The following is a 142,391-nucleotide window of genomic DNA, read 5'->3' on the forward strand; positions in this document are numbered from 1 at the left end:
GCTTCTGGACCGGCCAAGTTTTTGAACCAATCAAGGAGTATTTGTTTGGTGTATCAGCTGCTGCTAAGTATAAAAGCTGTCTAAAATGGTCTTAGTCAAGAAGAATGTTTATTGAACATAACAAGCAGTGCAGAGGTTGTTTGGGTCCAAGAGCTGAGTGATCCATCAGGAGCCCAGGGGTAGATCTGTCTCTGTGATCTGCCACCCTCATGTGTCAGCTTTGCCCTCAGAATGTCATCCCTTCTGATTGTAAGTTGACTTAAGTGGTGCCATGTATCATACCCCAGTGCAATAATGTCCAGAAGACAGAGAATTCTGTCTCCTCAGATCCTTTCTTAAGAGTGAAGAAACTTTTTACAGACACCACTTGGTGGACTTCTCACCTTTTTTGGCCGTCATTGGACCACATGCCTACTCCTTAACCAATGATTAGCAAGGGACTTGGAGGAGGGATCTGGAGTGGAATGGATGTTGGGGAATTGAACAGACAATTTCAGTTTGAAAACATACAGGAGAAAAATTCAGAAGCTAATAAAACCAGGGGTGCTGATTTGTCTATTACAATATTGGCTTAATTGTTGTTATTAGTTAGCAGTTGTCTTTCTGAGCTTATAGCTGTCGGGTAAGAACAAAGTCACAGGGAACTTCATCTCCTAGAGGCTAATTATTTCCGAGATAAAAATTCTTCTGAAGACAGAAGTGAGACCGTGCTTTCATTCATCTAATTTTTCCAGGGGCATGACATTGAGTCCAGGTAGAGAAAGGCAGACATAGGTTCTCTTATTAAACAATTAGCAAGTCAACAAATAATATTTATGTGTGGACAGTAATATGTTTAGCTAATAAGAGGAAAGGAACAATGGTAGAGAAAGTCTATATTTCATTTGTATTTGGCCATGGAATAGTGGTTTCTTTGCTATACTTACTTTCTCAATAGGCTTATTCAGACCAAGAGGATTGCTGAATTCTTTGACACCACACTGACAGCAAGAGGTACATGACATAGAGGAAACTAGCCTATGCTGTTAGTTTACCTCTAAATAACTCCAAAGTGCTTTACATACATGTGAACATCTATCTATTAGAAGTGGATTTTATTTTTGTTATTAATTCATTCCTGTTTGTTTTATCTTCTATACTAAAACAAAGGTGTGGATTATATTGCTATATTTCTTAGTTCACACCACCCCATTCATAACATGGAGCTCTATATATAATAACCTCCCACTAAAGTAGTTGACTTATCCTAATTCCATTTCAGAAAACATAAACTAAAAATTTCATTTTGTAGTCGTGGGGCCCAGGCTATTTTCCTGAACCACCTGGGTTCAAATCCTGGCTCCTTGACTTACTACTTTTGTAACTTGGATAAGTTATCTAACCTGCCTGCACCTAGGTTTTTTGATTTATAAAATGATAATAATAATAACACCAACCTCATAAGATTATAAGAGTAATTAAATAAGTTAACATGCATAAATTACATGACATAGTAATCATTAAATGGTTTTATCTATTATTATTTAATCCTCAAAGCCACTAAGATAGGTGCACCAACCAGGTATTATTTCAAAACTCTTTTGAAATATGGAAAATAATACTTAATTTTGCTTTGGAGAGTGTTCCCTGGTTATCATAATGTGCTGAGTGCTCTCTGTTTGCTTGCAATAACATGTGATGCTCTTGGTCACATATGCTGCCTGAGAATATATGGTAATTACTAATACCTGACAATCATTAACCCAAAATGAAAATGCCTTTTGAAAAAGTTAATAACTTTCATTAATAGAAGAGTAATTAATTGGTCCACTCTGTCTTTTAGAGTATAGCCTTCCTATAAGAGCCACTTTTGTTGATACCAAGAAAACACAGCATCCTTGACTTAGTAATGGACGGAGACATTTCTCGACAACTCACCTTCTCATCATCAAGAACATTGTGGATTTTTTCCCCTTGATCTTTCAAGTTGTATGACACAGAGCAACTTTCCATCCTTGAAGATGGCAAATTTATAGCCTCTGACATAATTTGTTTCTATGGTAATAGACAGGAACTAATAGATTTTGTCTGTAACCTAATTGTAAAAACACCTACACACACACACACACACACACAGAGAGAGAGAGAGAGAGAGAGAGAGAGAGAGAGAGGGAGGGAGGGAGGGAGGGAGGGAGGGAGGGAGGGAGGGAGGGAGGGAGGGAAAGACTATTGGACTATTGATACTAACAGGTTATATATAGACCAATACAATTCACAAAACTGGGATTCTGGAAAATTTGGCAAGATGAGAACTCATGGGCTATATGACTAATGAAAAAAAAAACACACTTTATTCTTTGCCTCAGTAATATCACAGCATATTCTGAATGTTTACTATACCATTTTTTTTAGATTCTGATTCATTAACAAATATGGCTTCATATAGTTTCAGAAGTTAGCATCATAGCACGCAAACATGTAAGCCTGGAAAACTGAATTGAACTATATAAACATTTTTTCTGTAGTTATTTATACACAGCTTAGATCTTTAAAATCAAAGCACTCAATTGTAAGATTCAAGATAAAAATGTTAAGTAAAATAGGAAAAGTCAGTCAAGAACAGAATGTGTGGAAAACACGTTGCCTCAGAGCAACAATTTGTATTTGTCAGTAGACATTTCAGTGAAGATTACTTAGCTTCTCTGTGCTTGTACCTCATTTATTTTAAAGGCAGGGAGTGGGATTAATTGTCAAATCCTATGTATGCCTTTTAATTAGCATCTTGGAAATTCCTCCTTTGGCATCAATATAACTCTGACTTCATTGTCTAATATCCTCTGTGTTCCCTCTCCTTAAAAATTGGTAGGCACAGGACTCCTGCCTCTTCATCTTTCCAGTTTTTATTCTAGACAATGTAATGCATATTCTTAGCTACAGTTTCAACCATTGATTTCTTAATCAACATTTTCCCAGCCCACATAGCTTTCCTGAGTCTCAGACCCATATTTTAATTATACACCCAGTTGTCTCACCAGCATCTCAAACTAAATAAATCTCAAACAGAATTTAATATCATGCCCTACAAAGCTTCTCTTCTCTGTTGTGTCAATGACAACTTGTAGCTTACACCAGAAAACTGAGGATGATCTTAACCCCATAACTCTTCCTTCTCCCTCCCTCATATCCAGTCATTGCAAAATCTCAATGATTTTCCCTCTCCTACTTGTGCCTTGAAAACAGTCCCCTGGCCATGTTTTCTCCCTGACTTATTGATGACCAGCTATCTTCCAGGCACTGTGCTTACCCTGTAGGTGCATTTTGTCATTTACATGTCACATTAACTCTATGAAATATGTGTTATCAATATCTCCAGATAATGCAGGTTATATGCACATAGGCAACCTACAAATTATAAAGGATAAAAACAATTGTCCAAGGTCAAACTGCCAGGACATAGCGGAACGAGGGCTTGAATACAGCTCTGATTGCCCTTAGATAGTAGAGCTTTGTTCAAAATATCTTGCCCTGTTCTTTAGACTACTGGTGTCCATCTGCGTCCTTCTAGGGAAGCTGTTCTCAAAGGGTGGTTTGCATGCAACTGGGAGGGTCCTGACCCCTTTGGGGGGAACTATGAGGTCCAAATTATTTTCTTAATAATACCAAGGTGCTCAGCCAGGGTGGCTTAGCCGTTGAACATTGACCTATGATCCAGGAGACACCAGGGCACATGCCGCCGTTGTGGGCTGGATCGCCAGTAGGGGGGCATGCAGGAGGCAGCCAATGGATGACTTTCTCTCATCATTAATGTTTCTACCTCTCTCTTCCTCTCCCTTCCTCTCTGTCTAAAAAAATCAATAAAAACTTATTTAGAAAAAATAATAATACCAAGGCAGCATTTGCCTTTTCCCACTGTTTTGGCATTTGCACTGATACTGCAAGTCATGGAGGTAGAACTGCTAATGGCTTAGCAGGAATCAAGGCCGCAGCGTAGAACTGTAGGAGTAGTCCTTGTGCCAGTTCACGTAAGAACATCATTGACAAAGCAGTAAATATCATTAATTTTACTAAATCTTGAGCCTAACAAACACGTGTTTTTAATGATGAAATGGGAAGAATAGACCAAGCATTTGTGCTGCACGTGGAAGCACATGGTTGTCTCAAGGAAAAGCACTTGCGTGACTGTGAGTCAGGAGCTAAATGAACCACTCATATTTTTTCATGGCACACCATTTCCACTTGAAAGAAGAACTGACAAACTATGGTTATTCAGACTCGGGTATTTGGCAGATATTTTCTCAAAAAAATGAGCAAAAGAAAAGCCTGTCACTTCAGGAAAAGCAAATGACAGCATTTGTTGACAGTCAAAACCGGAGCTTTCAAACAGAAATTGGAATTTTGGAAAACTTTTACCTGCCACTGGGAGCTTGACAGCCTCCCAATACAGTCTCACTTTTCTCGTGAGATCAATGATAATATTAACAAATGTGATTTTTCTGAATGTTATATAATGAAATTTATCAAAATTTGGAAAATATGCATAACAATGTGCCAATATTTTCTAAATTTTTCATGCATGATGGTATAAAATCCATGCAAAGGGCACGATCAATTGAAGTTCATTGATATAGTTTCGGGTTCCACTTTGAAACTAAGAAACTACCATTTGTAGTTTTAGTGTGTATCCAAGAAGAATATCACAATTGCCTGAAAAGGCAATTAATTTAAAAGGCTCCTTTCCCAGCTACATATATGTGTGAGGATTTTCTTAGCGTACTTTGATAAAAATAGCATTTCTCAACAGATTGAACTCAGAAACAGATATAAGACTCTAGCTGTATTCCATTAAGCCAAGACAGTGAGGAGATTTACCCAAATGTAAAACAAATTCCTTCTTCCCAATTATTTTCCTTTGGGTTAATATCATTATTTTCACTAAACATCCATTTTATATGTAAACATACAAGGGCTTATTATTAAGTCAATGAATAAAAGTTTTAAAATTTTTCTTTTAATTTTGAATATGGTAAATATGGGTACAAAAGACCCCCATAAACAAAAGCTCCTTGAGGTCATCAATAATTTTAAGAGTATAAAGGGATCCTGAAAACCAAAATTTTTGAATACCATTGTTCTAAGATTCCTCCCTATGTGTCTACTTGTCATAATGCCACCGTCTTTCTAATCTTGAAATTGATCATGGCACTCCCCACCCATGGCTTACCTTAGTGTTCTGTACAAGACCCTTAGTAATCTATACCATGCCTAACTTTCTAGTCCTTCCTCTTAACACTCCCTTTTGGGTAGGTTAGTCTCCATACATAATAAACTCCTTATAATTCCTCCCAAACTCTCTGTGCTCTTGGTTATTTCTAGGTTCATGCACATGCTGTCTCCCTGCTTAGATGTCTCTACAGATATGTCTTCTTCCTAACCCTCCCCCAACTACCATCACCACAGCTAATCGGTCAAATCCCAAATAGTCTACAAGACCTACCTCAATACCACTTCCTCAGGGAAGCTTCCTTGAACCACGCCCCTCCTTTCCTCCCCTGAGCAGAATAAATTGCTCCCTTTTATGGGGCACCAACAATAAGCAGCTGTATATAATTGCATTATAATTATTTGTATAAATATCTGTCTTTCCCAATAGACTGTCAGCTCCCTAAGGGCAGCGGCCATAGGTGCCTAGTCCAAGCACAGTATTGATGCACAATAGTCTCTTAATAAACATTTCCTGAATAAGTTACCCCAATTCCCTTCCAGTCTTTTTATTGACTAGCAGAGGAAATCTTTTGCTTGACTCACACACATTCTCACACACAGACACTGGTTTTAATCAAAGAGATCATCTCAGATCTTATTTCATATCTTTTTTGTCCTTGCAATGGACAGTTCTGGAGAAGATTTGGTATATTAGATTTGATGTATTTTAATAAATTATAATGCACATATATTCATTAATAATATATATTCCACACCAAGACATCGGCAGGAATTAATTTTTAAAGGTCTGCTCTAATAGGAATATAAAATTACATAAGAGCTCTGTATCTTAGGCTCATGAAGGACAAAAAAGAAGAAGAAAAAAATTAAACTAGAATTAAAATTAAAATAGAACTTCCGAAGAACTGTGAGGTTTCTAAACGGCAAAGCTGCAGGTGAAGCCACCGGAACCTCTACTCCCTGTAATCTCTAAGGTCTCAGCCTATCCAGGTAGTTCCCCTTGCAGAGGAAAGGCTGAGCCGGGGACTGGCCTGTCTTCTCAGGATGTAAGAGACAAGAGATAGGGATTTCAAAGAGACTTCTTTACTTCCTTTTGACCGAGACTCAACTTTATTCTAGCCTTGATAAATGAACATGAGGGTAAAGAACTATTTACTTTTCAATAAATGTTCACGATTTCGTGATGATGCTTTTTCTATGACATTTCAGAGAAATCAGAGTCATCTCCAAAGATTATCAAAAGATTTCCACATTTAAATGTTTTTAACCCCAATTTCATTTTTAAACTCAGCAACCAGCCCTAGCTGGTTTAGCTCAGTGGTTACAGTGTCAGCCCTTGGACTGAAGGGTCCCAGGTTCGAATGCATCCAAGGGCACGTACTTCAGTTGCAGGCCCCATCCCTGCCCCAAGTGTGGGAGGCAGCCAATCGATGTGTCTCTCTCTCTCCCTTCTACTCTCTCTGAAAGGCAATGGAAAAAATATCTTTGGGTTAGGATTAAAAATAATAATAATGATAATAAAAAATAAAGCTTAACAACCAGAAGAGTCCAGTTAAATGAATATAATTAGTTATTTCTTTATGGCAAAGTGTTGCCACATATATGATAAGGCACTTCAATGGCCCTGAGGTTGAGGGCGATTAAGTGGCACAAGCAAACTACTCGTGACACATCTCTCGTTCCGATTGCTACGTTTCTCATTCCATTTTCAATAAAGAAACCAAAATCATTCCAAGCTCAACTACAAAAGTAACCTTTCTTTTCCCCTAAGAAAGCAACCGTGTTTCATAGAAACGTCTTAAGACACGTCTGTCATGCCGTTTCACTTTCATTTAGCACTTGAGAAGAACTTTATCCAGTCAGTTCATGACAGGTGATGAGAGACAGGTGAATCACACATCTCTGGGTAGTTACGGCTTGCAGCTAAAGGCAAGCTCCTTTCGTACTCAAAAGTACAAAAGCTGTGATTATTCCACACAGCCTAGAGCTGGGTCGATTATGTGGCCATCAAAACTGACATAAAGTAGTTGAAAACATTGATTCTGCTGTGAATTTAGAAGGCACAAAATAAATAGTTGACTGTTTTTGAGCAAAACAGAATAACTATTCTCAAAACTTCTGATTTACATTCACATACCACTGTTAAAAAAATAAAAATAAAAAAGCACAGATCAGAAGGTCTTTTTCAGAACTCGTAGGGAAAATGACACAATTTTTTGACAAGTCTAATGTTTTAGAACTTATTTAGAATACACCTTCATAGTAGCAGGAAATATAATTATGTCATATTATAAATACAAATTCCCTAAAAAGAAACAGCTATTAAAATTCGTTTTCTCTCCTGGCTGGGCGTGGTTCAGCAGTTGAGCATCAACCTAGGATCCAGGCGATCAGGGTTCAATTCCCGGTCAGGGCACATGCCCAGGTTGCGGGCTTGATCAATGACTCTCTCATCATTGATGTTTCTATCTCTCTCTCTCCCTCTCCTTTCCTCTCTCTGAAATCAATAAAGATATATTTAGAAAAAAAAAAAATCCGTTTTCTCATTAGAACAGACCAGGGAACAAGTAACCCAGATATAAACTCAAAAACCATATGAACCTATGTAATTTTTCTTATGCTACTGTAAGATCTAGAGCTTCTCATTATCTATAAGCTCAGAATATACATGCAACAAAGTGCTGAGAATTAGAAAGCCATTTAGGGATAAACTACTATGGAGACTAGAATAGTGTGGGGGCAGAGGCTGGGTGGGTGGTTGGGGGAGGGAAAATGTCACAGATGACTTTGCCGATTACTTTGATGCTGTGGTTTTAGATCGTTCTACAAGACGACTGATGTACTCATTGTATTTTGTTATTGTTTCTATTTTCTACCTTGACTTTTAAAGTGTGATTTTTTTTTTTTTTTGGCACAATACAGAATAAAATAACTGTTATGTTTCAAATTTTATGTAGCTGATTTCCTGTATTTTTGACAGTTTTGTCACATTCCAGCAGATAAAATTTTTCCCCCTTCCCTGGGAAATTTTTCCCCCTTCCCTGGGGAATTGGGCAAGGCCACTCAACGGGTCTGCCTTCTCTCCTCTCCCCTCCCAGCCAGGTGGCAGGCACGTGTGAATGCCCCCCCTGTTCTCTGCCCTTCCAGGTCCATTCTTGGAGCTCTGTGGTCGGTTGTGGTTCCAGCAAATCAAGACCTTATTTAAACGAGAGTGACTTGTGAAAAGGCTTGAAACCGCAACAGAAGTAATGGCTGGAGAAACTGAGGATAATTAGATTATGGTAGTTGACACTAAAACAGGGTTTACCGATTCCAGAAACTATTCTCGACACTTACTGTAGATTAATTTGTTTATCCTTACAATAACCTACGAGGCCAGTTATCTCATTTTACAGATGAAGGCTAAAGCGCCGAGGGGTTACATTTCACAGTCATGCCGCTCATAAGTGGCAGAGCCAGGGTTCAGCACAGAGGGTGTCTAGCTCCATATTCATGCTTTTAATCATTATACGAAATGAGTGATTTGGGAAGCATCTGAAAATTGTCTTGGAGTATTTAAAGAGCAGCAGATTAGAAAACAAAGTGACCATAGAAGATGGGGAAAAAGTAGGTTTACAGATGTTAATATGGAAAATAATACAATAATTAATAAGTAATAATACAAGAATAAACTTGCATTCGAGTCCTCACAACTGTGAGCCTGCTTTTGCCCCATCCTGTGTTCTGCATTGCCGCAGAAGATGCCCCAGGAGGATCCAAAGGGAAAACCTCGCAGGAAACAGAGTCTTGGCTTCCCTGTCCCTGCTGCTGGTCAGACCTTGCCTGGAGAACCAGTGACCTAGGATGCTGATCACCAGAACCACGACTGGGTTACGCAAAACAGCTTTCCTATCCCAAGAGTCTATGAGCCAGTCTACAATATTGTCTTGTCTTCAATATCTCTTTATTTGAAGACTAAGATGTGATATAAGGAGGGGAGAGAGAAATATGGGTCCTTAAGTAGTTTATGGACAAGCATTATGGGTGTTCCTCTTTTTACCAAAAGTATACTATATTTTGGCTCAAAGACCTCACAAGAGAGTTTCGGTAGACTTCGAAAGTTGGCTTATTGAAAATTAAATTGAGCCTGGCCGGTGTTGCTCAGTGGTTGAGCATCACCCTATGACTCAGGGAGGTCACCATTCTATTCTCAGTCAGGGCACATGCCTGGATTTTGGGCTCGATCCCCAGCAGGGACCGTGCAGGAGGCAGCTGATCAATGACTCTCTCTCATCATTGATGTTTCTCTCTCTCTCTCTCTTTCTCCCGTCCTCTCTCTGAAATCAATAAAAACATATTTTTTAAAAATTAGATTGAATGATGGTGTTTCTAAGTTAAAATTTGTAGTGCAGCGCTAAAAGCACGACTTAATGTTTATACTTTTAAAAAATTACTAGAAGGAACATTAAATAACATCTTGGTTGATTTTCTTAATCCTTCTCATTCACTCGCTTTCCTAACTCTCAGCCAATTTTTTTATTTTTATTTTTAGCAATTCTTATGCAAGAAGCTCAACGTAATTAAATGTGCAGGATGAAAAGATGGCACAGGCACTGCTGGTACCCCCGGGACCTGAAAGCTTCCGCCTTTTCACTAGAGAATCTCTTGCTGCTATCGAAAAACGTGCTGCAGAAGAGAAAGTCAAGAACCCCAAGAGAGAACAAGACAATGATGATGAGAACAAACCAAAGCCAAATAGTGACTTGGAAGCTGGGAAAAACCTTCCATTTATTTACGGAGACATCCCTCCTGAGATGGTGTCAGAGCCCCTGGAGGACCTGGACCCGTACTACATCAGTAAGAAAGTGAGTGTCAATTTCATCTTCTGAAAGAGGTTCAGCTCTACTTCCAAAGTTAAGTCTTTGATTCAACACTTAACATTAATATACTTTTCTCAGGCTCATATGCACACTGCATCGCAGTTTTTCTACTGTTAAAATTTTATACTATAATGAGCAGAAACACTTATAAGAAATGAAGTCAAGATTTGGCTACTGGGAAAGACACGAAGAGATCCACCGTTTCTATAAATTCACAGCAATTGAGACAGAATTAAAATTGACATTAACAAAGCAAAAAAAATTTGATATCTGTTACTGTTGACATATTTAAGCACATGGTATACAAGAAAATAATAGCCAGGCAAAAGAGTTATGGGCAAATGTTCTTATTTTTTAGTTCCTATTTGGGGTTCCTGGTGCTAGAATAACCACATAATTTTTGTCAGAATTAGCTAGGGTTTTTTGTTTGTTTGTTTTTTGTATCTTTGTTATTTTTTAAGTTAAACCAGCTGTGCACTATTTTATAGGATATACACTTTTTAATGATGAAAAATTCTACATTTTCTAATTGAGTACTTTGGTGTTTTGTAACCACAATTTACATTTCCCATTCACGAGCATACAAACAGGTCTATGTAGAAATAAAGATAAGTTAATATCATCATGAGTTGGTGGATTATGAATTAAAGAAGATACTGAACACCTTTATTCATTGAAGTCATCCCTTTTAAAAGAAATGGTGAATGAAATTGCATTCTTTAGCAGTATATAATTTAACTTTGTAAGTGACGGCTAATGGAACTGACATCAACCATTCAGACATGGAACTATCCCCACTACTTTAAAGCGTGCTTCTCAAACTTGCATGTACTTACTTACCGCCTGAGGATCTTGTTGAAAACAGACTCTGATTACATAGATCTGGGTGGGGCCGGAGATTCTACATTTCTAAGCAGCCACTGAGTGGGACTGATGCTGCTAGGACATGGGCCACACTTTGAGCAGCAAGCTTTAAAATGTTTTATTTAAAGCCATAACCCCAAAATTAAATAGCTAAACAGGTCCTTTCTTTTTTCCTTTTAAACTAGTTTCATAAAAGGTGGCATTTAGTATACAGGGTTGGCATTTAGTATACTGTAAGTAAGTTTACAGTTGTTCATATAGAAAATAACACAACAATTAATAAATAATAATACAAGAATAAACTGTGTATTTTGTGTACTCACAATTGTAAAACTACTTTTGCCCATCCCTGTATATTAATGTATTTCTAAAAGTAATTTATTCCAGCACTTTTCTACAGAATGGATAAAGAAAATTTTGAAGTTTGGTTGCTGTGTTATTACACATGATGATGACAGTGAGGCATCCCCTGACAAACTGGAAAACAGCTCTCCTCTGAAAAGGGTTTATTTGCAAAGAAACCTTGAAGAAACAGGGGTATTACTTACTCTAACACGATCAAATGGATTTGCCACTTAAAGACAGGAAATGTCTTTAAGAAAGGGAAATGGTAAAATTAATGGGGGGGAAAGAGAATCATAGAGATTAACTTTAGCATCTTCCAAGGGAGACCGATATTTAGCAGTATCCCTGAAAGCATTTTCCTCCCAAAATGAAGGCTACTTCATTGCAGAGGGGCTACCTAACAGAGAAGCCAAGCATTCTGAGTCATTTGATTAAGTCGTTTTTTTAGACTCCAATGTCAGCAAAGAACCTTATTATAATTTGTCTTCCCATAGATCTGCTTAAAAGGAAAGACTGCTGGTTATGCTATTGCAATTATTTCAGTCCATGTGAAAGTAATATATCTCACTGTAAATAAATGTGTTGGCGTTATGATTTCATACGTTAGACTTTCAAGCTTGGTTAATGCGAGTATGCCGCTTGGACACAGAACTGCTCTCTGTGTGCTACCAAAGTCAGTTTTAATTGCCTCCCTGTCTGAGAACCAGACTTGGGCCTCGATTTATTGATGATGGCTGTGCCCCATTTTGAGAGACATCTAGACTGTTTTCTCATTACTGTCGGCTGCACTGTTTTCCTTTATGAAATGTCTATAAAGATGAGTGAGGCGCTGTGGAAGAAAAAGTGAGTGTGTGATTCTTGGGATAGGTAGAGCAAATGCAAGAAGCTCATGGAGAAGTTCTGGAACTTTAGGATATGGTATGAAGCTTACCTTAATTATGAAATAATGCAGGAGAAAGGCATTTTAAACTTGTAAAGCATTATGCGACTGCTGCCATTAAAGATACATTTGCGTACCTAATTTAATCAGACCAGCAACATCACAATGTATTTTAATGACATTTAAGTTGACCAGGAAATGAGTTAAGAACAGTGACAGTGACAATAATAGTAGCTAACATTTGTTGTGCACACACTTTGTAAGGCACTGTTTGAGTAGAACTCAAACATAACTCATTTGATATTCAAAGAGCCAGTGGGAGCAGGTCCTATGCTAGCATCATTTTACAGATGAAAAGAGAAGCCCAGAGAGGTTAAGTAACTTGCCCAAGATCACACATTATAAGTGGTGAATTGAGGATTTGAGCCTAGGCAGAGCTCTTAACCAATAAGCAAAACTACACCTGGTGTCTATTAATATAATAAAAGAAAATGTTAAAACAATTGGTTGTATAATTTTTTGAATTCTCTGATTGGGGTGGTCCTTCCTACTCAAAAGATGTAAAGCTTATTCTTGCCCCAAGTAGTAAAACTTTTAGTAAACACAATATATATGTAACCACATTACTTATCATTACTTGAAGACCAGATTTTGGAATTGACACTATTTATTCTTCCCCCAATTATCTGTCATTTTCTCAAGTATTTTCAGTTTAGCTGCATCTCTCAATACCAGAACCCCACATTTCAAATGTCTTTCTTGTAATTCTTTCCCTATACAGGACATTAGTATTTCATTCCTTGCTTCTCAGAATTCAAGGTTTTCTTGGTGTTAGGTGTTGTTTTCCAGAAATAAACTGCCCTTTTGTTCTTAAGTCCTGCTGTGTTCCAGAGCCTGCAAATTCAATGGGGATGCCTTTGGCATGTCATTTTTAATCCCATTAGTACCACACTGGTTAATCGTGCAGGAGGAGCATAAGAGTTCATGTGTAAAGGAACAGTTTGTTTCCTTTCACTTTGTTTTTGGATATTTTTCAAAATAAAATCTTCTCCTAATGTTACAAGTGGTGATTGCTTTTCAGGGAAATTGTTTCAAAAAGCATAAGCAAATGCACCTTGAATTGTGGTGAACTTCACATGTTATTGCTGTCATTGACGGCCTAAATGGGTCCAGATTGTTTGATGATATTAGATGATCTAATCCTGTAAATTTGAGAAAATCCTTTAATTTGTTTGTGCTTCAAGGGCAGTTTTCCCATGTCTACTGTCCCTTCTGGATAATATCAGTGCTAGTTCAGAATGGTTTACTTGCCCTCTTCATAGAATTGTTCAAATTTACAGAATGTAGTTCATTTTTTTAAAAATGGTTGGTTAGATAATGGTTGGATTCATGGTCTTAAATACAAAAGGGCAATGTGTAGAGAAATGGTTTTCTCTGCCCTTTATACTCACAATATGTTTCTGACTACCTATTCAAACAGAGCATGCTGTCGGTGAACATTAACGTACAGGATATAGCCCTTAAAGGGCAAAAACATATTATTAAGTAAATAGGTATATAGAATAGATGTCTTAAAGGTAAATGGCATCTTAAAGGTTAAACCCATATTTAATTAAAACAAGTATTTATTTGTAAATAACACTATTAAATGCTGTGAAAAATGTGGAGGAAAAGAAGATTGCAATTTCTTTATGCTCAAAGGTTTATAACAGCTTCTAACTAGTGCTAAGTGCAATGAACCCTACATGCAAATTGCTACTTGACTATAATGACAAGCAACATGCCAATGTGTACAAATTAATATACCAAGACTTAACTGGTAAAGGAAACAATTAGGGAGTGATCAGAAAACAATGCAATTTTTTTTGGAAAGACATGATGGAAGAGGTGATTTCGATAGCTGGTGACATTCCCAGAGAGTAGGAATTTTCAACTCTGGCTGAATATTAGAATGATCTGAGGAAATTTTTAAACATAGCCATGTCCATGCCCATCCTTTAGAATACTGGCAATTTTAAAAATCACCCCAGAAGACTCTAATACACAGACAAAGCTAAGAACCTTTCATATAGTCATGGGGCAATGTAGGTGGGATCTTATTGTTAGGTCTGTTATGGACCTGAAATGAGAGGGAGTTTGCAGAGATGACCTCTCAGGTTCTCTTTCCTCTAGGATTCTATGACACTCTTTTTCAGAGTCAGAGGGAGAAAGTGACAGGTTGTGAGTGGGATTGACAAGTGGGCTGAATTGGCTGGAGTAGAGTTGCCTTATTGGAAAAAAAGAAAAGATGATCCTAGAGAGATGTGGTAGGTAATCACTGGGTAGCATAGCTTAAATGCTAAGTTGATGATTATAGGTTTCAGATTATAAGCTTTTAGCTATAGAATTGTCTTCAAAATAATGTATTTTAGCCTAGTTTTCATGTAACTGTCCCTTCTCAGTGTTACCAGCAGATCTACAGAATCAGCAAAACCAGGCTTTGAACATTTTAAAGTAGGACAACTACCCTAGGGAAAATAGAGTCTTCCTAAGCATTGAAGGTAAAAGACTTGATGTGATAAAAATATTTATAAAAGATTATTTTAGCAGCAACATGTACAGAATAAACTGAAAAGTTACCAAAGCTGTAGACAGATGGTAAGTTTTAAATAGAATTGAGTCTGTAAAGTTACCTTATAACTTGGTAAAAATTCTGGGTAGGATATTAATTTGTATCATAAAGTTGGAACCTTAGAGCCAGACTAGATAATGTTAAGTCTTATTTTTATTGGTAGCTGTATGTTATTTTAGGGGACAAACATTTACCACGTTTATGTTATGCTATACCAACTGGTTTAAACAAACAAGTTTGAAAAAAAGATCAGGTAAAAAGTTCTTCACATGTATTAGCTTTTCAAATTACTAATCTATTCATTTTTCTCATGTTTTCTTTTTCAGACTTTTATAGTATTGAATAAAGGGAAGGCAATTTTCCGATTCAGTGCCACCTCTGCCTTGTATATTTTAACTCCGCTAAACCCTGTTAGAAAAATTGCTATTAAGATTTTGGTACATTCATATCCTTTTCTAGTGAATTGTCTCAATGATGCTTCTAGTGGTTGATATTTTACAAAATGTCATTCTTTTAAAATATATATAAAATTTCTTTGAAATTAATGGTAACAATTTGTGATCTATTGTTGTGATTGATTTTCTGCGACATAAAAATTATAGAATGACTAATCTATTTATAGAATATTATGTTAGAGAATGACTATTGTATCATAGAATGACTATTGTATTATTATAGAATGATACTACAAGTAAAACTGCAGCTATGACAGTGAATATGTAAGTGAAACACACTATGCAGTAGGAACAACAGCAAAGCTCCTTCACACTTTTATTAACCTCAGTTAGACCATATAGAACCATTGCTAAAGAAACATAGTCTGTTGAATTATAATCTATATTACTAAATGTTCAAATTTTTTTTTTGCCTAAATTGGCTCTGTATCTTCAGCACCTGGGTCTGGCTGTCCACCCCCTTCCCTTCTTCCCTCCTTCCTCTTTCCTTCCTTCCTGCTGCTTTCAGTAAATATTTATTAAACTACTATGTGCCTATGTATCTGATTGGTAACATATATTTTTTAAATCATTGAACTTAAAACTAATGGCAATGATAGTAAAAAAATATATGTAAAATGACAGAAATGTGTGGATTTCAATAAAATTTTCAAATAAGTAATGATAAAATAGAAACATGCTCTTTTGAGGCAATTTCAAGAATGAGCATTTCTTACAGTCAAATTCAATATAGGCTTGTATAAAAACAAAGAGAGACAAAAGACTGGTTACCCTAGAGAAAGGGCAAATAGAACTGATAACCTTTTGAGGTACATTTAAATTCTCTCATTCTATGGTTTAATATTTATATTTAAAAATAAAAGATTCACTTCAAAATAATCATAAGCTTCCTTAGAGTGAAGTCTGGATTGAGATCCTAAGAGAAATTATTACACTAATTCTCAGGAAGGTCTCAAAATAGTGTTTATTGTTTAGTCACTATAAGACTACTAGAGTACCTCGTTACAGTAGACTTCTCAGTCAGTGGTATCCTTGACTATACCTGCCTATCCATTCTTAGGCTTTTTAGAGTGCATTTATTGACATTTTGCCAGTCAGTGGATATTTTAAGTTGTATCTGAACTATAACTTTTACCTTGTATTATACTGTAAACTCCCTGAAGAATGGTCATTTCTCCATGCAGTTAAATTTTACACAACTGATTGGAATGTAGAATTCCACTTGCTTCAAATAGCAAACTCTTTTTATTAAATTCAGTTTTGTGAGGAAATGATGTAAAATGTAAAAAAGAATGGACTAAGAATATATGACAGGCTTTGGAGTGTCTTATTATTTTTGCCACTGTTTTAAAACAAATAATAAGTAGGTTAATGTCACAGGTAATTTATGTTGCTGATTTTTGTGTATGTTGGATCATTTGTAAATGACCATGATAATGTACCAGCATTTATTCCTTAACTAATCTACTTTATTCAGCATGCTTATCATGTGCACTATTTTGACCAACTGTGTATTTATGACCTTGAGTAACCCTCCAGACTGGACAAAGAATGTAGAGTAAGTAGGAATGACTTCTTGCAATGAGAAATGCACACTCAAATCCTCTAGCAGTTTCCTTATGGTATGGTCTGACGTGTGGTTTCCAGTTTTTGAAGTCAGGCTAAACACTTCTAAGAAAAAATTATTTCCATAATATAAAAGAAGATAAGGGAAGTCCTTTGGGGGAGTTTTTTCTATAAGGTAAGTATTTTTCCCCCCAAAATTCAAGATATAGTATCTATTTAAGAAAGGTTATAAATAGTATGTACTAGCTAATAAAACCAATCATTTAGTATAAAAGTTAATAATCATAGTTACATATTTTAGATAAAATACGTTGACCATTTGAGTGATTTGATGAATAAAATAATTTTATTCTAGTGTATTACTATTATTGCTATATTCTGATAAAATAGATTTAAGTGTTCAGCTCTATATTATTATATTAGGCATTTTTATTATATGTTATATTTAGGAAAAATACATTTAGGTAATTAAGTTACTGAGATTCAGATATATAGTTTACTTAGACACAGCATGTGTGCTAAAACACTGGAGATGTGTTCTATGAAAGAAATTAAATGTCTCTGCAAGAGCATGCCCCCAAAATAAAAGGCCTTAAGGAGAAAAGATGAGTAAGGAAAGATCACTCAAAACTTATGAAGCTTTGTAATTAGAACACTAATAATAACAATAACAATTCCAATGAATAGATATTGGCTCAGTTAACTCTCTATGGACATTTGTACCTAATCACAGCCAGCAACTGCTTTGCAGTCTCAAACCCTGGGCCTCATCCTTTCACCCTGGGGACATTTGTAAGATATCACCAAAATAAAACATTTGATTCAATTATTATAAGAGGCACAGGAGTCCTTGGGCATGTTAAACCAGCCCCTACTTGCACTAAAGAAGGCACTTCTGTCAATTTTCTGCTTTAGTATTAAGGTATTTTATTGTTCAGGATGTTCTACTTAAGTGTGGGGAAAATATGCCTTTGATTGTTTCAAAACATCAATATGCTAGGGGAAATTGTGCATTACATAACCCAATTTCTGCATCAGATCAACATCATTCCCTAATTTATAAGCCACACATGAGGTCATTCATGATAAAGGAAGATGTTTGTGGGATTATTTTAGTCAAACACAAGATGTTTAGGGTATATAAGCTATTTATGAATAGTATAATATGATAATTAGGTATTTGGTTTAGTAAAAAAATGATTTTTTATTATCATAGTTTTAAAAATAATGTCCAATAAGAGTTGAGTTATTTTTATAAATACTGTCACTTTTATTTCTAACTATTTTTATCAATTTCTATGAAGATTTATTGTGCCACCCTAAGCCATCATTTGCTAGTGATTTAACACATTAAAGATTGTTTACAGTAGCTTGGAAATGCTCCCTAGAAATCATTTCAGTAGAAAACCCAGTTTTTATATTTGAAGCCAGCCATTTAACAACATTCTTAAAGCCATTTTAGAGTTGACTATATCCATTATGAAAATAGAATTAGCCTTACAATTGTTTTTGAATTATATCTTTCATTTGGAGAAGTTTACACAGGTTTCCTGATCAATTATCTCTAGCAAGAAAACAAGCAAAATATTAGTGGTTACAGAAAAAAAAAAGAACAAAAAAAAAACACCCCACAAAAAACCCTACAATCCCCGAAGTCCAATGAAAAGAGAAGACAATTTGGTTCTGATATGAAAACAGGAGACATGATATCAGAAACTGTCCCTTTACAAAGGACAAAGAGCTGGCATGCACAGATATGGCCTGAGGAGATATTGTGTAGTGAGGGCCCTATTACATAAGGCAAGCCACTTCTATAGACACCATAATTACAAGGGTGAAAAAAACCCTGGACCGAATCAATAGGACAATTAGGAACCTAGCAGGCACAGCGCCAAGAAAGACCGGGTGCCCTGGATTCTCAGTTACCTGTTCCATCTAGTTTGCTAATACGCACTTCTGAACACCTGTTGTGTGCGGTCTGTCTCAGATGTTAAGCTCTAGGACTCTCTTCCTTCGATAGCTATCAACACTCACAATATACTCCAAATATCCCAACAAAGTTTCCTTACTTTTCCAAGAAAGGAATAGAAGTAGGAACTTTAATCTCACTCCCAGTAACTGCAGATTACTTAGAATTGTGTAAGTATAGGCCATAAGGCCCCAAGCCTTAGGATGATAGATAGAACATACGTGAACTTTTATAAGGCCCGCTTTCTCTCCAAGCAGTAATGTCTTGATGATTATGTGCAATACATAAGAATCAAACTAAAACACAAGTAAACATAAGCTGTATATCGCAAATTATCTCTTCCCAATAAAGTCAGTTACTTCATAATAAATAAAGTTAGCAATTAAATATATTCCTTATGAAATCTACTGAATTGGTTAAAAAAGGAGGAAGATTGTTCTTAGGAAAACTAGATGTGGAGATTTCTAAACACATTTTCTGTGATTTCTTTGTCCCTCATATGAGAAAATTTTCTACAGAAAACAGTGCAAAATAACACTCCTAACGTTTTTCATATATAAAATTCTACTAGGCTGGAAAATATGATTTTTAATAAGAGTAAATCAAATTTTTGTGGCTTGGGTGAAATAATCTGAAGAATAAACTTAAATTGCACTTTTAAAAAGAACACAATGTTGAAAAACAAGTACTTCAACTATTTTTGGAAGAAACAGAAATAACTTACATTGTCAACACTCAATGAAGGAAGGGCTAGAAATGCCCTATGTCAAACAGGAAATGGAAAAGTCTTTCACCATTTTGGGGGCTGAAATTTGAATCTGAGCATGTTTAAGTGATTTGGTCCAATTGCATAGAGATAGTAGCTGGTTCAAGGTTAGATTCAGGATTTTATATCTGAAATTTGGTCATTGTGCACACACACACACTTAAAAACGAATGGATTGAAAAGTTTCTTGTGATAATATATATGTGTATATAAATATATATATAGAGAGAAGCAGTTTTATAACTCTGTGCCTGATTCTTGTCTATTTTCTAGATTAGGCATGTAAAATATCACTAAAAATAATTATAATCATTATGAAATTTGAATGAAATATTTTATTATAAATAAACAAGCCCACAAAATGGTACCTCTAGAGCTGTACTGTCCAGTGAGGGAGACACCAACCATGTGTGGCTATTGAAGCTTGAAATTTGGCTAGTCTTAATGATTGAAATGGTAATATTTTAGATATATTGGTTTAATTAAAATATAATGTAAAAATTAGGCTCACTGTTTCCTCTTTTTTTCTTTTTTTTTCTTTTAGTATATCTTTATTGATTTCAGAGAGAGGAAGGGAGGGGAAGAGAGAGATAAAAACATCAATGATGAGGGAGTCATTGATTGGCTGCCTCCTGCATGCTCCCTCCTGGGGATGGAGCCCGCAACCCAGGCATGTGCCCTGAGCAGGAATCGAACCTTGAGCTCCTGGATCCTAGGTGGATGCTCAACCACTGAGCCATGCCCAGCTGGGCTGGTTCCTTCTTTTTTATTTGGCTATAAGAAATTTGAAAACTGCATATGTAGCTTATATCAGACAGTGTGGCTCTAGGGCAGCTGTGGGGAACATCCAGCTCATGGGCCATATATGGCCTACAAAATCATTTAGTCTGGCCCTGCCAAGGCACCGCAGTCAGGACTCAAAATTCAATAAACCTAGGAGCATTTATCATAGCTAATTTTTAAGTTGATAATTTGTATGGCCAGAGAATGCTGTTATAAATATTCAAATGGCCCTTGGCAGAAAAATTTCCCCACCTCTGCTCTAGAGGGTTAAACACATGAAACTATTATTCTAAAACCTAAGTAGTAAACAAGATCATATTATTTGGGGAAGATATTATCTCTTCAGTTTAACCCTTTACTCAGGTTTCTAAGATTAATTAAACTAGTAGATTGTGGGGGTTTTTTGGTAAGTGAAAATAGGAACAAAATTTTAGTAAATTGAAAAACCACAAAAGGAAGGGATTTGCTATATTTAAAAACACCTATTTTAACAGTTCAAACAAAACTGTTAATTTTTGTTTGGATGTTTTTCCTAGGTACACATTCACTGGGATCTATACCTTTGAGTCACTGATAAAAATCTTGGCAAGAGGATTTTGCTTAGAAAATTTTACGTTCCTTCGTGATCCATGGAACTGGCTGGATTTCAGTGTCATTGTGATGGCGTGAGTATTTTTGAAAAATCATTAAGCTCAAAGGAATGGAAATAGTTGCAGCATAAATCAGGTTGTTGTGTCATATTTTAAGTGTAAAGTATTCTCATTAACCAAATTAACTATGTGCTCCATATATTTTGAGAATACACATTAGAATACATATTACAAGATATGTTTATCTGGTAAATGAGCAAAATTTGGTATTACTTTCATGTCATATAGTCTTCCCCTTCATCAAAATGAAGTTATTCATTGACTATAGTTTAATACCACCAACTGTACTTAGTTTACATTAGTTTTGCGAAGACATTTGTTTACATTAGTGAAAATTACATTGAAATAAAGCAACAAAATTGTATTCCTTAAAAACAGCTTTTACCATATGGCACCTCGAGCTCTACAGCAATTCCATTTGTTAAACTCAAGGGACTTTATATGCCAAACCCAGCTTTCCGTCTTTATTTAATATAAACTTTGCCAAAACGATCAGTAACTCTGATTTCCTTCTACAGGTATATAACAGAATTTGTAAACCTAGGCAATGTTTCAGCTCTTCGAACTTTCAGAGTCTTGAGAGCTCTGAAAACTATTTCTGTAATCCCAGGTAAGAAGAAAATGGTATAAGATGGTAGGCCCCTTATATCTTCAACTTTCCTTGTGTGTTGTTGTGCTTGTGTGTAAACTCCCCGAATGCAGATATGTGACAGAGTTTGTGGACCTGGGCAATGTCTCAGTGTTGAGAACATTCAGAGTTCTCCCAGCATTGAAAACAATTTCAGTCATTCCAGGTGAGAACTGAGTTAAACACCAAGGCTGACTGAAGATACTAAAATAATAGTGAAGTTGAAATCACAGTTATAACATTAGCCCTGTTGCTTATTAGCCTTGGTTGTCACCTTTGAGAATGCTAACTGATTTTTCAATGCATCTCAGCTCCTAAAATTTTAGAAATCCCATGCTTATTTATCAAGTCAGCCTTTGAGTTTAACAGAAAATTGCATGAGATGTCTATAAAGAAATACTAGTTTTGCTCTCTCTCCTTTTTTTTTTTTTTTTTTTGGTATTTATAATGTAAAGTTTTCTCTTTTGCATTCTTAAGATAGCTTTGCTACCATGGCTCTACTAACTAGTGTGGATTTTACCACTCACTGCAGATCTGTTCTGAAAATGGATCTTTCTTTTTAGAGAAAAGATAACTACTAAACAGTATGCACAGGGATGTTTTTACCATTTTAAAACACTTTTCTCCTCTAAATCATTGCTACTTGGAAGCTAGTATAAAGAATGGCTTGGAGGGAAATAGCTTCATGAAACACAAAATCTGAAATGAAACATAATTGTGAGTTTGTCTTTTCATGTTTGTGGCAGCATGTAAAACCACACGCACAAACACCCTCCTGCCTGGATACCGACGCTTTCATTTTTAACTTCCAGAAAGCACACTGTTCGTAAATGAAACCTGCTCTTCATCCATTTCTCAAACCATCTGGCTGTCCATAAAGCTGGGATGTCTAAGCAGCCAAACGACTGCGGGAAAAGGGGATGCATGTGCCTGTGAAGGGGACCCTGTGGGTATGCACTGCTCCTCAGCTGGCGGTCCTCCTCTCTCCTCAGGCCTGAAGACCATCGTGGGGGCCCTGATCCAGTCCGTGAAGAAGCTCTCCGACGTCATGATCCTGACCGTGTTCTGTCTGAGCGTGTTTGCGCTGATCGGGCTGCAGCTCTTCATGGGCAACCTGCGGAATAAATGCTTGCAGTGGCCCCCAAGCGATTCTGCTTTCGAAAGCAACACCACTTCCTTCTTTAATGGCACAGCGGATTCCAACGGGACATTTGTTAATGTAACAACGAGCACATTTAACTGGAAGGATTACATTGAAGATGACAGTAAGAAATAGTGCTACATTGCTGACCTTAGCTGTTGCTGAAAGAGTTTTCAGCAGTCAATAGTTGAGGCTGTGGGTGTGAAGCCATCTTTGTAAATATGCTTTTTTGGTGCCCATTTTGGAAGTAACTGAGATACTCTCATTATTCTTAATGTCTGTAGGATTGATATGAAATAAAATAGTTAATTTTCTCATTAACAGGTCACTTTTATGTTTTGGAAGGACAAAATGACCCTTTACTCTGTGGAAATGGCTCAGATGCAGGGTAAGGAACACTTTTTTTTTTTTTTTTAAGAGATATAGAACACTTTGGAAAAAAACAGTTAAGAAAAAATATGTAAGGGTAGTTACATGTATAGAAAAAAAAGAGTGGTGCTGCCTACCTAGGAAGTACTTTCTCTGTCTAAACTCATAGACATTAAAACCATGCCTTTGGGTGAAGACCTTTCCTGCAAAGTTTCACAGGTAAGATGTACTTCTCTTATTGCTCCAAAGTGGGAAGGCCTATAGTCTGTCTTTTCCATAAACACTTCAGAGCCAGTTAAGAAATACAGGGAAAGGAACACAAGATGGGAGGCTTGGTGTGGGCATGTGGAGATGCGATAAGTTTTGATGTGACTGGAAAAGACCCAGAGTGTAACTGGTCTTCAAGGTGCAAACCCAGTTGGGAAACAGCTTTGAGAGACTTAATATTCTTGAAATCACATGAAACCCTGTGTGCAATGAAGCCAAGAGGCAGGCGTGTGCCAAGGGCATGTTCAGATCTGAGTCTGCATACCTATCAGTTCTTTGAGGTCACATTCCACAGTAACAGAGGCTGCAATACCTAAGTCATCCTGCTAGTCCTCGTACTTAACATATTTTCCTAAGAGTATTGGAAGTTAATTTTAAGTCAGGGTTGAGACTGAATATTTTAAAAAGCTAAGGGATAGCAATAGTAAGTGACTTAAATCACAGAACTTACAGAATGTAGTTTGAGTCATCCTTGAAAACTGGAAACTGGTTTAGCCATAAAGGTCTAAGTGTATTATTGAAAACATATAACAGTCACAGAGATGGAGCTTAGGAGAGATATTTTTTCCTAATAGTTCCCCAACCTTTGTTGGTAAAGTGTAGTAAATAAGAGCATAACTTCTACAGTTCATATATGCCTGGGTTCAGATCCTAAGTCCACCATTTACAAACTCTTTGACCTTGGAAAAGTGTCCCAAGCTCTTTATAGCTGAGCTTACTTCTTTCTAAAATGGGGAGAGTAATATTACCTCTCTCTTTTGGTTGTTATGGTAATTAATTATTAGCACCTGACGCATCATAAACATTTATTGCATGTTACCTATTATTTTTTATTATTATTGTTAATGTAAAAGACTAGATAAATTTTTTTTTGTAAGATTGGTTAATGCATGCTTTATTCTTTTTAAATAATAACAATCACTTCCTTTTACTGAGTATATACTATGGGTTAGCTAATTTACTTGGTAAAATTGATAGCTGCTCTATTGTTAAATGTCAAATAACATTCTAAAGATATATACACAATTTCAAGACTTCTTGTAAGTCTATAGTAATTAAAACAGTATGGTACTGGGAAATAATAAACATATAGATTGATGAAACAGAACAGGAAGCCAAAGAAATAGACCCACACAAATGTAGTTAGCTAATTTTTGATGAAGAAAATACAACACAATGAAGACAGGAAAGTTTTTTCAACAAATGGTGCTGGAACAATTTTAAATGCATATGCAAAGAAATGAACCTAGACACAGATCTTACACCTTACACAAAAATTAACTCAAAATCAATCATAGGCCTAAATGTAAAATGCAAAATTATAAAAATTCTTTAAGAAAACATGGAATAAAATCTAGTTGACTTTGGATTTTATGAGTTTTTTTAAAAATAACACCAATAGTGCAATTCATGAAAGAAAAAAGTAACTTGGGTTTTATTAAAATGAGAAACTCCTGATCTTCAAAGGCACTGTAAAAGAAAGAAAAAGAAAATCCACTGATTGGGAGAAAATATTTGCAAAATACATATCTGATAAAAGACTTGTATCCAAAATATACAAAGCACTCAAAACTCAACAACAAAAACCAAATAACTCAATTTAAAAATGGTCAAAAAAAATCTGAACAGATATTTTCTGGAGGAATATATACAGATGGCTCACATGCATATAGAAAAAGCTCAACATCATTTCTCATTAAGGAACTGAAAATTAAAACAGCAGCGAGTTACTATACCTATTAGAATGGCTAAAATCCAAAGAAACTGACAATACGAACTGCTTATGAGGATGCAGAACAACAGGAATTCTCTTTCATTGCTGGTGGATAAGGCCAATTAGTACAGCCATTTTGGAAGACAATTTGGCAGTTTCTTACAAAATGAACAGTCTTCCATACAATCTAGCAATTGCCCTACTAGGTATGTAGACAATTAATTTGAAAATTTATATCCACACAAAAGTCTGCATGTGAGTATTTAGAGCAGCTGTATTCATAATCACAAGAAACTGGAAACAATCAAGATGTTCTTCAGTACATGAGTGGATAAACAAATTGTTGTATACTCATAGAATGAAAATTATTCAATGATAAAAAAGAAATAAGCTGTCAGGCTACAAAGAACATTGATGAACCTTAAATTCACATTAATACATGACAAAGAAAGCCAATCTGAAAAGGCACTATTCTGTATAATTCCAATTATATGACATTCTGAAAAAGGTAAACAATAGAGATGGTAAAAATATCAGTGTTTTCCAGGGGTTCAGAGTAGGAGATTTGTTTATGCACAGGGGATTTTTATAGGGTGGAGAAACTATTCTGTGTGATTCTAAATGGTGAACATTAGCATTTGTCAAAACTCATAGAATTTTGCAACACAAAGAATGAACAGTGTATGCAAATTTTTAAAAATCATTTGGGAGGTTGGGAGACCCCAGGTTAAAATACAGGAAGTTACAAAAGTATCTAAATATGCTTAAACTGTATAAAATAACCTCACTGAAAAAGGTGAGGGAATAAGTGCTAATCTAAAAAAACTGGAAATGAGTAGGTACTACTGTAAGACTAAAGGCAAAAGGAACTGTGTTCTAGTTGATCAAGTTGTTTCCCATGGTAGTATAAATTAACAGTCCTGAAATAATTATGCATACATATTAAGTATATGGAAAGCAGATAACTGAAGCCAGGCTTCTTACTTTTGGTATGAGAGTTTAAATATAAGCAAAAGGAGAAGTTACAAAGATCCTGTGATAATAAAATAGAATTGGAGACATGAGTATGACCTCATGTTTAGGTTCATCTAGGCACAGATGCTTACATATAGAAATATATATGTGCTATTAGAAACCAAGATCTGGGTGTTAAGTGTTTGTTGCAAAGATGGTGTCATTACTTCTAGACCCTCAGGTGACAGAGCAAGGAGGTGTGTATATATACATTTATCTTGGCTTCTAATACCATTCTCCAATAAAAGAATAAGGGCTCCTTGGAGAAATGGCTAATTCTAACACTGGAGCAGGAAATATAAAAGATGATCATGAAGCAGAAAGTAAGACAGTGCTAAAAAACACCAATAAAACGCCAACAAAAAAGCACACATAACCGTGGGGTTATGTCAAGGAGATATAGGAGTCAACTGAAAGTTCCCAATGTCCAAAACTGGAACAATTTTAGCAAAAAAATAAAATATACATAATTGGATTATAATTCACAGTAGAAAATGAATATCCATGAGTACATATTCATATAAATAAATGACTGAGTTAATAGATGGATAAATAAATGAGAGATAGTAAACAAGTCTCTCATGCAGAAGAATCCTAAATAATTTATGTATAAACTGTGCTCTTAAGAACATGGATCATGACTCCTTGCTCTGTATCTGTGGGCAGCATATAACTATTTTATTCCAAAGAGTGTAGTGTGGGAAAAGAAGAAGAAAATAGTAACTTTGCAGTGAGGAAACCTGACACACACTTTGAGTCAGGTGATGAAAGTTAGCATCAACAGTGATGCTATGTTGATATTTTGTACCCTTGATTTGATGAGACAATAACAATACTTTTCCTCTCTGGTCTTCCTCCCAAAAATCCATAACCCAATCTAATCAGAAAGAACACACAAAAAACACAGACAAAATTCAATTAAAGGACATTCTTCAAAATAGCTTACTAGTACTCCTTAAAACTATCAAGGTAATCAAACACAAGGAAAGTCTGAGAAACTCACAGCCAAGAGGAACTTATGTGGTGTCCAGGATGGGATCTTGGAACATAAAAAGGATGTTGGAGGAAAACTGAGAAAATCTTACTGAAGTATGGACTTTGGTTAATAATAATATATCAATATTGATTGAAATGTACCATAAGATGTTAATAATATGGAAAACTGGTTATGAGATATATGGGAAGTCTCCATACTCTTTGCAATTTTTCTGTAACTCTAAAATTGTTCCAAAATATAAATTTTATCTTAGAAAATTCTACAAAAGTGGTTGATGAAGAAGCTCATTAAGTTGAGCTTAATTCCCCTTTGTCTTTTTTTCTGGCTTTTTATTTTAAATTATTGATCATTGCCACTTTGTAAAGAGCAGGATATTGATGGTGTCAGAGACAAAAGTGCATGGTTGCTGCCTCTCTGCCATTCTACATGTCTATAAATCTGACTTCTTTGCACCTAAATTTTCTATTGGTTTTCCTAATAAATTTCATCTGATAAGAGTTTCACTGTGAGCAATTATCTGAAGTGTTCAGGAAATGAAGGACAAGAAAATTAATCACAGACAGCAACACTGATTGAAATAGCAATAACTGCTACACTGACCTAAGGCCCATTTCTCTCTCTTACAGCCAGTGTCCAGAAGGATACATCTGTGTGAAGGCTGGTCGAAACCCCAACTATGGCTACACGAGCTTTGACACCTTTAGCTGGGCTTTCTTGTCCCTATTTCGACTGATGACTCAAGACTACTGGGAAAACCTTTATCAATTGGTAAGGGTCTTAGTCCATTTGGGCTGCCATAACTAAATACCACACCTAGGTAGCTTATAAATAACAGAAATCTATTGCTTACAGTTCTAGAGTCTAGGAAGTGCAAAATCAAGACACCAAGATGGTCACGTCCTGGCCAGAGCCCTCTTTCTGGTTCATAACTGACACCATCTTACTGTGTAATCATCACGTGGCGGAAGGGGCTAGGGATCTCTCTGGAGGCTCTTTTTAAAAGGCACTAATCTCATTCATGAGAGCTCCACCCTCATGATCTAAACACCTCCCAAAAGCCCCACCTTCTAAAACCATCACATTGGGCATTAAGATTTCAACATATGAATTTCAGGGGAACACAGCATTCAGGCCATCACAGTGATGTTAAAATTAACATGCAGGGGATTTCATTGAATGAACATACATAAAAGGACAAATATGGATACTTGTTTATAACACTGTAGAATACAGAGGAAGGTCCTCTTTAAAGCAAGTGTGTCTAGGATCCCAATTGTTCATTCAGTCAGTACACATATATTGAGGGCTTCTTATATGAAAGGTATTGTGCTAGAGTCTATTGAGGATGCAAAAAATGTTACATACAAAAAAGCATGTGAAAGATTTTAAAAATCAATTATATAAAAATTTTAAATTAGACCTATGGTTAATTGGGACTAGCAGAGGAGGGAAGAAAAATGTTATTTCTAGGAGGTGTGGAAAATAGGCTGCTATGGAAGTGAAACTCCACTGAAAGGAATTAGAAATACTGTTCTCACTTGTAATATTGCCCTGCATTGTGGACTCTAAGAAAAGAATTTTAGTGGGGCTCAAATATACATCCAACATACACTAATTTGAAATGTGTGTGCTTATATCAAATGACACTATAGTCAGGCCTCATTATTTAATGTGTGTATATTTGTGCATGCACATTTTAACACCAAAAAGTCTTGCTCAAAAATGCATTAGATGCTAAAAAGCATTAACTTTTGGCTGTCTAATTATGGTAATCAGATCTTTATTGACATTGTATAAAATACTCATGAAATGGTCCTTTTTTTCTCCCTAGACACTACGTGCTGCTGGAAAAACATACATGATATTTTTTGTCCTGGTGATTTTTTTGGGCTCTTTTTATTTGGTGAATTTGATCCTGGCTGTGGTGGCCATGGCCTATGAGGAACAGAATCAGGCCACCTTGGAAGAGGCAGAGCAGAAAGAGGCTGAATTTCAGCAGATGCTTGAACAGCTTAAAAAGCAACAGGAGGCAGCTCAGGTACTGAATGGCGGGCAAAGCTTTATTGTTATTGTTATTGTTATTATTAATTAAAGTTTTAAGTAGGAATTTTTATGTCAAATTGGAAGTGGATTTCCATTTGGTACACAGGCGTTCTCATTAGAAAAGAGAAAGGTAAAATTGTTTCTGAAGTTGGAGTCAAAGGAACTTTTAAACATTATGTATAAGAAAATTAGCTGGTGATAGAAAATACACTCGGGATCAGATTAACTGTGCAATGGTCTCGTGAAACCTGAGAGAGAATCTGATTTTCAGTTTAATATGAAAAAGATACCTAACTGTTATTTCCAACCACTGTGTTTTACTACTTGTAACATTTGAGATTTTATTCTGAAGTTAGTCTAAAACATTAACAAGAAAACTTTATGTATACCTACTGTAAACCATTTGTTGGGTTTCTATAGCACAAAAGGAGTTCCCTGCAGCCCCTATAAGGATGTCAGGAAGGCATCGCCTATTGGATTCCAACTTTAAATTCTCATTAATATTAAAGACTATTTGGGATAGGGGCATGGTGAACGGGGCATTTATGTCTTGAGGAGAAGAGGCAGAATGACAGTTTTTAATTAAGAGGAAAACAATATAAATTAAAAGATAAATGCCATGGAAAGATAGAGTGAGATCTAATTCAGATCAGAGTTACATTGCCTCAGATACATCTGCCAACATTGGTATGGTAAGGCTTATTAGCTATTATACTAAGCATCTCACTGCTGTTTTGTTTTGTTTTGTTTTGTGGTTTTGTTGTGTGTTTTTTTACTTTATATTGTTTCACTCTGTTTTTATGAGAGTTTTTTGTTTTCTGTTTTTTTAATTATCTTTATTGTTGAAAAGATTACAGATGTTCCCCTTTCCCCCGTTGTTTTGCATTTTCTTAATGACTAATGATGTTGAGTATCTTTTCATGTTCTTATTCTCTATATGCACAGCCTCTATTGAGAAATAGATGCTCAAAGCTTTTGCCATTGTATTAGCTGAGCTGTTTGTTTTCTTATTACTAAGCTTTGAGTAGTCTTTATATATTCTGGGAATAAGTCTTTCAGTCCTTTATGACATGTATGCTTTGTAAATATTTCCTCCCAGTCTGTAACTTGGCTTTTCATTTTCCTAACAGTATTTTTTTTTAAGTAAAAGTTTTTAATTTTGATGAAGTAGTTTATCAAACCTTTTTGTTTGTTTGTTTGGTCATGCTTTTGGTGTTGTGTCTAAAAATTTTTTGCCAAACCAACATTACAAATATTTTCTTCATTTTCTTTCTTCTAGAAGTTTTATAGTTTTGTGTTTTATTTTTAGGTTAATGGCCCATTTTAAGTTAACTTTTGTGTAAAATGTGATTTATGTATTGATATTGTTTTGTATTTACATATTGAATCATTCCAGTACTATTTGTTGAATAAAATATTTTTCCTCCACTAAACTGCCTTTGAACCTTTGTAAAAAATCAGTTGTCCATAAGTGAGTGGGTCTATTTCTGGATTCTATTCTGTTAAATTGATCTGTGTCTCTTTACACCAATGCTATACTCTCTTAATTACTGTAGTTGTTTAATAAGTCTTGCAATTAGACAGTGGTAGTTCTCCAACTTTGTTTTTTCTTAAAAGCTGTTTTGACTCTTCTAGGTCCTTTGTAGTTTCATCTGAGCAGAATCAGCGTGTTACTTTCAGTTTGGATAATTTCTACGGCTGTATCTTCATCGTCTTTTCCCTGGCAGTGTCATATCCTCCATGAATCCCATCCAGTGTGTTTTCCATCTCAGACACTGTAGTTTTCATTCCTAAAAGCTTGATCTTCTCTTTTATATCTCCCTTGTTTCTAACATTTTCAACATACACAGTACAGCTGTAATAACTGTTGAAAGTTCTTATCTGGTAATTCTAACATCTATGATGTATATTGGTTTTAATTAATAATTTTCTTCATTATTAGTCATCTAGTCTGGATTTTCACACATTCCTGAAAAGTCTTCCATTGAATTCCAGACACTGTTCATTTTACCTGTTTGTGTGCTGTGTATTTTTGTATTCCTATAAAAAAACTTGATCCTTTTTGGGGGACACAGCTACGTTACTTATAAACAGTTTGATCTTTCTGCATCTTCAAACCTTTGGAGATTTGTTAGGTAGAGCTAGGGCAGCATTCTGAATACTCTACCTAACGCGTCATTCATTGAGCATCTTCCAAATGACTGTTAACGTGTATTTTGTCTGCATTATTGGTTGTTTCAGGAGGGAGAGCAAAGCTGACCCTTGTTACTATTTCTTGGCCAGAAACAAAAGTGCAAAACAACTTTTGTCCATAGTGACTTTTTTATATATAGTTATTCTTTTTTCAGGTAGATGGTTATTACAGATATTTGAAGCAATATTTGAATGACAGTATATACTTGGAATTTGTAGTTTCAAATTTTAACTTTTTAATAATAATGAGTTACTTTGAAGATGCACAACATATAGCATTAGGTCCTTTTTTTGGTGAAACAGGGATTTAACAATGAATTGCTTTGCTGGTTACCAAGTTCAGCCATATACTAAGCATTTGCTGAACATAGGGACAAGCCCACAACGTGGGCATGTGCCCTGACCAGGGATTGAACCAGTGACCTCTCATTGCATGGAACAACGCTCAGCCAACTGAGCCACACCAGGACAATGTCTTGTAGTTTTGAGTAGGATTTTAAAACTGGATTTTATGTTTAAAATGAAGTATAATCACAGGTAGTCATGTGGTTTTATTTTTTAAAAACACAGATACAGTGAATTATTGAGCCTCTTTTGAATCACACAGCAATGTTATAAGAAGAAAATTGTATTCTCTGTGTAATTATTAAGGATTTATTTGTTATTTGCTATAAGCGGAATTCAGCAAGACATTTGTGAAAATAACATGATTAGTCTAAATAAACAGGACCTTGGCCATGTCACAGAGCTAGGTCTAAACAGGTATATGAGAGGTGGCAGGAAACATCTGCCTTTAAGGGATGGTCAAATCCCTGGAAGTGGAACAAGTGACAGATTTGAGTTGGTGAGTGACACAGAAAATGTGTTGTGTCAGGAGGTTACCCTTAGAAATCTGTTTTGGTTTTGAGTTGACAATTGTTACCCAGAATAGGTAGGAAAATCATCTCTATGCAAAACAAATTCAGGAAGTGATTTAAATGAACATGAGTTTCAGGATTAGGGCAAAGGAATATTACCACCACTTCCTGTGTTTCTAACGACAAGAAAGACAATAAATGATTAGCACTGTGTGTTGCATGTTACTGATATACAGAGTAGAAAGGTGAATTAAGGACATTGTTTGGATAAAGAGGAATATATATGTTCTATTCTTTCAAGAGTGTATAATATGTATATCCTGTGTATCAAGCACAATCAACTATATTTAACTTGCTACAGAGAAGTGCTTCATTTTTTTCACTTTATTTTACACACACATATATATATATATTAAACTTATTTGTATTTTAAAGGCTCTTAATTTTTCCCATCTTTCATCATTGATGATGTTAGAGGTGATACTGATCATCAGGAATTCAATAAAAGTCTGGCTATCTATCTAACTGTATGCAAGTCTATAAATAATCCGAATTCTGAATTAATGTTTTATTTAAATGCTAGACATTGTCTTATACTTGGTTTTAGACCTGGGTTTCCATGACGAATATAGCACTCAATATAAACAAATATCTGTGTTACATTTTATGTGTTGCTCAACGCAAGTATTTAGTACTCTGTGTAGTACTATGGATCCCATTGCTGGGGTCATGTTAATCCTAGAAAATTTGTATCACTTCCTTTTTTATTTTAAAGTTGAGTTGAGATTCAGAAATGGAAGCTACTTAGGACATAAAGCACAACATGTTGTCAAAGCATTATAAATGAATTTTATCTTCGTTCTTTCCTAAAATATGTTCCTGTTATATAGATAATTCTGACACATAGTCTTTTATGAGATCTTGAAAAGTCAAGCCTGTCTTGTCCTTCCCCCATCTCCATCTCAGTGTCTGAGACAACTGACAGCATGATCACTTTTTTCATCTTTATTCACCGAACAGTAACTGAGCCATTTTTTAATGTCAGGTGACATACTAGGCATTGTGCACAAAAACATGACAAAAGTCTAGTGGAAAAGATAGAACAAAATGGTAGATATGTTAGAGTTGTTTGTACTTAGTGATGACATATGTAAAGGGCTGAATGAATATTCTCATAATTTAATCATTTCCACTTCCTTGATTATGTTTAAAAACAGGAATGTACTTAATGAGAGTTCAGCTTTGATATGCACTATATTGTTGTTTCATATCCTCTCTAGTCATGGTTAGATCATTTCCAGTCTAAAAATGCTATTCATATAAATAAAAACACAAAACATTTGCCATACTTCACCTCAGCTGGCTGTATTTCTTTAGCATGTATAAAAATTCAAAATGCTTAAGTGTACTTAGTGCTAAAGTATGGAAAAAATATTGAAAAGGTTCTCATAACCCCTTGAATGATTATTTTAGGTACTTATTGACTGATATGTTAACCATTTATTATTATTTGTAGTAGCATATACCACTGAAGAATGTAATACTATAAGTTCTATGTAGTAAATTAATCATGTTGATCTCTGGGATTTACATGACCCCAAGGATGTGAACTGTAGTGATAAATGTAATTCAAATGAAGTAAGCGGATAAACTGGCCAATATATTCCCACAACTTCTCTCTAGAGGTAAAATGGTAAACACTTTAAGTGCTTTGAGTTCACACAAAAATATTTTGCTCTAGATTTAGAAAGAAAAAAAAATACCACTCAGGTGTTCACAATCACATGCGGCAGAAACACACCTATAGATGGAGTTGGAAGAGTAACCAGACCAGCAACCACCACTAAGAAACATTTGCTTTTAAAATGTGGAAGATATTTTTAAGAGAACAACTTTCCCCTGAAATGAAACGAATGTCATCAGAACTTTTTTTTTTTTTTTAAAGGGCTTTCCAGGAGATGTGCCCAACCAGACTTTTCTTGCCTTAATGCATAGGCTGGCATATTGCTTTATAGGGTGTAAAATTGTGTCATTATTAAAGGAACTCTTGTAAAGCACAATGAAATGAGCAGAAGCCATAATTTTCACATTAGTTAATGGTCATAAATGGCAACATTTGTACCGTTTAACTGTTTTCAAAGTGACAGGTTCTAAATAGTGCCTGGCTTTGTTTTAAACAGGCCGTTGCGGCGGCATCTGCTGCTTCGAGAGATTTCAGTGGAATAGGGGGCCTGGGAGAGCTCTTGGAAAGCTCTTCAGAAGCCTCAAAGTTAAGCTCCAAAAGTGCTAAAGAGTGGAGGAACAGAAGGAAGAAAAGAAGACAGAGGGAGCATCTTGAAGGAAACAACAAAGGTGAGGGAGACAGGTTCCCCAAATCTGAGTCTGAAGACAGTGTCAAAAGAAGAAGCTTCCTTTTCTCCATGGATGGAAACCGACTGACTAGTGACAAGAAATTCTACTCCCCTCATCAGGTATGGTTTTCTACTAAGTGCTCCAATGTATTTTGCCATTGCTATTGCTTTTTAATTGTCGTGTTTTGTTTTGGTATATTTTTGTAATATCTGATTTAAATGAGGGCCAGGTAACTAACATTTAATATAGTTATTTAAATTTGTATCATAAATTATCTTTAAATGAGACTTACTAAACCATTAACTTTTCATTTAAAGGAATCAACTTTAAATGTTGCGCTAGTTTGAGACCATATTTCTTCATCTGCTTTGTGGGGGGCAGGCGTGTGGTGGGGGGACTGAAACCTCTCTAACATACTTTTCAGGGAGACAGTTTTGCAATTTTTTTGTTTACCATTTCTTTTCTTAGACCTCAGATGAATTTATCTTCTTTACATCTGGGTTTCTTCCTTTATTATCTGTGGTTCTTATTGTATGTATGAGTCTTGAAATGTCTCTGGATTTTGCCTTTATCTTCGGAGAGAACTGTACTGTTGGGAGTCTCCATTATCCTGATGTGGTGTCATGCTATGATGCATTAGAATGAAATTCTGACCTAAATGCTCTTGAAGGGGACTAAATTGAAGATGCTCTATCTTTGCTCTGATTTAATGCCAGATAACCAATTCTTCAGCATATTTTCAAGTCAAAGACAAAAATAGTTTCAACTTTTTGTCTGTCAATATGTTTTATCTGCTACATAATGTAAAGAGCAAATAGTTATGAAATCTGTGATAAGTGTAGTTATGACTTTGAACACTATTTGGTTCCATTAAAATTTTATGTACTATGAATTATGAACTCTTTTAATCATATTAATCTAGGTCAAAATTATACCCTAAAGATAATGTTTTGAGTGGCATTCTATATAATTAAAATTAAGTTATAACAAAAAGCTGTACATCAACCAAGGTCCATGATGTCCTTCTTATAAAGAACAAAAACTTTTTTTTTAATTGGAGTGATAAACAGAAAATTCATTGTTTAGCTCTTGGTTGGGAGAAAAAGACATATACAAGTTATCAATGGGTTTTTAATTTATAATTTATATTTAATATATAAAGGAATTTTTAAAAAAGTTAACTCTAAATAATTTATAACTTGAATTCTTATGTAAGAACAAAACAGTTATGCACACACAAAACGTTATAAGATGAAAACTATTTCTTACAGATAATGCTGGTATCAAGAGATCCAACAACTATCTTGCATAATACAGATATAAAGTATGAGGGTACATCAGTATAACACTTTTGGATTTTACCTGAACCTCTATAGGACCAGATTTTTTATTTTGGCTTAAACTGTCATCCCTGATATAGCTTAGCATTATTAAGGTTGTTAGGAGTCATTAGCATTAGTAGCATTTGACACCACAGCATAATGATTGATGTCACAAAATCTTGTGTTCATATTTCAACTCCAAATTAATTCTGTGCCCATGGTCAAGCCACTGTTATTTTGTAAAGTTTCTGTAAAATGGGGTAATAATATCTACCTTAAACTCTTGTGAGGGAGTAAGCAATACCTATGTGACAAATAGTAAAGCTCTTACTAAGTCAAAATGAGTAAATGAATTCCAAATGAGGAAAACTAGAAATCTGAGTAGTTTCAATTACTCACAAATGTATATGCATAGTAGGAACATTTACACAAATGTATCTACATATTTTTGAAAACTAGTGTTTGTCCACCATTGTTTCATCATGGTACTCAAATAAAAACTTGTGGATTGGTTCAATGGGCCAATTAACAAATATTTATTGATCACCTACTATGTGGCAGAAACAGTTCTAGATGCTGAAAATACTTCAATGAACAAAAGAGGTACTGACCTCATGGAACTTTATATTAGAGGAGGAGACAGACAATAAATAAGATAAGTAAGCTATAGACTGTGTTAGAAGATGGTAAGTGCTATAGGAATAAATAAATAAAACTGGAAAGGGGGATTGGGGCCACTAACTGGAGGTAAATATATTAAATAGGGTAGTTTGGAAAAACTTCACCATAAAGGAGACATTTCAGCAAATATTTAGAGGTGGCAGGGAAGAGGCTACCTCATGAAAGAGCATTCAGGCTCTCCCAGCAAGTGTAAATCCTTGATGCTGTAGAATACCTGGAATGCTCAGCAAGCAGCTGGGAGGCCTGTGTTGAGTGAGCCACGGAGAGGCCATAGCAGAAGGAAGTTAGTTGACAGCCAGAATTTAAATACTAAAAATAGAATCAGAATATACATATGTCATATGTAGTTTATTTTATATTTGTAGATAAATAGTGAGATAGGTAGGTTAGGTACAGATAGAGAGATAGATGATTGATAGATGATGATAGATGATAGATAGGTAGATAGATAGATAGATGATAGATAGATAGATAGATAGATAGATAGATAGATAGATAGATGATAGATGATAGATAGATGATAGATGGATAGATTAGATAGATGGATAGATTAGATAGATAGATAGATGATAGATAGATGATGATAGATAGATAGATAGATAGATAGATAGATAGATAGATAGATAGATAGATAGATAGAGATGATGATAGATAGATGATTGATAGATGATAGATGATAGATAGATGATAGATAGATAGATAGATGATAGATAGATAGATAGATAGATAGATAGATAGATAGATAGATAGATAGATAGATAGATGATAGATAGATGATAGATGATAGATAGATGATAGATACAGGTAGGTAGATAGTAGATATTTAAAAATGAAAAAAACCAGCCCATTAGCATTGATTTTTGCACACTTCAGTAAAAAGACGCAGAGGTTATTAACACAATTCACAAGCAAAAAATACACCAGAAGCAGATTACAATTTCTGATTTTGTAAATGAAAAAGGACTCTCTCTGATGGGAAAGAGAGTCAGTGAAGGTGGTGGGGACAAGAAGCATAAGATGGGCAGGGTATACTGTTCAGAACAAATGTATCTTTCGAACATTTCAAGGCAGAAAATCTATGCATTGTTTTACATTTATTTATTTATTTATTTATTTATTTATTTATTTATTTTATTTTATTTTAATTTAATTTCATTTTTCCATCACCATTTATCCCCTCTCTGCCCTCTTCCACCTCCCCCACCCCAATCACACATGGTTGTCCGTGTCCATGAGTTCTCTTTTGTTTTTGTCTTTTTTTGCTCAATCCCTCCACCACCATCCCACCACCCCCTCCACCCCCACCAGAGCTGTCAGCCTGCTCTCTAGCTATGCGTCTGTCCCTATTTTGCCTGGTAATTCAGTTTGCTCATCAAATTCCACATATGAGTAAAATGTGCTGGTCTTTCTCTGCCTGGCTTATTTCATTCAGCATCATAATCTCCAGGTCCATCTGTGCTGTCACAGAGGGTAATCTGTGGTACATTTATACATTATTTTATTTCTAAATAGATAATACATGTTCATAATACAATATGGAAAAAGTGTTTAAAGTTGTACAGTAGAAAGTAAATGTCCCTGGAGACTTCATCTATGTTGTTTGCATACACTGAGACCATTTATTTCAAAGCAGATATTGTGTAGCTACAACGAAGTATAATTATTAACTGATTGAAGACATTGATAAGGAACATACATTCAACTTGAAATGCTGCTAAGTGGGTATTTCTAACAAATACCGACTTTACGTGCATTTATTAAAGCATCTTAAGTTCCCTGCATCGTTTCCACCTTGACTGCTCCCAGTCCACTTGGAGTTCAGTCCCCGCATCCAGGCTTGTGGTTTTCAGGCCTAATTTCCTCTAGTCTCCCTTTTGTTATTGAAAACTAAGGAAAGAGTTCAAGTTCACCTTCTTGGACCAAGGTAACACAAAACCCTGGGATTTGCGTTTCGGCGAGCCTGAGGCAAAGATAGCTGATCCTTCGGCTCAGAGCACAAAAGCTTGTTCCCTGGAGAAAGGACTGCCACAGCTGTGGGCATTCCCGCCACTCTGCAGCGGCTCTTCCTGTGTTATTTTTGGTTTCTTTTCTCCGAATACTATTTTTGTTTTCCTCTTTTTCAGTCTCGATTGCCTTGAAAGCTGTGCTCACACCCATTATTATACTTTCTAAAGAGCGAATAGAAGTTTCAAATAAACTCAAAGATCTGGAACGCCTTTGAACACACCCCGACAGAAAAACATGCACATTAAAAGCATGCGCAGCGTAGGTTATGAATGTACCGCACACTCCCAACCAATATCATCATGTCTACAGAATTCAGTTTCCAAAGACGGTCCGTGAACATCAGTATATTAGGATGCTTACAGTGGCCAAGCCTAGGGATTAATATACGACAAAGTTAGTGCTCCTCCGAGAGGGAGTGAGGACTGCCTGCGCAGACCCACCTGGTGAATATTTATATTCCAGAGTCCTACCCTCTGCTTACCGACCCTATTCCAAAAGGCAAGGACCTTAAAATACACACTAAAGCTTCAAAAGCAAGCCTGAACATAAACAATATTGCCCCGATAGTTTTAAATGGAGTCTGAGGAGATTTAAAACATTAACATTCTGAATTAATTTCTTCACAAGGTCTAATTTCTTCATCAGTCTGAAGAGTGGAAAACCAGTCTCACTGCTCTCTGACAGTGGGGTAGACAAGCCTGCTGCACACACTGCGTGTCACATAGACACGGTCGCAGGTTAGACAGACTAGGCAGTCAGTAATTCCTGATGGCTATCCCAGCCAAACCCAAAGCAACGGCACATCTTTATATGAATGGTGTCTTCCCAGAACATCGTTGTGACAGAGGGCAACAAAGATTCTTCTAGTGCTTTGCAGTCTGGGAAAAGGCATAAAAATAAAGCTACAAACAGGGCCTAAGAAAATCAGCATGACCTAATTAGGTAGAGGGACCAAAAATAAATTTGATGGAGTCTGCCTTTCCTATGTTTATCTCCACTAAAATGATTTTATTTGGCTTTACACTGAAGCTTGGAGGAAGAAAGGGAAGGTCCAGGCTTATTTATGCTGGCATATGGCTATGAACGCACATGTATTCTATATGTATGTATACATATTACCCTGGCTGTGCAGAGAGGTAGGAGAGGCCATGAGAGAAGAACAGGGGGAGCAACAGGGAATGTCATGGTTAATGAATGAGGAAGGCAATACACAAAGATTCTGCAGGCTGAATAAAGATGTCTGAAAACTATCGTCAAGGCTACACCAAACACAGAGTGACTTGGTGCTGCTAGTTTAAAATCTATCCAGAGAGCAAAAGGGACTTCATGTTAAATCCTCATTTTCTGGTACCACAAACTATTAACTTGACTTATTTGTGAATACATGTAATACAAAATGTTTCTGAATCAGCCAGTTCCTTTTAATAGAATTGAAGTGAGATCAGAAAGCTGTCTTCTACATCACCCTCCTTAGTAAAGTCAAGTATATATGTCTTGCTTTTTAAAGCTACTGTTAAATGTCAAATAAGAAAATAATTTATATAGCAGTTTAGAAGTATTCTCTGCTGTCATGACTATAATATATATTCTCTCAAATAATGTGAATCATGATTAGCCTTTCAGGAAACTGTTAGCAAATTTGGAAGACAGCATCATAGGTAAATTCCGTGACTTTCATCCCCACGTGGATACAGACAAATAGGTCCAGAAAAAGAATAATTTCCTTTTAGAATCCAAAAGAAGCGAATGAAGAGATAAGAGTTTTGTTTTTAAACCATTATCCGGAAGGAAAATATTTTCTACAAATATTTGAAATCTGAGCCAACAGTCTCACATGAGCCATATCTTATTTTCCAAATTGTATGCCTTTTCAGATTATAGAATTTGGGAGTGAAAGCCATCTACTACTCGTTTAAATACCACTCCCGCAGGGGGAAAAAATCACTTGTCCTCTTCAGCATGAAGTTCCAGCCTTATAACATTGTGATTTAAAATCCACCTCACAGTACTAGATGATTAAATGAAGTGGCCATGCACTTAGTAAATGGCAAATCAGGATTCTTAATTTAAAAAACACACAAACCACTTTATACTTAAATTTGCATTGTGATCTCTAATAAAAATATCAAAACATTTGTGTTCTCTATAAACTTTATTACCTGTGTTTAAGAGCAAGACTCTTCGAAACCCAAAAGAAAACAGATTCTGCAATATTAGGACTTGTATTAAATAATTGTGTGTGTGTCTCCTTCCCACTCCTTTCTTCCTTGCTCTCTCCTCAGTCTCTGTTAAGTATCCGTGGCTCCCTGTTTTCCCCACGACGCAATAGCAAAACAAGTATTTTCAGCTTCAGAGGTCGGGCCAGGGATGTCGGTTCTGAAAATGACTTTGCTGACGATGAACACAGCACATTTGAAGACAGCGAGAGCAGGAGAGACTCACTGTTTGTGCCCCAGAGACATGGAGAGCGACGCAACAGTAACGTTAGTCAGGCCAGTATGTCATCCAGGATGATGCCAGGGCTTCCAGCACATGGGAAGATGCACAGCACTGTGGATTGCAATGGTGTGGTTTCCTTGGTGGGTGGACCCTCAGCTCTAACCTCACCTACTGGACAACTGCCAGAGGTGATAATAGATGATAAATTAGTTCCTACTGACATTATACACCAATTTGAAATCATCAAAGTCTAGGCGGTTTAGCCTGTTATACCATCTTGTTTCCCCAAAATGAAAGTTCTTAAAAATAATGTATTACTTATTGAATGCAAAACAAGAGAGTTTTTTACACCCAGTTCAATCATTTGGGACCATTAGCTTTCAAATGCCTTAGGTTAAAAGAGCCCACTTTTTAAAATCTGGGATGAAACACATATCTGCAGATTCAGTAAACCTGCCAACACAAAATAATAAGCACTTTAACAACCAAATCATTATTATAGATATATGTTCATCCAGAATTGTATAATTATTTTTCATATTCTGAAAATTTCATATACTTAAAATTAAATATCATTGTGAGCAATCTAGATAATGGGCAGTGTTTCTACCACTGTCAAAATTACAGTGACTCTAAAATGTTTTGATATCTATTAAAATGACTAAAATGTTATTTTTTATAAAATGGCAAATAGAAATGATTAAGGAAATCTCAGGAAAGCACACACATTTCATTGTACATCTGTGTTTGTGCATGAAAAAAATTGGCCCTTATATGTCAATATTGTCAATATAACCTCAAATAAAATAATTTAGCCTTGGGACTATATAATCCTATTATTTGTCTGGGGGGGAAGACTGATTTGATTATAAATCATTGAGATAAGCAGAAAAACAATTTGAACTTGAACAAAATGAAACAATGTATGACATTAGCATGCGTATGAAGATTTCCCTGAAAATTCCATCAGATTCTGCAATATAATTGCCCTATACAATTGCATTCTAACTGGTGAACTGTTATTAAAGGATATCACCTATAATAATTTTAAAAAATTTATAACTTAAAAAAATTCAATATTTTATTATTACTTGAAAATTGTTACTTTGCATGTAGCATGATTTTCCAAAGAAATGCTATGAGGTGGTGTATTATTCATTGAAAAGGGTGGTTTGAGCCATCAGTATTTGGTTTGCAGGGCACCACCACGGAAACGGAAGTCAGAAAGAGAAGACTAAGTTCTTACCAGATTTCAATGGAAATGATGGAGGATTCTTCTGGAAGGCAGAGAGCCATGAGCATAGCCAGCATCCTGACCAACACAATGGAAGGTGAGAAGCAGGCCGCGGAACAGGCAGCTTTCTATGATCATATGCTTTGTGGAACTAGGTCTTCTATTTAAACTACTACAGCCAATTACCCAGGATCAGAGCTGCATAATAGACCTAAGTAGATGATCTATGGAATACATTACTTTCACATTGATTGTAAAAACTAGCATTGTCCTAACTTCTTTTTGACCTGGGTCCATATCCTCTCTGCACAGTGCTATTTCCCCACTTGGTATTATATCAGTGATTATTTATCCTTCTGTTACATTATCCTTAAGCAATTAGAGTAAACACTTTTCTTTTCAAGTGTTGGTATGAGGAAGCACAAAGAAACATCTCTTTCAAACTTTAGTCTGTGTTCCAGGCAAGGAGGGGAGTGATGGGGTTCACAGAAGCATGTGAGTTAGCTGGACAAATCAAAACGCGCGCTCCACTTCAACAGGGACCCTAAGAAAAGACCTGTCCCCCACCTTCCACGTTCACAGAAACCACTACACTCCTCTAAAGGAAAGCTGACAGAATGCTTGTTGATTATGACACAGGGGGATTGGCAGTAACTATCACTCCCTGTTCATTCATTAAGTCCGTACTTCTTGAAGTTTAGAAGGATATTGCATTAGTACTCCAATGTAGAAGTCAATTATATGTCAGATCTAACATATCTTCTTTAGAAAGCATCAGTTATGTACTGTATCTCGTTCTGTTAACTTATTCCATATCCGAACAGTCACATAATTATTTTTAACAAGCTTTACCCATTAAAATTCCTAGTGATTTTTATATATTAGGCTAAAATTCTGAAACATATAAGGAAATAGGAATAACAGAAATAGATTTGCGTTTCAATCTATACTGAAAAATACATGTCATATTCTCATTGTGTGCAAGACCAATGCTGATGTGGAGACAATCAGAGGGGAGAATATGTCATGTGTATTAATAAGGATCACAGTTTTAGACAGTGTTCTTAAAAAGGTACTTTTAAAATAAACAATAATTGTCTGATACATTTAATATTCCTATAAAGCTGATACAAAAATAATATAGCAACTTAATCAACTATTACCTAAGTTATTAGGTAATGAAGTTAGTTTTAAGCAAACTTATAAATTCAAAGTGTTTATTTTTTGCATTTAATTAAAGGAGAAATAAAGTCTATTTTATAACTTTTTAATAAGCATTTTATGAAAATATTTAGTGAGATTGTCTTCTCAAGTTTGTTAAGCTGTTATATAAACTTTTATTCCCTAAGTAGAAGCATTGTTTTTGTCTACAGCAATAATTATTCATTTTTTTAATATTATTTACTACCTTTCTTCTTTATTATACCTCCAGAGCTTGAAGAATCTAGACAGAAATGTCCACCGTGCTGGTATAGATTTGCCAATGTGTTCCTGATCTGGGACTGCTGTGATGCATGGTTAAAAGTGAAGCGTCTTGTGAATTTAATTGTTATGGATCCATTCGTTGATTTTTCCATCACCATTTGCATTGTCTTAAACACCCTCTTTATGGCCATGGAGCACTATCCAATGACTGGTCAATTCAGTAGTGTGTTGGCTGTAGGAAACCTGGTAAGTTTATTGGAAGTTTACTTGTTTTCTTGGGCAGGAGTGGGGAATATAGACCAAAATTGAAATCCATCTGCGCTACATTGAAATGAAAATTACATCCTATTTTTTTCACAGGAGAAATCATCTAAAGAAATATTATAGGGAATCTCAGTGATAAGGTCTAAAATTCAACTAGTTTGAAAGCTGATTGTTTGGACCAACGTCCAGGCTGATGGACCGTGGTGTCTCACCAGCTGTAAACTTGTTAAACATTTTACTGTTGTTCTCGCTGGACATATAGGTCTAGAGAAACCACGGGGTCTAAATCAAGCGCCATAAACATGAAGCTTTAGCACATGTAGCCTCTGAAGAAATCATGTTCATTGAAGGGAACACACAGGTTGACTTCTGTACAATAGAGGGCATAGTTGCTTCAAACTGAATTACCTAATACAGCAGTTTTAAACCTTTTTCATCTCATGGCACATGCACATAAACTAATTATTAGAATTCTGTAGCACACCAAAAAATATTTTTTTGCTTATTTGAGCTCCCCCAAAATAGGTATAATTTTGATTCACCAGATGGCTATTGTTGTGTTGGCTCTTGTCATTTTTTTAATTTGAAAATCTTAAGGAAAAGAGGTCAAGTGCCCTTGACTAAACAGTCAGTTATTGTATGTTTTAAAAGTCCTTGCCATACACTAGTGTGTCTCTTGCTGCACATTGGTTGAAAATCGCTGATCTAGTAAAATGCTTCAGTAGTATTCACACAGAGAAGAAATACTTGGTAAAAGTGCATTTGTAATTTAGCCACACTTTTGGTTCAAATGACTAGAGCAGGAATCCATGTATGTGTGTGCTGACATATATGTTTCCTCCTAAATTACATAAAAAAATTGGAATGGATGAACAAGTAAGAAAATTATATAGTTTATTAATCAAGACCTTTCTTTTTGGCACAAGACAGAAACAAACTCAAACTAGCTGAGGGAGCTTGGGGAAAACTGACTTGTGGAATGGAAAGGAAAGATAAATTACCAAGCCATGTAAAGGGTAATTTTGTAGTTGGGCTCCAGGAAATCGCTTTAACCAAGGGCTTGGATGTAGCCCAAAGGTCCACTGCATCCTTTGTCTCTAGGTCAGGAAACATGCTTAGCCATAGCTCACTGGTTTTACCTCTTATAACCTCTGCATTGAAAAAACACTGGCTCTCTTTTTTAGTTCCAGCTCAAATACTCTCATGGTAGGAGGACTCTCTTTGGCATAGCTTGGAATAGATGCTCACTTCTGGTTTAATCAGTTTTGGCAGAGGCTGGAGTCATATGAAAACATGGCAGACTTAAGGAACTATACGCATGGAGGAGCAATCCCCAACAGAAGGAAGAAAGGAAATGCAGGGCAGACAGTTGCATAAAATTGCATAAATATCTACCCCAATAAGTGATTTCAACTCCACTGCATTATTTTTCTCAATGGAACCCCACCAGATTACTGAGCTGAGCTCTTCATCTTTGACACCTGTGATAATTGATTTTTTCCTGATTGTTCTTTGATTTTTTCCAATCAGTCCAATTCTGCCTCCTTTTTTGAACTTCTTTTCTTATGCTTATTTCAGCTGTGTTTTTCACTCAACATTTTTAGGTACTCAATAACTCTAGTAAATATTTACTCTCGCAATAAAAGCCATGATCCAGTGCTATATGTCCAACTGTTATAGGTCATTGCTCAAGGACAACTTTAAACACAATATGTGACAGCAGAAAGATCATCCTTACCCTAGTTTATTGAAAGCTCTAATGAATACCACTTCACTTTTGTGTTACCTCTAGTAGTGGCCTTACCAGCTTCAAAGATACGAATCTTATAGCCATTCTGACTTACCTTCCCCTATTTCTTGTATACAAATTGTTATGAAGACCCATTACTTCTTCTTTCAAGGTCTGTCTTTTTTAATCCCATAACTACTATTAAAATAATGTCTCTAGTACTCTGCACTCAATATACTATTACCTTGCTAACGTATCTCCTGTCTATATTCATGGGTCAACTCTCTTTTCTGGTTTTCAAGACTCCCCCCAACCCATCTGAGCCCATCCTTCCTGTGCCATCTCATTGTCCATTGTTTCCTAATTAGTTACCATCAGTCCCATCAGAATGACCTGTCACTATACCACACAAACACAAATTTTTATATAGTGACATACAGGAAAATATCTTGTTGTATCATAATTCTTGATTTTCAAATCTATTATAAATTACTTGATGGCTGAGGTCATGCTCCACTTTTCCTTTGTATCTCCATCAGTGTTTACATGGTTGTTGCTCAATAAATAACCAACTCATTGTTTCCTATCCAAAACGGCTGATTCAGGTAGCAAGTTTTTGTGAGAGAACATGGGCTTTACAGTTAGTTGGAACTGGGTTTGACCTCATTGCCAATGCCTACTAATAATGTAGCATCTGGACAAGTCTGATAAAACATCTGAGTCTTTGTTTTCTATTATTGAAATGGATATAATAATACCCATCTCCCAGAGTTGTTGTGAAGGTCCAGTGAGGTAATGTGAAAACACCTAACACTATGCCTGGCATCTAGCATATGCTCAATAAACAATTTCCTTCCTCTAATATACACTATTAATCTTTCTTTGAAATATGATGGAAAATAGTTCTGCTCTAGCTCTTGTATTTTTCCCAGGATATTGGGGTGTTAGGGAAGTTGAACAAATGAAGGAAGAAATCTGTCAGAGTGAAGCAGGAAACAGAGGTTTTATAGAATTCCAATGTTGAAGCAACTGAGTATAGAAGCACAGGATAAGAGGCTCGGTTATAAAATAATCAAATGGAAAAGCCCCAGACTATAACACCAAATCTGGGTCCAAGTTCAAGAGTCCATGCTAAATATCTGGGTGATCCTGAGAAAGTCACGTAGATCTTTCGGTCTATTTTTCTCATGAGTATAGTGTTTGGACTAGATAACCTTCCATGCCCCCTCTAGTTCTAAAATTCTATAACTTTAGGCATAGCAATGAAGATAAGGAGGTAGAGAAGTGAGGTGGAAGACTGATGACTGGTAACACCATTGGTAAATTGATATTAGTGATAGGGAAACAAGGCTCATCAAGATGGATAGTGTAGATGACAGCTGTGATTTTAAAGTGCAAACTGTGATTAAAATGTTACCGTTTAAGAGAAGTGTCATGTTGAGATTAAATTTTAAATGAAAGAATGTAATTTGAAGGTATGGGATTTTATAACATAGGATGTCTTCTAGTTACTTCAGAAGAGCTGTAAAGATCTCTTTATGATTTTCTAGGAAGAATTATATGTAGGTCATTTACCCAGATAGTTTCTAACTCTTCCCTGGATAATTTAATCTATTTCTATAATTCTGCTGCCTATTTCAAATAGTAGCCACTTCTGAAACTTTACATAAAAATAATACTTGTATAAATCAGGACATTTTAAATTCACTAGAGGGAAATAAAACTCATGGAAAGTCATTCTATAAAATAAAAAAAATCATTTTTCAATGTGCTTTCCACCATATATCTGGATTTTCATGTACCAGTCTTGCTTGAAATACAGTTTATTTCCATTTGAGTGAATAAATAATGAATTGAAGGTATTTTTTTTCTGGATGGGTATTCCCCTTAGGTCTTTCTGTGACTAAGAAAATGAGATGTTAGCTGCATTTACATATTAGTAAGGGCGGATCAAGATGTATTCATTAATATGATGTTTTAGAAAACCAAATAATTTTGGTACTGTTATTTTGACAGAGTTCCTCCAAGGTAAAGGCTGATTTACCTTGGTAAATGGTAAGTTTGACTTAACAGTCATGAAATGTAGCTTTTACTTACAGTTATTGAAGAGAGTTGCTTTAAATATTTTTTTTTCAAGAGTCATTTCATAACTCTTCATGTCCTTGGTCACTATGCCTGTGGTTTTGAGTTAAGAAACAAATTTTGAGTTCATTTCATTGTTTTTCTTTCTATTGTCAAATAGACATTCATCCAACCACTCAGATAATTTATCAATCTTAATTATGGATGTATGCATACTGAGGATGCCCTCCTGCTGCTTTCAATTAAATCTGTAGTTCCTTGCTCTTTTAATACATTAACCTTAATTCTGAGGCATGCATCCAGAGATCATTATTATAAAGCATTTGTGGCACACTCATTCTTCTTTCAGGAATTTTTATAAAATCACATAAATAAGATGATGTTTCTTAAAAAACCCTACAAAAATCAAGAACAAAATACGCTTTTTACTAAATTTAAAATATTTTTGTGTAACTTCTAATAACATATTAACTTATTCTTAATGAAAAATACTAAAAAAAAATTTATTGTAATTATAGCAAGAAGCATAGTATACCAAAAATGGAAACAATTCAGTAGCTGTTATTTAGTATCAAATTTAAAATGTGAACAATGAAATGTTTTAAAATCATTTTCCTGGAAATATATCAGATTCATTAAATAACACAAATCTATTTACAATACTTCCCTGAAGTAAAATGCTAAACTTGTATCAATTTGTTTACTTTAGGTCTTCACTGGGATCTTCACAGCAGAAATGGTTCTCAAGATCATTGCCATGGATCCCTATTATTATTTCCAAGAAGGCTGGAATATCTTTGATGGAATTATTGTCAGTCTCAGTTTGATGGAGCTTGGCCTGTCCAATGTGGAGGGATTGTCTGTACTGAGATCATTCAGACTGGTATCTGCATAGACTGTTTATATTTTGTCTTTCATTAACAGGACCTTTATTTTGAAAGTGAATCAACATGTATTTATATAATTATTTGTTTTTAATGATATTTTAAATGTATACCAGTATGTTTGGTATTCTAGGAAAATATATAAATATTCTCTTTAAAGTTTAGTGTGACTATTTTCTAAGATTGATACAAATGGTTGAAACACGTCATAATGATTAGCTATGTAGGGCACATTTAAAAACACTTATGTATTTCTAAAATTATGTTTTAAATTCCTCAACTTCTTTTTGCTTTAAAGCCTGTAAAGAAATGCAAATAAAAACTTTAGGCCCCAGTTAATCTTAGCTTTTGTTAACAACCTTACTTATATTAGTGGGAGCTACTTTAAAGGTACATGTAGAAAAATATTTGATGCCATCAGCACTTTAAACAATGGCAAAACAAACTTTTTTGAGTTCAGCTAAAAAATTTATTGAAAAATATGTAGAATTTTGTTTTCAATTAAGCACAATGTGTAATTTTTCAAATTGAAAGGAAGCCTTCTATAAGTTTTTTATCAAAGTAGTTTTACTTTTATTTTACAAATGTGCATTAAAATATAAAACTCATGCTTTTCATTTTTTTAACTCTCAAAAAATATAGTATAAGGGTGACATTAGTTTGCTAAATTCACAATATCTCTAATCAAAATATTAATTTGTTTTCACAGAGTGTTAATGAGTCAGAAATATTTATCACATCTAAAATATCTTATCTTTTTTACTTGTGCATTTAAATATTATGATTTGATTTATAATTCCAATATTATTAACACTTTTTTCTAGATTTGAATTTGTTTACTATGTTTTGAGATTTTTATATCCAATTTTCATATCCCACAGAGGTTGGTCTACAATATAGTACACTAATAGAATGGTGTCAAACTAACTTCCAAAATTATATTGTGATTACTACTAAGAATAGCTTTTCACTTGATTGCAGCTTCGAGTTTTCAAGTTGGCAAAATCCTGGCCCACCCTGAACATGCTAATTAAGATCATTGGCAATTCAGTGGGGGCCCTGGGCAACCTCACCTTGGTGTTGGCCATCATCGTCTTCATTTTTGCCGTGGTTGGCATGCAGCTCTTTGGAAAGAGCTACAAAGAATGTGTCTGCAAGATCTCCAGTGACTGTCAACTCCCACGCTGGCACATGAATGACTTCTTCCACTCCTTCCTGATTGTGTTTCGTGTGCTGTGTGGAGAGTGGATAGAGACCATGTGGGACTGCATGGAGGTCGCTGGCCAAACCATGTGCCTTATTGTTTTCATGTTGGTCATGGTCATTGGAAACCTCGTGGTATGTATGTATTACAAATAGTTATAATTAAGAACAAGATCAGACAGTAGCTAGAAAGGTGTCCTGACACAGTAGACATATCTGTGGTTTATCATCAATGATCTAGACTCAGATCCCAAGTGCTGGCACTCTAAGCTGGGCCAGTTACTTTAACTTCTCAAGCTTCCAAACTATGAAACTGGAATAACAAAACTGAAATATTGTGGTTGATACAATGATTAAATGAAGTATATCTTCTATCTGAAGGTTTTTTGGGGGGAAGAAGGGGTATTAGTTTTTTCTTCAAAGAAATGTTTTTATAATCAAGACTAACTTCATCATATTTTTATAACCCAAATTATTTTTATCCTAATATTATTTTAATAAGATAATAATCTCCAATAAATCTAAAAATACAACTACCTACTCTATATTGAAATTGCTCTTTATAAATTCAGAGTTCATATTGTTTGCTTACTCAAAGGCATAAGTTACATATTACCAAATTTTGAATATAAATTTCAATGAAATAGAGCATTATATTTTAACTATGTATTGTAGTCATCCACATGACTTGGAAGGGGGCTAAATATGCTATTCTCTGCATTTGCTTTCTAAAAGGGAAGTAAATTATTATGGTTTAAGTTACTCATATGTATGGACATTGACTAGATCTAAAAGACCTACTTTTAGCTCTGATTTAAAAGCACTAATGTAAAAGGCCAATTTGTCTATTTATGTTTTAATGTTTAAATTTCTCATGCATGGACAAAAGCATTTCTTTATACTATCATACTGGACTTTTCCTTTAAGGAGCACATTTCAAGTGAGAATAATAAAAGAATGTTGTGGGATACTTGTGGACAGATCAATTTTTTTCAGAATAGTAAATTAGGAAGCTCTAGATTCTGAACAAAATCTGATACAGAAATAAAGAAACAAACTGGGGTTTTTGATTTGCATGTGTCTTCCTCCCATGTAACATTTTTTAAAACTCGGTAACTACATTTCAAGCTAAAAATATTCTTATAAATAAATTTCCTCTTGCATCAGCTATAATTAATTATTCCTGTATTAGTCATATTTTATCAGTTAATTAGATAATTTTCCCCATGTATCCCTGTGATACTCTGAGAGTTAAGATTTCATCAGATTTTCTGTACAAAAAGAGGAAAGAGAAAAATAATTTACATTATATGGGTGTCTAGGCTAAGCCTTGGGATAATTTTAGATTTTTCCCCATCTGTTGAACTATTTGGACACATAAATTTCAAAGCATGCTTATGGGAAATGTTTTATATAATTTGAATTTAGAAATTTCTGTTGTTATAAAAGTTTGTGGTCATTGGACAAAAGGATTCATATTTCAAGTATATTGTTTTAACATATCACTAGACTATTAAACAAATAAATTCATTATTTAAACACAAAACTAGACATTCCCTGGTAAAATGTAGTAAAATGATTAAAATTAAAATATTTATTTTTTTCTCATTGACCCAAACCATAAAAATTAAATTTTATCTTTCACTGGCAACCCTGAGTAGACACAATTTAAACCTGAGAAGCTTTGGTTTCCCATTGCCTTCAGTAGGAAAGAGAAGGAGCTTGTTTTTCCATTTGCCCTTACAGCAGGTTGAAGAGATCAGGTCCTTTAAATAGTAATTGAGACATGGTGTCTGAAATATAGTAAGCAATGAAGAAGCATTTCATGAATTAATATCAGCAAAGATAGATGAGTTTCTTATTTAAGCTATTATGTGCATGCATAGTTCAATATTAATGTAGCATATTTTCTTATATTTTCTTTTAGGTTCTGAACCTCTTTCTGGCCTTACTGTTGAGTTCATTTAGCTCTGACAATCTTGCTGCTACTGATGATGATAATGAAATGAACAATCTCCAGATTGCAGTAGGAAGGATGCAAAAAGGAATTGATTATGTGAAAAATAAGATATGGGACTGTTTCCGAAAAACCTTTTTTAGAAAGCCAAAAGTTATAGAAATTCAGGAAGGCAACAAAATAGATAGCTGCATGTCCAATAATACTGGAATTGAAATAAGCAAAGAGCTTAATTATCTAAAAGATGGGAATGGAACCACCAGTGGTGTAGGTACTGGAAGTAGTGTTGAAAAATATGGAATCGATGAAAATGATATGTCATTCATAAACAACCCCAGCCTCACTGTAACAGTGCCAATTGCTGTTGGAGAGTCTGACTTTGAAAACTTAAATACTGAAGAGTTCAGCAGTGAGTCAGAACTAGAAGAAAGCAAAGAGGTAAGAATGTTTTAGTTTTTTTGTTGCATTTCTTTTAATAACTATGCAATATGATTATTTAGTATTTTATTGTGTTTATATTATTTAAAAGTATGTTGAAAGTCATATATATGGTAATGTTAGAAAAGTATGAGATATTCTTTATTGGGAAATTCATTCATAGAAATTCCAACTTTCCATAGAAAATCTTCATTTTGAATAATTAGTATATTCATTTTTTTGATAGTTTGAAAGCCTAACCTTAAAAATATGACCTTCCAAAAAGAGATGTTATTTCATAAATTCTATTCTATACTAATTATGCTCTTTAGAAAAATCAATGAACCATATTTTATCGGCCCTTGTGAAAGTGTCATCTCCTTACTTTCTATAATATATTAGATTTTGCTATAATTTATTTTAATGTGAAACTTTTATGTAGTTTTTGTTCACCTCTGAAAGTTTTATTGACTATGATAGTGTTTTATTTATTTATGAAAGAGTTATACATGTCAGAAAACTACAAATAGCACTGATTATATTTTGCCCAGTCAGCGATGAGCAATCTACAAGGTCTTCCAGATGAAATTGAAAATACTAAGAACTATTTTAAAAGGCTCTAATTGAGGATTATAGTTAAATTGTGGACTGAGAAGCTGCTCTTGCTGTCATATTACTACTTATTTAAAAGAAAAGAAAGAAGGAAATTGTTCCTGTTGTAAGATTAGAATTCACAGGATCCCATAAGAGTAGCTTAATAGTATTAATTCTGCAATACTGTGTTGTGGAGGACAGGATTAAAATTTGTATTATTACTTATTTGTGGACTTCTAATATAGCATTAGGAAATAAGTCTAGCATGGAGTTATAAAAGAAAGTTTTAGTTTGAGAGTACAATATTGACACCCTAGGAATCAGACCAATGATGTCTGATTTTGTGAGCATATTTTCAGAACCTTCTTTTTTTAATAATAGCATCAACAGAATTTGTATAAATAATAAATAGTTGACAATATCACAGCTCATAGCCTCTTGATCCTTTTTTTCAGGCATTTCAGAGCTGCTAAGATATATTATAATAATAAATTTTAAAATACTTTGAAAACGGTAAAAATACATGCAAAATGGTGCATAAGATTCTCTGAATTCCACTTAAAGTCTACTTAGTGAGTTCAATTCTAATCTATATGTTGCTCATTCTAGTAAATTAAGAATTCAATTCTAATTTTATTTTCCATCATCTGATATAGATTTAAGAGGAGATACCAATTAATTAACAAACATTTATTGAAGACTTCTATGAAATTAGCATTCTGCTGGATACTCTCAGAGGAAGAAAGTTAAAGGAGAGCTCCATAGCATAGCCCCTTCAGGGAAATCTCAGCATCTAACACTAACTCACAAACTCACTCAAGACATTAAACAGTTTAATCCCACAGAGCAGAATATAAGGTTATAGGTATTGAGAATAGCAAGAACACAGCAAGTTTCCAAATGGAAGAGAGAAAATTAAAATAGGCCTCAAAGTTGGGTCAAATATACAAACAGAAAGCAAAAACCTACTTAAAAAATGACAGAGTGTAAGCTTAATATTAAGGCGAGGCAGTGAAACAATCACCACGGATAAAGTAGAAGATAGTTACTTCTACTTTAATCTCCATGGTTGAGAAGATAGTGGGAAAAATGTGTTTGAATGAGGAAGTCAGTGTCAGATTGCACAGTCTTTGAAGAAGTCCAGCTTGGAACTGGATATATAGTCAGTAAGGAGCTGTCTCTGGCCTGAAGCAGGGGAAACCCAATAGAAAAATGATGTTTTAGGAAAACGTGTTTGATATCAATGAATAAAACAGTTTAGATGAGCAGGTTGAGGATGTGGTATGTAATAATTATTTGATAGTAATGAGGTGAGGAAATTCTGGACTGGGGTAATAAGTATGGGAATTGAGACTAATTCTCAACTGGACAAACCCAGTAAAGAAGCTGGGAAATTGGAAACATGGCAATGCCACTGTCTGAAAATCTTTTTAGAAAAGATCACCATGTTTATGTGGGAAGAGGAGGAATTCCATTGGGATATATTGGAGTAAAAGTGACAGTGTTTGGAACCTGAGCCTGGGTGAGAGGTCAGGGTTTACAAATAGCTTCAAAAATGCAGGTTTCATAATTATCAGATCCCTTGAAACTAGAGGAGCTCACCAAAGAAGTATAAAGAAAAACTAAGGGAAGACAAGGGACAAAACTAGCTTGGTGCCAAAAAGAGCTAGAAAAGCCAAAGAGGTGGAGAAACTTTTGCTACATTAATATCATTGGTTTCATCACATTGGCTCCATGAAAACTAAATATCTTGAAACAATTGGTTTGCAGAATACTTCAGAAACTCTGCAGTGTCTACAGATATTTCAAATGACTGCTTAGAAGAATACTACCTCACTGTCATGTGTTTTTTTTTTGTGGCAAAAAAAAAATAATAAATTTGGAATAATGGGATAATAATGTCTTCATTATCAAGTCCTGAAAAACATTTTTTATTATCTGATCAAAAAATTCCTTCTTGGGTGACTTTTAAGTAAGCATTCTATCTTCTTTCAAGCTAATTTGGATACATGGAATCTAATTACAGAATGTAATGAAATTGTTTTAAATGCACAGATAGTAATGCGGGGAAATAAATCAAAGTAAATATAAAATTAAGTACTTTTAAAAAGCTAGGATAAAATTTCAAAGTATTTTGTGCATTAAAATTAAATTCAACAATAAGTTTTATGTCAATGGTTTTTCAAATTCATACAAAAAATACCCCTAAAAAGGTAATAAGGCAATTCTCATACATGCTCACACAAAGATTAAAAGTACACTGTTTTGTTTTTTTAAGCAGAAATTAGCATGTTCTAACATTATAGAGGAAAGTTAGATACATTTCAACAAAGTTCAGTTTTGATCTGAAACTTCTAGAAACCGCTGACACTGAACACATTTCAGATGCACAGTAACACTGGTGGTGCTGTTCTTTTTTAGTAGTTATTGTGCACGTGCACACACGAAGAATAACATATCCAGAAAGTGAGATTTTGGTTTATGGTTTTTAGTCTTTTGACCACAACTAGGAAGAGAACATTGAACTGTGTTTTGAGAGCACAGCATCCTATCTGTTTGCTGGAAAAGTGAGAAAACATACAAGCTAAACCCAGCAGAGTGATACATTTCTCACAGGGAGGGAGGGAGGGAGAGAGGGAGGGAACATTTCTTTCAATACATTTCTGCTTTAAGAAGAGGCAGTAGCCCGGCCGCGCGTGGCTCAGCGGCTGAGCCTCGACCTAGGATCCAGGCGATCAGGGTTCGGTTCCCCGTGAGGGCGCATGCCCGGCTCGTGGGCTGCAACCGATCAATGACTCTCTCATCATTGATGTTTCTCTCTCTCTCTCCCTCTCCTTTCCTCTCCCTGAAGTCAATAAAGATATATTTAAAAAAGAAAAAAAAAGAGGCAGTAAATTAATCTTATTTTCATAATAAAGTATACCCAGCTCTAACACAGTTGGGGAGAAATGATCCCCAGAAGTTTTTAAAGATGGAAATATGAATTGCTGTTATCACATATTATATAATATACATTATGTATGTGTCTATTGTATCCATGTATATGGGCCGCTAACATAAACAGGCTGATATGGACATAAATATAAAGCTTTGCATGAAAAAAATGCAAGAGGATTGAAAGTACAGGTTTCAAAATAGGGATCTTTTTATTTGGGAATAACTTGGAATTATACAAATCTTGTGACAAGATATAATGTAGAATTCTGTTTGTTTTTATATTTTTAAAGTTCCCATAATCATGATTTCTTGGAATTTTTATATAACTATGGGTTTTGACAATTCAGTCCATAAAAGATTTCATTGTCTTCCTAGGTAAAGAACATAGAATAAATGCTCTTAAGAATCATATTTGAAGTTGAATTCCAAAGCACAATCTAGCATCATGATGCTGTGACCTTCACTGCTTACCATTCTTACTTCTCGCAGGGGTAAAATCAAGCTGGAGCCATCGAGAACGCAGCTCTGGGTTTTTTTAACCAGCCAGAGACTCGTGCCACCACTTTTACCCAGGTTACCCAAGCAAGTTGTACATGTACAATCACTTTCTAAATGAATTTTGACTGGCCTGCATGCTACTCAGCTATGTTCCTTCCCCTGCCACGGCAAGGAACCGCTAGACATGCTCAGCTGCTCTCTGCTGAATCGTGCGGCACATCACAGCGTGGTCAGGCAAGATGAGCAGCCCGACATCACATCCGATCCCGCTAATGAGTTTTCCAGTTTAGTCTTCTTACACTTTTAATAGCAGTAATTGCATGCTCATAGGATATATATCTATTTAAAAACATGATAGGAATGTTTAAAGTTCAATATTGCCAAGAACTTGAGAGCATGCATTTTTTTATTTCTCTGCTTTTATTTCATTAAAATAAGACCACAATTTTGTTGTTGTTGATTCAGCCCTTATAAGTAAATTGTATTACCAAAATGAGCCTCACATGGATTTTTAAATAGTGCTTCTATTCTCAGATCATTATATTCAGATCTGTGAATATACTTTTCAACCCATCCAACTCATGTGCTCCAGATGGCAATGTTTGCTTTCGTGTTTTTTGGGAAAGGCTCTGTTAAAAGAAGAGTGGGGTGATAAATTTTTGGATATGAAGGGCCATAGTCTGTATGCATTTGGGCACTACATATCTTGGATTTCCATGTAGTTTAAGAAAGTTGTTAAATCATGTGTCTGCAAAACCCTAAGTGATCACTGTAAAGTAATTAAAAGAAGGAAAGCATCAAGATACGGGGTAGAAAAAGTTCCTTCTGTCTTGATCATTAAGTAATTGGTCCAGTGTATCCTTTTTAAAAAATTTCCCTGTCATGTTCTACCCAAAACTGAGCAGGCAAAAAAGAGACTTGGAAAAGTTCCTACTTTTTATTATTAATTATAGTTTTATGAGGAATAAAGGGTTCCTCCCAAAATTACTGTAGGTTTGTGGACTAACTAAATCTCTAGTTTATTCTCTTGACTCAACTCTCTCCAGTTGATATTATTGCTTACTGGAATCTCAGCCTGAGTGAGGGTTCTGGGAGGGAAATTATAAAGCAAAAGTGAAAAGTTCATAAATATTGACAATTTTCAATGCTTTTGGTGAAAAATGATATCTAAGTAAAGTTTGAGGTTGTCTCTAGGTTCAATTTATACATACTCTCTTATTCTTTAGGGATTACTGAGAATTAGCTGTAGAATGCAACAAATTCAGAAATAAGATTATTAATGAAAAATAGAAAAAATACAGACCCTGGTGATTTTTGTAATTTCTATTTAAAAATGACTTTTTAGTCATTTTTGTGTGAATCTGAATGTGAGGTGTCTCTTACAGAGGTACAGGAGGGTGTGTGGATAGCCATTTTAAACCCATCTCAACCTTAGAGAACTGTTTTGGTGCTTTACTGTACTTCTGCTGCAATATAACTCAATGAAGGCTGGTTTAGATGGCAATTGATATATATCTTCTCAAGATAAACTAGCCTTTTCTTCTGCCCTATTGATGCCCCTTTACCTTACTCTTCAACTACCACATAATTATTTTCAGTTTGATATATCATATCCTTATTAAGGCTACTTTAAAATAAAAGGAGCACCAGGGGTATCGAATATTTAAAATATGTTGAGGCCAAACTGAATACAGGTAGTATATTTTTAACCATTCAATAAGTGGTTCAGAAAAGAGAATTATTGGTTTTAGCTGTGAACTACCTGCCTTGGACAAGCAATCCAATGGGCTCCCTGTGTGGCTACTCGTTCTTCAAGTGAAGTGTCCAAAGTCAAGATATGGATATGCATATCCAAAAGATCAGACTAAGGCCCTGGTCGTATGTATGACCAAAAGATTTTCCTCTCCTATCTGCAAGACAAAACCCAGAAGTTTTGAGATCAATGGTTAGATTTTGAAGGCAATCTGTAATGGCTGAATCTTTTTTTTTTTTGCCCTTTGAATCACGCAGCAGTTTGTGAGAGCCAAACATTTGACAGCTGATTGAAAACAAATGAAATGTGAGCGCATTTCAGTGGAAGTAGGCCAGTTGCTAACATTCTCTTCTGTTTCTGAAAGTTAAATTGCATTATTTAAATGGATACAAATCAAGAGGCATATTCATCATAAGGGGGGATTTCTACATAAGTTCATGCTCTTAGGAGGAAATCATGGTCTCATGGCTTTCCTGGGTGCTGATTCCGTCATTTCTTATGAGCGGTATTTGCAGTTAGCCTTCCTGAAAACTTCATGTTCAGGTCCCATGCCTTTGAGAGCATGGTTCTTGGATCAGCGTGCAGCTTCCACAGCATTGCGCCGGGCTTCTGCTACAGCCAGGCATGTTTTCTGCGGCTGAATTAGGCCTGGAGAATGTTGCATCTTAAAACCTGCTTTCCAGTGTGCATTTGTCCAGCATAAGCCATCATCCCTCTGTAGACTCAGTGGTTTCTACAAGGGATGGAACAGTCTAACCTTAAGTGCCATAAAATTTTGGAGGGGGTAGGAAGAAAATAGTACAAGAAAACAAGTCTATGCTTGTACTATGTGGTTTTATAGGAAAGCATTATACTGTTGTGCCTATGTAGCTAATTATATTTTTCTAACTATTTCAGAACAAGTATTCATTTTAGTTATTTAGTATAGTTGTCAAGTTCCTTAATATGAAAAAATTCATTTCAGGTTTTCTTTGCCTTTTTTTACATCGTTGTAGTATCACAGTTATGGCAATATAAAGAAAGTAAGTTTTTCTTTGTATTTATCACCATTCACTTGTTTTTAAGTTAGTTACATGCTTTTAAATAAGTCCTCTTGGAAGTCATTTTGGCATGGCTATGATAAAATGTATCACAAACTACCTTCTACCAGAGTATTAATGTCAAAGTGTTGAACTTAGAAAATGTTTAGGTTATATAGATAGTATTTTCTCAGTGTATAGAATTTTAAATGCATAAGTAGTTTTCTCGGGTATAAATTAATTATTTAAAAATACAGCAGTAAAATTATTTATGGACCTAGTGAGCATATAAGGAACTATATCATAATGTGTAAGTTGTTATAATTTAATGACAGTCTTAGCTTTTACTTATAAATACAGGTAAATTCACAACTTTTATAATTTTGTGTAGCTGATACAATATTTTTATAACTTTCCTATGACAAAATTGTGGCCTATGAAGATTATAAGATGAATAAGCCCGATTCTTCAATTTAAGAATAATTAACTTTATGTCAGCCTCCACAGGGAAAGGAGCCTCACACAAAGCACTTTTTAGTGAAATGAACACTAGCCTACCCAACTACCTTTTAAACTTTGGTGCATGAGGGTCTACAAGTCTGTCTGAACATTCCTTAAGGAGCTTTACAGATTATATGTTTAAAGAATTTATCCTTATAATCAGAAAACTCCTGGGTAACAGTGAAGGAATTCTTTGTGTAAAATAGATCCTGATTGTTTGAGAAGACATGCAGAGTTTGTTCCTTCTCTGTTTTCAAAAAACATGTTATGCCTCATAATGCCAGGCAGATAGAGGTGAACTAACTCACTACCGACCCTCTTTACTATACAGTTTTTGAATGCATAGTCTCCATAGCCATTTAGAAAATGAAGATTATTTATATCTGAACATGTTAACCACATTCAACAATGTTTATAATCTAAAGACAGTACCAATAACAAAAATATATACAGAGGTGAATACTTAGTAAACTGCAGATTCAGTTGTCATTCAGATTAGAAACTACTATTACTCGAGCTGTGAAGGCTTTGCTTTAAATAAGTATTTGTATTTAAATATAAGATATAATATATGGCAGACAATTATAATGCAAAACAATAAACATCTTACAATTATATTAACAGTGGTAAAATGCAAAGTGAAAGGTGAGTATATTTTCTAAAGTTTTCAAATGGAAAAGTATATGTGTATTTATGTGTGTATATAGATCTATACTTATTCATTTCTTCTCTCAGATTTCTCTATCGAGTGTCTGCCAATATTTTAGAGAAACATTTTGGAAATATGTGTTTTTATTACTAAGATATTATTAATTAAATAATTCCTATTTATGAAGAAAATGCATTTCTTAATACAATTAAATAAACTCTGTCAAGACCATAATTAAGAAACACATCAAAATGGAGAGATGAAATTATCTAAATACAACAATTCTCCCTATAAGAGTAACACAAAAATGCAATTATTCATTTATTCACTCTTCATAAACTCATCACTGTTGTCTATTCTGCACTTGGATTGCTTGGTACATATGTGTGTGTATATACATTTTTGGTATATATGTTTATGTATATGTACATAAATTATAATTTTAAGTATGGTACTTAATATATACTTATGACAATATTTAGTCAGCATACAAGTAAAATGGACTAACCATTCTATAAAATTTGGTGTGGAGAAAGCATGCAAGAAATAAAGACTTCATGGGAGGTGGACCATGACCAGGCTCAAAAGAAATCATTGAGCTTGAATTTGCCAGGAAGAAAACATTAAATTTTTTATAACTAATCTCAAAAAATTGTTTTCTTACTGGTTTTATATATGCAGTTGTGATGTTATCATATTACGCAATTATGATATTACTGCTACCACCCATAAAATGTCATAGTGTCCAACCCATAAAACAAGTGAAATTGGAAGGAAAGCATTGTTGCTGAGTGTAAATAATTATATCAGAAACTACTGCAATTATTTCCAGCAATAGCTTTCCTGGGATTTTATCCTGGCTATTAAAAAAAAAAAAAAAAAAAAAAAGTCCTGGGAAAAGAAAATGTGTTGGCCTTCCACCTCTCCAAAAAGTAGAGAAATTTTATGGTAAAATTCTTGGTATAATGATCTACAAACCATCAGCCCAGAATGATGGCCTAGCTTTTCTCTGTAGCACACTCCAGGCTAGGAGGTATTTTATTATAGAATTATATTTTGACTTAAAGTAATTTTCATAATCTATTTAGTTGCACCTGGTTAACCTCACCCTCAAAGTAGCATCACAGAAAGTAGCATCTGGACACTGCTCTTCAATTAGCTCATATTTTAATATTAAACTACATTTACATTATGATTTCAATAAATCAAGAATTTTGAGCTAAATTTCCTCCAATAGGACTGTGTTTAGAGGGTCATTTAGACATTTTTAAATAACACATTAACTCTTTCAGAAGGCTAGGGCAGAGTGACCCTACCACTTAGCTACTGAAGTTAATGGGGGCTTTGAAACCATTAACAAGTCCATGCACCGTTCTTTCATTCTAAAAGCTTTATGTTTCCTGGGTTGTGCTCTATGTCATGTCTTTGCATTAGTTTCCATAAAGCATTGCACATCCATAATGTCTCCCCAAATGATGTCAGAGTCCTTATTAGATATTTATTCTTGTAACATTAAAGTGGCTTTTCCTAGTCATGTGGCATGTCACAATGATTTATTTAATGGAAAGATCCACAGTCTGGTCACATGTTGAATTAGGAATGTGCTTCTAATAAGTCTACACAGATTCTGCACAATGCCATTTATGAAGAAATTTCCATTTAGAAATCTTTGGCAAGTATTGAATTCATTTAAACACTTGAGAGAAGGGGGAGGGGGGAGAGATCCATCATTTTTCTTCTAGTAAAGTAAGAAGAAAATTATGTAAGTCAGAGAAAAATATAGCTCAAAATTGAAGTATAATGACTGTGACTAATGTTAATGAACCATTCTTCCTTTCTAAAATTACAGAAACATGGACAGTAGCTACAGACAACTGGTAATGTTCTTTGCCCTCTGAAAATTTCCATTGGAAGAGGTGGAAATTATAATTTGATTTGATGCATTTAAATTAATATAATTAGTAGTGGATGCTAGCATATCACACTTTTATCAAACCATTCTTGAGCTGGCCTGAGTATTAAATGATTTTCATATGGCATTCCTATATAAATAGAGATCATAGAAGAAGTTAATCAGTATAATCTACCCTTTCCCAATCACCCACATCGAATGCTGTCTAAAGTTTTTTTGGTCTGAACCAGGTCAGTAGTTACATTGTTTTGAACAGTAGGACTTTAATTACGTTAAATTATTAGCACATAATGATCAGTAATGTTCATAGAATCAAATACTATCACTACCATTTTTTCACACCGTGACAGAGCATTTCCAAATTAACTGAGTATAACAGGAGAGAAATTACATCTTTGCAATGGGGTTTTATTTCCAGAAATTAAATGGAACCAGCTCATCTGAAGGAAGCACAGTTGATGTTGCTCCGCCCCGAGAAGGTGAACAAGCTGAAATTGAACCAGAGGAAGACCTTAAACCAGAAGCTTGTTTTACTGAAGGTAAACAAGCTCTAATATGATTAAATGTAATCCCCCTTCTTTCCTTACAAATACTCCTCATTTGAAGGAAATATTTCAAAGAAATGGTGAAGGGATGTTTATCTTTGTTTTCCTCTTTTCTTCCAAAAAGTTCCTTTATCTGTATTTCCAAATTATACTATAGCAGTGACTGTACCTGCACAATTAAGGTGATTTGACATGTCTTTTTTATTATCCTCCTGAATGTGAAGTTAACCCGTGAGATAAATGGCAGTCTTGAAATGTCATCCCATGGATAAAGCAATGCCTTCGGACTTCATTGTCAGTGCAGTGATTTGATTTATAGATGCTGCAATAGTGACACCCCATCCCTTACAGTTTCAAATGTGCTTAATTTGTGCTGTGACCAGAGCTGTTTGAGGCTGTAGATGTGTTGTAGGGCTTTGACGGGGAAAACAGTAGATGTTCTCACAGCAACCACGACAGTGTCTTGCGTACAAATCAATACAGATTTGCTGATTCAGTGTGATTGAATTAAATCTGATGAGTAAAGGCTCAGAGAATTAGAACAGAAGAATAGATGGAAGTTAGAAATACAGTAACGTGAAAGCCAAGAGGAGGAAGACAAGGGAATAGAGATACTGACTGACAAGATGAGTCAGAGATTTAACCAAAAAAATCCCTGAGGCCGAAAATAAATTAGCTTGGGAAAACTGACAGTGGCCTGGGAAGTCAGGGGGATTTTCTGTGCACGAAAAGAAGGAAGTAAAATCCAGGATCAAATCAAAAAATTTATGAACAATTCGACCATGCAGTTTTTCCTAACCATGAGAAGTCCCTGGACGCTATTTTCATCAATGGCCTTGAGGCAAAGAGAGACCGTAACTAGTGTTAAAGAATGAAACCATTTATACTTAAGCAACTTTTGGTAAAGTAATTCTTTGAATTCTAGGTAATTGGCTAAATATCTAAATCTGAAAATGACTCATTATACAAGAGGAATGCCGAAGATAACTAGGGAATGAAGAAACCAATTACCCTATAAAATGATGATCTGAGACTGGGACTCGGAGGAAGCAACAAAGTTTACTTTTTTCTAATTAAAAGTAAAACGTATTTTTCTAATTTATTACATTTACTCTTATTTTTTAGGATGTATTAAAAAGTTTCCATTCTGTCAAGTAAGTATAGAAGAAGGCAAAGGAAAGATCTGGTGGAATCTTAGGAAAACCTGCTACAGCATCGTTGAACACAACTGGTTTGAGACTTTCATTGTCTTCATGATCCTCCTGAGTAGTGGTGCTTTGGTAAGTGAAATGCATGTGGGCAAGAATCAGGTTTTAGTAAAAGAGCGTATTCTCCAAAAATACCAAAAGCATACACTGAGTTTAAGAAGCAAAAGAGGACGTATATCTGTGCCTTGCAGAGCTTGGCACCCATAGTTTATGCAAAACTCAGCACAGAAGAGATCAGGGCCATGAAGAGCCAGATGGAATTTCTCATCTGGTGTTTACCTAACAGATGTTCTCACTGAGACATCCATTTACAGAGACATTCTGTAACTACATTACCTTCCATATCCAATACCATGCACTTGTCCCTAACGATCATATTAACATTTGTGGATTTAAAATGTATCTTGTTTTCGATATGTCTAATCAATTTATCCTTTCAAAATAAACCAGATTCTTCAGGGAAACAGTCAAGGTAATGTTGGAATAGGCTAAGTCTCTCCCTCATTAACAAAACTTCTAGTTATTTTTTTGAGTTTACATTACTTCTCTCAAAGCATGTCTTTGTAGCAATAATTGAAATAGAGATTTGGTGTGAGAGGCAAGGAAGAAAGCATATACTAAATCAGTAAAGCTGTTGACATTTACTTACCAACGTTTTCCATTAGTTTTAGTCTTTAAATTTTGCCTGATGTTCGATGTTTGTCTGATATTAGCTAAAACTTATCAAATTATTGCTGTGACCAGTATTACACATAAGCAATTTTATAAAGTATGTGGGGAAGGCAAACCATGCAAATGAAATAAAAGTATTCTTCATTCACAGGCTTTTGAAGATATATACATTGAACAGCGAAAGACTATCAAAACCATGCTAGACTATGCTGACAAGGTCTTCACTTACATATTCATCCTGGAAATGCTTCTCAAATGGGTAGCTTATGGATTTCAAACATATTTCACTAATGCCTGGTGCTGGCTAGATTTCTTGATCGTTGATGTAAGTATACTGAATAATTTTTTTTTTAACATATTTTTATTGATCTCAGAGAGAGTAGGGGAGAGGGAGAGAGAGAGATAGAAACATCAATGATGAGAGAGTCATTGATCAGCTGCCTCCTGCACGCCCCCGACTGGGGATCAAGCCCGCAACCCTGCATGTGCCCCGACCGGGAATCAAACCCCGATCTCCTGGATCCTAGGTTGATGCTCAACCACTGAGCCACACCTGGCCGGGCTACTGAGTAATTTTTATTAAATTCTTAAAGAAGTAGGTTTGACATTTCTTCTATTTTTTTAATTGAAACCTTGACTTTTGAGAACCTAGTTTCACTCATGCTGATACAATTACGCAGTTATCTTTTAAAAAATATAATAAATGCAAAAATGAGAAATGTCTCCTGGAAAACCGTAGAAGTCCTAAAAATGTGGAAGTGGTATCAGAAAACACAGAGAAATATGTTCGGTGCCACAGGAAGACAGCTCTTCTTTTTCTGAAAGATTAGGACCTCAAATTCAGGAATAGCTAAAAAATTCTGTTAATTGACAGATCTAAGCATTTATCCTATTAACAGTTAAATAAATAAAAAATTTCAAGGAAGTAAAATCAGGACAGATTTGGGGCCAAGAATTGTGAGAAATGCTTTTTAATTGCTTAGTAGAGAACATGTTATTAAATAATGTTAAAATAACTTATGCTGTATTCATTCAGTCGCATACCCACAGAGACAATGAAATGCATTTCTGGTCTTAAATCAGCAGTTAGATAGCCCCATAGTAACCAGATATTTAGCATGCAAAGAGTTAGGTGTAGGAGCCCTGCTCTGAAACTCATTACCCTCATGTGAGTAGTCACAGGAACCTTGGCAATGGTAGAATATGTCCAACTTGCAGTCTATTTTTTTTATTCTAAGTGATATAAAGGCACTGGGGCAAAATGATAGTTATCTGGGTCTTTGTAGTTTGTGATACTCCATTGCACAAGGCCTCTTAGCCTCCCAACAAGCACCTCTAGTTGTTTCCTAGCAATCATAAAGCACTTTCTTTTAAGCTCGAACACTGTGAATCAATGATTGTCATATGTGTGCATTCATTTTTTTTTATCATTTTTTACAAGTGTGGGCTTATCTAATTTCTATTCCCCTTTCTCCTACATATACATGCTCATAATTCTATAACTAAAATGTGTTTAACCCTTTGAGTTGAGAAGAAATCTGCTGCCAAGCCACTTTTAATAGACCAGAAATAACTTCCTTTTCCCATGGCTGGTCTTTAATGAATAATTAAGCTGAATCTCAATATTGTCCTGCGAAGCTATCCATAAAGGGAAGTTTAGTTTTCTTTCATTCTGCAGCTGGAATGGACCTTAAAGAATATCTAGTCTTTATTCTAGACACTTTTCTGGAGAGTTTATTCTAAACTGAAGCCTTCGTTTAAAGAATTTTCCTAAAATAGCACAACCACTTCGTAAAAGAGCTGAGACTAGTGTCCAAATTTCCTAATTCTCAATTCAGTGCTTCTTTACCCCCAGCTTCCAGGTTTCTTATCTAACTGGTACAAATGTAATATATTTTTTCAGACTGGCCTTGGGATTTAGCATTTACAATATCTAGCTTCTCTCTGAAATGATGAAACACTAAATACACTTAAGAATCCTCTTTGGTTCGAAAAGATTTTGTCATGTATTAAGACCAACTATAAATGTGATGGAATTCCAGAAAATCTGAAATCTACTGAATATTTACATTTACTGAGAAATTCACATTCACTAACATGCTTACTACGTTGCACTTTTAGCATTTCTGTGTGTTTCCTCCATGTAGAAGATATTAATATGCAGAAATCTCCCGAGCAAGGGTGTTGTACCATGTTTGTGTCCTTAGACACTTAATAGAGACATTTAGGTGTGTATTAAATAATGTCAAAAATGAATAAATTAATGACAAAGAATGGTTCCCTCCAAATTACTTCCCTTTGAGTGAGACTAAATTAGTAGATTAGAACTGAGTACTTAACGCCTTCTATCTTTGGGTAAATTATACTATCTTAAATAGATGTATCTTCTTCTTTTTTTTCCCTAAAGCAGGGACTAAAATACATGAATTACTGTAATCTCAGATAACAACTTGTTCTCAGGCCACTAAGTTAATGTAACTGTAGAGTTAAAATGATTTTTGAAGGTACAAATGAAATATACTTTAAAAGGCTTCACAATCCATCATGTATTTTGCACTAGCAAAATCTGAGGTATAAATGAAGTACTTCATGCCAGGAGAAATATACTTTCAAACCTCAAAAATTTTGTTTATATAAAAAATGTACTCTATTTCATTCCCTACCTAAAAATAAACATAGATTGTAGTGGGCTATTGGTCTGACCTCCTAACATTCATTCATTTATTCAATAAATATTTTGAGCACTTTAAGGGTCCCATGTTATTTTAGAGAGAGGAGATATAAATTAGGTAGATTAAGCCCCATTGGAGTTTATACTCTATGGCAGTGATTTTCAACCATTTTCATCTCCTGGCACACCTAAACTAATTACTATAATTATGCAGTTCACCAAAAATATATTTTTGCCGATCTGACAAAAAATAGGTATAATTTTGATTCATTCACAATAGATGGCCATTGTTGTGTGGGCTGTTGTCATTTTCTTTTATCTGACAACCCAAGGGAAAAGAGGTCAGTGCCCCTGACTAAAGAGTCAGGTAGTGCATTTTGAAAATTCTTGTGGCACGCCAGTGTACCTCTTGTGGCACACGGGTTGAAAATAGCTGCTCTATGGGAGTGCAGAACAGATAGTAGAGACTTAAATGAATAAAATCTAAAAATAAGGCAACAGATGGTGGTTACTGCTTTTAAATAAAACAGGACAGTAGGATAGAGATGACTGCAACGTGGGGAGCAGGAGGACAGTATTAGCTAGAGTGTCTAGGAAAGGTGTCTGCAAAGGTAAATGATGAGGTAGGGTATCTTAAGCCATTTGGGCTGCCGTAACAGAGCACTTTGGACTAAATGGCTTATAAACAACATAAATTTATTTCCCACAGTTCTGGAAGCTGGGAAGTCCCAGATCAAGGTGCTGGCAGACTCAGTGTCTGGGGAAAGCCTGCCTCTTGTCTCATATATGGCATCTTGCTGTGATCTCACATGAACGAAGGAACAAAGGAGTTCTCTGGGGTCTCTTTTATAAGGACACTAATTCCATTCATGAGGGCTCTGCCCTTATGACCTAATCACCTTCCAAAGGCCCCATCTCCAAATACCATTACATTGGGGATTAGGTTTCAACATATCAATTTTGGGGGGACATAAACATCCAGTCTATAAGAGTGGGCCAGTCATTCAAAGACCTAAGGGAACAGAAAAGAACAATCTGAAGGTCCTGGAATGAGTATGAGCCAAGGACACTCAAGAAATGGGAAAGCAAACTATTGTGTTTGTGTGTGAGGAAACGTGGGCAAGAATGATGGAAACTGAAATCCGAAAGGTACCTAGAGGCCATGCAATAAGTTTGTGTTTTGTTGTAACTTATTATATATTGTGTATATTAAGTAATTTATTATATATTATAGTAATGGGAAGCTCAGGGAGGGGTGTGTGCAAGGATCTGATCTATAGTTTCAAAATGATCACATCTAGCTATGGGGAAAGAATGGTAGAGTTGAAGCAGGGAGACCAATTAAGGAGTTGTATTGATAATCTAGGAAAGAGAAGATTGTATCAGACTGAGGTGATGAAACTTAGTGATGGACTGTATGTGTGGTATGAAGAAATGGGAGGGTTCTACAAATGGATTTTCTTTCAACTTGGGCTTGGACAAATGGGTAGAGAATGAAGTCATTAACTAGAATGGGGAAGATCAGAACAGGTTTGACAAGACAAGCAGATGGTAGGTGGAAGAGGAGTGCACTAAGTTTGAGATGCCAATTAGACATTTAAGAATACATATGGAGAGAAGCCAGGACCTGATTATGATTTTAGGAGTCATCAAGATACAGATGGCATCTGAAACCATGAACCATTAGCTCATGCAAGCTGACAAGAGAGCCCAGACCAAACTCTGGGAACACATCAACAGTTTTATAGGTGGGTTTTTCTGAAGAAGGGCTGATCAATTTTGTCAAAGGCTATAAGGAGGTCAAGTGACATGAGAAATGATATATTTGGCAAAATAGAGTTCATTGGTATCCTTGGTAACAGTTGTCACATGGAATTGATGAGGACATAGTATGGAAATATTGGAAAGATTGAGGAAAGAATGAAGATAAGAGAGAGCAAGTATGATAATTCAGTTTAAACTCAAGTTGGACAACTTAACCCATGCTTTTGTATGCCAGAATACTGCACTAGATGGGTCACTTTTCTGATTCTGTATATATATTTTTTCCTATCCAAAGGTCAGAAAGATACTGAATTTATATAAAAACCAAACTATCCTATACTATAACTATGCAAGCTATACTGTAGATACTGCTATTGGCCTCAATATTGTTTTCCTCAAAAATGATTTCTCATTTAAGTTGTTCCTTTTACCTCTCATTCAAAATGCTCCTCTCATCTACATGCTAAAACTTGGTATGACTTGGGGCTAAAACAGATTTATTTTGTTTCATTAATTTCTTTGTCTACTAATATGACAGCTTTAATTATTGCTGATGTATAATTGGTTTTAATATTAGAAGGAATTTTCCTCTATGCTCTTCATCTTAAAACAATAATATTTTACGTTATCTTATTCTTTTTTCTTTTAATATTTTAAAGTTTGTGTAGTTCCAAAAGACAGTCACACACACTGTAAAAAACATGGAAAATATATTAGTACCTAAAATAATTATATTATTGTCTATAACAGTTTTCACTTTATTCCCTGTTTGTTGTTTTTGAGGTCAACAACAGTATATCTGCAAAAAATGATTTCTTCCATTTTTCTAGTTCTTATAGTTTGCATTTATTTTCTCATAAAGTGTTAAATAATAATGTTGATAGTGGGAATATTTTATTTGTGTTTTTAATAGGAATGCTTCTAGCCCTGGCTGGGTAGCTCAGTTGGCTAGAGCGTCATCCTGATACGCCAAGGTTGCAGGTTTATCCTGAGATCAGGGCACATACAAGAATCAACCAATGAATGCATAAATAGGTGGAACAACAAATTGATGTTTCTCTCTCTTTTTCTCACTCTCTCTTTTCCTTCCTCTTTCTCTCTCTAAAAACATGAATAAAATAAAAAAATAATAATAATTGGAATGCTTCTAGATTTTTGCCTTCAGAAATTATACAAGCTTTTGGATTGAAAAGTATTATCTGAATATATGGAGGTAGTCATATGTTTTTAATCATTTAACTGTTTATATTGAACTTAAAGAATTATCTTTAGCTACTTTTAAGGGAAATAAATTCATACCACTTGGTTCATTAACCAATCACAGGACTTCCAGTTTCTTCTTCAGAATCGTCAGTTTCTTCTGCAGAATGCCTTTCTGCTCAACCTTAGCTGCCATAGGAATGTAGGAAAATGCGAATGACAACCACCCTGAAACACCCAGCACAGACAGTTTCACACAGTATTTGCTGTGCAGTGAGGTACCAGGAATTATGTAAATTTGTACTAAAAATTCAGTTTTGGGCACAAAGTTTCTATTACACTTTGTACACATTAGCAAGAGTGCCTTTTGTGTTTGGCATGAAAGAAATGAATATTAAAACACTGTGTGTTGAAAGGTTGGGGACAAAGTTGCTGATGTGGAAAACACTGAACTTGAAAACAGAAGGCCTACCTAAATTCCGGTTATGAGCTTGCCCCTTGCTGCCGTTTCTTGGGCTAGTCATTTGACTTTTTTGAGACAGTGGTAATGAGTGAAAAAGATCATTGCAAGCTGTAAAGCACCCTCCCCATAAAAGACACTATCTTTACATGTTAAGTATATTGCAAATCTTTAAAATTATATATTTCAAAATTGTCTTTAAAGAATATTAAGGTTATTACAATACTTAACTCAATAAAATGAGTTTTTGTGCTACACAAAATGACATGAAGTCCATTAAAAGCAGGGCAATTCAATAGTGCCCAGTTTCTCTAGCAGCACACAGAGCCAGGCCAGTGTGGAGGTGGTTTTGGCAAGTGGTGCCTCCTAGCCTTTGAATCCACAACATCTTAACCTGCCAGTACCTTTGGGTTCCAGCCATTACGTGTTTCTTTTCCTTTCAAAGCATGAACCACCTTACTTTGGGGGCTTGAAAAATGTGCAGCCATTTATCTTTAAGTAAGAGACTTGGTTGGGAGGATGAGGGAAGTCTTCAATAAGAAGCTCCAGAAATATAAAGAAGCTGTTAATGCCGCCTGAGGCAAAGGAGCCCAGAATATAGAAGCCTGTGTGTTCTCTAATAACCTTTCCCATCTTTCCAGTCTTCTGTCACAGCAAACACTAGACAGAAATGAATTGCTCAATAAATTATCCTGCCTCTAGACAAGGTTAGCTTCAAGTCATTTATTTTTCTGTTCAATTTTGTGAGATGTATGCTAAATTAAACAGCGAGGGGACAGTGGCTCCAATTGCCTTTAGAGCCTTGGTTCTGGTTTTGGCATCACCCTTTATACCATGTGTTCTTGAGCAGATCATTATTTTCATCTGCCCTCAAAAGATCGTTGGGAGATTCATTTAGATCCATTTTCAACAGCCATTTTCACAAGAAATTAAGCCCTAGTGCCCTTACACCATCCAATGGATGTACTGACTCTGTAACATGGCAAATGCCTCCACTATGCATAACCAAGATACATAAATTCACAAGAGAAACATGGTTTCTAATCTGTGGTATTAAGCACAGATCTATGGAGGATATGGGTTTTGTACCACATCCTGAATCATTAGTGGTATTCATGCACATGTTAAGGGCTCCATGGAATATCTAATTGGAGGAGTTTACAAATGTTTATAAAAATGGGCAAGGACTCCGGTTTCACTGGTAAGAAAAGCAATAGTGTGAGATGAGGCTCACAATGTAAGATGATCCCACTATGTGGAAGATGAAAGCTGCCAAGATATGTATCAAGTTTTATATGGTCGTCATCAAAGATGAGACCATATCCTATGCCTTCAGTCAGCAGTTTATTTCTTGGTGGACTGATTAATCATTTTTCCTTTTGTAGGTTTCTTTGGTTAGCTTGGTAGCCAATGCCCTCGGCTACTCAGAACTTGGTGCCATCAAATCCCTCCGGACACTAAGAGCTTTAAGACCTCTAAGAGCTTTATCCCGGTTTGAAGGCATGAGGGTAAGAGTAAAATCTCTCTGGTGATGCATGTCAAAATTAAATATAGATAATGATTTAGATATAGAGGGGAGCCATACTCTTTTGAAATGTATTTCATAGAATTACAAAATTTCAGAGCAGGAATCTTTGAGGTCACTAAGCCTAGCCTCCTGAAATTGAAACAGGCCTTCAAAAATTGTTTGTGGCAGAACACGGACTAGAGTCCAGCTCTCCTGATGAAAGTTCAAGGGTGTTTCCACAACACTCAAAAACAGTGTGCTACCATTTATTTCTTTCCATTGCTTATATACTTTGAAATGACTTACTACTGACATTCATCCTAGGAGGGTTTTTAATTCTTCAATAGGTAGTTTGATTTCTCAAAAATTACTGGTAATGAATGAAAGGTAAAATGGTTTTTGTGTGCTTTTAGTTCTTCAATTAATATCAGTAATAAACATAGTTGTTATACAAGAAAACAACACTAAATTGTAGCCTCTGACAAAATCTATATATTCTAAGCAAACAAAGTAGGGGGTTAGGATAATTAAACATTGCTGGCAAACCCTGTAGTTTGCTTTATAGACCTCCCTTTTAAGTGAGCATTCTGCATGAGGCTTGCTTTTTCTATAGTGTATTTTCCTCTCCAGCTCTCCTCCTTAGTGTATATTTTATGCATCTAAACATATAGTACACACTTGTACACACACCCACTTGCAGCAACCCTCAAAATACTGTTTAGCACAAAGGCCAGCTTTGTTTAATCCAGCTTGCGAAAGCACATGGATATTGAATTTCTTCTAGGCCACAGGGCTTTTATGTTAGGAAGTAGTTTGTTTGGGCAATAAAAACACTTCAGCCTTGACATTGAGATTCACTCATGAGGAGAATTAAACCGCTCTCCAGACTTTTCAGATCATGGAAGGAAAGAAATACTTGGTTTTACATTATAATTTTATTACACTGATATTTGATCATGGAAATCACAAGACAAGATGACATTTATAAAATTACACAATTTCAGGTTCTTTTCACACCAATTTTATACCATTACTGACCTTTAAGCCCTCATCTGGTTGTATGGTTTGATATTAATGATTCATTTTTAAGGGGAAATAGCAGCTAAACAAAACCTTTATATATTTGCTCTTATCTGGAAAAATATTCTGTCATTTTTAATTTAGTCATATGGCAGAATTAACATTCCCGCTATAAAAGAGGGTAAAATGTGTCATGCATTTATTTGATAACAAGAGAACTTGCGGAGGTAATTTTACACAAATTTTAGTAGCAAAAAACCCTGATTTAAATATAATACATTTGACTTAATTTCTAAAAGAAATAAAATTTAAGTAGCATATGAAATTTTTACAGTTTTGGATTCTAGGTTTTTATGTCAATTTAAAAATCTTTGGCTTTGATTTCTAAAATACTACTTACAATATTTTAAAATAAAACAATAGTTTTATTTAATATAAATGCTTTAACAAAATAGTCCAATATAAACCAAATTATATTAGATAAGAAAAGATACTGTTGACAGCTCTAGAAATTTCAAAATATATCTTAATCTCTTCTGAATTTAATTAGGGGAAAGGTGACTGAATTTCTCCTTAATGAAATAGCTCAGCCTGGTGAAATAACACATGCCACAAAGTGAACATTTAAGAGAGAATAATAATGGTGGGGACATACTGCCTTTTATGCCCAGCGATAAATTCCATCTCATTTCCTAATTTAATATACTTTTTAAATTGAGATTTACCAACAGGAGAATAAAAGGACCCTGCAAATTCCCAATCCTATTCTCATAGCCATGAAAAGTTCACTTGTACAGAGGATACAGATTCAATGCATTATTAAAACTGTGCTTATTTGTAAAGGGTTTGTTTAATCACATTTTCAAATCATCAATCATTCATTAACATTCTTGAAAATTAAAACGTATCTCTGAACGATGATTGCTTCTTCTGTTGGCATTTAATGTATTTTTTTCCCTTTTCTCCCCCAGCATGCAAACATCTTCTGACTCCATCTCACTATATCAGGTTTTGTTTATTTCTTTTCATGCTTTGACGTATTTTGCTTTCCTTAAATCCTTTAGCTCTTTGGTTGTGTCGCTGTTTGTTTTCCCTTATCAAATATGTCCTAGAAACTATCAGAAGAAACAACTTGTCCACCTAGATTTTTATGTAACTCTTTTCACACCCATTTTAGTATTAAATAAATGAAAGGAATGGTTTCCATTTTAATGCTTTGTAAGCTGCCTAATCCTCATTTCCTCTTCTAGGTGGTTGTGAATGCTCTTGTTGGAGCAATTCCCTCTATCATGAATGTGCTGTTGGTTTGTCTCATCTTCTGGCTGATCTTTAGCATCATGGGTGTGAATTTGTTTGCTGGCAAGTTCTACCATTGTGTTAACACCACAACGGGTAACAAGTTTGAAGCTAGTGAAGTCAACAATTTCAGTGACTGTCAGGCTCTTGGCAAGCAAGCTCGGTGGAAAAACGTGAAAGTAAACTTTGATAATGTTGGTGCTGGGTATCTCGCATTGCTGCAAGTGGTAAGTGGCTACTGTGTGAGTTTTGAAAACATTTTCAAAATGTTTCAAGTGAGATCATTTCTCTGATGTTCTTTGTTTGAATGATTAATATCTGACAGCACAAAAGCAGTTGATGATAATACCTATACTCTAAGCTTGACTTGACTGCAAAGATGTTTTGCAGTTATTTTATACTGTACTTTCCCCAGGATTCAGCTTTTAGTATGTTTTAATGTGACTTTATATTTCTGTTTCCTGTGTTTTCTTGTTATATTATTGAGCACTGTTGTGCTATTAGCATTTCTAGATTTTTGTGACAATCATTGTCAAAGGAACAATTTTATGTATTAAAATAACAATGTCTATATTGTAGTAATGAATTCAGTGTATAGATTATTAGTCATATAATTAATTATACTTGCCCTAGCTGGTTTTTCTCAGTGGTTAGAGCGTTGGCCTGTGGAGGCTCAGTGGTTCGATTCCAGCCAAGGGCATGTACCTCAGTAGCAGGCTCGATCCCCAGCCCGTCGGGGCACGTGGGAGGCAACCAATCATCATGTCTCTCTCTCTCCCACTCTCTCTGAAAAGCAGTGGAAAAAATATCCTTGGGTGAAGATTAAAAAAGAAAAAATTATAACAACAACTAAAGAGTATGCTTCTAATATGTATGAAAATGCAAACTTATAGAGTGAATTTTAAAGTGTGCAATGTTTAATAATTTTGACTTAATTGACAGTATATTAACTAATCAATAATTAGTTAATGAAAATGACTGAGTTATGTTTAAACATACCATAGGTTTAAATCATAGAGCTTATCTTTTTGTATGAAAGGGAGCTGAGTGGAGATGGGAGTTTTATGAATCAAGCACATAGTTAAATTTTAGCGTAGGGAAAAAATGGAAAACCTTCTGAGAAACAAAGAAAACAAATTCCAGACTCGAAATAAAATCTTGTTCTATTTCAGTTTCATTTCTTCATTCAATTCACTTCAATCTCTTTGTAGAAAATTTCATAATATTGTACCAAGAGTTATTTGTAATAACACTATCATATTTTCGTATGGTAAAATGCATTCTTGGATTAGGCTTTATGCAGAATTCAAATATATGTTGTTTACAGGCCACATTTAAAGGCTGGATGGACATTATGTATGCAGCTGTTGATTCAAGAGATGTAAGTGCCACTCAAATACTATTTATAGCTACTAGATATTTCATAGTGAACATTTGTGACCATTTAGCTGAAAGGCCAGAATTTTATATTAGATGTTATCAGAACATGTACAGTTATATGTAGAAATGAACTTTTTAAGACAATACACTTCAATATAGATAACATTTTAGTTAGCATGTCTATTATGTAATATATATCTGTTATGAAAAGATATCTAACTGCTTGGACCAGAAGACATAAGATGGACCCAGTAAATGAGACTGTTAAGATTAGGGATGCTGCTCAGTGAGAAAGTAACTTGTCTCTCCCTATGCCTGTAGAGTATAATAAACCAGGGTCAGGAAACCAGCTGCCAAAAATACCATGGTAAAAGCAAGCAAGTTTCAGGGAAACTCAATTTTAAAAATAGGGATAAAAATAATTCCTCAGAACATATAGTTTATGCTGAATTTTTCTCATGGAAGTTGATATTCTGTTATTAAAACCATATCTCCAAGAGCCAGCATTTCCGAACCCAAATTGAACATACTAAAAAAATATATATATAAGACTAACAATAGGCTCAAAATATTTCCCCTGTTTATACCACTGTTATTTACTCTAAATAATATGTACAAATAAGCCATAATGGGAAAACAGATGCAGGAACCATCATAAAAATTACAAACTTTCATTATATACTACACCATAACAATTTGAAAAAAGAATTGTCTTGCAGAATACCATCTCAGGACAAGGGAAAAATAGCTCTATATTAAGTAATAATGCTAACCAAGTTGTTAATTTAGTTTAAGCATCATGCTTTTAAATATTTAATATTTTCATTATTATTTAGGTTAAACTTCAGCCTGTATATGAAGACAATCTGTATATGTATTTATATTTCGTCATCTTTATCATCTTTGGGTCCTTCTTCACTCTGAATCTATTCATTGGTGTCATCATAGATAACTTCAACCAACAGAAAAAGAAGATAAGTATCCCTCGGCGCTCCCCTTTCTGCGTCCCAAGGGCCTCTCTGTGACATTCGGACGCTTGTGGTCATGAGGGACTTAGATCGTTTTCACATCCTGTTCCCTTCATGGCGGGGTCAGCTCAGCTGCAGAGGACTCCAGCTCTAATCAGTGGTTCCCTCCAGGTTCATCCTCTGCATAGCTGCTTGCTCTAGCGTCTTTCTGACCCAAAAATGTGACCACTGATTCACAACATCCAGTGGGCCTCCAATGCTTTATCCTTGCTTACGGGGCCCCTCAGGAACGATCTCCACCAGCTTTCAGCCTCATTTTCTCCCTCAGCACATTTTCTATGTCCACTTCCCTAGTTCCGGGCACTGCCCAGCCACCATCTGGGCACTTGCTACACACAAGGATACATGGGTTTTCTACCCTTTTCTGAACAAGCCATGTTCTTCTGCCTTCATGACTTAACGGAGAATAATCTCCTCTTCCTGGAATGCGTTGCTTAGCAAACCTTTAAGCATCCTTTAAGGTCTAGCTCAAGGGTACTCTCCTATATAAAGTCCATTTCTGAGTCTTGGAACTTATTGTTATCTCTGTAGCGGTTGTTTTTTGCATATAGACACTGTGTCTTATATATCTATGTAATTCTCATACCAGATACATTGTCTAGCACACAGGAAGTGCTCAAAGTTGTTGAATAAACAAGACTGTCAACAGTGAAATAGCCTAAGAAAACTTTTTTCTTTCACGAAAATGTCTTTGAGAACCCCGATCCTACTTCTAAACATAAGATAGCCAAATTAAGATCTTGTACTAATCAGAGTTTTATGAGATTATGGGTTATTATATAATATTAAAGTACTCAGAATTTCACATAAGTGGGAAAAGCAGAAAAAATCTGTATGAAGCAGGATAATATTCGAAAATGGAGAGGATTAAAGAAAAGCCCCAGAAATATTTTGGTAAAACTGCTGTGATACTTGTTGAGATTGTAACCAATTTTATTCTATGTCTTTACTTTGGAGGTCAGGACATCTTTATGACAGAGGAACAGAAAAAATATTACAATGCAATGAAGAAACTTGGGTCCAAGAAACCTCAGAAACCCATACCTCGGCCAGCAGTAAGAATGACTCATCTTGACATATTAAAGCCGTATTTCCATACAATGAAACTCTGGATCAGAACATATATTTTTAAAATTTATCTTTATTGTTGAAAGTATTAAAGATGTCCTCTTTTTTCCCCATTGACCCCCTCCTTCTTCCCCTCCTTCTTCCCCAACCACTCTCCACCCCCCAGCCACACCCCAGGCCTTCACCACACTATTGTCTGTGTCCCTGGGTTATGCATACATGCATATAAGTTCTTTGGTTAATCTCTTCCCACCCACCCACCCTCGCCTTCCTTCTGAGATTCGTCAGTCTGTTCCATGCTTCTGTGTCTCTGGATCTATTTTGTTCATCAGTGTATTTTGTTCTGTAGATTCCACATATGAGTGAGATTATGTGATACTTGTCTTTCTCTGACTGGCTTATTTCACTTAGCATAATACTCTCTAGTTCCCTCCATGCTGTCTCAAAGGGTAAGAGATCCTTCTGTTTTACAGCTGCATAGTATTCCATGGTGTAAATGTACCACAATGGATCAGAACATATTGTGTGACATTGTCAGGACATAATATGCCCTAATTGTGAAGTCCATATTGTGTAACACAATTCACAACTGCTACACTCAATAAGACACTAAATAAGAATTACTAAGTTCTTTAAAAGGGGAAATGTTCTTTACAGTCTGTCAGTTGAAAGTCTCCAACTAAAGCTTCCCAATAACTGCTTCCCAAGCAGGCTTAATGTTCCTGCTGCCAACAATGCACTGGACCCTGCTCCTTTGATCCTGTTATAGGGCACCCTTTTGGTCTTTTAAGTAGATGGAGTTTTTCAGATTTCCCATCCCACACCCACTGGCTCCCTCTCTATGCTATTTGTTCTCTTTATTCTTATGACTAAAAAATATTCTTAATATTTTTTAGAAAGGAAAAAGATGTCATCAAAGTAGTTTGTTTCACGAAATACACACACGGAAAGGACATATTTAGAATGCATACGCTGTAGAGCTTCACAATAGGAAGGCATAATAATGATGTATTATGCTCACAGAGCTGTACTCTAGCTCATCTGTTCTCTTAGATGTGTAAGTAATAAGGAAACTGAGGCCCAAAAAAGGTAAATATCATACCCAAAATCATAAAGCCTGTAATTGCTAGAACTGGGACTAGACAAGGCCTCATGAATCCTATGAACAACTTCACCATATTTTTAAGAGTAGTTAGAGCTGAGTAGGAGATGGGAGAGGGAGGAACAGGGTATACAAAAGGGGATGAACCTGCTTAACTGAAGGTCGTTTGAATATTACAGTTAGAAGAGGTAGAATTAAATAGAAAATGACTGACATACTGTGGGAAAGAGAAATTGAAAGAAGATACTATCAGTCCTAAAGTATTGATAAACTAATTGGACTATTCACTCATCTACAAGTCTGTCTACATTAACCTTTGTAAATCTTCATTACTAGTTTGATTATTTTTACGGAAGATAATGACTAGTTATTAAAGTCAAGCAAAACCCATACATGTTATCAGCCAATGGCCACCAATTTATGCCTTATTCGGCTTTATCTTCCCATAGAACCTAAATAAACCAATTATGCTTTATTTTCATCATATGTCTTTTTTCAACTCTTTCTCTTTTTTAACATAAAGAGAAATGAAGCACACAGAATTGTGTGGGGTTATGTGAGAAGGGTGCACATCTCATGGCCATTGGTGGAAGAAATTTGACTGTGAGTTTACTGGATCATTATTTATGAAATATGCCTATTAACCTTCTCTCTCCTCTCTCTTTTTCTAGAACAAATTCCAAGGAATGGTCTTTGATTTTGTAACCAGACAAGTCTTTGATATCAGCATCATGATCCTCATCTGCCTGAACATGGTCACCATGATGGTGGAAACTGATGACCAGAGCAAATACATGACTCTAGTTTTGTCCCGGATCAACCTTGTGTTCATTATACTATTCACTGGAGAATTTGTGCTAAAGCTTATCTCCCTCAGATACTACTACTTTACCATAGGCTGGAACATCTTTGACTTTGTGGTGGTGATTCTCTCCATTGTAGGTAAGAATGCTTTCATTACAGAGAAGTGCAGTGGTAGGAAGGTCCCTCAAGGCCTGACAGCTGTGTAACATGGAAATCAGATCTGAGAATTATAACGTATGTAGATCTAAAGTTTAACAGTCTTGTTCATTTTCCTCTAGCTGAAAAAGATTGGTATTCAAAAATAAAAAACAATGTATTTGGGAATTTCAGAAACAATCTTTGTTTGTAATTGCCACATTTCATATGTGAGGATGCCTACTCATAGAAACTGGCTGTGTATAAACTTAAATTGTTATATCACTATCTGAGATTATTTAATTTCTTGAATTTTGCAAAAATCCATATTGGTTTATGACATTATAGAATAATTGTATATAATTGTAATCTTTAATTAATAAATTAGGGAGTGGATTGAAATATTTAGCAAAGGCTTATATTCATAACAAATTTGTTGTTTTCATAGACCTTGCAAAGATAAAGTATTCATGTAAGGATAAAATATTCACTATTTAGTGGTTTTCTGTATTTTTCCATAGGCATGTTTCTGGCTGAGCTGATAGAAAAATATTTTGTGTCCCCTACCCTGTTCCGAGTGATCCGTCTTGCCAGGATTGGCCGAATCCTACGTCTGATCAAAGGGGCAAAGGGGATCCGCACACTGCTCTTTGCTCTGATGATGTCCCTTCCTGCGTTGTTTAACATCGGCCTCCTGCTCTTCCTGGTCATGTTCATCTATGCCATCTTTGGAATGTCCAACTTTGCCTATGTTAAAAAGGAAGCTGGAATTGATGACATGTTCAACTTTGAAACCTTCGGCAACAGCATGATCTGCCTGTTCCAGATTACCACCTCTGCTGGCTGGGATGGTTTGCTAGCACCTATTCTCAATAGCGCACCACCTGACTGTGACCCTGACGCAATTCACCCTGGCAGCTCAGTTAAGGGAGACTGTGGGAACCCTTCTGTTGGCATTTTCTTTTTTGTCAGTTACATCATCATATCATTTCTGGTTGTGGTGAACATGTACATCGCTGTCATCCTGGAGAACTTCAGTGTTGCCACTGAAGAAAGTGCAGAGCCCCTGAGTGAGGATGACTTCGAGATGTTCTATGAGGTTTGGGAGAAGTTTGATCCTGATGCGACCCAGTTTATAGAGTTCTCCAAGCTGTCTGATTTTGCAGCTGCCCTGGATCCTCCTCTTCTTGTAGCAAAACCAAACAAAGTCCAGCTCATTGCCATGGATCTGCCCATGGTCAGTGGGGACCGGATCCACTGCCTCGACATTTTATTTGCCTTTACAAAGCGTGTTTTGGGTGAGAGTGGAGAAATGGATGCCCTTCGAATACAGATGGAAGACCGGTTCATGGCATCGAATCCATCCAAAGTCTCCTATGAACCCATCACAACCACTTTGAAACGCAAACAAGAGGAGGTGTCTGCTGCTATCATTCAGCGTAATTTCAGATGTTATCTTTTAAAGCAAAGGTTAAAAAAGGTATCAAGTAAATATAATAAAGAGGCAATCAAAGGGAGGGTTGACTTACCTATAAAAGAAGACATGATTATTGACAAATTAAATGGGAACTCTACCCCAGAGAAAACAGATGGAAGTTCCTCCACCACCTCTCCTCCTTCCTATGATAGTGTAACAAAGCCAGACAAAGAAAAGTTTGAGAAAGACAAGCCAGAAAAAGAAAGCAAAGGGAAAGAGGTCAGGGAAAATCAAAATTAAAAAGAAACAGAGAATTATCTTTGTAATCAATTGTTTACAGCCTACGAAGGTAAAGTCTATGTGTCAACTGGACTCCCAGAGGAGGTCTATGCCAAACTGACTGTTTTAACAAATACTCATGGTCAGTGCCTATAACAAGACAGTGGCCACTCCGTCACTACAACTCTGTGAGTCAGGGTATCAACATTGACAAAAGGTTACTGTTCTCATTATCAGCTGACACTGCTGAGGAGAAACTCAACGGCTACCTAGACTGTAGGGATAGTTGTGCAAAGTGATCGTTGTAACTACACCAAACACCTTTAGTACAGTACTTGCATCCACTCTATTTTTAACTTCCATATCTGCCATATTTTTACAAAATTTGTTCTAGTGGATTTCCCTGGTCCTTACTTCATAGTTTATTCATAATACTATGTCACTATTTTTGTAAATGAGGTTTAAGTTGAGAAAAAAGTATATAATTCCTATGTTCCTATTCCAAAAGTTTCTCAAATAATCAGACAAAATGTTTTGTCCGAGAGATGAAATTCTAGCTCAAAACCAGAAACAAAATTGTAACAAAAATTTCAGGTACTTCCATTTTCTAGATGACTTTAATTTTGAAAGTGTTTCAGTCTATGTTTGTTTATATCTGAACAGTTATGTGCCTGTAAAGTCTCCTCTAATTTTAAAGGATTATTTTTATGCAAAGTATTCTGTTTCAGCAAGTGCAGATTTTATTCCAAGTTCCAGAGCTCTATATTTAATTTTGGTTAAATGCTTTCAAAAAAAGTAATCTAATAATCTGTTCTAGGAAAGTATAGTCTATCTAAAGTATCACTTTAGAATAGTTGGTCCACTTTCTGCTGCAGTATTGCTTTGCCACCTTCTGCTCTTAGCAAAGCTGACATTTTATTAAACACCCCCTGTTATGTAAATAGTTATTTTTTCCTGTGGTGCATGTTTGGGCAAATATATATATATAAGTATATATACAGCCTGATAAACAACTTCTATTAAATCAAATATGTACCACAGTGTATGTGTCTTTTGCGAGCTTCCAACAGGGACGTACCCTGTACCATTCATTAAACATAAATAGTTTGAAGACTATCACTAATGCATGTTAATATTGCCTATGCTGCTCTATTTTACTCAATCCATTCTTCATAAGTCTTGGTTAGAAGAAGTCATATGTTAGTGGTAGAGTGAATTCAACCAGCTCTTGGTCAAGTATGTCAAGCAGAATAGCTTGCAGTTATTTAAAAGCACTTTTACTTTTGCATTTTTAATTTAACTTGAGTGTTGTGTGGTGCCTCCCTAGATTTCAAGGAAACACACTGCATACTGCCTGTTGTCAGAACCTATACTTCATATTTTGCTAAAAATATGTCCCAAATTTGTTTAAATATAAATAATGTAAAAATATAATCAATTTTATTTGTTGCATTTTTGTACATAAGAAAATTATTTTCAGGTTGATGACATGGCAACTTATTTTACTTTATGCTTTTGCTTTTTTTTTTTAAATCACAATTCCAAACTTGAATTCATAAGACTTTTCAAAGGATAATTTCCTAAAATAAAAGTTAGACACTGGGTTTTCTGGATTTCTTTGTTATATTTTCTACCTTACCAATAGTAGGTACATTGGTCAAAAACTCAAACCTAGATCATTTTTTACCAACTCTGGTTGCCTCAATATAACCCTTTATTCATGAAAGGTTTTTTTTACTCAACTTTTGTAGTATTTGCTTATGCAGACTAGTCTTATTTTTTTAATTCCTGCTGCACTAAAGCTATTAGAGATATAACTTGGTCTGTGTCCTTTCTAGCCATGCACAAAGTGGCAAAGTTGTGCAATCACCTAAAATGATATAATTTTTTTGTTTTTTGCACAAACCAAAAATCTAATGTTAATTCATTTTACAAAACTATTTACTTGTAGTGTATTGATGAACTGCATGCAGGGATTGCTATTATTAAAAAGAATGGTGAGCTACGTCATTATTGAGCCAAAAGAATAAATATTTCATTTTTTATTGTATTTAATTTCTTGGCCTCTGTTTTTTTTTTATTGTTGGAAGTTTAAAATATATATCACTAATAAAACCTGTACTTGATCTGACATCTGTATACATAAAAGTTCACATGAATTTTATAACAACCTAATGCATGACCTATCAAGCAGTACTACAGAATAAAGACTATTAAAAGCAGTTTTGTGAACTTTTGCGTGTGCAAAGGATCAAACCCACATGTTCCAGCTTGTAGGTACTATAACAAGAACAGTAGCGCTCTGCAATGATTATCCACTCCAATTAATTCCCTTGACTATAAGCATTTTAATCTCAACTCCTCTCATTATAGCTGATACCGTCTCCAAATTTCTTGGTAGTTAATAAAACTTATATACTATGTTATTTAAATGCATTTTATGAACTGTTTACAGATAAAGTATTAATGGTGCAGTGATTGAGGATTTATATTAACTTTTTTTTTTTTTCAGGGTCCCTTGGATTAATGTCATGTCAAAATCAAATATTTATTCTCAGTGGAAAACTCCAGTTTTAATGCATAGTTTTTTGAAGATGAACTGGATCTAAATATGCATTTCATATTTAACCCTAACCCCAACATAAATTTTGTAACATGACTTGATTGAAATTTGCTGACTTCTGCTCAAGTCAATTTTTAGATCTTGCCAACACCAGAGAGAACTATTACTTTGCAAAATCCTTAGCCTTTTTATGTATCCTATTAGGTAATCTATTATGTAATCCTATTATGTAAGCTAAGCAAGCTATTGATATGAATTGTATCTAAATAATCACCTTCCAAAAAGAGTCAATTTACCTTTAAAAAACATTACTCAGATAGTGTTAAATAGAAACACAACATTTGGCCTTGACTTTAGCCCCATTAAAAGTCTTCTTGATTTTATACTACAGACTCGAAGGATGTTTTAAATAATTGAAAGATGGCAATTATTTCTTCTTTGTGGTCTTACAGATTTCTAAAAGACAACACTTGATCTATAACCAAAGAAATTAAAACAAAGAAACCAAAAGTCACTTACTTCTTGATCACTAATTAACATTTACCACAAAGCTTGAAGAAGTTGGGCTTAAGTTTTTATTCCCTAGAGTACTGGTTTTAATCTCAAAAAAATAAAAGATGTACATCGTTCTCTTGCCTTATAACATCTAAAATGTTTTCTTCTTTTCACAGGGTAAAGAATTAATGATTTGATGCATCCAAAAATTCGTTATTACTCACTTCTGAGGGTCCTTTTGTTTGCAGTTACTTTTCCTCTTCTCTACTCTCCAGAACCTCTGTCCTCTGTAATTCTGCCCATTGACATACTGAAGCATATATCTGAAACCTTCGAAACCAGACAGCACACCATTACTGAGAGATCAACTTTCCCTTATTATTGTGGAGTAAAAAAGAAATACCCTGGCTAACCTGTCCTTCACATATCCCACTGCTATCATCCCTCACTGGCCACCGCTCCACAGCTCAAGCTCTCTCCCTGACAGAATCACATTACACAATGTTTTGATATGTCTCCTGTCTCGGCACATGCTATTCTCTCTTTGACTGAAGTGTCCTTCCCTCTCCTTTTTCCCCCTGATCAGTCACTGCTCATATTTCAAGAACTGGCTCAGATATCATCATCCTTTAGGAACCTTCTTGAGATTTCCTCAAATAGAATGTATCATTTCTCTTCAGACTTCCTAATGTGCATCAGTGATGGTGTATATCATAATGTGCTGTATTACTTCCCTTGCATTTATCTCTTCTAATAGATTGTATATATCTAAAGTATGAGACACATCTCATTAATTTTTTTACCCTTCTTTCCTTTATCAGCAGTGACTAGCAGAGCATCAGTGACTATTAGTATCCAGATATATTACTAGTGGAATTGATTCTTGCAGGAACACACAAAAATACTTGTGCCAAACAATAATACCAGTGCATTTTTTTGAGTCTCAACTGAGAATAACTCTCAAATTTATTAGCATCTAAATTCAGATAAGCCACCTTCATAATCAGTTAAAAATATACACATATCTTGGAAATACTGTATACCTGTAATCCATGAGTACACACCTAAGTGTGATAACTTTAGGATTTTGCGTAGCGAATATATATTTCCATCATATAATGAGACAACTATCTTAAAATCTTGCTATCATATCTAAAGACAGAATAAAATATTTTTAAAAGACTATTTTAATGTATGGTTGGGCTTACAAGAACACAAGGGAAATCCCCTAGGGCTGGTAAGAGAAAGGTAAGCAAGCACCAAACTCACAGGCTAGCTCTAGGGCTTCTGTGGATCCCAGCGACCTATAGCTTGGTTTTAATTACCCGCATACAGGAATAGAAGACAAATATTTGGATCCAATTAGGGTTAGAGATCCTGAATGAATTAAAGACCCACAAAAAGCTACATACTTAATGAAAACATTTTTTAAAACCAACCTTGCAAAAACAGATAGAAAGGCAACTTGGTAAGCAAATTTCTGTGTCTTGTCTTACCCCTGGGTGTATGGAAAAAAATCTCTCTTGAAATTCATAACCATAGGCCCAGGGTTCACCTGGATTTGGCCCAAATTTATACTGCCAGCCTAGTACAAAATACTGCAAGGCGAAATTTCAGTTTAAAGTAGACACAAGTTGCTAGTGGTTCCAGGCTCCTGGTAGAAACGAACTGAAATCTTTTCTGAAAGAGGGCAGCTCAGCCCAGGCCTCAAAGGCATCCCACAGAGAAGCATGAACTCATAATAGAAATAACACAGTAAACAATGAGAAAACAAAACTGCAGAGTGAGAGCAGGAAAACATATCCAGTCTTCAGATACAGGATATAAGTATTTTTAATAGTATTAAAAAATAAAAGAGGAATTACAATATGAATAATGAGGGAGAGAGAAAACATTATGAGACACTTGAATATGCCATTTCTAGAAATAAAGAATATAATAATTAAAATTAAAACAAAATGGAAGACTTAAATAGCAACTTACATGGAAGTAAAGGGAGAAATAGTGAATTAGAATCTGAGAAAATTACAAACAAAACAGCAGAGGTAAAGATGTAAAATATATAAAAATTCTTAAGAGAAATTAAGCAAGTTGTGGGAAGATATAACATAGTTGGAATTCCAAAAGGAAAATTAAAAAACAAGGGAATCCAATATATGATTACATGAATTATTATGAATTATTCATTATCTATAATGGACAAAAATCCTAACATTCAGGAATTACAAAAAATCTTAAACAAAAGAAAGCCAAATTCAGGCACATCTTAATAAATTTCACAACAACAAATGCCCAAGAGAAAATCTTAAAAGGAAAAGAAAAGAAAGACAAACTAAACAGAATAATTTGACTATTACAGCAATAACAAAAATATTACCAAAAAATGTCCATTAAACAGGTATTTTATATACAGGAAAACTATCATTAAGAGTAGAGAGAAAATTAAAACATCTTCAGATAAGCAAAAACAGAGATGTTTTTATCACCAATATATTCTCACAAAGAAATGTCTAAAAGATACACTTCAAAAAGAAGAAAAATTATTTAATCAGAAAGTTCTAAGATACAGAAAGGAATGTTGAGACAAAACAAACCAACACTGTAAATCTGTGATTAACAAGATAAAGTTAAAAAACAGTGATGGCAAAAAGCAATAAGAACTTTCACTTCTGTTGTAAAAACTAAAAAAAAAAAAAATAGAGCTAAAAAGAGTAAAATATTTTCATGCAAGCTGGAGAGATGTTGGAGCTCAAAAATTCTAAGGTCTTTGTATTGTTCAGGAGGAAGATAAAAATATTAACTTGAAACTTCGCTTAAAATGCGTACTAAAATGTCAAAGACATACAAAGCAGAAACAAATCGAATAAAAATGTTAAGACTAAGTATATGAGTAAAATGAAATAATATTTTAAAAGTTAAAAAGCACAAGAAGGAAAAGTAAAATAGAAAAATAAGATAAATAAAAAGTAAAAAATAACCTGGTGGAAATTAGCAATGATCAAAATGTAATGAGTGGACATGAAAACCTAAAAGGACATATAATCTTTGATTATAATTAAAAGTTTCACCTAATAGGTACATAAAGAACTCTGTAGCAACATTCAAAAAAGTATATTGATTTTTTCAAAGGCACATGTCACATTTATTAAAATGTATTAAATGATAGACCAAAAAGCAAGTATCAAAAATTTTCAAAGACTGATATCATATGGACCACATCACATTCTCTAATTTGAATGTAATTAAATTAGAAATCTAACTTTTTGGAATATAGTTGGAGTCTTAGTTCTAATTGTGGATCTGAACAAAGAGCTTTAGAGCAGTTCCTGAGGGGAGTGACTTTATTTGGAACACAAAGTACAGAACTCCATGTCTAAGAGTGTTATCTAAAACAACAGAGATCTTGATGGACAGTAAGAGGCTAGTAGCTCCATGCTACAGCAAAACAACAGAACAGCCAGAAGATTAATGGAGTGAACCAAGGACAGAGAAAGCCAAAAAGAGCCCTCTGAAGGTTACAGCCAATTCTGTGGGTCAAGAAGGCTATCCACGGACCAGGTGCATTCACTCAGAGGTCAGAACAGTCGTGGGCAGGTATGAAAGCACTCCCCAAAATGCACACAAACCCAGCACATAGTATGGCCTGAGGCTCACTTGTGTAAGAGGCTTAAACATAACCTCTGCCAAACACTGAATGAACAACAAACTATTCTAATCCAGGGTGACTCTTAGGAGGCCAGGATTAAAAATAAATTCAGACTCATCTCTGGCAGTGTGAAAGATTGTGTGCGTGTCCAAGGTTGTACTCCCTCAGGAGTAGAAAGGAGAATTCAAAGCCACTAGCCCCTGGGTGGACATTAAGCCCCAGACCAAAACACCCTGAACCATGATAATGACCTCCACGCCACCCATACATCCAATGGCAAAAAGTAAAAATCTAACTGCATAAGGGGGCTTAAGCACAACCTTTGACCAATAATGCTGGCCCAAGGGTAATGCTGGCCCAAGGGTAACACCAAGGTATCCAACCTAAGAGAAAAAAATAAAAGAAAACAACCTGAGCACGGAAATCAGAGGCTACAAACTGTGGAGGAACTAGACTTTACAAAATTAGTTCAGCCAAATCACTAAACAAATAAAAAAACTTTTTAAAAAGTAAGCAAACAACAATCTTGGAGGGCAGGGGGATCAAAAACTCCAGGTTTGAAAAACTACACAATAACTACAGTGAAAAATTCATTACAGGGGTTTGACAGTGAATTTGAGCTGACAGAACAAAAAGTCAGCAAAATTGAGAAGAAGACTGATAGAGTTTACACAGTCTGAAAAACAGAGAGACAAAAAAAAGTAAAGACAAACAGCCTCAGAAAAAAAAGAGACACCATTAAGCATACCAACATACGTGTCTGGCAGTGCCAAAACGAGAGAAGAGAAAAGAAAGAACATTTGAAGATATAATGGCTGAAAACTTCACAAATTTGATGAAAAACATTCATCTGCACATCCAAGAAGACAAGTGTTGGCGAGCATATGGAGATCACTGAAATTCCTGCACATTATTGGTGTGAGTGCAAAATAGTGTAGCTGCTATGGAAAAGTATGAAGATTCCTCAAAAATTTTAAAGAAGAACTATCATAAAATGCATCCATCCCACTTCAGGTCATTAATCTAAAAGACTGAAAGCAGGATCTCAAAGAGATACTACCGCTCCCATTTTCATCGCAGCACTATTCAAAATAATCAATGTGTGGAAACAACCTAAATGTCCATCTCTGATGAATGGATAAGGAAAATGCGGGATACGCATACAAAGGAATACTATTCAGGAAAGAAGTCCTGCAATTTGAGACAACACAGATGAACCCTGCAGACACGCTAAGTGAAATAAGCCAATCACAGAAAGACAAATACTGTATAATCCCACTTACACCAGATATCTACAACAGTCAAATTCAAAGATTCAAAGTTTGCAATAATGATTGTCAGGGGCTGGAGGAAGAGGAAATGGGGGGTTACTAATCAGCAAGCATAAAGTTTCCTTAAGCAAGATAAATAAGCTCTAGGCAAAAATAATGTGTTGTACAATTAAAATTTTAAGAGGGTAAATCTCATGTTAAGTGTTCTTACCACAATAAAATAAAACGTTAAAAATAAATACACTAAAATCTTGTTGGGATGTACTTCATGGATGACATGTAGTCTTTTACAGTAAATGTTCTGTATGTATTTCAAAACAATGTCCATTCTGCAACTGGGAGATACGGTGACCTGTGTATTTAATGTTTCCTCATCTCCGTGTTTACTGAGCTTCTGTCTGCTTATCCTATAAGTCACTGAGAAAAGTATGTTAAAATCTCCTATATAATTGTGAATTTGTCTATCTCCCCTTTAAATTTAGTCAGGTTTCGGCTCCAAAGGCAGCTGTCCCGAGACTCAGAGAAGCCAGAAGAAAACATCCGGAGGGTGGGTGACCTGCCTGAGAAGCTGGGCCCCGGCGACACGGAGCAACGCGCCCTCCCGGTCCAGGACCCAGAGACGGTGAAGCGGATGGACTCTGGCGCCAGAGGAGTTGCAGGCCCCCAGTGCTGCCCTGGGTGCTCCTACGGGCACAATTTAGCACAGGGCTTGGGGCCGGGGGCGTCCCTCAGGGCACAAACCAGCAGGGCAGCTGCTCCCTTTGTTGGCCCGATGCTGAACCAAAGCCATATGGAAAGGGAGCTCTGGGAAACACAGGTCTGGCTTATCCAAATGCATTCCACTTGGGCCACCACCCCAGGCTGAGGCAGGATCCAGGGACCAAGACAACCTTGACACCAATTGTAATTCACTTGATTCAGGATGCTAGCTGAAACCACAAATCTGGAGGAAGTGGCCTTGAGATAAATTAGAAAGCATAAAGGGAGGATTACTGTAACAGCCCACTACCGCGATCACGTATAGCCGCAAGGCAAAAATATACTTATCTTCTGATAACAGAGCTGATTTAAAGGGATAAGTATCTATGTAAAAGATTGCTAAGAATTTGTGACAAAGGTTAAGTTAAATGCCCATCCCCAAGCAAATTAACTTGGGAAGTTTAGGTTTGTACAAAGTATATGGCACCCATCTACGGCACCTAATGATAAAACTTTTTGGGAGGGGAGATACAATTTTAAATTATAATTGTAATGATACCGTTTTAATGAATCTAGTTGATAACAGGAAAGGAGCAAAGGGAAGGCCAAATACGATAGGCATGTCATTTGGGCAGCTTCACCAGGAAGCTAAAGGTTTACACTCCCCAGGGAGCCACCTGTGTTCCCTGCAGATCGCTGGGGGAAGGAACTGGACAGAGAAGAGGCTCAGGCCCGGCTAAGTTTGGGCGACTAGCAAAGGTACCTGACTGTCAGGCACACCTGGGAACAGGTCATCGGCCAGAATGGGCATAGCCACTGCAAGGGTGCAAAATTTGGGCTATTTAATCCCCTAAACAAAGAAGTATGCGCTCTTGTGCTCTTGGTTTCTTTTGTGCTCTTGGCTCTTGGCACGTTGCACTTGGCTTTTGGCTTGGGGGGACTCTCTAGCTCCTGCCTCCTGTATTGGCCCACGCGGCCCAGGGCCATGTGACCTCCCCCCACGGTGGACTAATGGACTGCAGCTGGCCTGTGCTGTACAGTTCCATGGAATAGAACATGGGTGCAATTCCATGCAAATAAAAATCACTCCTCCTCCTGTGTGAGTCTCAGAAAATTCTTTTTCTAGAGATACGGTAAGGACTCCACTCCCAGCACTCATTGGGTAAGGCTTACCTCAATTTCCCTGATAACAGTAAAAGCAAAGGAAATAAATTTTCTTTCTTTCAAATATTCATAATGTATAGCAACAATATTCCCAGGCTAAGGCAGAATTTGGCTTTCCAGTGATCATTAATATTTAAATCATTTCAGGGAACCGGAGAGCTAGAGACAAAGTTAAAGTTAACGTAAAGAGAGGGGATGTGAAACGACGCCAGCTGCTAGAATCATCCTTGTGACGGGGGTTGTTTTGTACATGAAATCAGGTTGTGGGTGAGCAGGTTTGGGGTAATAGCATTATGTAGAAACAATAAAAGACACAATTAAGCAAATTTCTCTGGAAAGGGGGAAAGGAGGTGAAGTTCTCCTCAGAAACTGCCCCTCCCCCCGCGTCAGAGGCCCTTAGCCGCCAGCAGCTTCCCCGGGTCAGGCCGTGTCGCGGAGACGGGAGAGGCCCCTCCTCTGCCCTGGGAGCAGGAGCAGCAGCAGGCTGGTGGCAGCGAGGGTGACAGAGGCGAGCCCTTTGCCGCCGGCCCTGGACAGCAACGACCTGGCGCACGGAAGGAGAGAAAAGAGAGCGCAGACAGACAGTGCCCCCGACACACACACAGCACAACATTAAGGAAATAAGGATCTCTGATCATCTAATTAGCTGCAACTTAAATAGATCAAAGGACTGTTTTTAGAAAAACCATTTATTTCTTCCGAGGTTCAATAAAGACAAAGCTCTTACTGCTCCAATATAATTCAGTCTTCCTATGTGACAGCAATAGTTACTAGTAAAAAGAATAAATAATATTATAACAAAAATATATAAAGTCTTTAAGAAAGTGATATACCAGTTTAGTTATTGGAATCTTTTGTTAAATACCTATAATGTATACAAAAAAGGTAAGCACAAACTACCAAATTTCCTAAAATTAAAAATGGCTAAAACAAGCACAAATAGATATATGGAACCTATTATTACTTATAAAGAACCTCTCCTATTTTATAAAAATGCCCTATTTATACTATAAAACAGAGCAAATTAATGCAACAGGAATTTAAAAGATAATTAAAATAGAAAATGTGAGTCAGTGATATTTTAATAGAATTTTTATATTTCAATTGGACAAACATAAATAGCATTTCTTCCTTTATTCTATAGTCTTATTAAATTCAAAGCACAGCTACTTTGGCTGGAAAATCTATGGACACATCTTTAATTTATGTTGACATCCTGTATCCTTTAGGAGAAAATGCGAACAGGAAAAAGCAGTATGTAAATTTTAAAAAGTTATAAGTGAAATAATAAATTTACATGCAAACTATTTTTATTATTTAATTACTGCAAACTATTTCCCTTGAAAAAAAATTCCAAAGAAAATTAACACAAGTACATTCTTGTATTTTTTTTAAGGCCTTATGTAAAAATGCTGTGAAGATCTTGGGGTATACATTATTCATGAACCATATATCAACCCTAAAGTTCCAAATGTGTGTGTGTTTTTTTAATTTAGGTGATGGATAATATGGATGGAATTTTTGACCTTTAAATAGGGAAGCATATTTATTCACTGAAGACTTTATCCTTTTGGATTCTGAGAGCGCAATCAAGCGTATAAACACAGGAATTTATAACAGAGTGCCGCTCCAGTCCTTTCTGGATAAACCTTGGAAAACAAACCAGAAATGAAGAAATGTTACTTAAAAATGGATCTTAGGCTGTAATGAAAGGGCAAAATGTACTTCCTAGGGGAGACCCACACTTGCTTAACATTCTAAAAAATGATGACATTTAAGTTCTTCATGGCTTTGGAGACATAACATATTATGACAGTAATGTTAATTATAATAATAAAAGATCAAAGATTAATGGAAATGGTGATGGCAGTTTATCTCAGTAAATTAGTTAATGTTCCTGGACTTTTATAACTACTCTGACTTTTCATTTTGAAGCTCGAAACAATTGGAAAATTTCCTTCTATTTTCTGTTTATTCTCTCTCTCCCTGTTTTTCTCTCATGGAGGGGGGGCTGTATGTATACATGACATACACATACATATTTATACAAACATTAAAGAGAAAATACACATGTATATGTATGTGCACAGTGCACACACACACGCATGCGCCTCATGTTTTCATACAGCAAATTTCCAACCCATTCTCCCAGAGGGAAAAGTGTGGAAAGAAAATGTCTAGGCTCCTTACTCCTCCCAGGAGAGGAGTGATGCCCCTGATAGCAGTTTTAGCAAAAGATACCAGGAAAACTTGGCTTTCCCCTGAGTTCTATTTCAGGATCTTCCACCCACAGAAAGACATAGTAACCCTTGTGGGCCAGCTTTGCTCCAGCAAAGAAGACTTGCAATTGTCTAGCTTTGTTTGTGATCGAGGGAAGTACATTTGGCCTTCCCCAAATCCCAAATATATACGTGTACGTGTAGTTTTCCCTCTCTTAATTTTCAAATTTTACTTTAAGAAGTTAATCCAGCTTCAATTATTTAATTCCTCAAGTTGTAGCTACTATAACAGGGAAGAAAACACCAGAACTCGAACTCTAGAGTTCAAGAGCCAGATTTTAAGGTCACTCATTTCTAACTCTAATTTCCACAACAAGTAACATGATTTCAATCCTGTTTTTAAAAAATAAAAATATATATTTTATAAGAGTTCACTTTCCATTTTAATAATGTGCTCCGAAAGCATATGGTAGGAGCAAGCATTTCCTTTAAAATAAACAACATACCCTGCATTCCATTCTCCAGTGGCTGACTCTTCTTGAGTAGTACTTTCTACAGCTCATTATGGAATTGGGACTTCTTAGCTAACTGAAAGCACATTACATGCAGAGTTGTAGCCTCCTGAAACTCTTGTCCAGTCTCCTGATTTCTCCATTCTTCTCCATCTCTAGAAGCTGCAACATAAAAGTCTTTTGTTTACTGCATGTTCTCTTATGTGCAAAGAATTCTAAAGACCCAGAGGCTTTTAAGTTCAAGAATATCTTTTTTTTGTAGAAGATAATAAGCCAATAAATATGAATGTAAAGAATCTCCTATTGGTCAGAAAGAAAATAGCAAAACAACAATTATAGACCACTGCACAAAATTTACAAAATTTTATCCTATTTCTATCTCATAAGACCCCAATGAGGAAAGTTTTACTAATTATATTTTAAAGATGAAGAAACTGAGGCTCAGGATCACAAAGTCAGTGGCAGAGCCAACATTCAAATCCGGATCTGGCTGGTACCAAACCTGCTGAAATTCAAGCCCCACATAGTATATTAACTCTCTAAAACTGTCAGGCATGTTAGCTACTTCACTGCTACATTTAGTCAATATTTTCTCTGAAATTACATTTGATATTACTTTATATTTATTGAATATCACTTTATGTAGAGAATCAGAAGGTGTGAGAGAATAGGAAAGAAAGTTCTGCAGTCCTGCCCTTGAGCTTAGAAATAACTTAATTTCAGAACAAGTTGTTCTGAGTTTAAAGGCTTGATCATATGAACTGTTTTGTTCTGGACACGGAAAAAGATTGATTAAGAAGACAGTGTCTCACCCAATTAGGGTCAGGCAGCACTGACACACACACGCGGAAGAAATAATTAAACACAGACTGAAAAATGAAGCAAAGAGTATAAACAGAGACAGTGGAGAGGTCAAAGCAAAATCCAGGCAAGATGACTGCCGAATCAGTTACCATATTAATTAAGCACCTACTGTGCCTGGCACTGTGCTAAATGCTGAGGAAACAACGCTGGCCAAGAATACACAGTACACTCTCCGCTCTCATGAAGCTTACCAGCTAGCAGGGAACACAGAAACGGCGTAAGACTAAAAAAAGGGGGGGACAGCAGGCTGCTATGGGAACAGAGAAAAGTGAGTACTTAACCGTCTTCACCACTTCCTTGTGCAAAGGGGTATCTAAGTGAGCGTGAGGGATTGAAAGAGTTAACGAGCTGGCAAGGCTGTAAGCCACTTGAGAAAACATCTCTTATAATACCATGGGGCCTGGCACGATTTCCTGGCAAAGAGTACACAATAAATATTTTGTGACTCACCAAACTCACCAAATAAATGAATTAAGAGAGAGATAATCCTGAATCCAACCCAGGGAAGAATGATAAGCCAGTGTAAGAGCTTATTTTGAAGAGAGGCTGCTAAAAGATTATTTTTTTAAATTTTATTGAACTTATTGGGGTGACATTGGTTAATAAAATTACAAAGGTTTCAGGTGTACAATTCTACAATAAATCATCTGTATGTTGTATTGTGCATTTTTAAACTCTACTTTTGATATTTAAACTCAGAATAATTAGCTACCTTTCTCTTATTACAAATGATGCCACAATGATTAATACTGTACATAGGTAATGTTCTTTTTCAGGATATCTGTAGGATAACTTCCTGGCAGAATATTATTCAATAAGAAAAGGCAGGATATAAAATAATATTACTGTGTGATCAGTGTCTGGCAAACAAATGCACAATTTATGCCTTCGCATTATTGAAACATACATAAGCACAAACATACATGTGAGAGTATTTATGGGTGGGACTTTAAAAGAAATTGGTACTATTAGCACCACGAGGTTTACAATGGTTATTTCTTTTATTTTTTCATGTTTCTGATTTTTTTTAAATCCTATCATGAGGTTCCTCAAAACACTCACATACAGATTACATATTCAAACATTCATGTTGATTTTAGTGAATCATTATGCACAAGTTGCTGAAGAAATATACTCAGGGTACTTAAGTTTATGGTTTTAGTTAAATTAAGTAATATAAATGCCTGCTGTTCTGACAACGATTAGTGTAATCATATACAAGAAGGAAAAATTATCCCTGATAAGTGCATAGTATTGAAGGTGTTCCACCTTCAACTTTAAAATATCTTAGTGTTTTAATTTTTGAAGTATGAGTAGCTAACATTTATAGGCCTAAAACCCATACTTGATGCTTTGCATACATTATGTAAATTAACTCTCACAACAATCATATGAGAGAGGGACTATTTTCATCCCCATTTCATAGATATGGAGACTGAGGCTTAGGGTTAGAAACAGAACCAAGGTCACATAACCACTAGTGGGCAGGTATTTAAACCCAGGTAACTCCTGAGCCCATGGTTGGTTTTAACTGTCAGAGTAAACCGTGTCTTTCAGCTTTCTCATAATGCTATAAAACTAATTGGACATGATATAAAGAAAACCAAATTATGCTTTAAATGCATAGTTTATGCCTTCTAAGATGACGTCTGCTTTTATTTCTGCATCTTAATGAACGTACATTAAGATGGTGCTAATTAAATATACAATTTTAAAGGGAGAATAAAATTTAGTATTTTTACAGAGACTTAAATCCTGGTTAGATTAATTTCATTTATTCAGATTAGCCCTGTATGTACAGTACCTATATGAAGTTACTATGCCAGCTAACCAAAATTTTTCCCTTGGTTGTTTATAGTAGCTAGTTTTAGAAAGTGAAATCATCCAAAGTCTGTTATATTTTAAGTGGAGACCATATATATATATAATTTCTAAACATATCTTTATTGATTTCAGAGAGAGGAAGGGAGAGGGAGAGAGACTTGAAACATCAATGATGAGAGAGTCGTCGCTGATCAGCTGCCTCCTGCACGCCCTCCTTTGGGGGTCCAGCCTGAAACCTGGGCATGTGCCCTGACTGGAAATTGAGCCTTGATCTCCTGGATCCTAGGTGGATGCTCAACCGCTGAACCACATCTGCTGGGCCCAAAATGTATTTTTAAAAGGTAATTGAGTCCACCCCAAGTTACAGAGTAGTAGAAACCAATCTTCTAAGAAGACTCTCTCATTTGCTCAAGTTCATTACCTCTGTTATCCCAGCTAACAGCTTCCCAAATGTGAGGCATCTCTGAAGTGCCCAAGAGTGAGATGGCACCAGAAAAGGGATATATGGCTGCGGATTTTTTCTGGCTAATTGTGAATGTCAGTTGGTTGGCATCTAAATGGGAAAAGATTTATTAGCTGTTTTTCAAATAGTGGAAGTCAGTATTATACCTGGTGAGACTGCTAAAAAGGAAACTAAGATTATATATTCTGAAAACATTTTTAAAAGGCGCTTTAACTGATGAGAACTTATCTTAACATGGTGGTTGTCTTCTACTACCTAAATAAGGGCAAATTTGAAAATTGGAACTACTATTACTGCTAATACATACAAATGACATTTCCATTAAAACTCTATTCTGGGAAAGGAAATTTTAAAATAGAGACTGGGTGCTGTCCCACCAGCTGGCAAGAATTCAAACATGTTAGCCTTGGGAGTGAGTATTGAATGAGACCTGAAGGGGACGGTGCATGTTAAGCCACACTAGTCTCTACCATTTAGACCAAGGTTAGTGGAGCTACAATGCAGCATATTTTTTAAAAAGGGTAGCAAATACTTCTATTCTACACAGGTTCTTAGATGCTTATGAATTACAAAATTTGTTTTAAACTTTTGTCAGCATTTACATCCACCTCTGTCTTTTCATGGGGGAAAAAAAGGTGAGCTTACTGTACTTAGAAATGAAGTATCCATATTTACTAGCTAAAGTTATAAAAGTGACTTACTAGTGAGGCAATTTAAACAGGTTGTTTCCTATGTTTGTCAGTTTGTGAATGACGTTTTATCAATCTGTCATTCACATATGGTGCAAGACTTTCTTCACATTTGATTTTGGAGCTCTGTAGTAAATTTAAAGAGCAGGAAGGGGCTGCTGAAGGTGCTATGCTAACATCACACCATGAAATGACATACTAATAAGTAAAAATTAGGATTAAAAAATATATATGATAAGGGCATCCTTGAGAAAGTTGTCCCAGGAGAGCAAGAGGCACCACACACAAGCTCTAGCTGTCTAGTCTACCAACATATACAGAGTTTCTGATTTGAGACCTGACCCAGGCCCCACATCCAGATCTTTTAGCTGTTCCTGGATTGAAACCCACTTGCTACTAGATGTTGACACAGGCCACCAACGGTGAAGTACAGCCTGGAGGGAAGCCTGTCTCTAGCACCGCAGCAGGCCTCTGTGTCTCCACGGGAATAACTGGTGTAGAAAATGGATGCAAATGTGATAGCCATGCAAAGGAAGAAGAAGTTTAATTCCGAGAAGCTCAAACTGGTGAAGTTCTAAAAGGATAAACTGGATGGAAACCATAGGGAACACTGGCTAATAATTGCCTGCTTTAAAATAATAATATAATAACATATATATAATAACAGTAAAAATGATTATATTATCTAACTTAATGAACTCTATTATTTGGCAGGCATCACATTAAGAATTGTCTAAATGGGCCATTTAATCCTTACGGAGACCCTATAAGCTGAGATCTCTTGTGATTTGCATTTTATTGGGAAGGAAAATGACTGATACGGGGAGGGAGCCTTTAGATGACTGCCTCAGCTGTTGACCTCAACTGCACTAGAAACCTTAAGTAAAACTGCCCTTCTGAACTGAATCAATTCCCAGAATTATGAGAGAAAATAATAAATTGCTGTTTTTGAAAATAATCCAAAGCCGCTAATTTTGAGCTGGTTTGCTGCTGACAGCAGGTAACGAGAACGACGCTGTGAAGTGGTGGAGCCAGGCTCTGGACAGCAGCGCGTAAGGTCTCTGCAGGAGGTCACTCTTCATCATAATACCACATCTCACCTAACACAACAGGATACTCTACTTGCTTTTCCAATATGTTGATATTTGCACTGATTGGTAGATAAAATTAGGGATGTTTTAGGCTGAATCAGGGCAGTGACATCGAATGATATAAATAGGCATTATATTCTTACTGCCACACGCAATTAAAAACAAACATTTTACTTTAAAATGTGCTAGATGAAGCAATAAAAATTATTAACTTTATAAAATGTTGACCACGTGTACAGATATTTTGAGTGCTGTGTAACAAAAGGGGAACATGCAGCAAACGCTTCTGCGTTACACCTGTCATTTTGAGGAAAAGCAATTGGTTTTTTAACTTGGAGGTAAACTAGCTGCATTTTTCATGGAACACCATTTTTATTTGAAAGAACAACTGACAGATAAGCTATGGTTAGTCAGACTTGGGTATGTGACAGGCATTTTCTTGGAAATAAATGAAATAAGCCTATCACTTCAAGGTATAAAGCTGACACTGTTTTGCCAGTGATAAAATTCAAACTTCCAAGCAAAAATAAAAATTTTAGAAAAGTTGTACTTGCCTCAGTGAACTTCACAGCTTCCCAATAGTTAAAAACTTTTCTGATGATATTAACAAATGTAACTTTTTTGTATAGTATAATGAAATGTGTTAACATTGGGAAGGTCCGATTTCCAATTGTCCAATCCATAATGAAATTACCACATCAGAGTTAAGATACATTCAAAGTGCAAGATAGGTCAATGGATTTTAAATGTCACAGAATAGCCAAAGTTTATTTATTTGATTTCAGATTCCACATTGCAACTAACTTTTTAAGAAATACCCACTTGTTGAGTTTTAGTGTAGTATTAAAGAATATCCACAAGATATTAAAATGCTTCTCTTTTATCTTCCAATTACTTATCTATGTGAGGCCATGTTCTCTTCATACACTTCATTCAAAACCACACTGAAGGCAGAAATAGATCTGGGAATCTACCTGTCTTCTGTTAGTCAGGCATTAAAGAGGTTTGCAACAACTTAAAACAGTGCCACTCTTCAGGCTAAATTTCCTTTTAGAAATTAGAATTGTTTTTCACACACACACACAAATATGTTACTTTACCATTATTGTTATTTTAAAATAAATTAATAAATACATATTTTTAAAATTTTCTTAGTATTAATTTAAATACATAAATAGCGATCATATCACCCACAAACAAAAACACATTGGGGTACTCAATAATTTTTAAGAGTATAAAGGTGTTCTGAGATCAGAAAGTTTGAGAGCCACTGTATTAAAGTAAAGGTTCACATGCCACACACACAAGCATGGATCTGATTATACATTTATTATGAGGTAAGAGATCATATGGCCCAGGCAGCAAAGAAGCAGTCCCAGAATCAGAAGCAGACCTATCAAAAATGACCTGCAGATGGCATCGTAAGAGGAATTGCAAGTATACTCAATGTAGAATAGTCCAGTGGTCACATATCAGATCTGTAGTAGGGCTTTTTATTGTTGCATTTAACAATGCGATTTATGGATGACAAGCTCTTAATATTCATTATACACAAGCACTTCACAATTAAACTTATACAGAGAAACACAGTGTTACATCATGGATTTGTTATTATATGTTAACATAAAAATTTTATCTGTCCTTATGCCCTATTGTGCCTAAGCAAAAACACTAGATAATAACCCCCCACTTCACATTTACAGCAAAGTCGTTCTTGGGTTGACAGCATGTCTCTTTAAAAAAATGTCACTGTTAGTTCCTGGCTGGAGAGTGGATTTACTGTTCCCTGAGTTCAGATACTTAATGTTCTGTAACATCCTTAGGACATTTGTACAATCTTATTATTAAATGAGAGGCAAGAATATGTCTATCAATAGCCTGAATAAAATTTTTAAAAAACATCCTAAGTAATTAGGGAAAGATATTAGAAAAAGTGTTATTCTGTATTATGCTTAGATTCTTCTTTAAAAATTTTTCAAACACAAAATTTTTTGTCTGAAACTTTTCTGGAGCAGGGCCTTTGGTGAGAATGATGTTGCTAACTCTGCGATTTATTTTTAGTCTGAATTACAGATAACCCTTTTGTTCTGTTTACAACCCACACACTCATGAAACATTCCCTCTTTTCCTAACGCAGAAATCAGTTGCTTCAGTGCTCCGGGAAGGGTGTCATATTGTCACTACATGACTCATTTCGATAAGGACCCTGAAGCATTTCATCAAGATAGTGTTGCCATGGCAAACAGATACAGTAGCTAGTTCTGTGTAAATCAGGGAAAACAGAATTAACACTTCAAGTGTATATGAAGTTATATTAATATAGATGCATACATGCATGCTAATTCAAATGCTACTGGGGTTGTCTTCCTTCTCTAAGGGCCTTATAGGAAGTGCTTTAAAATCTTTTTTTTTTTTCCCTGGTTAAATAAAGAACATTAGAAAAAAATACAATATTTTAAATGTGTTTTCTTAACTCCTTCTGGCAAGTAAAGAATATTTCTCCCTAACGGCACTTTCACAGATAGGGGGAATAACATAGCTTTAAATATTTTATGTTTCTTACAAATTCCCATGACTACATCAACAACTCTGTTTCAACTGTGTATGTGTTACTTACATAAAGAACATAAGGCTTCAGGTCAGACCTATACTAATTTAAAACGCGTCTTCCCTTTTTCTTCCATGGAAGAATGTTGTTTATGAGTAAGTCTGACTAGTGTTGTTTATGAGTAAGTACTGACTAGATTTGTGCTCAAAAAGAATTGCATATTAATTTTTTTAAAATGTTACCGTATATAACCTTAAAGTTTCTCTGAGTTCATTGTAAGTTTTAGTGCCTCCTCCCCTCACATCTACTCCCCTACACAGACACTAAAAATTAAATTTGGCTCTCTAGGAACGTTAAGTAACTCCAACAATGGCATGGCTCAGCTTACATAAGGAGGAAACACCTGAAATAATAAAGCCCCAAAGAGTAACTCTCCTCATTAAAAATATTAATTTTGCCCTAGCCTGTTTGGCTCAGTAGTTACAGTGTCAGCCTGTGGACTGAAGGGTCTTGGGTTCCAATCCAGTCAAGGGCATGGACCTCGGCTGCAGGCACAGCTCCCTGCCCCGGTCGCACTACATGCAGGAGGCAACCAATCGAAGTCTCTCTCACATCAGTGTTTCTCTCTCTCTCTCTCTCTCTCTCCCTTCCACTCTCTCTGAAAAGCAATGGAAAAATATCCTCAGGTGAGGATTAAAATATATATGTATATATTAGTTTTAATGTAATTAAAATTGGTAACTATTTAAATATATCAAAAATTGGAAAAGTAATGTAACTTTTGATTAACTGGTATAATGGCTATGAGAGAAAGGTGGGGTAAGAAGATTTATATAAGACTAAATCAGAGCTAAAAGAAAAGTTTAATGTAAATATATTTGGTTAAAATGACATATAACATTTCAGAATGCTTTACAGCTCTATAATCATCACAACAAAAAGTCAAAATGATATAGTAGTTTAAGAACACTGAATATTAGTTAATTCAAAACTATGGCCAAAAAATTAATAAGTCAAAGAAATTCGGTCATCATTTTGCACTTTTTAGTTGTTTTTATTTTTTTCTTCATGGGTTCCACTTTAGTCCCAGGTAAATTATCTTTTCCAAATCCTTTCTCCAGAGCCTAAACGCTCCGCCTGACTTTGCAGTGTTTGTATTTGCAATAACACAAGCTCGCCTTCGCCTTCACCACGCAGTCAGTCCAAGGCCCTCTCAAAGATAATGCTGGCAGAGGGTAGGAGTTACTGAGCTGCTACTAATTTGGCCAGAGAATGACAAGACTCTGCTGCAACAGACATAATATGGCATCTGTTGACCACTTACAATTTCAAATAATATTCCTTTTAACTCATTGATGATTTTGATTTTTAATTTTAAATAACAAGTCCCCAGATAACTGGAGTTGAACCAAAAATAATCCATCCCAGTTCATCTAGTATTTACTGAAGACCTATTACATACCAGTCACTGGCTTCAGTAAATTCATAGGTAAATAAGAGACCCACACAAGAAAATCAATTATTTCAGGTAGTGTAGATTGTGTCACATTTAAGGGCTTTATTTTTGTGGAGGGGGTTTTCTTTTGGTTGTGGAAAATGGCAATGAAATTCAGATAGCTTAAAAAAGGATATTGATTACAATCATGGTGAAATACCTTATAAAACCCAAAAGTGTTGAATAAGTAAGCTTCAGAAAGTAGAGAAACCAAGATATCTGAATAACCTCCTCAGCAGAAATTTGCAGATCTCCCTTTAATTGGCTGCCTCTGCCTCTCATAGTGGACACTATCCCATTTCCAGAAGAGAGATGCTAATTATATTATTTGAGTGGACAAGGTCAGATTGTACAAGCACAGCTCTTGAAGCCTCATCTGGAGGACCTGACTGTATCTGGCCACAATACCTGGATGTGAAGTAGCCTCTTTAAGATCCTAAGAACTATTTCCAGGACAAAAAAGAAACACAAAGAAGAGACACAGAAAACTCATTTTGGGCTGGGGGGTATGGTGAAAGTAGTAAAACACTGAGTTTAAAAATATCACTATTGAGTAGCAGTTAGCTAGGTGGTTCATGATACCGGAAAAGAACATTGAGAAAAGAAAAATATAGCATGTCTGGGAAAACTTGGTTCATTCTGTTTACATGAAAGATTAAATGTTGAAAAAAAGGTCATTAAAAACAAGAATTTGGAATGCTATGGAGTCTATATTTTACTTGCATGTCCTAGTGCATTGTCTGGCACACACTTCAGTCCCCTGACCCCATCCTTTTGGCAAACTCTACCTATTCTTTGAAGACCCAGCTCAAAATCCTCCCACAGTGTAATGTCTTCAAAGATAAGCAATATGCTACCTCTGTATATTACTCATCTCATTGATTGCACTTATCATATTACATTGTTATACTTTTGTTTATGTTTCTATCATAGTAAATTATAGATGTGTGAATGGATCAGCACCTAACTTACACTGGGACACAGAGGAACGTGCCTAGAGTTTTTTATTTTACTTAATTTTTAAATAAAGTTATTTCTTAAAAAAATTTTTTTTTAATCTTTATTGTTGAGAATATTACAGATGTCCCTCCTTTTTCCCCCATGGCTCCCCTCCACCCAGCTCCCTCCCCACCCCAGGCCTTCACCACCCTATTGTCTGTGTCCATGGCGATGCATATACGCATGTAAGTTCTTTGGTTAACGTCTTCCTGCCCCGTCTTCCCTCTGAGATTCATCAGTCTGCCCCATGTTTCCATGCCACTGATTCTATTTTATTTGTCAGTTTATTTTGTTCATTAGATTCAAGATATAAGTGATATCATGTGATATTTGTCTTTCTCTGATTGGCTTATTTTGCAAAGCATAATAATCTCCAGGTCCTTCCATGCTGTCTCAAAAGGTAAGAGATCCTTCTTTTTCACAGCTGTGTAGTACTCCATGGTGTAAATGTCCCACAGCTTTTTATCCACTCATCTACTGATGGGCACTTGGGCTGTTTCCAGATCTTAGCTATTGTAAATTGCGCTGCTATGAGCATATATTATTTCTGGTTGGTGTTTCAGGATTCTTAGGATATATTCCTATAAGCGGGATCACTGAGTCAAATAGCAGTTCCATTTTTAATTTTCTGAGGAAATTCCACACTGTTTTCCATAGTGCCTACACCAGTCTACATTCCCACCAGCAGTGTACTAGGATTCCTTTTTCTCCGAATTCTAGCCAGCATGAAAAGCAAAGGGGAAGCCAAAAAAATTTAACTGGGTCTGACAAAATTAGATTTATGGGATGGTTCTGTGGTCATAGACTGGTGTTGGACAAGACTGAAGATAAGGGACAAGGCTGGTGGAAGCGCCAGCATAAAAGTGCTGTGAGCTGCAAAGAATGCAATGGCAGGGTGGGGGGAGGAAAGGGTTGACTGTAAATAAATAGTATTAAAAATTGGAAGATAGCCCGGGCAAACTTGGTTCAGCGGTTGAGCATTGACCTAGGATCCAGGAGATCGCAGTTCGGTTCCCGGTCAGGGCACATGCCCGGGTTGCGGGCTCGATCCCCGGTCGGGTGCGTGCAGGAGGCAGCCGATCAACGACCCTCACGTCATTGATCTTTCTCTCTCTCTCTCCTTCCCTCTTCCTCTCTCTGTAATCAATAAAGATATAATTTATTTTTAAAAAATTGGAAGACAAACAGAGGTTTGAAGATGAGTTACAAATTGCAGAGTTGTTGACTGAATAAAAATGACAGTACCAACGTCTAATACAGCAAATATAGGCAAGAGGGCATGTTGGTGGGCGAAAGCAATAGATTCCATTTCAAACTGCTGTACACGGGATATTACTGGGCTATCCTTGTAGACTCAAACCCACACTAGCTCCACCGGGTATGCTCATAACCCCTACACTCTGCCACACATCCTAGGGGTGTTGTGAGGATTAAATGTGCTAATGATTACAATGAATTTAGCATAGGGTTAGAAAGAGCTTGTTGAAAGTTTGCTGTAATCATTCTTAAAGGAAACTATAAATCTTCAAATATCAAGGTTGTGGGGTTTTTTTTACTCAAAGCCAGCTTTGGATGACTTTGATCAATAGGAGGTATAATGGGCTTTCTTTAACATCTGGCCCCAGCATACAGCTCAAAAATGCATTTCTGTTTTACTTGAAGGTAGGCCCACCTTCAAGGACAATGAAGAGCTTATCAGGTCAGAAGGTGGGACCAAAGAAACAAAAGTCTAGAAACAAAGTTGTTACAAAACTTTTCCTTACAGGATGTATTTCTATTACCTAGAAACAGGAATATTAGGTAGTTAAACACTGACATGTAAGATCTAGGAATGTTGCTCAACAGAAAATTTCAAACTTTTATAATCATTAGTTCTATAGAGTACATATTTCACATTTATAAAATTCAATAACCAAAAATAAAATTAACGACTCAGTCGGTCTTTCCTTGGAAGCAAGGCATATGTCTTACTCATATTAGAAAGCTAGTGTTGGCTCATGGCTGTCACATAATAGTCACTCAATATATTGTTTTTGAATTAAATTACCAGTATAAATTAGAAAATTTCTGCAAAATTATTTTAATAATATAGCTAGCAGATTACGCCCTGCTTCTTATTGAAATTCTCTTTGAAAGGAAGTATAAATGTTCAACTGATTTATATAAGTAAAAGTGCAACTTGTCTAGCTACCTGCTAAAAAGACCTTATTTAGTAAACAGGGGACTCAGGCAAATTCACACTCACCTACCATTGCTGTGACAAATATTAAAAACTAATAAATAATAAAAATATAGGTCATGTCCAGTTTGGTCTAACATAGATTGCAAAAAGAAAGAAACTTTGTTGTATCTTCTTACCCCATAGATATTTATAAAAAAACGACGGTCAATCCAATTGGGTTGGCTTAATATAAAGCAGGGAGCTGGAAGCTGTAGGCTTCTGCAGGGTAATGTAAGGGAAATGATTCCAAAGTCTACAATTTCAATTAATAGCCCTAGCAATTATTCATGAAACCAGCTTTTTAAATCACCTAGACCAAAACAGGCACCAATAATAAATAATCCATAGAATATGATGAACCGGATTAACCCATTTTATCTCGCATAATAATTATCTGAAATATTCTTATTGACTTTCCAAGCAATAGGAAAAAATTATTTAAATCATTGTAAACATTGTACAGTCCCAGAAATAGACTTTGTACACTACTCTGATGACCTAGACTCTCATATCTGCAAATCTTGACTACAGGCTTCTGGGTTTCTCCAAACGGCAATTAAAATTTAAACAAATATGTGGAAATGTGCCCTTTTGCTTTTCACTTTCTGCAAAAGACTGTGGTATGAACAGTCTAATATTCAATGTGCATTCATTTTACAATCTAAAATGGCTAAACGCAATTAGCTCTAGTATGCTTGGTGAAGTGTTCTCCCATGAGAAACAAAATCATCCTACAAATCAAGGGATGTAAAATGAACCACCAAGCTTTCACAGAAATATGCTGACCTGATTTAAAAAAAATGGCATTTTATAGCAATACTAATCCTTGCTCCTTTTATTACCTTTAAATATTTAACTGTCTCCCATCATGGTCATTCTGAATTCTTCAAGTGGCACAGCTGGGCCACTCTATCCGTTAGCTTCCAGGTGTATAATGAATGAAGACCATGGAACAAAGCTCTGGGGAGTATGTTGGGTGCTAAATAACCAATGTGCAATCAGGAGGTAGTCTCAGCCTGTCTAAGTGCTTATTTCATTTTGATAATACTTTCTGAGCTATTATATAAAAAAGAAATCTGGGTTTAGAACACAGAGTTAAGTATGAGCAATCCAGGCCAGGTACTGACTTCAAAAACCTTGCACTTCATATGTATTTCTGTATGTATATTTATCATCATTTCATCATCTATCCATCCACATAACTCCTACCAGAGCATCAATATTTAACACATTCTGGCACAGTTCCTATTATATGGAAGGTATTGGGCAGATACTAAGGTAAATAAGATAGGTTCTGAAATACATGGCCAGTGTCTAGTGTGGAAAACTTATGTAAAATAAAGCCACGATACAATGGAGCAAGTACTTTAGAATATGTAAATTTAGCTTTTATTGTGTTCAGAAGGCATCCATCTTTCTTTTCATTCTAAAACAAAAGAAAAAAACACACAAAAAACCCCCAGCATCATCTATGGCAATAACAGTGAATACACAGTGATCCGTATCTACATGCTTATGATATTGTTAGTAACTGTAATGATTTAACCTTATTTCCTCTTGTTCCTTAGTAGTAACGACCACTGCTGGATTGATATTCTGTTCATAATAACTTTTTTTTTTTAATATATCTTTATTGATTTCAGAGAGAGGAAGGGAGAGGGAGAGAGAGAGATAGAAACATCAATGATGAAAGTCATTGATCGGCTGCCTCCTGCACGCCCCCTGCTGGGGATGGAGCCCGCAACCCAGGCATGTGCCCTGACCAGGAATCGAACCTTGATCTCCTGGATCCTAGGCTGATGCTCAACTGCTGAGCCACGCCCAGCTGGGCCATAATAACTTTTTTAACTCAAAAAAGGATTACATCTTTCCTCAACATTCTTCAAGTAAGTCCAGCTTATTCTAATAAACTGGCTATTCTAGTAAGTCCAGTTTTCACAGTTTTCATCTCTTTCATTCAGCTCTACATCAGTCATTTCTCTTCTGCCCTTTGGAGGTAAAGGAGAGAGCCTAGAACGGGTGATTACAGTAACGGTGATTATGGGAAGGAGTTACATAACATCCTCCTATTAACATATTCCAGTCACTGAAATTTCAAATGGCAGCATTGTACTGTTGACTCCCACCTAGTCATTGCATAGAATCCAAATAATTTTGAGCCTATATTTTTGTCTGGTCATTCTCCATCTCTATAGCTCGCTCTTTGTTCTTAGATGTCCTCTGGATGTCTTGCTATGAATTTCCTAGCTCCTTGTAACTGGTTACTAACATGTTAACCATACTTCCAGGTATCTGTCAGGCCACACCCAGTGTCACTAAGTCTGCGGAGGGGTTGTCACTCCTGCTGAGCATCACACCCAGTAACCCTGTCACCTCCACCCTCAGATAAAAAAAGCATGATGCACCAGCAAGCACATCAGTCAGAACGTGTCTCTTCTCTTTCCCTCTCTCACGGATACAAAGAGCACATCTCGTTGGTGCTGAGCAATAATACTATGTAGCCCCCATACTGGTAACCACATTCATTTATTAAAAAACATCTGCTGAGCACATAAAGCAATAAACAAAACATACACAGTCCAAAAACCTTTGTGGTGAAGGGGAATGACAACAAGCAAACAACTGTATGAGTAACTATTTTAAAAGTCTAGGCGAGGCTTTCCTTTTATATGACCTCACAGCAAAGGGGAGGGCTACTGAGGGATGTAAAAGGGCAGGGCGTGTTGTATGTTTGTGCACACATGCCCATGTATTTAGGGGGAAGGAACTTAAAAAAGAATTAGTTGGCCAGCCCTGGCCAGTGTGGCTCAGTGGTTAGAGCATCAAGCCCTGCACCGAAGGGTCCTGGGCTCAATTCCGGATCAAGGGCACACACTTGGGTTGCAGGTTCAGCCCCAGTCAGGGCGAGTGCCAGAGGCAACCAGTCAACGTGTCTCTCTTACACCGATGTTTCTCTCTCTCTTCCTCTCTCTCTCCGTTCCCCCTTCCCTTCCCTTCTCACTAAAAATCAATGGGGGGAAAAAATAAATCCTCAGGTGAGAATTAACCAAAAAAATAAAAAATAAAACTAAAAATTAGTGGGCCGTACAAAGAGACAGGGAATGAACAGTTTGGGCAGGAGACGCCAGATCTGCGAAATCTCTGAGATGGGAATCAGAAAGAGGGAAGTAAATGCGAGAGAACATGGGGCCCCTGAGCAATGCCTCATCCCTTCACTCTCCCAGCTTCAGTTCCCTGCAGCCTGCAGTCTCTCTCTCCTCTCCAATCTACACTCCATGCTGTCACTAGTGTCATTTTGGGAAATACAGATCTTAGTCTACCACTTCCCTGTTTAAAAAACTCTGAAAGTGTCCATGTTTAAGGATACAGTCCCCGTATCTTTAAGGAGCATACTCCCAGTATACAATAAGCTTTTCTAGAATCGTCTGCCACTTCATCCCATACACCCTGCACTTTAGTCATACCCAGCTGTTCACTGCTCCTCAGGGATGGCACATAGCACTGTGTCCTTTGGCTTATGCCCTTTCTCTACAATGTCTTATCTTCCTGGGAGATTCTCTACAGGCCTCAGATATCATCTCCTCCATGAAGCCTTCCTGGACTATATTTTCTGTACTCCAGTGGCATTTTATCCTTGTTATCTATATAAAATATATCATCTTAAAGTTTTACTTGTGTATTTTTACACTCAAAATACAAGTATTTTATGGGCCTCTCATGATTAATTTGTTGCTATACCTCCTACATAGTACATAGTGCTCAAAATGTTTAGTGAATAAATAAACATATTTTTTGGCTAAAACCAACACATTTTATAACATTCCCCAAACTGAGTTTTACATGAAATTTGATTAATGTTGATTTTTTTCAACTGAGTCATCTATTCAGTAGGCTCTAAGATGCAATAGAATGCAGAGAGTTCTGAATTATATATTATAAACAGACTTTTCTTGTTATGAATTTTCCTTATGCAAAATATGACTCTATTGAAACTATTTATATATTTTAAAAGATTAGGTAATACATAAAAGATGTTAATGTAGCCCGGCCGGGTGTGGCTCAGCGGTTGAGCATCGACCTAGGATCCAGGAGATTGAGGTTCGATTCCTGGTCAGGGCACATGCCCGGGTTGCGGGCTCCATCCCTGGTCAGGCACGCACAGGAGGCAGACGATCAATGACTCTCTCATCACTGATGTTTCTCTCTCTCTCTCTCCCTCTCCCTTCCTCTCTCTGAAATCAATAAAGATATATATATTTTTAAAAAGTTAATGTATACCCTTCTCTAAACAAAAAAAGGGATTTCAAGGAAGGGTGTGAAGTGGAAGACAATAGGTAAAAGATAAAATTATCTTCCTTTTATATTTGTTATTAAAAACTACACAAAATATCCCAGGGGTCTTTAAAGACAATGAAAAGCTATATGTCCAAAATAATTTTAGGCAACTTCTATTCATGGGAAGTAAAATGGAATAAAGAATATTAAGGGGTCCTCTGATCATTTTTAGCAGGCCTCTACAGCTGAGATCCTGATCCCTTACAGAAGAAACCAAATCCCTGTTAGAACCAGAAGACCTTATCCTGGATACAGCTCAGATACACATAAGCTCCCTGGACCCTAAAGTTCGTCCATCTTCCTCGGACTGTTTATCTGTTTGTTAAATGATGAGTTGGAATACGTGAAATTACTTCTAGTTCTTATGGTCTATAATTGTACATTTTAAAGATTGCCTTTTTGTAAGATCTAAATATAACCTATTCTCCACTAAAATGCTGACAAAACTGATTTTAGAATAGTTTGATATTGTCTTACACATATGTGTGATCTTTTAAGAGGCTTTCACTTTTTAAAATTGGTCTTCTTTGGCACCTTCAATCCACACTCTGCGAATGCCCGCTGGCTGCCACCTAAACAAACGTGCTGGCCCTTTCAGGATGCCCGGGCACGCTGCTTCCCTAGAATGGCCCCTGAAGCCTTTGCACCAGGATTCACCTGTTTTGCAGAATCTTCCTTTAGGTTCGGCATCCAGCTGACCCAGTTTTTCACTGCCTGCAGCTCCAGGCCGGTCTGCCGAGGTAATGACTGCACCTCTACCACCTCTGCCCTGGTGGGCAAGGCTCCCCTTTCTGAAGATTGCTGTTAATGAGCGGTACGGATGCGCACGTCTCCCCCTTCCCACAGCTGTTGCTGACATCTCTGGTTCATCTTTTACAGAGGACCGGACTGGACCTCACAGCCCTCCTTAGCGGATCCTTACATGCAGCCACTAATAATCAATTAGAGCCGGCACCTGAGATGTAACTTGTCACCCTGGGCCAAATGGTTTCAACATCAACCTCCTAGTTTTTATCTAAAATAACCAGAGAATAGATTTTGGATCGTCACAGAACACTAGTTCTTACTGAATGCCCAGAAATATTATGCAGAAAAGACTAAGTCTAGTTTGAGCTAGTTCTCCTGGTTTTATTAAATGGGTGTAATTAGAGGTTATGGTATATTAAGAAAATTTTAAAATGCTATCTTCTTTTTGTTTTCTAACCAGGACTCAGAACTAACAGAAGATAAGGTTCAATTGCTTTCATTTCATTCTTTAGTTATAATATTATTAACTATATAGAAGTCTAAGGTAGTATGTCTAAAATTTAGCAACAGCTAAGGAAAAGTTTGACAAATTTCCAATAACCATTAAAATCACAAAACAGCTATCGCTTATAACCTACTTATAGTCATCTGGGCTGTAAACAGCTAATACAAAAATTTGGAAACATTAAACTTTACCTACCACCATTTTGTATTTCATATTATGATTAATAATCTCTTGGGCAAAACTTATTTTTAGACAAAAAAAGAATGACCAAAGACTTAAGGTTGATCTCTAGCCCAGGTTATTTACAAATATAGACGAAATTTTTACCATTTAAAAATAAGTGAGTAGCTCTGGCAGGGAGGCAGGTTTGATTCCTCGTCAGGGCACATACCTTGGTTGTAGGTTCAATCCTTAGTCTGGGCGTAAACAGGAGTCAACCGATCCGTTTCTCACATCGATGTTTCTCTCTCTCCACCCCTAAAAATCAATGAAACCATACCCTCGGGCGAGGATTTAAAAAATAAGTGAGCAATCAAATGGAATAAGCCTCAGGCTTTCCTAGCCAATGCCTTTTGGCCTGGCTGTTCTGGTTGAATAAAACCTTACACATCTATCAAGTTGTTGATCAATCCCAAATATGAGATAAATATCTTTTTACTTTATCATCTAACTACAATATCTGGCTTAACAAAAGAACTCATGGATTAAGAAATTTTGAGTATGTGAAATAAGATAAAAAAAAAAATCATCTTCTTAGCAGAGAGAAAACCAGTTTTGGGGAGGTACTTATCTCTTAGTCAAATTATCAGTCTAATGCTGTGCTGTCCAGTATGGCAGCCACTAGGCATATGTGGCTATTGAGTTCTTGAAATGTGGTGAGTATAAATTATATGCTGTACGTGTAAGATACACACTAGATTTTGAAGCCATTACAAGAAGGAATGTAGATAATGGAAAACATTGAACACACGTTTTAAGATTATATGTCAAGCAACTGATATTTTTAACAACCCTGTAATTGAGTGACCACTGGTCCCAGTTTTTCTGGGCTGAGTGAGGGACTTTAGGTGCAAAATCTGAAAACACCCAGAGCAAATCCTGATGAACTGGTCACCACACCTATTCATTAAATATTATTTGCTTCATTCTACAAATGTAAAGAATTGAGGCTCAGAGAGATTCAGTAACTTGTGAAAATCCCCACTAGTAAAAAGTGGAAAAAAGGGATTGTATTTGGTCTGTATTATACAGTATAAACAGTATAATATACTCTCTTCCCATCAGAGAAGGTTGTTATGTTGGTTTTTTATTCATTTCTCTAATTTACACATGTAACATATATGACATCAATATTAAGTTGATTTTTTAATTCTTATAATTCCATGGGATAGGTACTATTCATATTCCCATTTTACAGATAAGGAAACTAAGGCACAGATAAGTTAAGTAACTTTTCCATAGAAACAAATTTTCAGCAACCGAACTTAACCAAGGCAGGCTGGCTTCAGTGTTGTTAAGATAGCCCTTTAGAACTTCTTGTCAATAAATACTGCAAGCACTTCAGGTCCTGTGAAAGGATGGGGAAGAACTGAGGGAAGTATGGAAAGGCTAAGGTGGTAACCTAGACTCCAAATTCACATGGAAACACTTAATTCCATGAAATTACTAAATTTTGGGTCCACAAAAAGTAAGCGCAGGACCATAATTACTTTTTATGACACTGTCATTTTTGAATTCTTAATTTTGATTTGTCTTTTGTTTCACTGATGTATATTTTCATGTTACTTTTAAAAATATATGGGTAATGTACTATCAGAGAATTTGCTTTCGTATAAATTACCTTTGTTGTCTTTATTAATGAAATAACTGGTTTTATATAAAATTTTTCAGTTACAACTTTATTCTCTCTAAATGTTATAGTTCTATTTACTATCTTCCTGCATATATATAGCAGAGAAGCCATTGGATGTCATCATGATTTTTATTTTGTTACAAAGAAGTTGCTTTTTATGACCTCAATGCTTTTGAAATATTTTATAACTATTGAAAACTCTTTTAAAATTACCAACCTATGCCTACCTATAGAGTTCTTTGTATTGATTTTTGCCTGGAACATAGAGAATCCTTTCAACCAGCATTATTAACCCAAGACGAGCTTCACCAGTGATCTTTGATTGGTGACTCTGATCCAATTATTCTAGTCTCTTTCTCAGATCATGTGTAATTTTGAGATTGACTTTACAGTTTTGGCTTTACATGCTTATGATTGTCCTCATCTTTCTCATTATTTTCCCTTTCTCCATACATTCTGAGACAGGTACGCATTGTTTTTCACATTACTGATTCAATTTCCACAGTGTCAAATCTGTCTTTTACTGTCTACAATTTGAATTTGAATTCAGATATTAAATTATCATCTCATAGTCTATCAAAAATTATATATGTAACTGTATACATAACTATATATATACATGTATATATATATATATATATATACATGTATATATACACATATTTTTAGCATCATTTCAGAAATGCCAATCATTTTTCTGAAATCTGACTCCTAAGTTTTCCCCCAAGGTCTTTCCTTGCTAGGTAATTTTTTATAGTCTTCAAGGCAGATGTTTTTCTTTTCCGTTATTCAATACTAAATACATCATGCCTAGATACTTCACATTTATTGATAGAAAAAAATTAGGGATAGCAAATGAGCAAATTAACCTTTGCCCACCTTGTCTTGACACAGTCCCTCTCTATGATCCACAGTGTGATGGCGAATAAGAAACCCATTCTTCGTCCCCCTCAAAATACAAGCAGCTGTAATCTAGGGAGCTGCCACTGCACGGAAGCAAGGCCTTCGGGCCCCCCCCTCGCTGCCTCTCTGACCCTCTTGGGGTGCAGTCGGAACAGTGCCCGCTGGCGCCCTGGCTCCGGCACCCCCTCGACAGCGCCAGGCTCGTGTGGAGCGTGCTTTCCAGAAGGTAAAGTGCTGCCGCCAGGAAATCACCACCACCCTCCTTCTGCCTTTACTCTGTGTGTGTGTGTGTAGTGTGTGTGTGTGTGTGTGTGTGTGTGTGTGTGTGTGTGTGGCGGGGGACACCCAAGTAACAGTTTAGTTTTGCCCCCAGGTTTTGTTGGTTCAGCCCCTCTGAAGTGTGTGTCTCTAGAGGGAAAGAGTGACAAGGTTATCTGAAGGAGAAAAAAAATAAAACAGCATAAAATTAGGAATCTAGTTCCTGCATTTTAAAATCCCTTTAGGTGGTTTTTGCAGTTTCTGAAAATTCCTTTCAGATTTTGGCAATAGGTTAAGTTGCAGTTTTGTACAGTGATTGCACTGTTAGGATTCCTCATATCCGGCCGGGTGTGGCTCAGCGGTTGAGCATCGACCCAGGATCCAGGCGATTGGGGTTCGATTCCCGGTCAGGACACATGCCCGGTTTGCGGGCTCGATCAGTGACTCTCTCATCATTGATGTTTCTTTCTCTCTCCCTCCCCTTTCCCCTTTCTGAAATCAATAAAGATATATTTTTTTAAAAATTCCTCTTTATTTGTGTTTTCGGGGGTACTGAGAGGTTGCAAGAGGCAGCTAGAGAACTTTTAAACAAGAACCCACTAGAATATCTTTAATTCAGCCAAGACTTTATGCCTTATATTTTTCAAGAGCTTCTGAAATTAAGTATAAAATACTTTTCACTTAACTTGCTTCATGATTCTCTACTAGTCGTTGAAGTTCAGTAGAATAACAACGCTCGTTGCTTTTGATCTTTGGTGTTGCTGCGTAGTGAGTCTTTGAACATGCTGGGCTAGATCATTTACATATCCATCTAAACAGCATCAAAGATTCGTGAAGCACTTGGAGTGTTGCACAGGCAGGTTAGCAGGCATAGCAGAGCTGCTTTCGGTTTTCACACCTCTGCTGAGTCACCTAATACGTAATTGGGTTAGATGGAAATCATACTGGCAATATTTGACTCTACCGCTGTTTTTAATAGGACGGTCACACCAGAATAACTACCTTCTACATTAAAATACATTTTTTCCCAAGATGATTAAGTTTGACCCAACAGTGTTGAAGCAGTGAGGACAGGGCCATCATAAGCAGACTTTAGGAGCCTATTTTGCATTGGCAGGAGATGATCTAACAGGACATTTCCATCTCTGCCATTACAAATAAAACATTTGCATTAGCAACATTATATGTGCAGTCCCTCAAACAAATTCAATTTAAATTTTCATCATAATTGCAGGTACTGTGCTATTAACTACTGCAATTTCCTTTACATTCTCTACGATTCAGCCTAAATGCTACTTGTAAAATATTGTACTATTTTCTAATTCAACTGCACCTATAGCACTGCCATCCTAACGATCTTCTGATGAAACCGCCTCTTCTTGGGAATTATGTTACAAGATCTAACTTTGAGTGTCCAGGTGCATTATTTAAAGACTTTTACTTCTTGGGAAACTGAACAGCATTTTCTCCAACTTTTTATTTCACTAACATGAAATTTCCATTGAGTTCCAGGTACCTCAACCATGAATATGACATAAATCATAAAAATAAGTTATAATAAAAGCTTTCTCTTTTCTCTTAATTAAATTGGTATATAAGCAAATATTTTTTTAAAAAATGAAACCACACAGAGAAAGGCTCATAGGTTAATTGTGGTCAGTAGAGCTATAATCTTTCTAATAAATAAATAGACCAAAAATTCAAATCATTTTTGTAATGATTACCGGTACGTGTCTATTGCCAGTAAAGTATTATCAATATCATAAATTCGGAATTTTTCTAGCTACACTTGAGAAAACGAACAGATTTCATATGCTCATTACTACACTAAACACCCTAGGAGACTGAATAAATAAATTATTAAGCAGCATAGTCAATGGAAATATCTGAGTTTAGTTTAAAGAACTGTTAGGAGCATTTCTCTGAATATATCTGTTTGATGAGTAAGATGTGTGTACTGTCTACATAATCTGAAAACTAATTGCAAAATGAAAAATAAAATCACTGCAGGGAGATCATTAACATACTTAAGCTAGGAATTATAAAGGGTGCAACAATACACAAAGTTCCCATTACGACAACTGTATTCATCATCTACTTTACTTTTTTTTTTTTTTTTTTGCACCTATAGGTCCCTGGCTTCCCCTAACACCCCAACACAAAGCTGGGTCCCTCATTCAGTGTCTCCCACTGGTTAGAGATAACTATGAACAGTGTAGGCCCTGAGCACCAAGCCAGGGCTCCCGCAGCTGGAGCAGCCATGATAGCGGGGCTGGGCAGGTGGGGCAGGAGTTGGATTCTGCCGTGGGCAGGAGAGCGGCCTGCGCTGTGTCGTCACTTCAGAGTCGGAGCCTTGCCTGGCCCTTTTCCTCCGGCCCTACCTCTCCTCGGTCTAGTCCCTGCTGTGGGGACTGAGGAGGGTGCCGCCCTCCTGCTTGAGAGGGAAACACCAGTGAACACCCATTAGCTCTGGGTGGGAAAACAGAACAATCAGTTTTTCTTTATTAAAATACCCTTTGTTAAAAGCACCTAATGTGAAATCTTGAAAGATTTTAAGGGGTCAACATATCCCATCTTAATTCACTGCCATCAACATTCATTTGCACTTCCCGTCAAAATAAGTGATTGCTACTCTCTAGACATGCCACGTCCCCACACTAATTCAGATTTCTGCACTAGAATTTCTCAATTAGGGTGCGGCAAAGGAGTCATGGTTTGAGGAGATAGGATCCAGTTTTGCACCCCTAACGGCTTATGGAGGGGCCAGGACAGCCAGGACTCCAATGCTGGTGACCTCTGACCATAAAATACCCTCCTCAGGCTAAGCTTTCAGTATAAATATTATTTTCTCTGTGTGCATTGGAAAAGATTGGAAACACTACTTTAATCATTAACGTGTTTGGACTGTGGGGTCCTCTTCCAGGTGACCCCCAAGCAGGTTTGAAATGCACACTCGAATGTATTTTCCATTTTCATTTTAAATATTGATCCACAATTTGTATCTGCCAACACAAATGCCCAACCAGATTTTTTATATTCAACCTAAAAAATCTCTCAGGATTTCTTTTCACATATGAGATAAATTGTAACTCCTTATCATGGTCCAAAAGGCCCTTGTATTACTCTTATTATGTGTCTTTGCAGGCGTCTCCCAGCAAGTCCCAGCATTTGCTCATTGCTTCACTCATATCAAACCTCTAACATTTTCTAAACATACCACATTCTTACTGTCTTTGCTGTTCCATTTGCCTAAATGTCCTTCCTTTGCTGAGATGGCATATTGCTATACATGATTTAAGATTAATGCAAATGTTATTGTTGCAGAGGCTGTTTTTGCAACATCCGTCCTGGAAGCCCACCATGCACAGTTCCTCTCACTTCTTATCTTCATTTTCCTAGGAAACTTGGTAAACCTTCTCTAAGATCCCAGAGAACCGTGCGAAGATCTTTACTGTTCCGTTAGATGGTAAGCTCGCTATCGGCCCGGAGTATGTCCAGCTCATCATTTTCTCGAAGTACACAGCCAGTGATGGGGCAGTGGTTCTTGGTAGTTGAATTTGGTCAGTGCTCCTCTCCTTGAAATCAAGGACCGCCATTCCCGTTCCCCCGCTCCTTCTTTTTGAATATTTAGAGCTATTATTTTCTTTCATTTCTTTCCTTTCATGGTCACAGGGTTTGACTTCTGAGTATATAACTAAAGATTATGTTCTTGAGGCCTTTCCTAAGATGTAAATATTGGTAAATTAGAGGTATTCACTTTCTACTTAAACCAGAAAGATATGGTCCAGGAAGCTACTGGAAGTCGTGGGTACAGACACATTGATAAAGTTACTTTAAGAGGTTGTAGCCGGTCAGCATGGCTCAGTGGTTGAGTGTTGACCCAGAAACCAAGAGGTCACCAGTTTGATTCCCTGTCAGGGCACATGCCCGGATTTTAGGCTCGATCCCCAGTAGGGGGCGTGCAGGAGGCAGCCGATCAATGTTTCTCCCATAGATGTTTCTCTCTCTATATCCCTCTCCCTTCCTCTGTCTCTAAAATCAATAAAAACATAGTTTTTTTAAAAAAAGAGTAGAAAATATTCCCCAGTCTCTTAAAAACAAACAAACAGAGGATGTAGCATGATGAGAGAAGCAGAACTGAAAGAGGGAGAAAAATCATCCTGTGGCATTACACGCCCTGGTTTGGGCTGTTTAGCTCTACCTTGAACAAGACCTTTTTTTGCTTAAGCTGGTTCAACTTGGAGTTCTATCACGACCAAAAAAATACCAACCTCTGAGAGGAAAATCAACAGTTGTCAGGTGGCAGATAGATCAAGGAAGGAGAGGGGAGGGAAGGAAAGGAAATGGAGAAGTTAAATGGAAATCAGAAAATCCTTTCAGTTCACTAAACTCAAAGACGCAAAAATTTTTAAACTTTTTTTTTTTTAATATTTCTTTATTGATTTCTGACAGAGGAAGGGAGAGGGATAGAGAGATAGAAACATCCATGATGAGAGAGTCATTGATCGGCCGCCTCCTGCACGCCCCGGACTGGGGATTGAGCCCGCAACCCGGGCATGTGCCCTGACCAGAATCGAACCCCGATCACCTGGATCCTAGGTCGACGCTCAACCACCAAGCCATGCCCAGCCAGGCAAAAATATTTTTAAACTTCCTGTCAGATTATTAATGTTGGGTGGTAATCATGTATCAAACCTCCAGGATGGAATATCAAGCAAAAAAAAAAAAATCTCTGGAATAAACACAAGGATCTACTATTGCAAATCATAGAATAACCATTAGAAGAGAATTTAAAAACTCCTCGGTTTTACATTAAAACCTCTCTGTGAACTCAGAAGTCTTCCAGAATTTGTTTTTATACATATCGACTGATGTTACGTGGCAATGTTAATTTGGCGACTGGCTTCCAAAAGTCTGTAACACTATTATGAGAAGAGAATAAAAAGAAATTGTAGATTTGCTCTCTAAATTGACTAACAATTTAAGATACTGAAAGGTTAATACAACGGTTCTTAGAGTCTAATGGATATTTTGCAGTTCTGAAAAAGATAATTATTCTACACTGATTTTTGAAATTTTTGAGTCTAGCAAACCATGTGCAGGCTTTTCAGATATTTACAAATAGCACTGGCCTGTCCACTTCCTTTAAAAAGTTATATTCTTTAAATATTGGCCCTTCAAATTGGCAACTCATTGTACTTTACTGTTATGTAATATGCGCTAAGAGCAATACGCTAGGTGCTGGCTAGGAGCTGCAGATCCAAAGTAATTTTTCAAGTGGAAATTAATTCAGCAGTCTAGGGAAATACTATCACAAAACAATGCCCTGCTGAATCTCATTAAATCAATTTGGAAAGGCATATGGGTGGGAAGGTAAAAATAAATCAGTGAGATTAAAAAGGAAGTATATTGCTTTATAACAACAAAAAAGGGAGTTACTTTACTAACAGGATTTTAAATAGGAATTATTTGTCTTCCTTATAAGATAAGGCAATTTTGAAGATCAGAACAAAATACTGTTTGCATATGGTCCAATTTATACAAACTGCATTTCTCTCAGCAAGACCTACTCCATCTTTAAAGAGGGAGATGAGCTTTCACCAGAGGAGCTATTGCCTAGCAACAAGATGCCGAGGAGGAGAGCCGAGTCCTTTCCAGAAAGAGCTCCCCCTCTCCCCTAACCGCACTGCAGTGACCTCTAGCACAGACTGATGCCCTTGAGAGAACCACCTTAGCCACCGGAAAGCTACAGGAAAAGAGTTTTGCCACGATCACTACAAGGTCTAAGCTTTCTCTTTTGTTTTTAAATAAGACAACACAGCACACACTGCTCTGTGCTTAGCACTACACAAAGCATTTTCACAAGCATGCTTTTACTTCACTTAAGACCCTGGCTTTCATTGGTATTGAGTTATAGGATTAAATACCCGACTAGTTACAGGCGTCAGGTCTATCTGGTCTTACCTGAATGTCAAATGTCTGTTGACGAAAATTGGTCTCCTTGATCTTTACTATGCCCTCAAATGTTAGAGTCCCCACCCCCACGCCACCCTGCTACAGGCAGTGTAGCAAATCTTTTAACCTCTGCAGTTCGAGGAGCTCTCTGTTCCTCTTTCTCACCCTTCACTCTTACCTCCTGGATAAAAATTGTATGTTTTTAAAAATTGGGCCCTAAGTACACAGTGCTAGTCCTGGAGATAAAATTAAGGACAAGACGTAGTTCCCCTAGGAGCTTATAGGGCTCCTTGGGAGTAAATAGGAGAGGCACGTAATGGCCAAGAAAAGCAAGAAGCAGTGGGGCAGGTTGCCTAGAGATGACGCCTCCACCATGAGGCCCTAAGAGCCCGCAGAAATTAGTGTGTCAAAAGGATAGGAGTCGCTATAAAGTGAGGGGGAATGGAGATGGGGGGAAAGGCATCTATCTGGCAGAGAGAACAAAGGTGTTTTCAGGACTCAGAGGGCCTGGCATCTGGGGAATATGTCACCCTCCGTCCTTGTAGTACCGTATTCATTGTAAATTTTCACTTATGTGTCAAACTGACTCAAAAACTTTTTACTGAAGCCTAGGACACAGCCAAAGGCGGTCCACAAATGTGATGCAAAAGCTGTTGTATTGCACCCATCTCATTCAAGCTACATTTAATAAAATGTGCTTCCATCTATGTCCAGACAGGTGACAAGCCTCAGATTATGCTCAATATAATTCTTCTTAAGGGCATAGGACATTTCTTCTTAAATAAATCTTCTGTCAAATTGTAGCTGGCCCCCAAAATCAGGAAATGTATTCTGAGCAAATCAGATACAACCCTCGAGATTGTGTTCGCATGTACAGTACTTAGCTCTTCTTAACGCAGATCTCATTTTTCTTGTAAAGGAGCAGAGTAGGCACATCAGTTGACTAGGATTCTTTAAAAAGATACAAACATGTGATCTAATTTCTGAAGGGGTGTTTCTGAAAACACTACGCCCAAAATTAGAGCTTCAGGCTTCTCTGCTTTTCAGGGCCTGGCAGTCTGCTGTGCCTTCCTGCTGCCCTCGTGTGAGCCGACGGCGAACTGCAGCACAGAAAACCCCGGCTAAGGACAAGCCTGCGTGTTCTCGGCTTAGCACTCCGAGGAGGGAGGGGTGACGCGACAGGCTCGAGCTTTTCTCCCAGATTCCAGGAATCTGGATTTGTTGTGACTAAATCACTGTGCAGATGGGTTTCTACTGAATAATATTTTCAGGCCTAGTTTCAAAGAGAGGAGAGTTGTTCCAATATCCAGAGCGAGCTCAAAATATACATTGAAATAACAGGAAAAATGAAGAAACAATATGTAATTGGCTAATTAAGGCTCCAACTTGTGGGCGTATGTAACAATTAATGTCCAAAACTAAACCTTACTGAGTTTTTCCCCACCTTACATTTTTTTTGCTAATGGAATGGTATATATTAGGGACTTCATCTAACCTTATTTTACTAAAGAAATGTACTGATTTCTTTACAAAATAAGCTACTTTGATGTTATATTACATACAAAATGTGAAAGAAAATTTCTACTTTGAGCTGTCCTAGCGTGCTCTTCAAATATGCCAAGTTTCTTCTTTATTTCTATTCTCTGCCTTAGGGATTGTATTCTCATAACTTCATGTATCATAGCTTTGCAGATGATTCTCAAGTGGTTCTCCAGCTTCTCTTGTGCCCTAGAAATTCATTTTTGAATGTCTTACCACAGTCTCAAAATAAAAGGATGATTCCTAATGTCCCACGCTTATTTTCATCTTAATTTTCTTGTATTCTTGGGGGAAGTCTCATCACTCTTCCAGGCTTAACACTAAATTTTATTTTTGAATCCCTTTCCCCTGAATTTATTTTCCAAGCAGTGAGTGCTAACAATCTTGCCATGGGCTTGCAGGTTGGAGATTCCTGGTGAAAAGCAGATGCTTAATGAAGTAGATGCTTTATAAAATGAATAATTGGATGGATGGATGGATGGATGGATGGATGGATGGATGGATGGATGGATGGATGGATGGATGGGAAAAGATAGATATTAGATAATCATATGTTGAAAAAAGGCTAAGAGGATAAGTATATTATAACAAGGACATGAAATCTAATTCAAGGCAAGCATACAAAAGGAATAGCCTTCCAGGAAGAAATGACTTTTAAGCTAATGTTTATAAGTTATCAGGTAAAAAGGAGGAAGGACGCATTTCAGGCAGCGGGAACTCTGCGGTAGGAAGGAGCTTAACATCTTCATGAAATTTCCACACGGCAGGGGAGAGAGGAGGGCCAGAGGATGGAGTGGACAGAAGAGGAGTGCTAGTCAACGCTTTGACATCCCCCTTTGGAATGTTTACAATTTGTTTTGTTTTCTTTTTAATTTAATCTGAAAGCCTTTAGATAGGAAATACAGGTACAGATGCCCCAGACCCCACCACATTCTATTGTCTTATAAGCAGGTGGGTCATACATTCATGCCCACAGCCTGTTCCCCATACGTTATTTGAGATTGAAATTGGGTCTCAAAGCCCATATGATTCGAGATTTTTATCCTATGAGCACCTGCAATGTAGTGTTGAGGAGCATTAGCAATGGGATCAGGGGACCCGAGTTCAACTTTTGCCTCCACACAGGCTCTAAAATATTGACATTTAAGGTCTCTCAGCTACATCATGCGGTTGCTGAAAGCATTAAATAAGATGATACACTTAACCCATTAGCCAAGAAACACTCAGGAAAGTGTATCTGTTGTTAGCCTAGTGAGTGTTCAGTATTTGTTAAACAAACGAATGGCTGTAGTAAGATATGGAAGAATGGAATCTGCACAAGATGTAATCTTTCCATGTCCTTTGTTTGAACCAGGAAAGAAATCAGTGCTAAGAATATAGGTTCTGTCCAGCCAGGCTGCTAAGGGTCAAATCCATCCTTACTACCTGTGTGACCTTGACCAGATATGTAACTCTTACCCCTTAGTTTCCTCATCTACCTAACCCACAGTGAACAGGGCAGGGGTGTAATAAATGATCAATATTGCTGATTATTATAGACACTAAAAGCCAAACTGGAAAAAAAAGTTTTCTTTTAATCTACCAAGTATTAGACATTCACAAATTTTAGCAATTTAGTTTGCATACTAATAAATAAAGAGCTATAATTAACCTTTTTTAGAGTTTCTCATTGCCAAGGTCTTTTCTTTTCAAGGTAGGGCTAAACCACAGACATTTAGAAGAAGAAAAAGTTTCAAAACAAGCAATGTTCCAAAGAGGTAAAATGTAACTTCAAAAATCTTTTTATGTGTTTGTAAAAAGTAATCCTCAGAGCAGCTGTTATTAAAACTTTCTACTCTCTGTCATCCAACAGTGTTATTTCACAATCATTAATAATTAATCATAGGTCTCTGATTCATTCTTGTACACTCTAAAAATAGGATACCATGAATAGGCTTAGAGCCTTAGCAACAGAATATTGAGTACTCTATCAGCCTAACCTGAGTAGCTATTTGCATTTTGCACACACACAGATCTGTCTCAGGATTGCTAAATTAGAAGGCATTTCATGGCAATGTCAGACAACATGTTTTCCCTATTTGCAGTTATTTCAAAATCATCTCACTAAAAGCCTCAACATTTCTCCTGCTCCCCATTTGCCTGGGGGTGGAGAACCACAGAGCTTATGAACCCCTGAACATGGTGACCATCGGATATGAAGCCTCCCAAATCAGCACCAACCTGGCCAGCTACCTGATGGGAGTTTCTGATGTGCACCATGTGACAGATATTTGAAAGAGCTCTGATGAAAAAGATACTTGTAGCATCTAATCCTTTGAAATTTAAATATTTGTTCAATAAGCAGTGCAAGTTACTTCTATACACTTACAAACGTAAGTCAATTTAATCTTTGTAAGAACCTCATGGGGAAATCAATGCTAAAGTTAAGTATACCTCCAAAAGTCACACAGCTAATAAATGAAGAATCCAGGATTGAAACCCAGGAAGTTTGGGTCCTGAATCTGAGAGCCTACGCCTTAGGCAATCCAACAAACCAGTAAAGCATGGATGAAGTTAACACATTTCTATACAGCTCTTGGCTTAATGGCAGGACAAATGTGGGAATGGGTTTGAGGTGTGTGTTTAGTGTGAGTGTATATGAATTCCTTAGCTTAGTATTCAAAATATTTAACTCACTAAGTGAGAGTCTATGTATGGAGTTCGCTGATATGAAATAATAATCAGGAAACAGTAGAGTTGAACATAAAGGTCATAGTCCTATACAAGATAGCAGAGGCAACGACTGAAGAGCCTTTACGCTTGGCAACAGGTGGTCCTGGGCTCACCCAGGAGCAGAAAGCAGCGTTTTATTTTTATTCCCCATGAAAAGTAGTCTGTACCTCTCTCTCTTTCTCAGTTAGATAGATGATAGATGATAGATAGATGATAGAGAGATAGAGAGATAGAGAGATAGAGAGAGAGAGAGAGAGAGATAGAGAGATAGAGAGATAGAGAGATGATAGATAGATAGATAGATAGATAGATAGATAGATAGATAGATAGATAGATAGATAGATAGATAGATAGATGATAGATAGATAGATGATAGATAGATGATAGATAGATAGATAGATGATAGATAGATAGATAGATGATAGATAGATAGATAGATAGATAGATAGATAGATAGATAGATAGATAGATATAGATAGATGATATAGACAGATAGATAGATAGACCTACCCACCTCCCCCACTTCCTCCTGCCACCCAGTTTCCTCTTCTGTTCTTTTTCTCCCAAATGAAATAGCTTCACACCTGAGCTCATGAATGTCTCTCTGGACACCAACAGTGTCCAATCCAGTAGCCATGAACCATGAGCAACGACATAAATTAATTATATAAGCAAGTAAGGCCAGCGGGTATGGCTCAGTGGTTGAGCATCCACCTAGGACCCAGGAGATTGAGGCTGGATGCCTGGTCAGGGCACATGCCTGGGTTGTGGGCTCAATTCCCAGTTGGGGGGCATGTAGGAGGCAGCTGATCAATGACTCTCTCACCATTGATGTTTCTATCTCTCTCTCCCTCTCCCTTCCTCTCTCTGAAATCAATAAAGATATATTTTTTAAAAAAAAAAAGAAGAAATGTAGTTGCTCAGTCCATTAGCCACACGTGGCTAGTAGCTTTCATTGTCAGATATGGAGCACATTTACCAACACAGAAAGTTCTGCTCTAGACAAGGTCGGCAGCCACTGCCAGTCCTGTCTCCTGAAAGTGGTTTCTGAGTAACTTTATTTTCGTGTCATCACAGAGCTACACAATGAATTAAGAAAACCATCTACTATAAACACTGATTATTTGGCAACATTTACTTTATCAGACACTTCCTTCAGTCTGCCAGCTTTCCTTGATCAAAGTCACTGGCGAGATTCCATGGATTTTTCAAGGCTTTTTCCTTACATGACATCCTTCCAAGGAGCTAAGAGTACAGAACTTGGTGTATGTGAATTTTTTAATCAAAGAAAATAAAATCAGCTTACTCTGTTCTTTACCTAAAAGTTCCATCGAACTTCGTGCATTCGTAGGAGAAAATAACCCTTACCACACTGTTTTCTATGGTGATATGGGCTCACCTAACTTTGTCTCTCAGAATTGTATCCGAATGAATGAAACCACATCTGTATTTAATTTCCACAATATCATATCGCTGGTAGACGGGCAACAATTAAGCCACTGTGTCAACAACTAATAGAATTTAGACAAGGAAAACATGATTGTTTTATCCTAAATATTAGAATAGCTCCTCCATTACCTTTTTGGTTAAAATGAATTATAAGATCTAACAATGCATTTATCCATAAGATGCTTAATTATCACTTACTGTATACCTGATAGTGTATTAGGTGCGTACCCAAGTTCTTACAATATAATTGGGCTTAAATTTCTGAAATACAAAAGTGGTATCTGTTGCCCTTTGAGTTCCTATAGGGTGATGGTAACAGCCTTCATTTCATCTCTGCTCACATTCTCCAAAAATCACACAGATCCAAAAAGGGAGCAAACAAAGCCATCCATAATCTATGTCTACAGCATAACTGAGAAACAAAGAATTTGACAAACTTCAGTTTACGTATCAGCAGGGAGCAAGCTTCCAAAGCTGTAGAACCACTGCAGGGCCCAGGCCAGGGCAAAAGCAAGGAGAGGACAGAGGGGCACACCAGCAGCAGGACCCTAAAGGATACAGCATCACTCCCAGAAGGAGGGAGTTTCACCTGGGAGGAAAAACACAGAAAATGGGGATTAACCAGGGGATCAGAGCACTGGTTCCTGGAGATCTGCAATACTCTCAACAATAAAGATAAATTTTAAAATAATAATTCTTAAAAAAAGGAAGAAAGGAAGGGACTGAAAAGTGCATAGAAGCAGAGGTGGCAGTCTTAGGGAAGGTACGGCCTCTGGGTAGAGGGAAGGAACTTGGGGAGATCCCTTGGAGGCTTGATGATAAAGGGAAAATAGAAGTAAGTGTTAGAAATTAAGGAAAACTAAGAAAATAAAAGAGAATCAGAACCAGAGGCTACACCAATGGCCTCTCTCAAAGGTGCTGCTACAATAGGATAAAGCATTTTTGAACTAAGAATCCCAGCAAACCACTCAAATCTCCCCCCTCTGCGCACAGAGAATGAGATGATAGGAAATAATTATAATCAACACAGGGACTATAATTTTCATTAGACCTTCCCTAGGAATCTACTAAAGGGCAGCCTCATCAGCCAGGTATGAATTGGAAAGCTTCAGCAAAACGACTTATGTTGAGCACTGAATACATTTAGTGTATATTTAATTGTGGGTCTAAGGCTACAATAAAGGTGGGAAAAAAGGTGAAAGAATAGTATGTAACTTATCTATTTTGAAAAAAATAAACATATAACTAAACAAATGGGAGAAAAAAAGAGAAAAAAAGAAAACATTTGCTAATAAATACCATGTAGTGATAAAAAGAATATCATTTTAAGCTGACAAACCAATCGAAGCCTCAATAGAAAATAAAGGGACTAAGGGCAAAATAAAAGGTATAAAGGCAAACATTAGAAAAAATATAAACTTTCCTAAATACCAATTTCAGCCCCCTCAAATAAAAGCAAGAAAATAGACCACATGGAGAAGCATAGTAACTATAACAATATATTAAAAAAAACAGAGTTCAAACCAAACATATGTCATATCAATATATGAAAATGAGCTTAATTTAAGAGATTTTCAGATTGGCTCACAAAGTAAAACCAAACTCTATGCTACATGCTACAGACACGCTTAACACAAAGAGAACCAGGAATGCTAAAAAGAAGGGATGGACAAAGTTACATCAGGTTAATAAAAAAGCAGGGTTGACCGTCTTATATTGGACAAGGCATGTATCAGCTCGAAGGGTATTAAATGAGACAAGGAAGGTCATGTTAAAATGATAAAAGTCATAATTCATAATGAAGATAATATTTTTATGTAGCAATAAGCAAAATCACCACCTTTATAAAGTAAAAACTCCAGTAAATGCCAGGAAAAATGGTCACAGACACAATAATCATGAGACCTCCATGTATCATTCCCAGACCAAGAAAATCAAATGGAGCAAGAGAAGATACAACATGCTTCTCACACTGAATAAGGTAGATCCTGTGACACTACATTCAATTTTACCAACAATAATTTGCATATCTTCTCAAGTGCAAATGGAACATTCACCTTAAATTGACCATACATTTTATTACATATAAATCCTCTATAATTTCCATAAGGTATAAGTAATTCAAACAACATACTTTGATTAGAGTACAATATAAATAAAAATTATTAAGAAAATTTTTAAAAATGTCTTTTCCAGATAGACAATGTAAAACCTCTTTATAAAACATATCTTTGGGGAAAAGAGAAATGCTAGATTGTACTGTAGAATTTCTTGTACAAATAGTGATAACAAAAACAACATATGAAATATAATTAAAGCTATGATCAAAGGAAAATTCATAGCTTTAAGGAATTACATGAAAAAAATTAAATGATAAAACATAAATAAATTTAAATATCAGCCTGAAATCCTAGGATAAAGAAATGAACATTATACTACAAGAGAGCACAAAAAAAGGAAATGGTAAAAATAAAAGCAGCAATTATTAGAAAAATATTAGAATTAATAAATTAAAATTATATTGGGGGGAACTACTTGCTAACTTATTTAGGGATAAAAAGAGGGGAGGCATAAATAAGAAGTAACCACTGAAAGAGAAGGAATTAAAATATTTAAGAAAGTGCTTTGCACAACTCTATGCAAACAATAGGGAGATGAAACACTAATTCCTGAGTAAGTTTAACTTATCAAAACTGATTCCATTAAATATAGGTAGCTTAAGTATACTAACTTTCCATAGGAAAAAATTAGAAAAATTATCCCAAAACTACCCTATTAAAGAGGCTACAGGCCCACATGATAACTTCACAAGAGAATTCTACCACACCCTCAAAGACCAGATAATTCTAATATTGCTTATTCTACAACATTGAAAAAGAAAAGACACTTTCAAACTTTTATTTTATGAAGCCAGAACAACATTGCTAACGAAACCTAATGAAGCTGATGCTGGAAAATCACAGTCCTCGCCCTACAAGTGTTGAGATTGTACTTCCCCAGCCCCGAGCCTGGGGGGGGTAAGGAAAGCCCGAGGTCAGTTCCCCCGGCACCAGGCCGCTGCAGTGCACAGCCTGCTCTGCAGATCCTGAGCCCAGGCTTGAGCTGCTGCAGGTCAGGGGCCTGGCACTGCATCACCCCAAGGGATGGAGGAAGCAGCTTTTATTTTACCTGCCTACAGCCAGGCTGAGCGGCCTCCTGCCCCTGGCCAAAGCTACCATCCCACGTTGAGTTCAAAACATCTTCCTTCCCCCATCCCTCAACTCAGGTTCTCACGATTTCATTTTTCTCTCCTTTTTGGGTGGATTTGGGAGTTGCGGGGTTAGGGAAAAAGTCAGCAGTCCTGCTACATCTACATCCTGGGTGGAAATAGAAGCTCTGAAGAAAAAGGAAATTTGAATGGTTTGGCTAAAACTCAGCATTCTTAAAAGGGAATGGTGGAAGGTAAAGTTAGAAAGTTATTTCCGAATTATGAAGGGTGACAAATGACAACTTTGGCCATAATGACTAAAATCTACCAAATTCAGACTTGATGGATCCAGCAAAGGAAGATTTTTATGAAAAGAGTGCTACAGAAAGATCGATATGGTGATACTCATTTAGAAGGCGATTGCAGTATCCCAGAGACCACTTCTATTCATATGGGCCACGGGCCAACATCACCCAGGAACATGTTCAAATGCAAACTCCCAGGCCCCACCTTAGACTTGTCGGGTCAGAATCTGCATTTTACTAAAATCTTCAGGGGATTTATTGTACCTGAAAATATGAGAAGCAATGCCCCAGGCATCATAAAATAGCACCTGGAAAAGGCAAGAATAGGATGCAAGAGAAATGGTACTTCAAAGAAATGGTAAAGATCAGAGAAGACAATTGGGCTCCTGCAAGTATGTAAAAACTGGCCCCCAAAGCAAATTCATACTGAGTTTGACTGTAGTTAACAGCTTACAGCTGTATTGTTGCTTATTTCCAAAATAATTTAAATTGTAAAATCACAGTAATATTTCAATTTGGGAAAAAATCAATAGAAATCCTGCTATTATTACTTTAACTCTTGAAGATTTACATGGCTTATGTTTTTAATGAAGCTATCCATCAGATTTCCCATTTTCTCTCTTACCATATGGTAAATTTAGAGTCTTCCCCCAAAGTTCCCATTGTCACTAACCTGGGCATTTCTCCAAGTCCAAAGATAGTAGTGAAAATTATAGGCTCTTCCTACATACTTTCCTTTTTTAAGCAACTAGATCTGTGTTCCACATTAGCAAGCCTCAATCTTTCCTTATTTGTAGAGGTTTTATTTTCAACACAAGCCCCTCCTGGGTCCTGATTAAAGCAGAGAGCCTTTAAAAGAAGCTAAACTCATTAGTGTGCAATTAAGGGTGTTGGTTTACATAGTTTATGTAATTTCTTACCGAATATACTTGAAGTTTTACAAATGTTAAGATAGAATTACAGAAATGTGAACGTATCTAATCAGTCAAGTGCTGAAATAGCTAATTGCCAATATAGAGTATTGTCAACTTGGTTAATATGATGTAAATAAAATGTAAATAATAATATAAAAACAGAAAGTATAATCATAATGAAAGGTGAGCCTCTCTGTGTTACATAAATGTCCCAACCCTACTCTCAGGTTATATCCTTGATGCTAAAGTTAAAATTAAGAAAATTTAGTTGATCTCAGTAACATCTGGTTCCCTCTCAAAAACAACAGACTTATTTACAGACATGTTGAACAAGTTAAATCTATGATTACAAACTTCATGGTATTCGAAAAAATTCAGTTTTTAAAAGTATCTCAGCATTTTTTAATGCCCCTCAGAAGATAGAAAATGGTATTTCTTACAATCTAATAATTATTAAAGTAATATTTCAATAATTACATATCTTGTCCTTTGGTCTCTTAATTTCACTAAAATTTTTATTCCTTTTTTGTTAAAATTTGCCTATTACTTCCACACCCATCTTAAGCCTTCCATGTCTGCATCTGTTTTTTCTCATTCTGTGTTCATGATCTATAACAAATATACTTTCATATATCTCTCTGATTAAAAACTATGTCCAATATTTCCAATTTCAAAAACTCAGAAATAGGTGCATTAGGGGACTCTGATGATCTCTGTAATTCTTCTACATAATTAATTTTGTTTTACATCTGAACACTATAGGGTTCACAATCTTTTCCTCCTGAGGACTTGACATGCACAAATACTTCATCCCATGCTCATAAATTTTTCTCAAAACCGTATATGTGCACATTCCTTCAGGATATATTGCCGCAGAGTATTATGATGACTCTACATGGAATAATCTCACTTTCCCTCCTGCTGATTGTTTAGACTTCAAATTGCTTTTCAGACTATGTTATTGTCTTCACTTCAAAAAATTATTTGCTTTGTGATATTAAGGAGATGACATTATCGATTCAACCATCTGTTATTAGAACTGCATTAGTCTCACAGAATGACAGAGACTATTTAGGAAACTGTTGTGAAATCACACTAAAACAACTGTTACCAGAACAGCCCTGGCTCCCAGATCATGCAAAATAATTAACTTCTTCATATAAAAATCTCAGTGGATTTCAGAAGTTTTCATTGGTCAAGACAAAAATAAACATAAGTAAATAAAATAAATGAGGAAACATTTCCTGTATTGGAGGAGTCCTGGGACCTGCCTGTAGGATAATTAATTTTCAATTAAACAAAAAGCTCTTGAAAGTCAAAGTGGGTGAATAAGGAAAGAGACTGAAAGTGTACATTTTTGCTGATATGTACTATGGTCTTGGAAAATGGGCCAGTTATGAGAGGGTCGTTTTGTATGGTCAGTGATGCAGATTTTTCATAAGTGACTTCTGATGTCTCAGTGGAATGGATCTAGATGGGGTTCATTTTCACTCTCTACTGTTAGTGCAAATGGAGTATTAATCTCTACGACTCTGTGCATATAATGATATATGCATTTACGCCCCCCCCCATGTTTGAACAACCTAAAGCTTTCCCTGTAGGTTTAATTTCCTCGGTTCTGAATTTAAAGATTTTATTTCAGTAAAGAAAATTGTGGTGGGATGAATTATCTCTATTTGAGTGGTTCTTATTAATTTTTCCTACAAATTTGCTTTGTGAAAATTGTTTGGTGCTTAGAGCTTCCTTGGGGGAAATAAACATGCCTCTTTCAATTCTGCTCTACATGAATTTTAGGCAGAAATGAAATTTGAAAAAATTTTATTCTAGCAAGTGAGATATTCCTATGCATTCTTTAAGACACTGAAAAAATTGTATTCAAATAAATTTTAAAATCTTAAAGATCAGATAGTTCATTATTTAAACTATTCCATACAACAGAAAAAGTTTCACAAATTTGTTTTATGATGATATAATAACCCAAATTTTAAAATCCTGATAAAATAGTTTTTAAATGTATATATCAATATCTTTTATGAATATGGATGAAAAATTATAAATGAGGTAATAACAAGTCAATTCAACAGTATGTTAAAAGACTAATAATATGATAAAGTAGAATTTCTATTAGGAATAAAAGTATTGTTCATAATTTGAAAATATAACAACATCACCTATACATATACAAGCCAAAAAAGAAAAAGACCTATAAAAAGTGAATTGGAATTCCAGCAGTTATTCATGTATAAAGAACTCTAAATCAAGTATGACTACGAGGAAATGAAATATCCTAAGAATATCTAACAAAAACAAACAAGCAAAGAGAAAAAAACAAAATATTGAAGCCATTTTTATTCAAGTCCAGAACAACAATGAAAACCCACTAGCACGGTGATTATTTAAAAGTTTTTGAAATTCCTAGCAATTGCAATAGTATAAGAAAGTAAATGAATGTTGAAAAAGAGGAAACAAAATCATCTCAATTTGCAGTGAGATTATTTCATAGCTAAAAGAAAAACTACCCAAAAATCTATTAAAAATCAATTAGAATTAAAAAGAAAATTTGTTAAGAGGCATAGAAGGTAAATATGCTGAAATCAATAGTTTTGTTTTTTTATAATCAATACAGGAAGAAATGGAAATGAAATCAAAACATTCTCATAACAACACAAGCTTGAAATTCCTAGAAGGGACAGGGATTATATAAAGAAAACAATAGTATGTTAATATATGAGAGGCATAAAATGATATTGAATGGGAAGACATATTATATCCATATCGTAACCATTCTAAATTAATATATACATATAACATAATGCACAGATATTAAAACTTAATATTGAAGCTACTAAAGTTAGAAGAATATAATATTGGCACTGGAATAAACAAATTGGAAGAGCTGAACAGAGAATCTAGAATTATTTTCAAACACACATGAGAGCTTTATATATGGCCAAAAAATTGGCTTTTAATTCAATACTACTCAATTAGAAACCCATGTGAAAAAAACACAAAGTTAGACTCTTACTTCATACAATATAATTTTTAAATTGCAGGTGAATCAAATATTTTAATATAATGCAATAAAAATACCAGAAGAAAACCCTTGGTAAAGATCTTTATAAGCAAGACAGAAAATCAGAAAATCAACCATCCATTTAATATATATATATAATATATCTGGCTATATATACCATCAACAGAATATATAAACTAAAGACTGAGAAAAATTATTTGCAGCATATATAATAGCCAAAAGGGTTCAAAAGTTTATAGGAATTAAACAATGGACCAAGAGAAAAGCTATAAATTTATAGCATAGGTATATATACCGATCATTTGAGATGTCAATAGGAATATTTTTATTGTGGTAAAAAAAAAAAAAACACCACCTTATAAAATGAAATCTATTAACAAAAACTTAAGTGTACAGTAGTGCAATATGGTTAATTTTATGAAAATTCTGTACAACACATCTCTAGAACTTTTCCATCTTGCTTGACTGAAACTATACTTAACAGCAACTTCCAATTAATAGAATCCTATTCTATTAAAATAATTATTTTTGTTATTCAATGTCAATAGAATAAAAAATTTTAAACTTAATAAAAATAGCATACTTTTTCAGCCATCAGATTAGTAATAAAAACAAAACAAAAGAAAACAGTAACCCCAGTGCTGGCAAGGATGCAGGGAAATGGACACTCTTTTACATGCATGCTGGGAGTCTGAATTACTGCAAACATTTTATAAAGAAATCAAGAATTATCTATTAAAATTAAAGTTCGGCTCTAGCCAGTTTTGCCCAGTGGTTAGAGCGTCGGCCCGCGGACTGAGGGGTCCTGGGTTGGATTCCGGCCAAGGGCATGCGCCTCGGTTGCAGGCTTGATCCCCGGCCCTGGTTGGGGCGCATGCTGGAGGCAGCTATTCGACGTGTCTCTCTCACATCGATGTCTCTCTCTCTCTCCTCTCTTTCTCCCCCTTTCACTCTCTCTGAAAAGCAATGAAAGAAATATCCTCAGGTGAGGATTAAAATAAATAAATAAAATTAAAGTTTCACATACACTTGGCCCAATAATCTTATTTTTCTGAAGTGTTTCTGACAGATAAAATCAAAAGCATTAGTATGCAGTAGTAGTTCTATAATGTTTACTGAAGAATTATTTATAGTGATAAAAATAAAACTGAAGTTATTTAGATGTTAAGCCAGGAAACACATCTGAGTACTGTGTGTGTTTTTTATCCTTTTTTCAGGCAAGCAAAGAAATTTATATACATTTATATGTTTATATATGTTTGTGTGTGCCAAGAAGGATGATAGAACTCTATGAGGCATGTATTAAGGTGATTACCTCAAGGGGGTGAGATTGGAGGCACTGGAGTAGGAGGGTATTAGTTTTCCCTGGGTTTATTCTGGTAATTTATCTTTCACTTGTTAAAAGGAACATACACTACAGATTCATGAAAATGTATGACTAGAATAGACTCGAAAGATTTCTTCTCCATTCATCTTGTTTTACAAACGTGCAAATTAAACCCAATGTTGAAATGACCAAGGTGATGCAGCCATGGCTCAAAATTAGAGCTGACTCTTAGATCAGCACTCTTCCAATCCAAAAATATAAAATAAAATTCTGAAAATATGTTGCAGCTGACTCTGTAGTAAACTCTTTTATGAACCCATTAATTGATACTAATGATTGCTTGTCTTTTGATCTCTGTGATTTACACAAACACACACACACACACATACACACACACACACACACACACACTCTTTCCCTAGAAGTTTTGGCTAGCATATAATGTGTTTAAATTCTATTAAGTTAATTTTAAAATCAATATCCATTTAGATAAATGAAGTTTTCTTTGTTGTCAAAAGATAAAAGACAAAGGTGATATTCAAAATATTTGACAATAGCTATAATAGAGCCCTGAACAATCGGCCTTCACATACCACCCATCACACACCACCAGTATCAGCCATCCAAGTGTGAAAACTGTTGAAACTGAGAAACAGCAGCCCTTCTTAAAGCTTGAACATGATGACACATTATAATCTTTAAAAGGATTTGAATATTTTACATGAAAATCTTCTACCAGACTAAATAAATTGAATTTCCTACTAATGTACTATTTTTGACTAATATCTTGGTTGTCACTAAGAACTCAGCTGCTAATGGAAATTACTTTATAATATTTATTTGGCATAAGTAATATTATCAGTGGAATTTAATCAATTTACATAATTAACTGTTTTCACAGATAAAACAGGAAATATATACATTTACTACAGAAATATTTACTGAATGACTCCTACTTCCCAGGTAGTCCTCTAGTTGCTGGGCGGGCCACAGAACAGATTCGACTCTTGCTTTCACGGAGTTCATGACCTATGAGCAAGACAGACATCAGGTAAACGAACAGGTAAGTATAGAGTTACACACTGTGAACAGGGTGCTATGGAAACGAATAATGGGGGAGGGGGTCACTCTGTTGGTTGGATGGTGGGAATGGCCTCTCCGGGAAATGACATTTTATCTATTAGGGTTAAGAAATCAGCCTTATGAAAGTAGGGAACAGGTTCTCTGGCCAAGGCGTGTAATCTGTTTATTTATGAGACTGGATTGTTTTTTAAAAAAATAAGTCAAAATGGCTAAATGGCACTTCGTTGGTGCTCAACAGTATTTATTTATTGACTCTAACCAGTGGATCCTGCACGCGATTCCATCTATCTTAGCAAAGGGCTGTGTGTTGCATTATGGTTCAATGGGGCACTTGAAGAAACAAAATATTTTGCAAGTTCCACATATTTATTTGTCACTAACACAACAATTATAAAAGGCTTAAAGCATATATACAAAATTAACATAATGAAACGTATGTACAATTAAGCCTTTATATAGCTGTGTCTTTGTGATTCTCATATTCCCTGCCCCAACATGTTTATAATATTCACAGTTCAGAATCTCCTCTGCAGCATCATCTCTAAGCACATGGAACAATCTCCAGCTGAAAGGAGTTGAGGGTCACAGAGGTCTGAGTCAGAATGCACAAGGATCCTTACAGTTTGAAATTAATTTCCCAGATATTGTTATGCAAAGAGGAGATGTGCATATTCAGAATCTCCTCTAGGACGCTTAGCCTTCTTCCCCTCCCAATTTAAGAACAACTGTGGTAGTTACAATCAACTCTGTTGAACAAATAAAAACTGATTTGTACGCACCACATGCTCCGCGTGCTTGCCGGCCCTGGGGGACTCCGGGAGCCTGTTCACTCTCATCTCACTCCAGCCACGTCCTCCCGCGATGGCCCTTTTGAACCTGGCCTTGCAGTTGCAGATTCCAGTCTTACTCTCTTCTCGGATCTACTAATAACTGAGCTCTTTTGGCCATGCCCTCTTCTTAAATCTGTCTTCTCCCTTGGCATCCATGGCAACAGTCCTGGACAGTTGGCTTCCCTGGCTCATCAACCTTTTCTCACCCCGTAAAGGGCTTTCTTTGAAGTTTTTGTAATTGGTGGCAATGTGGACCATCTCGTACCCACTCGGAGCTCCTACCATCAAGCACAGATGGGTCCCAACTCTGTATCTCTGGTTTAGATGTGTCTCCACCCCCCACATTCTGACCTTCTACTCCCTCCTGACATCTTCACTTGGGTGTCTCACAGACGGCTCATGATAAACTCAGGCTCCTTCATTTTCCCTGGACGTGTTCTTCCTCTGTTTCCTGTAGTCACAATGGCTCCTCAAACCACTCAGGAAGCTGGGAGTGAGCCTAGTCTCTTCCCTCCTTCTCACCTTCCATCTCCAGGTCATCACTCCATCCTGACAGTTTTGCTTTCTAAATACTCCTCCACGCCTCTCTTCCTCTCCTAGGTTAGGCACGTCGGTCTTGCATAGAAAAATTCTATAGCTAATTTTTAACTAGCCTCCGCCTCCCTTTTTACTCTCTCCAACCACAAGCAATCCAGTGTATCTTCTATAATTCCACCACAGGGACTTTTTTAGAATATTAAATTACAGTATCAAATTAAATGTAGTGTTTAATGACAATATTAAGAGGTTTAAAGTCAGGAAAAAGAAAAAATATATCCATTTTCATCACCATGGACTTACTCAGAGAGGATTAGGATTTTAAGAAATAATGTCACCCAAAACATCTCTTGTGAACCCTGCAGGTATTTTGACCAAGAAATTCCCACATTAGGATTGGCTATTTGCAAAGGCAAAGGAAGGAGAGAAGATGACAGTTTGTCTAGTAACGTATAGGAAATCACACAGGTGTGTTTCAGGGACTACTCTCTGCATTTCTGCCCTGCTTTGGGTCCTCATGAAATGAGACACAAAAATTGGAATACTGATACAGAGAGTCAAGAACAGGCTCTAAGAATGGAAATCAGGGATCTATGTACAAATGTATAGAGTCCCAAAGATACCCTTCAGGCAATTTACCATCTAAAGTTGTAGTTGTCTTGCTGGTATCACCTCCCACTTCACTCGCTTCGGAAAATTCTTGTTGAGCATCTCCTTTGTTTTCCATCTTGAACAATATGGTGTGAAAGAGAAATATAACACATAGTCTGTGTCCTCAGGAGCTTACAATTTGATTGACAAGATAATACATTCGAGGCGAACACACATGAAAATGTAATAAGTGAGGAGCTATAAAAATAAATGGTAACAAAAAGTAGACAAGTGAAGTAAGAATGACAGAGGAAGAAGATGGAATAGGTGGGGTCATGGTGAAAGGGAACTAGAGACTGCTTCTGAGTCATTGCTGAGATTTTGTGATGTGTACACATTTCTATATGCAGCATGTTTGAAGGGGAGTGAAAATATAGACCCGAAAAAGAGAGTGAAAATGTAGACCAGAAAAAAAGTGCATCCAAAGCGTAATTAAAAAGCCAGTCTTCACTAGGAACTGTGTAATTATGAATTTAAATTTTAAACGTCTTGGTAACTTCTCAATCATTAAGTCCAACAGCACAGCAAATTACTTGGTTCTCTGTCCAAAGATTATTAGTAAGACTCACATAGAATCATTTCCTCTTCTCTTGGAAGATCAATGAGAAAATGGCGAGATTTACTGCAAATATCTGAAGATTTCCACACCACAAAGCCCTCCAGGTACAGCTCAGCATTTTGCAGAAGTCTGACATTAAATCTTAAAAGAAGTAAAATGCTACCCTCTAGTGGCCAAAATACAAAATTGATGAAAATTTAGCATTGTTCCTTCATGTTAGTCAACATGAAGTAGTCAAGGCGTCAGCAGAGAGCAGTATTCAGGTTTTGTTTAAATGGTTTTGCAATTTAAAGGACAAGAACACCTTGAGATAATGCTAGTGAATCCTTCAAGAAATAAAATTCTGAATCAGCCAGATTAAAGTGTTTCAAAATGAGACTTAGTGCTCTAATTACTACTATGCATAAATGCAGATTTTTCCTCCAAGAAGTTCAAAATTTAACTTAAAATCCAACAATCATGATTCCTGGTCCAATCCTTAACCATCTATAGAAAGCACAATCATTTAGACTAAGTTTTCAATAGAAAATGTATTAAACCCTAGCTTTTCTTACCCCTAGCCCAGTGGTTTTCAACCTTTTTCATCTCATGGCACACATAAACTAATTTCTAAAATTCTGCAGCACACCAAAAAATATATGTATTTTTTCGCCGGACTCACAAAAAATTAGGTATAATTTTAATTCATTCACACCGATGGCTATTGTGTTGGCTGTTGTCATTTTTTTTATTTGACAATCTAAGGGAAAAGAGGTCAGTGCCTCTAACTAACTAGTCAGGTTTTGCATGTTTTAAAAATTCTTGCTGCACACCAGTGTGCCACGGCATACCGTTTGAAAATCACTGCTAGCCAGATGTGTTTTCTTGTTCTCAATTCCAATAACACTTGATTCTACATTTGTTTGGGTATTGTTTCCTGTTTGCAAGGAATATATTTAGTCCTTTTGTGGCCCCTAGGATGGGCATGATACATGGGTGCCTAATAAATGTCTGAATGAATAAATGAATGGGAATTGAATGATGGACAGATGAATATGTGATAAGTAATAAAACAATCACTCTTATGTAAGCAGAGAAAAAAAATACTACTCATTGGGCAAATACAATTACAGTTGACCCTAAACAATACAGGAGTTAAAGGCACCAACTCCATGCACACAGCTGAAAATCCGCATATGACTTGACTCCCCAAAAACTTAACTACAAATAGCTTGTTGTTGGCTGGAAGTCTGACTGATAACATTCAACAGTTGATTAACACATGTTTTGTATTATATGTATTACACAAGGTGGGGCAAAAGTAGGTCTACATTTGTTCGTATGGGAAATAATTCAATAGTTAATGGAAGAAAAAATACATTTACCCTACTATACATATTTATTAAAGAAAACCCAGGTATAAGTGGACCCTGAAATTCAAGCCTATGTTGTTCAAGGGTCAGCTGTATCTCCAGGGCTCCTTGCACTGGCTCAGAATCGACAGAGCACAGATATTTAAAAATATCAGGAAGGCAAGGATAACTTTACAATAACTTTACAAAGTTACAAAATATCTAACTTTATAATGCCCAATGAAAATATAACAACTGTAGAAAATCCATATGGCACAGAAATACATAAAATATAAACTATTTGGAAATAAAGGAAAATTTGCTTAAAATTTAAGTTTTTTAACAGATCAAAGAGATGAAACAGAATTTCAAGAATTATTATTATAAGAATTATAAAATATTAACAGACATGATTAAACTGAAACCCTTTGTAAAGTCTCTCTCTTAGTGCATTGTTATTAATGTAGATTAAACCCACAACTCCCTACAATGACACAGAATTGATGAAGAAAATCAGCCTACAGAGCTAACACTACATTTAAGTAGAAATACACAAGAGTGTACACCTAATAACTAAGGCCCCTGCTTAGTCCCAGTGGTGTAACTCGAAGGGAAACCCAGTCATCAAACAAGATTAAAGCGGGGGAGACAGATCAAATAAAGTCAACTATGAATCTATCCTTATTTCAGTTCTGTGTCACCAACAGTCCTAAAACCCAAAAGCAAAAGGTTACATGACTGACCCTACCCGCTTCAACTCAACCCACTCTTGATGTGATCTCAAAAACACCCAAGATTGACAGCAATAATCCCCCTACATGCAGCCTATGTGTCATGTCATTTCCCCTTAAAGTCACTGTATTCCCCCATTGTGTGTTCCATTTGGGAAGTCTTTGATTAATCCCTGAATCGATTTCCGCACTCCCAGTAGTTTGTTTCCAGACCTACAACTGTTCACTTGAGTAACTTTATGTTCAGGATATGTGTAGTTAAAGGTAACTCTGGGCCAAAGCTGGTTGCAGGAATCCTGAATGTCTGTAGAAGATCTTATGAAAGTCATAATCTTGTAAGGCTTGGTGACCATACATTTTATAGCTTAAAAAATTGGTGCTCCTACACCATAAGGTCACTTTCTTGGTAGGTGACACTCAGATTATACCTTTAGGTTCTGACTCACTCGGAGACATTCATGGTCTATGCTCTCTTGTGATTAATTTATCTTTAGCATATATCAGTCAGAAAAAATGCTCTAAACCCACATTTTTAAATGACTTTGTCATAGTAGCATTATTCACAATACCTAAAAAGTAAAAGCAACCCAAATATCCAACAATGGATGAATGGATAAACAGAATGTGGTAGGTACACACAAGATAATGTTATTCAGCCTTAAAAAATTTAAGGACGTTTTGACACATGCTACAATATGGATGAACACTGAGGACATTACGCTAAGTGAAATACACCAGTCACGAAAAGACAAACATTGTATGATTCCATTTTCATGAATTACCTAGAGTAGTCCTTATGGAGATAGGAAGCAGAGTTGTAGTTGCTAGGGGCTGGAGGGCAGGATGACTAGGGGTTAATTTTTAAGGGCATAGAGTTTCAGTTTTGTAAGATGAAAAGAGTCCTGCAACTGGTGATGAACAACATAAATGTACTCAATACCATTTAACTATACACTTAAAAATAGTTACGATGGCCCAGCCAGGCGTGGCTCAGTGGTTGAGCATCAACCTAGGATCCTGGAGATTGCGTTCGAGTCCCGGTCAGGGCACATGTCTGGGTTGCGGGCTCGGTCCCCAGTCCGGGGCATGCAGGAGGCATCCGATCAATGACTCTCTCATCATTGATGTTTCTCTCTCTCTTCCTCTCTCTGAAATCAATAAAAAAGATATATTTCTAAAAATAAAAGAAAAGAAAAAAAAATAGTTAAGATGTTAAATTTTATGTTATGTTTATTTTACCACAATAAAAACAGGATAAAAAATTACTCTGGTACCATATCACTCATCCTAGGGAAA

General features: G+C 36.1%; 1 protein-coding gene across 1 annotated transcript; it reads left to right on the plus strand.

Moving 5' to 3' along the window:
* The first annotated feature begins 9,782 nt into the window (after window positions 1-9,782).
* Window positions 9,783-82,095, plus strand: LOC107525958 (sodium channel protein type 3 subunit alpha). The gene is made up of 26 exons (XM_016198278.2): window positions 9,783-10,046; window positions 15,088-15,206; window positions 16,685-16,774; window positions 20,837-20,965; window positions 21,469-21,560; window positions 22,571-22,843; window positions 23,044-23,107; window positions 27,707-27,848; window positions 28,912-29,118; window positions 34,354-34,644; window positions 40,818-41,162; window positions 42,173-42,305; window positions 43,641-43,879; window positions 48,418-48,591; window positions 49,574-49,930; window positions 51,723-52,190; window positions 62,451-62,571; window positions 63,703-63,857; window positions 64,609-64,782; window positions 71,938-72,060; window positions 74,330-74,602; window positions 75,703-75,756; window positions 76,592-76,729; window positions 77,734-77,838; window positions 79,625-79,895; window positions 80,414-82,095. Exons 1-26 carry the CDS (start codon window positions 9,783-9,785, stop codon window positions 81,607-81,609), a joined length of 5,997 nt encoding a protein of 1,998 aa, XP_016053764.2. The 3' UTR covers window positions 81,610-82,095.
* The last annotated feature ends 60,296 nt before the right edge of the window (window positions 82,096-142,391 follow it).

Source organism: Miniopterus natalensis, chromosome 8 (genome assembly GCF_054644295.1).
Source record: "Miniopterus natalensis isolate mMinNat1 chromosome 8, mMinNat1.hap1, whole genome shotgun sequence".
Taxonomy (NCBI): Eukaryota; Metazoa; Chordata; class Mammalia; order Chiroptera; family Miniopteridae; genus Miniopterus; species Miniopterus natalensis.

Excerpts from the sequence above, each read along its gene's own strand:
- LOC107525958 (XM_016198278.2), top strand. The coding sequence starts at position 9,783 with ATGGCACAGGCACTGCTGGTACCCCCGGGACCTGAAAGCTTCCGCCTT. Across the intron at positions 16,775-20,836 it reads GACTGGACAAAGAATGTAGA|GTACACATTCACTGGGATCT; the intron begins GTAAGTAGGAAT and ends TGTTTTTCCTAG. Across the intron at positions 72,061-74,329 it reads CCCGGTTTGAAGGCATGAGG|GTGGTTGTGAATGCTCTTGT; the intron begins GTAAGAGTAAAA and ends TTCCTCTTCTAG.